The sequence below is a fragment of the Epinephelus lanceolatus genome, chromosome 13 (genome assembly GCF_041903045.1).
Source record: "Epinephelus lanceolatus isolate andai-2023 chromosome 13, ASM4190304v1, whole genome shotgun sequence".
Taxonomy (NCBI): domain Eukaryota; kingdom Metazoa; phylum Chordata; class Actinopteri; order Perciformes; family Serranidae; genus Epinephelus; species Epinephelus lanceolatus.
In genome coordinates, this window is record NC_135746.1 from 15331138 (window position 1) to 15474225 (window position 143088).

A 143088-nucleotide genomic window follows, 5' to 3' on the forward strand; every position below is an offset into this window, starting at 1 on the left:
TACATAAGACTGTATAAACAGGCATGATCGATGTTTTGCAAAAAACATCAATGCAAAGTCATACTACTGCTACTACTAGACTGATAATAGTAATAATGTGTATATATATATATATATATATATATATATATATATATATATATATATATATATATATATATAACAGCAATGTATAATGGGAAGCATAGCCTAATCAGATACTATAGAAGAAAAACAAAACACAAACAATTAATTTATTTATTTTTAAAAGGTAATTTTGAATATACTTTTTGTTTCTTTTTTTTTTTTTTAGAAAGTTAATAAAATACGTAAATACTTGGGGAAAAATAAAGCATGGGTATTCTTATAGAAAAACGACATTGGTAAAAAGAACATTTTCACCATAACGGTTATTTTTATATTTCAGTATAAAATCATAACATTAAAAAAAAAAAGAACTTCTACCGGAAGTGGTCACCGGATAACTTGTGACGTATTTCCGTCATCATTGAGTGACTGCGTCGCATTGTAGCATCAGTAACTCAATGATATAACCGTTTCTAAACGTTTTTGTAACTTATTTTCACAACGATAGAGGTATTCATTTATTTCTCTAACGGACAACAGTGTCTCACTACAGAGTTGGTGTTCAGTCTCTTTGTTTAATGCGCTCTGTCCTGGTCGGGAAATGAAAATGTAACGTTGAGTAGGTTAATGCTAGCTGTTAGCTTTTAGCCTCTCAGGCCCGGCTGAATGTGAACACAAAGGCCGCGCGCACCGCCTCGCCGTTTCAGAGTCACGATAAGGATCAGGTTACTGATTCTGCTTTTTAACAATGTTTCCCTCCTGGGGAGGCTATGGGGCACCCCCGTCACAAAACTTTGGAGGGCCTGGGCCCCGGAAGCAACCTGGCGGCGGCCACGCAGGACCGACAACGGGTTTCGGCGGCTTCGATGCCCCCTCCTCCGGCGGCTCCATGTTCTCCAGCCTCCAAGAGCAACACCTCCAGCAGATGCAGCAGCTGCAGATGCTGCACCAGAAACAGCTCCAGTCTGTGTTACAGCACGGCAGCAATGATAATGCGTACGGTGGTGGACACCCGGGCGGATATTCAGGACCATCTTGGCATCCAGACGGCGGTGCTGGACCTCCGCCGTACTATATGCAGGACGAGACACCTGCTCAGCTGAACAGAGGTCCCCCTGCACCTCCGGCGGGACACCCACAGCCTCCTCCCCTCCCACCGCAACCGCAGCCCAGCGATCCTCAGCCGCTTCCTCCCCCTCCAGAACCCCCGACATCCAAACCACCGGAGAACAACAGTGCTCCCAAAGCCAAAGAGGTCATCAAGAAAGATCCACCCACAGTAGAGGAAGACAACTCCTTACCTTTGCAGGTAATGCCTTGTATCTTCATGTGTTGCCATGTTTTGGCAACGATCACTTTGCTCAACGGGAAATCAGAACTTCCACCAGCCACAGTGGCAGGTAGACAAAAAAGATAACTTCCAACCCTGGTGCACACAAATGTACAAGCATCATACCGTGCATTTCAAACGTGGAAGAGAATCAAAATATATTTAAAGTCGTGTAACTGATAAACAGACTTGAATTATCCATATCGGGATGTATTTAATCACATGCAAACTGAACCAGTATATCTAGCATAATGTTTTGGATTCAGAACCACCATAACTCATACACTGAGACTCAGTCACATGATCCACTTGCAATGCGAATTTGGGGTGTCTTGCTCATATCAGCAGGGAGTGGATCAGGGTATGAGGAGGGTGTGCTCTGGGTAGGCCAGCTGTTACATTTATTTAATATATAAATATTGATTGGACTTTAAAAAAAAAAGTTTTGTTCCTTCTGCATAGAGAATACCGGCAGATGATTTCAGAATCAAAGAGCAGATAATAAGGAGTAAAGCACGTGGATTGGATGAAAAAAATGGATATTTTTAACTCTACAACACAGATTTTGAGAGCTGTGCCATGATGGACAGTTAGTCAACAAACTAGACTATCCAGTCTGAAATCTGAGATGTTGTACTTGTACTATTGTATATGCAGAGCCTGAGGTTGTATTACTGAAAACAATGGAGAGAAGGAGTCTTTATTATGACTGTGTAATACGATTAAGCTCATTTTTTTCTGTTGAATTAAAACAATATTACTTAAAGAACACACAGATGGGACAAATTAAAGGAAAAACCTGAATAAAAGAGTGATGAAAAATATTGAATGCTGATGCTTTAGTGCAGCAGTGCTCACTGAATGGTTTGGAGAGAATGAAATTGACGGGATTTAAATGCTGCAGCCTTTACAGTCAGCAGATTTCAGTCCAGCTGAACACCTGTGGACGAATTTAGACCAACCTGTAAGGCGAAGCTCTCCATCACCATCTCTATAATAGAATCTGATGCTGTATGTGCTTTTGTAATGTCCAGTTATGGTAGTTTTTCTTTCTATCTGCCGTATTCAGGTCTCTCCTACAAAAGAGATCTTGATCTTAATGAGATTACCTGATTAAATAAAACTGTAATAGAGTTCCACAGACTTGGCAAGGAGCATTGCACCTGTCCTGGAGGCCTCTGGTTGCTCAACTGCATACAACAGAAGAAAATATTAATTTAACTCGGCAGTATAACCTGGTCTGGTTTATATTTAATGTGATCAATATGAAATTAGAGTAGAGCTTTATGATGTGCAATGCCAAGCATGTCAACACATATTAACACTGTAAATTTTATAGTTAAATCAATATTTGTACATTAAATAAATGTTGCCCGAATTGGTTAACTATATTTTTTATTTACATTTTCAGAAAAGTGAAATATGAGCAGGTGAAAGACTTAATTTCTGATGTTTTAAAGTATGCTCCAAAGATTTAGGGTTTAATTTAAAATAAATGTAAAGCTGCCATTTTTGTTTGTTTGTGTGATTTTTAGGCCATTGACATAAAATTTGAAATTGTAACCCTATTATGTCACATTGAGCAAGGAATGTGCAGGTAAAACAAGGAAAGCAAGATTCCTCAAACAGATGTCCCTGTTTTTGTTTCACACAGGAGCAACAGCAACTTTGGTACAAACAACATCTTCAAAATCTACAGAAGTTAAAACAAGAGAAGGCCAAACAGAATCAGAAAGACAATGATGGTCCTGTGCCACCACCCCTTCAAAGCCAAGCTGTGCCTCCTCTCCCTCCATCAGAACCGCCAAAAGGTGCACCTCCTCCACCCCCTCCGAAAGAGGAGCCCCCAGCACCACCTCCACCTCCTGAGGATACAAAGGTAAGCATTACTGTAATGTTACGGAGGTGTGAATGTAAGAATTCAAACTTGGCGTGTACTACTGCTGAATAATGCTAAAAAAGTTGTATATGGCCTTGTGTGGCTCCAGCAGGAGTCCCTCACTTGAGTCATCATAGGTTGGAGCTAAAGACTATAAGGTTGAAGACAAAAATCTGGGATGTGGAGTTAGAAAGAAGTGAGCTTACTAGACTTGTGTCACCCTTACCCCTCATCTCTGTTTGAGGCTAATTTTGCCCTACTACCAATGTCAACAACAACTGGTTGACACTGTCATGTGACATGTGAGGCTTCTTAGTTGTGGGCTAGGGGTGCATTGTATCTGTTAAACTGTTGTGACAAATATTATGAACTCACAACACTTAACACTAAAGCAACACCATAATATGCATTGATTAATATTCATAGTGACAACATTATCTTAAAACATTTTACGTTATCTAAAAGAGCCACTGCTTTTTTAATGACACTGTCTTTGTATGTATCGCAGTCTGCCATCCCTGGTGTTGCTATGTGTCTTACTCCCACGCTGCACTTTCAGACCTTTTCTTGAGTCCATCCATCGAGAGAGAGAGTATGGAATGAGGTTTTGACGCAATACAAAAACACTCCTCAATAGCGACGCCCTGTGTTATTTTATATATGAAGTACACTGCAGACTGACATCTCTCCTCAAGGCCTTTTTCGGTCGTGACAGTAAGAGAGTGACTGGTGACTCATAAACGGGTCCAACGTGGGTTGAATGTGTATGTGTCCTGGTCCACTTTATTTACTTCTGGTGTATGAGATTTCTGTCCTCACTGCACTGCAATTTTCTGAGTTATGATAATCGTGTACTGGGTCACATCTCTTGCTGCGTCCCAGTGCCGTCTCACTCCATCCTCCTGTCCTTGCAGTTCTTGTATGCGTACAAGTGAATTTACATACAGTAACTATTACTAACAGCAGAGCATTGTCAGGTGAAACGCTGGGTGTTTTTGCAGCTTCATCGTATTGGATTGTGATGTTTATTACCAATTCAGTAATATCTGCTGCCACACATTCAACACACAGCTCTGCTCGCCCACCAAAAGTAGCTCAAGTCTGTCTTCCTCTTTTACCACCTGCAGCACGACAGTATTGATAGGCTGTTACTCGTGATGGGTAACCAATCTGATAGAACTGTGGCAGCAGAGTAAGAGAACTGAGTGGTGAAAACAGGCAGAGAGAGGTGGTGAAATCTGAGCCAAAGTCCGCATTTTACAATTAATTTATTTTATCGGCTATCAGATAAAAGAACTAATGATTCTAATCATCTTAAAAATGCAGAATATTTGCCTGGCCGATAATCTGTTGATCCCTATGCCAGATTTGTACTTGAGCTTTGAACCATTCAGGTAAAAAATACTTCCATTTAAAACCCAGCATTTCGTTTTTTTGTGCAGTTCAGTACAGTAATTTGATCCATGTTTATGAGTTTGTTGCTTTTTGTTCAGTGCAGTAATGGCTGTGCTGTATTCAGCAGCCTTTTAAGAACACATCAAATCCAGTTTTATACTTGGTATACAAGAGATATAACATTATTACTGGATCTAAATATGTTTGTTGTTTGCATGGATTTACAGAGTGACAATGTAGGAAATTCACCTACGTATACGGACACCGTAAGTCCCACCAACCACTCACCCATCATCATATTCATAGATATTTAACCACATGTAATAACATGTGGTTATGTGAATGCTGCCATTTCATGAATGTGTGAAATTCATAGGACTTGAGCACATTTATTCATCGTTCTATAGTGTTAATGACTCCCACCCCATTGATGGTTATTGTCACACCTGCCTGGTAAAAGTAATGCCCTTGTATACATATTTTTACCCACCTCTTGTTTGTCTGTAGGACTGGGAATAATTTGAAATGTCTTCAGTATCATTGCAAAAAAAAAAAATAACACCTTGCTTTGCTGATTGTAATGTTTATCAAGATTTTTTTGTATAAAGTAAGTCAAATAATAGATGCACCAATTCAATTTCTTTTTGGTTCCAATCCACCTCAGATATCTGAATTTGGACATAAATGTTGCCATTTACATTAAATGACTGTGTAAAATGTTCTCAGTCGTGCCTTGCTACCATCTATGAAATGTCATCCCCTAAACTACCCTCAGTTATGTCACAAATATTCCCTGTGTGTAACAGAGATATGCTTTGCTTCAATCTTGTCTTATTTCTGTTTAAAGCCCGAGGTCCCACAAGACCCAGAGGAGGCTGCCCGCCTGCAGCAGTTGCAGGCTGCAGCAGCACAGTGGCAGAAGGTACAGCAGCAGAGAGCAGGCTTACAGTACCAGGCTCTTATGCAACAACACGAAAAGCTTCAGCAGATCCTGGAAAAGTACCAACAGCTGATTCAGCAACCTACAAACTTACAGGTGAGTGAATTGTAGTTTCTTTGACAGCTACTATCCAGCTAGTTACTTTTCCTGGTCTGAAAATGACCGGTAGCCTTTAGAAAATGACAGGTGAAAAGCAGGCAAAGTGTGTTTAGTTGAACCAAGAGACAAAACAACTCTGATCACTGAGGCTGGTAGCATCCTGGAGACCCAGGATGTCGTGTCTCAGCCATTTTATGTTCTGCATGTACATATATGATAACACTTAAACCAAATGTCCTTTGTTGCAGTCAATGTCTCCTGAAATGCAGCTGAGGCACTATGAAATGCAACAGCAGCAGTTCACCCCTTTATTCGGGGACTGGGATCGCTCCTTCGCCCTGTGGTACGAGCAGTTCCAGACCTATCCCCACAAAGACCAACTGCAGGACTATGAGCGCCAGTGGAAGCAGTGGCAGGAGCAGATGAACGCGACCAATGCCCACCTTCAAGAGAGGGTGGCCACCCTCACTGCCATGGTGCCATTCGCCTCAAGCCAGTATAGTAGCGGGATGATGGGACAGTTTGGCCAGTACCCTGGACAAGACATGCATATGCAGCAGCAGTCAGCAAGCCTGGGTGTACAGCATTCCCCAGTTGGTGTTGGTCCCAACGCTCAAGGTCCACGGTCTGCTGGCTTTGGGCCACATTCAGAACCACCTGCTGGTCCTCCTGTGAGAGGAGTGGGCCCTGCAGCCATGGGAGTCAGACCTCCAGTGCCCCCCACCATTCAGCCACCAAGCGTCAACAGCATCAGAGGTCCACGGTCAGTTGGGATTGTTTTGTATTACTGTGTTGTATCTCATGTTGACAGTGAATATGTATTGTTTTATATTGTTAGGTTATCACTAAAGAAGCTTTATTAATAATAATGTTGTCGTACAATTTCTGTAGTCCTGCTGGTCCCACCGGAAACAATGCTGGTTTTGATGGTCCTCCAAGATTTGACCAGCCACAGCAGCGCTTTGATGCTCCCCCAAGGTTTGACCAGCCACAGCAGCGCTTTGATGCTCCCCCAAGGTTTGACCAACCACAGAGCCGCTTTGAAGGTCCCCCAAGGTTTGATCAACCACAGCAGCGCTTTGATGGGCCCCCAAGGTTTGATCAACAACAGCAGCGCTTTGATGGGCCCCCGAAGTTCAACCAACCACAGCAGCGCTTTGATGGCCCCCCTCGATTTGACCAACCAAGGCACCGCTTTGATGGTCCCCCCAGGTTTGACCAACCACGGCAGCGCTTTGATGGTCCCCCCAGATTTGACCAACCTCGATTTGGGGGGCAGCCCAGGTTTGAACAGCCCCAAAGGCTCCCTGTCCCCCAGCCCCTAACTGAACGCCCACCTGTGCCTCAGCAAAAACAACAGCAAGGTCCCCAGCCTAAGGCACAACTTGCCCCTAAACCACCAGCCAGTATGGATTCTAAGACTCCTGGAAAGGCAGCGGGGCCGCCACAGTCTGAAAAAGAAAAAGTCAAATCAGAATCAGGTGGTAAGGCCAGTGCTGATGACTTGACAGATGACAACTTGCTTGGAGCTGAAGGCTTTTTTGTCCAAGATGACCCTATTCCTCAGACATTACAAACAAAACCTGAGGAATCAGATGACAAAAATGCTTCTATCAATACTGAAAAACCAAAACCTGGTACAGACAAGCCTCCTGTAACTGCTCCTTCTACTGTAGTATCAAAAAATACTGCTCCACAAAATTCCCACAAACCAGAGGGACCATTAACAAACAACAAACCCCAATTGCTTCCAAAGCCCCCTGGAATCCAACAGGACCCACAAGATTCTGTCCATATGCAGTCAAGGCCAGATCCTACAAGGCCTCCTCCTGGAAGGGGACGAGGCCAGCCCCCAGTGCCTGTCCAAATGCCTGGACGAGGACGTGGGCAAAGGGGCTGTGAAGAGTTTAGGGGGCCGAATACTATGCCGAATACTATGCCACATGAGGAGGATATGGAAGAAATGTCTTATGACTACATGCCACCCGAGGAGAACTTGGAGATGCAGGAAGAGGAGGAGGACTATCACTGGCACGATCCTTCATACGAGGAGTGCGGTGATGAGGAATCGGAGGTGCCCCCTGAAGAAATGTGGACATCAGATGGACATCACTACTCGACAGAGGAAGAGTATTATGAAGAACCAATCGGAGGACCTCCTATGGGGAGAGTAGGGCCCCCAATGATGAGAGGAGGGCCCCATATGGGAAGGGGAGGCCCACCTATGGGCAGAGGTGGTCCTCCTATGGGTAGAGGCGGACCCCCTATGGGTAGAGGCGGACCCCCTATGGGTAGAGGCGGACCCCCTATGGGTAGAGGTGGGCCACCTATGGGTAGAGGAGGGCCACCAATGGGTAGAGGGGGTCCACCAATGGGTAGAGGGGGACCTCCAATGGGTAGAGGGGGACCTCCAATGGGAAGAGGGGGGCCCCCCATGGGTAGGGGAGGACCCCCAATGGGAAGAGGAGGACCACCCATGGGTAGAGGAGGACCACCTATGGGTAGAGGAGGACCACCTATGGGAAGAGGAGGACCACCTATGGGAAGAGGAGAGCCAGTGGAGATACACTGGGAAGAACCTGAGTCAGCAGAATACTCAGAGGAAGGGGATCCTTACTGGGGAGAAGGGAGACCTCCAATGAGAGGCATGAGACCCCCATTTCCACCCGGCAGGGGTCGTCCTCCACCTGGACATCCTGGTTTCATGCACCCAGGAAGAGGACGCCCTCCTCACCCAGCACATGGGCCAATGGATCACGAGTCATTAGGTCATGGAATGGAAATGGATGATACTGAAATGGATCCAGAAGGGTACCATGGACATGACCCTCATAGCCATCCGATGCATCCTGATGCAGGAAGAGGCAGGCGTCGTGTACCACCGCCTCACGAAATGATGGATCCTATGGAGGAGCCATTGTACGATGAAGGCATGGAGAGAGAATTAGAGTGGCAGCCGCCACATGGCAGAGGCCGTCCTCTGGCTCCACATGAGATGATGGATTCCGGAGGAATGAGGAGGAGACCTATGGGTCGAGGGATGGCAAGAGGCATGTGGCGGCCAGGTCCAACACATGAGGAATATGAAGAAAGACATAGTGAGGGTTTTGTAGCGGACTATGGTCATGGAGAAGAGGGGTATCGCTGGCGGCCACCAAGAGACTATCCTCCTGATGACTATCGGCATGAGGGCAAGTACTATGAGTCTGAATGGGACAGTGAGCGTCCTCCTCCTGAGAGGGACTATCCCCCTCGCATGCCGCCACCTGAGCCCTACAGAGATGGCCATTGGCCAGAGGAAAGAGAACGAGGTCGCCCATATCCTTATGATGAACATGACAGGGAAAGAGGGGAACTTAGAATTTGTGAGTATAGGGATGAGCCACCGTACCGACAAGAAGAACCACCATACCCACCACCAGCACCGCCTTCAGAATGGGATAGGCCTTCAAGAATTCCTCTACCACCAGAGAGAGGGTATTCTGCTGACTATGAGGATCGCAGAGCTCACTATGATGAGCGTAAAGAAGAGCCTCCTTTGGATATACGGACACCTTTACCTCCCGCTGTACCTGTCACAAATCCTCCAGAGAGCTCCGTTGATCCAACATCTCAAGGACCAAGTGGAAATGTACTTGCTCTGTCCCAGCGTCAGCATGAGATCATCTTGAAGGCTGCTCAAGAGTTGAAACTTATAAGGTAATTTGTAGACTTTTATCATTGATCAACACATTATGTGCTAGGTTTGCACAAAATACATTACAACTTGTCTAGTGAGATCTAGCCATACAGAGTGCAGTGTTATTATTTGCCTAGGTTTTGAAATATCCAACTCTGGGATTTCTGCCACCACATAAAAACAGTTGAGATGAAATTTTAACAAGCTTGGCTGCCCTGCCTTTGCACTCTGTAGTCATTGTTTTATTTTAGTTGCAGCTCTGCCATATTGCTTGTGTGTTATCTACTTTACTTTATGGTCTAATGGATTTGGGGGATTCTGGGGTGTCAACAGGGAATTGCAGGAGGGGAAGACACCTGGTGCTGAACCTCAGTCTGCACCACCTGACATCCTGTCTGAGCTTCCTGCTGGTCTTCTTGGTTTGGAGATCCCACCAGATGTCAGGAATGTTTTGAAGGTAAATTATTTAGCTTTGTTAGTCCCATTAGTAAGAGTGCATCACTGTAAGACAGGCAAGATCACTGGTTATGCATGTTGGTTCAAAACATGTCAGTAATGTGGTACTAAAGGACCAGCACGGCCACTAGAGGACGCTAGGCAGACTTTTTTCCATACATTTTTATAAATGTTTTTTTTTTAAATTATATTTTTTATTTTTGTTATTGTTATTTATATGAACATGGCTGGACGATATGGCCTATAAACAATATCATGATGTTTTTTAGGCTAAATCGCAATACACGATAAATATCTAGATATTTTAAAATCTCTCGTAAACTACTAAATTACTAAAAAAAACTACTGTTAAACTGAAGAAAAAATACTCTTACGATTAATAAAGTACTGATATAAAAAAGTTAAAGTTCTGTTGTAATTAAGTTTTTAAAAAGTACTATTCTCATAAAGTTAAAGAAAGTACAGTTAGAACAAAGTTAAATAAAATACTGTTATAAAGATAAATGAAGTTAAATGAAGTACAAATAAAATAAAGTTAAACAAAACACTGTTAAATAAGGCTCTGTTATAATAAAATTTAAGTGTGGCTGTAATGACATAAATCAAAGCAGAACCACTGGCACTTTTATTCTGAAGCACCCGGCTCATCTCGGGCTGGAAGTATTGATGTTTTTGTTGTGAACTTGGAGCTTTCCGTCAACAGTTAGCTGTTAGCAGAAAGTTCAACTATTACAGAGGAGCTGTTTAATGTGAAGATTTATTAACCGTGACTTGGAAACAAACTAACATTCCTCCAGTTCATATATCAATATTATTTGCAAGGCCCACTGGTGCTCCATGGTCGCAAAATACAAATAATTGGCCGTGGTCTGGAGCTCTGCAGATACAGAAACATGCACACAAACTATCGTCCAAGAGAATGTGATCTGGATGGGCAAGGGGAGTGTGTGTTTGACATATCATGTTTGTGCAGGTAGCTTAAAAAAATTACATGACAAGTCATACTGTGTGTCTGTGATGAGTGAGTCTGTGAGTATAATCTGTATATCACCCGCTTGTATAATTATATACTTTTTTATATTTTTTACTTTGCCATTTTGTATTTACCTGTCAGATTAGTATCATATTAAATCTGCCATCCATAGGGAATCGGTACTACTGCTCAGACAGCTGTAACTGAACCTGTGTCCTGGGATCCTAAACCTGCTGCAACAGATTATCAGCCATCTCTCTCTGTATCCACAACTCCACTGATTCCAAAGACTGTGGATTATGGGCATGGGCACGGTATGAGCAGCAAAGAAACACATTTGACCATCTTAATAGATAAACAACAGATGTAGTTTCAGGACTTTGTTGTGACATTAAACCTTAATGTTTCAGAGCCCGGAGCCACTGTTGAGCGAATCTCTTATGGTGAGAGAATTATATTGAGGCCTGACCCTGTGACATCAGACAGGGGCTATGAGAAAGGTGAGTCTCTGTCCCATTAATCTTTCCTGTGTCGAGTCAAACAGAGCTTGCTTTTGCAGATTTCCAACCATTGTTCATTAATGAACTGTTTCATTCTCCTAGAACCTCTCAGAGATCCTTATGGCAGAGACCCTTATTACGAAAGACGATCGGACCCCTATTTGGACCGCCGGGATTACAGCAGAGAGAGGGAATTATACAGAGAGAAGCCACCTGAATATGAAAGAGAAAGAGAAAGATATGAGAGGGAACGCTATCCCCCACGAGACAGAGATGACAGGTAACGTGTTCCTTTGGTGGCCCTGAAACCCTTTTTTTTCCAAACTGTGCGGAAGTGCGCTGTCTCCGTACATGTGTAATATTGTTTTCTGTTTGTCTTTTGATTCAAGCACACAGTCCATGGTTGAAGAAAGGTACAATATCACATTGTGTCACTACATTGTGATTAGTCATCAGTGTGTGCCAGTTTGAAACAAGAAATTCTGTTGGCATCACTTAACAACGCTCCTCCTCTGTTTAGATCTCCGCTGGTACCTTCTTCACGCTCAGGATACAGGGACCGAGAGCGGGAACTTCGGGAGAGGGACCGAAGTGGGAGTCGTGATCGTGACGAACATTATGGAAGGCCTGGCTATGACAGACCTCCATACGAGCGCAGCGGACTCGACCGCGGTGTGCCTGAGCGTTACGGCCATAGCTCCTCACCTTACAGTAGGTTCAGTCTCTACATCTGTTAACAGACGTGTACTCACGTTCTTCAGCTGTGTTTGGTGGGAATTTATTTCACACTTAAGCCCAGTTCAGACCAGAGATTCCCAACGAGATGAAACTGGCTTTGAAGAGAAAAGCTGCAGCGGTGTGAACTGGTCTCAGCTTTTATGCTGGCTGATGGAGTCACCTGTGACTCAGTTTTTCCAGTTGCCAGTGGCTGGTTTTAGAACGTAAGGCACGTCACCTATTTCAACAGCCAATCAGCTCGTAGCCAAACTTGCTGATCAAGTCAGGTAAACTGTCTGCAGATGGCGGGTTTGCTTGCTGTGGCATTTTCCCATAACAGCCCTTCATCTCTGCCAAGCCTGTCTAATATACATCCATGCAGCTGTTGACACGTATTTCGTCTTTGTTGGATGGTGGGTTGCTGCTGCTGCTCGCTGTATGTGCACATGTCAAACACACACACACATATTCATTGACTTATTAATCGATTGAGCTGGATGCTTACATTTTTGTGGCTTACATTTTTGTGAATCGGCCCATCTGAAACTCAGTTTGTGTTGTTTATGTAGTCATTGTTTCATCACTACTAGAAATGCAACTGTAGGAAGTATCTCACTATTCTCATACATATTCAAAGAGGCTACAAATTATATTCAGCTAAAAAATATACCCAATAGGCTGGAAATCAAAATGGAAGTACATACAGTACAGGCCAAAAGTTTGGACACACCTTCTCATTCAATGCGTTTTCTTTATTTTCATGACTATTTACATTGTAGATTCTCACTGAAGGCATCAAAACTATGAATGAACACATGTGGAGTTATGTACTTAACAAAAAAAGGTGAAATAACTGAAAACATGTTTTATATTCTAGTTTCTTCAAAATAGCCACCCTTTGCTCTGATTACTGCTTTGCACACTCTTGGCATTCTCTCCATGAGCTTCAAGAGGTAGTCACCTGAAATGGTTTTCCAACAGTCTTGAAGGAGTTCCCAGAGGTGTTTAGCACTTGTTGGCCCCTTTGCCTTCACTCTGCGGTCCAGCTCACCCCAAACCATCTCGATTGGGTTCAGGTCCGGTGACTGTGGAGGCCAGGTCATCTGCCGCAGCACTCGATCACTCTCCTTCTTGGTCAAATAGCCCTTACACAGCCTGGAGGTGTGTTTGGGGTCATTGTCCTGTTGAAAAATAAATTATCGTCCAACTAAACGCAAACCGGATGGGATGGCATGTCGCTGCAGGATGCTGTGGTAGCCATGCTGGTTCAGTGTGCCTTCAATTTTGAATAAATCCCCAACAGTGTCACCAGCAAAACACCCCCACACCATCACACCTCCTCCTCCATGCTTCACAGTGGGAACCAGGCATGTGGAATCCATCCGTTCACCTTTTCTGTGTCTCACAAAGACACGGCGGTTGGAACCAAAGATCTCAAATTTGGACTCATCAGACCAAAGCACAGATTTCCACTGGTCTAATGTCCATTCCTTGTGTTTCTTGGCCCAAACAAATCTCTTCTGCTTGTTGCCTCTCCTTAGCAGTGGTTTCCTAGCAGCTATTTGACCATGAAGGCCTGATTGGCGCAGTCTCCTCTTAACAGTTGTTCTAGAGATGGGTCTGCTGCTAGAACTCTGTGTGGCATTCATCTGGTCTCTGATCTGAGCTGCTGTTAACTTGCAATTTCTGAGGCTGGTGACTCGGATAAACTTATCCTCAGAAGCAGAGGTGACTCTTGGTCTTCCTTTCCTGGGTCAGTCCTCATGTGTGCCAGTTTCGTTGTAGCGCTTGATGGTTTTTGCGACTCCACTTGGGGACACATTTAAAGTTTTTGCAATTTTCCGGACTGACTGACCTTCATTTCTTAAAGTAATGATGGCCACTCATTTTTCTTTAGTTAGCTGATTGGTTCTTGCCATAATATGAATTTTAACAGTTGTCCAATAGGGCTGTCGGCTGTGTATTAACCTGACTTCTGCACAACACAACTGATGGTCCCAACCCCATTGATTGGCATTCTCTCGATAAGCTTCAAGAGGTAGTCACCTGAAATGGTTTCCACTTCACAGGTGTGCCTTATCAGGGTTAATTAGTGGAATTTCTTGCTTTATCAATGGGGTTGGGACCATCAGTTGTGTTGTGCAGAAGTCAGGTTAATACACAGCCGACAGCCCTATTGGACAACTGTTAAAATTCATATTATGGCAAGAACCAATCAGCTAACTAAAGAAAAATGAGTGGCCATCATTACTTTAAGAAATGAAGGTCAGTCAGTCCGGAAAATTGCAAAAACTTTAAATGTGTCCCCAAGTGGAGTCGCAAAAACCATCAAGCGCTACAACGAAACTGGCACACATGAGGACCGACCCAGGAAAGGAAGACCAAGAGTCACCTCTGCTTCTGAGGATAAGTTTATCCGAGTCACCAGCCTCAGAAATTGCAAGTTAACAGCAGCTCAGATCAGAGACCAGATGAATGCCACACAGAGTTCTAGCAGCAGACCCATCTCTAGAACAACTGTTAAGAGGAGACTGCGCCAATCAGGCCTTCATGGTCAAATAGCTGCTAGGAAACCACTGCTAAGGAGAGGCAACAAGCAGAAGAGATTTGTTTGGGCCAAGAAACACAAGGAATGGACATTAGACCAGTGGAAATCTGTGCTTTGGTCTGATGAGTCCAAATTTGAGATCTTTGGTTCCAACCGCCGTGTCTTTGTGAGACACAGAAAAGGTGAACGGATGGATTCCACATGCCTGGTTCCCACTGTGAAGCATGGAGGAGGAGGTGTGATGGTGTGGGGGTGTTTTGCTGGTGACACTGTTGGGGATTTATTCAAAATTGAAGGCACACTGAACCAGCATGGCTACCACAGCATCCTGCAGCGACATGCCATCCCATCCGGTTTGCGTTTAGTTGGACGATAATTTATTTTTCAACAGGACAATGACCCCAAACACACCTCCAGGCTGTGTAAGGGCTATTTGACCAAGAAGGAGAGTGATGGAGTGCTGCGGCAGATGACCTGGCCTCCACAGTCACCGGACCTGAACCCAATCGAGATGGTTTGGGGTGAGCTGGACCGCAGAGTGAAGGCAAAGGGGCCAACAAGTGCTAAACACCTCTGGGAACTCCTTCAAGACTGTTGGAAAACCATTTCAGGTGACTACCTCTTGAAGCTCATGGAGAGAATGCCAAGAGTGTGCAAAGCAGTAATCAGAGCAAAGGGTGGCTATTTTGAAGAAACTAGAATATAAAACATGTTTTCAGTTATTTCACCTTTTTTTGTTAAGTACATAACTCCACATGTGTTCATTCATAGTTTTGATGCCTTCAGTGAGAATCTACAATGTAAATAGTCATGAAAATAAAGAAAACGCATTGAATGAGAAGGTGTGTCCAAACTTTTGGCCTGTACTGTAGAATCGCTGCTATGGAGATGATACACTGTTTTGTCTAGTTGCACTAGTATAAACTGCAAGTTGTCGTAAGTTTAGACTTATCTTGTTGCAGATCTTTGGTCTGAACCATAGAAATAAAATGAGAAGGGAGGACATTGAGCTGTTTGTTGTGGTCATTTGACTAGTGCAAAAGTCAATGGCGAGTGGCGTCAGTGGGGCCATTAATTGTATCAGACTTACTAGTTTAAGAACTCCCTTTTGGCCCACTGTTATTTAGTTATTTTTTCAAATAATGCATTACTCGTTGAAATGTTATTTCCCTTTTTCTTTTGTTGCCTTTAATTGCCTGGTTGTTGAAACGTGATATACTGTAGCTGCCTTCAAAGAACGAGTGAGAGCCGCTGCTCAGTAAGAGGCAGAGAGAGACTGCAGGGATAAACAGCATGCTGATCGGCATTTTTTAACATCTAACTCAGTGAAGTTACTGACTAGATAACAGTTGGTGATTGGTGAAACAGTGGACTAATTAGCTAGGTGACTACGAACACTAAGTAAGCTGGTTTTGGTGACTTTTATTTTGTTTCTGTGGAGTTTGAATGAGGTATGTCTGGAGTTGGCCACTGCTTGTTTGATTTGAAAACGTATCTTGGCACAAGAAAAATGTACATACTAGAAAAGACCTCCGCCAAGTAAGTGATATTCCCTCCTCCTCTGCATCAGATTTTGCAGCCTGCATCACAATTAGGTTATTTGCATCACTATCATTATTGGTTAGGTTATATATGCCTTCACCATGGAGACACTGGTGTATTTATTTCGTTTTTATTTTGTACCAACACAGAATATATTGGGTTTTTTTTATATATTTTTCACTTTCTTTTTTCCAACACAGAACATTAATTTCAACTTTAGAATTACAACAGTATTTAGCAAGTAGAACAAGACGTGCTTTCCAGCCACCAGATGGCACTATTTTCACCGTCTTAATTGCTGCTGAGGCTGTCAGACCATAGATTTAATTTATTATTTTATCCACTTTGCTTCAACCGATCACCACCAAAATTTTATCATCTGTTTCTTGTCCCATTATCCACCTTTCCTGAAAATTTCATCAAAATCAGTTCATAACTTTTTGAGTTATTTTGCAGACAAACAAACAAACAAAACAAACGCGAGCGAAAACATAACCTCCTTGGCGGAGGTAATAAATGGCTCTTATGTTGATTTGAAGGGAATGTCCATTCTACTCTTATTCTGTTTCTATGGTCTGGACTGGGCTTTAAATCACAAATTTATTTCTCAGTTATTAAAAGTTTATCTATCGTGGGGAAATAGTGCCATTCAGAGAAATGCTTTAACTGCAATCAATATCACACAGTAGACAGGAGAAGTTACCAAGACGACAGAGGGCCTCCCCCTGCACCTGCCCTTCCGCCTCCACCTCAGCCGCCTCCACGAGTCGAGAAGAAACCAGAAATCAAGAATATTGACGATATCCTCAAACCACCTGGCAGATCATCTCGACCTGAAAGGGTACTAATAACTGCCGCAGTGTTTCCTGATGTGACAGTATCACACTGTAAGTTGTATTATACTGAATACTAATTTAAGTGATTTATTTTAACAGATTGTCATCATCATGAGAGGCCTTCCAGGAAGTGGAAAAAGCCATGTTGCAAAGCTCATACGGGTGAGTGGAGTCATACCAGCAAAATAAATACTCACAGACCTTCCCAAGAAGATGTTTTTTAACATGACAATTATCAATGCCTTTTAATAACAAAACAAACTGAATCATGAGAACTTTGCTTTTCAATCTTGTTGGCATTTAGGATAAGGAAGTTGATTGTGGCGGCGCACCTCCAAGAGTTCTTGTTTTGGACGACTATTTCATGACGGAGGTTGAGAAAACTGAGAAAGACCCAGACACGGGAAAAAGGGTCAAAACCAAGGTGAGTGTGACGTGCAACGATACCAAAGTGGTGCTAAAAAGTATGCAATTGGGAACCAAATTCAGCAGCAGTTAACAGTATAAACAATGTAATACAATAAAAAAATCTGTCTTGCAGGTTCTTGAGTACGAGTACGAGCCGGAGATGGAGGACACGTACCGGAGCAGCATGCTGAAAACGTTCAAGAAAACTCTGGATGACGGCTTTTTCCCCTTTATCATTTTGGACACTATTAATGACAGGGTTAAACATTTTGATCAGTTCTGGAGCGCAGCTAAAACAAAAGGTTTTGAGGTGAGTAGTGTTCACAAATGTGTCAGAATCGAAAGTGTTGTTCCAGTCTGCCCTGTGCTAAAGAGGTTTTGTTTTCCTTATTTCAAGGTGTACCTCGCTGAAATCACCGCAGACACACAGACTTGTGCGAAGAGAAACGTCCATGGGCGCACACAAAAGGATATAACGAGGGTCTGTAATACCAAATAACTGTCTCCGAAACATTTGTAATGAGAGAGATGTTCACTGACGATCCTACATACAGAATACATTTCTTATGGAGCATTTTATATGCAGATGGCCAACAACTGGGAGCCTTCGCCACGTCATATGGTGCGCTTGGACGTCCGGTCGCTGCTTCAGGATGCTGCTATAGAGGAGGTGAGGTCTTCAAAGCTTGTCGGTTCTTGTAGTTATAATTATAGTTGCCTGATTTCTGACAGAATTGGCACAGACTCAGTTTCCATCTTTAGTCTGACATTGTGTCCACTCTAACAGATTTCCATGGGGAGAGGGATTCAATTTTCCTTAAACAGTCACCAAGAAACCAACATATTCATGGGAACTTAACGTCATTTTCAGTCCATACTGATGTGTAACTGTGCTAACATACTTGCTTTGCTGGGGTTTAAAGAGTGAAGCACAGAGTGGGGCGATTCAAAGGTCTGGACACTAACATGTGCTTGTGTTATTAGGTTGAAATGGAGGACTTTAATCCCGATGATGAGCCCCAGGAGCAGAAGAGAGAGGAGGAAGAAGAGAGTGATATGGTAGGACACGGAAAGCTTAAATATATGGCCACATAGTTTCAGAATCATTTCCACTTATTTGTATTCCCATCTACCACATAAGGCTTGTCCAGTTATTCAATTTATTATGTAGTAAATATAAAGTTTTCGAGGAAGAGCAGAACAGAGAAAATACAAGGGAGCTAGACAAACACTGTACTGAATCATTTTAGAAATAAATTAATAGGTGCAGCAGTCCATTAACTAAAGGAGCAGTTGCAAGATTCCTGTTTAGTTTTTTCCTTTTTTTCCTCAGATTTCCTTGTTAGTGAAATTTGAAATAATTTTCTTCTTCACATCAATGTTGTTGTTTTTTTTTTTAAAACAAAGTTTAATTTTTGAAATTGATATTGTTGCTGTAGTACCACCACCAGGAACAGTGTTCCCAAACTTTGGCCTCCATTATTGTGAATGAGACTTAACCATTATACTAAGTTCAGATTTTCACTCATGGAAAGACAAAAACAAAAATACAAAAGACAGAAATTCAATGTCAACTAAAAAGTCATCATTGAAAAAACATGAAAACATGTCTTATCTGTTTTTTTCTGTCAGTCCTTTCTAAAATCCTGGGATTTTAAAAGAAATGAATGAATAATCGTAATTTATCTGCCAAATGAATTTTACAAAGATGACGTAAATATTTCCCTCTGAAAAGAAGGAAAATGTTTACAGAGATACTCTGATTTTTATACAATCCCAAAGCAAATAATATAGTTATCCAGTTCTGAACACATACAACTGTTCTGGTGAAATTTGAACAAACAAACAAACAAACAAAAAAAAAGTAAAAAAAAAAAATTGAATTACCTGTACTGGTGTTGATAACATCAGAGTGGTGGACTTTGTAATATCCACCACTCAATGCCAAGCACTCAATGCTTAGTTAAAGATTTTGGAAGTTTAAATGTTTCTTTTGGTACCGCTCTCAGGGGAAATTTCCCCATATGGAGTATACAAAGCTTGGGACTATACTTGCGGGGCAGGCAAAGTTTCATGAATTTCTGATCATGAAAAGTCATTTTCATGAGAAGGGAAAAAAAACAGTTGAAACAATAAGCCTGCATAATAATCAAACAGCTAACAACAAATCTGCCTTACCGTAAAGCAGCTATAATACATATTTTTCTAATAACAATGTCTCAAATAATGGAAAACTATGTAACAATGTGAAAGGGGTTACTCGCAGTAATAAACCACACCTATAGATCTCATTGGCTTCATGGAGTGTTATAGTGAGCAATTGTTTAGCTGTCAAGCTCACAACTTCACTGTAACACACTGCACACAACCTGCTCAGCAGCAAACATCAGGCGCAGCTGACGACTTGCTGGTGAACGTAGCGAAGCATTTAGCAGCTTAAGAGCCAGATACTTTATTTATGAGTTTGCACTAGTGTCTGGTAAGCTGTAAGGAGAGCATGACAACATGAAGGAGCTCAAATATCAGTAATGGTGGGAGGGGGGAAGATGTGCACACCACACGTTGTGTTTGTTTGCTAAAAAGTTCATGCACTTTTTGGGGTCATAAGACGAGACAAGGCAGTGTTACTGCCACCAAGTGGACCGGAGTGGCTACACTCTCATTCATGGGCTCTCTCAGTCTCATAATGTTCCACTTGGGAGCGGCTGCTTAATATCAAACCGGTTTAAAAAGTTTTTGCGCCAGTCCAACCAGACCATTAAGGTCCCATTAGTGCCATTAGGTGGCATCTGTTAGTATGGTACAGCTGTAGCACAATATTGACTGGTACATGAAAATGCCTTAGTAACATAGAAGATTGTTTTATCAGACCATTCTTGTTTGAAAATCACAAGCTCTGCACTGACTGTGCTGTTTCCATCTGTCATGTTTATTAAAATATGCCTTAATATTTCTAAACCACTTTGACTGTAGTTTGTTCAAACAAAATTTTATAAAAGTCCATTTTGAATTTTTAGACATTTTGTGGTACCTTCGTGGTTAGCACTTAGTGCTGAAGTGCAGAAAAAAATATTGTTTCTAGGGTGTATGAATTAAAATCGAGCTGCTTTGATTATTGTTACATTCAGCCAGTTGAGGCCTGCAGTTCCACACAGAGCATGCGTGTCGTCTCCCAACGTGTACTGTTGATCATGAAGCTGAAATCACCCTAACCTTAAACCGTACTGTCTGAACTGCAGGTCTAAAACTGCTGCATTGTGGCCCTGCACATTAATCACAATGGGTCAGACTTTTAAGTCTGCCTGGTGTGATTGCTGAAACCATTAGTTCTCACATCCAGATAGTTTAAATAATAATGGTAATTATAAAAATGCCCCTTAAGCCCTTGTGAGAGTTTTCTAGCACCTCTGGTGTCTGAATTCTCAATAATATCAGAGCAGTAGACGCCGATTCTTTATTTAAAACAAACCACTCTTATTATTGAAACAAATGACATTTGACATATGACACTTTCCAACCGCCTCATTTAGATTTTATAAAGAGTTTTGATTTCTTCATTTGTTGTAATTTTTTCCTGACATCTTGAAAAATCAAGAAACATTTACAACAAATTAAAGTTACAGACATCACACTGATTTGAGAAGTCCTCAAATATCACAATATGTGTCTCTGTATCTGTACTGAAGTTTTTATTAAGCTCTCCTGAAACCAGTTTTGTGTCCCACAGTGGACCACAATTATACAGAATGTGTAAATACAAAGTCAGTGTTCTTTGTTTGCAGAAATACTATATTTACATTCATGCTACAAGTCAGCAAAATCAAATCCTTTAACGACTGTCTCTTTTCAGTCACAAGAAATTAAAGGTTACAACTTAGAGCTTTGCTTAAATCTCTAGAACAGCTACATCAAGGAGCATCAAACACTTTATCTAATAAGGCTGTTGCTGGTCCTCAGTGTGGTGAATGTTTTGCGTCCCCAGGACAAACCAACACTATGGAGTCAACTTTTACGAAACAAAAAGTCTCAATTAATCTTCCTTATAGCATAGTACACTACTTTATTCAAGCCACTATATGTTGGCTTTTGGCTAATTTACTCTGAGCTAAGTATGATACTTTAAAGAGACCAATGATGCTCAAATTGCTTTTATTCTAATTTCTATAACATAAAAAACAAAATTATACTTGGAGTCCGTGTATCAGTACATCAGTATTGCCGCTGAAAATAGCAATTAATTTTACCACACCTGGCATCAAAGTTGGATGTAGTCAGATATTGTTTATTGCAGTTGCGACCACATCCAGCAGTGATGTCATGTTAGTCAGAAGCGCACTGTGAGGTGCTAAACTGCACAGAGTGTGGACAGAGCATGCAGCAGCTGCTGCTTGGCAGTACAAGCTGGAACTCCAGTCTGTATGTAGTTTTGTTTTTTGTTAAAGGTTCTGTATGTGATATTCAGAGCATTAATATAGCAGCAAACAACTATTAAATGTGTTAGGATGTTTAGTGGACTGATGGTTTCCTGAGTGGAGAATGAAATCACAAATCAGAGCCTCTGTTTTCTCTGTTACGGTCCGACAGTCCGACCGTGCGTGCGTGTTTTTGCATGTGAGTTCCTGTGTGTATCCCAGTGGCTAGCTAGTAGCTGCCACTCTGCAGTGACCTCATACAGTGGTTACCGCTGATAAACCCGTCCTGACCCACTGTGGCCAAATGTCGTCATCGCAGATGCGTAACACCCTCCAGTACCCCACATTTCAACAATGTAAGCTCTGTCAGCACTGTTGTCATTGTTAGCGCTGTTCATGCTGTAAGCACCGTTAGCTGCTAGCCACAGTGCTCAGACACCTCCATGTTGAGAGCTGTGTGCAGACAATCCTGGCTCAGACTCTGAATCACAGATGTGCTCTGAATGTCACATACAGCTACTTTAAATCTGATTATTTTTCAGTAAAGTCTGTAGAGAGGCTGTTTGTCTTGTGTGTAATATTTTTATAAATAATCTGAACAGACCTTTGAGTCTGTTGTCCTTTAAAGCAACAGGATGCCTCCTTTTTTTTAACTTTAATCAACATTCTTCAGTTTGTACAATAAACAGGAATCCAGTGTGCCTTAACTCAGATTAAATCTGAGCAGATGCTGCAGGAAGACGAACTACCAGCAACACATCACTATCCTATATGTTTTCTTTTTGTCATACTCATAACAAATTGAGCAGTACTGATATATTCATCTTAATTTTACACACTTTAAAAAATAGTCAAAAAAATGCTTGTTTTTTTACAGTATGCACCTAACGCATACTGAATAAAAAATCAACTTCTTCAAAGCTCCTACACACGCAGTGTCCACCCACACAGGTATTTTCACTTCATGCACCTGATTAGACTTCCTGTCAGGACTGAATGGGTGTGTACAGACTGTGCTTGATTGTCTTTCTGTGACAGCAAAGCGCCGCCCATCTTTAACCTGAGCAGAGGTCTAATCTGAAAAATTGAAAACACCCGTGTTAAAGTTTTTAAATTTTTGCACAAAAATTAAAAGGGGTAAAAACATATATGTTTTGACCGGTGTAAATTACATTCTACAAATAAAAGAGAACCAAAGCAAATAATTAAATAATCAGCACAACAGCAAATTCATGTCAAAAATAAATAAATAAATAAATAGATGAAAACATTTTTGAATACATATCTAATGTGGAATTTAACAAATTACCTCATAATCTAGTCTGTGAAAAGACTTTTATATCCAGTGTTCCTTTTCTTGAAGAGACAGGGGAGATTTATCTTGATATAGTAAGAAATAAAAAGATGTTAGAAAGTCTTGTCATCACCCATAGGGATGGAGATTGATAAGATTTTCTTGATACCAATTTCATTATGGCTTTTGCTTATCAGTCTGATTCTTTATCGATTACCTCATTGATTCTTGATCAATTTTCTCTGTTATTACGTCTGAGTCTGACCACAGTGTAGATAAAATGAGAGAATTTTTGTACAGCATTCATTTTAATTTAGATTTTCTTGGTCAGAGAAATCTGCTCGGCCTGCCTACTTGGAGTTAATGTTTTTGTAACAAGACATTTACCCTCAGTGATGGATGTGCTGCTCAGTTGAGAAGCAGTGGCACTTGTGTGTAGAATGTCAAATACATGACATTCCAAGAATTTAAGCCCAGTTTGATATAATTGTTTTACAGCATACAACAGCCAGAAAAACATGGCAGCATCATTAAAAGGAATTGGAGGCAAACAATTCCGATGGATCAGAAAATTCAGAACTGGTTCTCAAACAGAACCGGTTCTTAATTCCCATCCCTATACACCTAAAAGGCTTTACAAAGAAAAAGAAGTTGATAGGAAAAACAGCGACTTGGAAGGGACAAAAGTCCCTCGAATTCTTAAAGTCAAAGAGAGATAAACTGACCTAAATGTGTTGTTGTTTGACTGATGAAACCATCAAACATGATGTTAATTATAACATTTTGACAGAGATGGGCCATGGAGGCAACTATTATCAGCTTTACTCATTTTATTTCATCACTCGTTGCAGAGGCTGTTTTGTCTGTCATATATTATATGGGGCAAAGGTTTTGCCTGGGTTTATTGTCTTTGATAAAATAATTAACTTTTTTTTTTTCTTAAATTAACATCATCTCAGCTGCAGTAAAAAGAGGTCGCTCTTTGAGTGATGTACCAGACATTCATATGCTGGTCATGATGTTTCAAAATTGGAGCTTGCAGCTATCCAGAATAACTTCATCCAAGGGAAACAAACCTTCGAGGTGTAATTGCACTCATTTTAAATATATATTTTAAGTTCCACAAAGTCCTTACTGAGGAACTGGGTAGTGCTGGCAGTGGACTGTTAGCAGTTTGCTGTTAACTAGCCAGTCAGATAGCATCAGTGTCATTTGACAGCTGAGGATTCGGAGGGATGCTGTTGGAAAAGCGAGTGTGCTTTTTGGACCATCAACATATTTATGATTTGTTAACAAAGCTGATATTCATGTTTGAGCAGCAGAGCTGCAGACTCAGTCAGAGGGGCATCTTTCTTTGTAATGTAAAATGTGTAGATCATTAGCTCACACATGCAGACTACATAATAGGAGATTGAAGTGCTCTTTTTGCTGTTTTATCCTCTGACAGAAGATGGAGGTTTGCCAAGTAGCAACAGAGTTTGTGTTCTCCAAAGCAGAGCACAGCTGATCTCCATTCTTACTTTTCTTTTACATGTAGCCACAAACACAGTTCAGTCTGAACACATTAGTTTCTCTCAACTTGCAGGAGCAGTATATTTGCATGCCACTGTTACATTATGTGTCTTAACTAGTTAAGTCCTCATCCGTCAGTCGCCTGTGTTGTCTTTTGATAAACCAGTCTGCTCTCTTTTCAGCCTCCCCTTGCTGTCTCTCTCCCTCTCCCTGTATCACCCAAATGTTTAACCACTGCAGTGTTTCTTTATATAATATAGGGCTACATTCCAAAAAGCAAATGGGAGATGGACACGTCTGAGGCAAAACTTGGTAGGTACTCCTTTCTGTTATTCTTATTCTTATTATTATTCTGTTATATTCATTTTGTTCATGATGTTTATGGTGCCTTGTAGTTTTATACCTGTGTGTGTATCCGTGCACTAAAGTGGGATTTATACTTCTGCGTAGAGCCTACGCTGTAGCCTGCAGTGCACCCCAGGAATGTCTACACGGCGCATACCTTCTGTCTATTTTTGTAAACTGAAACCTTTTCCCTCAGTGGAAACGAAGCTTCCGTTTACTTTAATTTCACAGATAAGAAACAATAAATTGTGATGAGTAGAGGAAAAGTCCGCTAGCCGCTAGGCTAATTTACACAATGTAAAATGCCATAGGCTTGTGCTAATAACGTTAGCTTGTTGTATTTGTGGGGAAAATGTGTCCAGCAAAAAAAAGTGTTTTGTCTGTGAACGCTGCGAGTTATAGTGAAGCTGATTTGTGTTTGAAACTTTGAAACTGTTACTATTAAGTCATGTTTAATGTGTGTTTTAGAGGTGTAACTGCAGAGTCACAGACACACCACCGCACAAGTATAAATGCTCACAATGGCGTAGGCTCTGCATAGAGCTGACGCACAAGTATAAATCCAGCTTAAGGGTTGGCAATATACTTAATGTATCACAGCTTGTTCCACTTGGGATAGATAAAATGACCATATTGCAGCCATCAAGTGTAAATTACAAATTACATTTAAAATAAATGTAAATGTCACGTCATTTTTTTTTAAGCCACAGCATTAGACTTGCTTCAGCATTTCAGTTTTCTCACTCTCTCCTGTGGCTCTCTCCCTCACACATAAAGAAAGACTCACACAATACAACACATACACTCCTCCACCCATTCGTAATTTGACTCTGCTCTATATTTAAAGTTTACATTTTTGGATAGGATGCAGTGATGGGCTATCTATGAATATCTGCACAGTTCCATGTAGCCAAAATGATAGATCTGCACAGCAGCAGATAACATTCAGAGTTTTCAGGCATTTCTCGATCTAAGGTCATAAGAGTGATGTTTGGAAGGATTTTGACAAAATAAATGAATGTGCAGAGCAATCTATATAACATTTAACATGCCAATCATATCTCTACAGTCTGCAGTGCAAAAAGGAAGGTTAACCCTCAGCCATGCATGTATTTTTTGCTTGGATGTTCATTTTGGACCTTTTTTTGCGAGTACTGTATAATAATTTAATGTGAGTGCTCTATTTGAGTGTGAAATACTTAAAATGCCCATCCCTACTTGAGAAGAGAGAAAGTATCCTCTTCGTCGTTTTCTTGACTTCTTACCATTATCTGCCTGGTGCTCTCTGACAGTAACACAGACATGCCATTGGAATTTCAAGAATAAAGGCAAATCTTAAATCTTGACGATATGAATAAGTGTTTTCACTTCGTACATCAATCCAGATCAATGGATTATTACACCTCTAGAAAACGTGAATGTGGTCATACTTTCTATGAATCCCACACCAGGCAATCGAGGGAGGAAAGTGACCAAGAGAACCGCCTCTAGAGTTTATTGTGATTAAACTTGTCAGATGTTATTGTATGTGACTGTATGAGAAGCAGGACGTTGCTAAAACTGATAATGCTGATTGACTGTCTGTCTTTTCATGGACAAATTAATGTTGGGATGACAAGGTTTGAGTTTTCATGGGACTGACAGAATAGTGATCTTCCATTTATACAGACAAGTTGGACGGTCTGGGGAGCGGTGGGAAGAGGAAGCGTGAAGACATGGCAGACCTGGAGGACTACCTTCAGCTACCAGACGACTATGCCACACGTTTGTCCCAACCAGGAAAGAAAAGGGTAAATCGCTATGCTGTGCTACAGAACTGTTGCTTTGCTCGTCTTAAATGTATTTGTTTGTCAACGAAAATACAGAATGCTCAAAATCCAGGTACTCCAGGGCTATTTTTCAGTTTGGAAACTCACCAAGTTGTATAACCTTACTTAATGAAGCTGATTTGTCTTGATGATGATGCTCTGTCATCCTCTTCCTGGTCATAACAAAGTACCCTGGTTGTTCTGTCAAGGTTCGATGGGCTGATCTTGAAGAGCAGAAGGAAGCGGATCGAAAGCGTGCTATCGGCTTTGTGGTGGGTCAAACAGACTGGGAGAGAATAACGGATGAGAGCGGACAGCTGGCACAAAGAGCTCTCAACCGTACCAAGTATTTCTAAGAAGATAATCGTATCTCCCCCTTTTCCCCTTCATGGAAAGGTGTGTATGTTTCTCTTCTCTATGATGTCATTAGGATTACTGTAGTTACTGCTGGCTTTTAAAAGTTAGTCATCAAATCAATGTTTTGAAATAAAAATGGTGATTTGTGTCACATTTACAACATTTAAATTTATAGTAATTACAGTTTTCATGACTTGATGTTTGGGACCTTTTCTAATTGCATGTCCATTGAAAATGTACTTTATGGATCAACAGTTTCACCAAGCCGCTTCTTAAAAAGGCTTGTCTAACATTCTCTGAGCTTATATGCAGGAAATAGTGAATAAAATGCTTTGAGTAATTCAAAAGTGACTTTGCTAAGTTTGATTGCAAGCCTATATTTTTTAAAAAATACCTGTAATATCTTCTACAATGATGCAAATACAGTATACATGGGAGTGTCTGAATGCACAAATTTATTGGGAAAGAGTTTTCTTAGATAACTTGATCACAAACTAATCTGTCTTTGGCCAGTGAATCAATGATTTCTTTTTCTTTCCGCAGGTTTCCACAATGTGAAAACACTGAAGCTTACCTGTGGTGAAACAAGAGTCTCATCGAGGTCACGATATCACCGATAGTATCAATTTTTTTAGTTGTTTCATTGATGAGGATACAGTATAGGTTTTTTTCTTATTATTTTTAACCGGGCCCTACGGTTACTCACCGATCAATTTGTAGTTTATAACTCTGTGCTTCTTCTGGTCATGCATTCTGTATTAAGTCATGTTTCTTGCTGTTTTTTACTCTTCATGCTTCCTGTACTGTTTACCTGTAGCACTGTTTCACGGCCCAGGCATACTTGAAAACAATAAAAGTTTCACAAATTTATGGTGACCTGGGGAGTCTTTCTTGCAGGAGAGCCTTATGAACAAGAGGCCTGATGTGTGTTTGCCCACAAAACAGTGAAGGAGAATGTGCTAGAAATTAAACAATGGCCTGAAGAATAATTATTGACATCTGTCTGACTTCACTTGTTTAGCCAATGTGAATTTTTTTTAAAGGGTAAGTTCAGTAATTTTTAACCTAGCACTATTATCCCATGTTTTTGTTTGTAGGTGACTTATGGGAGCAGTTTTTTTAAACTGGCCCAGTATTGAATGCGAGCGCTGCAGCCAGCAGCGGCAAAACAGCCTGCAATGTAAACACTTGGGGCAGTTGCGCACTGTCAGTTTACGTCCACTGAAAGTGTTTGTTTTTGCCACTGACAGGCTCAGATTATTATTCTCACTGTCTGACAACATTACTGAAATGATCCCTACAGAGATAGACCTTTTTGTTAAAGAGTAAGATTATTTTTTTTTAACCAAAAACAGCCTCTAAATCGCCAAACTCATCAGACTCCATTTAAACAAGGTTGAAAAATATTAAACTTACCCTTTAAGGAAGACTGGTAACATGTTGTCACTGCATGGTTAAGTGAGGAGAATGGAAGTGAGAGAATAAATGGTAATATAAACTTTCCGTGATGTGGAGCAACTCCATACACCTAAGCAAATTTCAGTGTAAAACTTTGTATGCTAATTTATCACATCCCAATCCCCAGTTTTACACTTAATGGTAGTGTGTTAGCCATTTTCTCCTTTTTTATATAGAAATAATTTAAACTTTTAAATATACAATGCTGTGACATAATTGCACCTAAAAAGAAGCTGCCATCTTTAAGAGTCCTAAGAGTTTAAAATCAGACTAGTGTATTTTTTGTGACAAATGTGCTTCTTGCAGCATTTTCTTTCCCTGAACTTGTGGCTTGAATGAATGTGAGTGTAAGAAATTGTAATGTGATGTAACTGAAAAGGACCAGCTCACTGTGGTGGTTGATGTGGTCTGTAATGTTTATCTCCTGTAGGTTTGAGAGGTTCACAGGATTGTCAAAGACTGTTTACGAAGATAACAAATTTGTCAACTAAGGAGATAAAGTTTACTAGGGACATTGGGGTTCAAGTGATTAAAGCCTGGTTTCCTCAATAATGAATTAAGCCTACAGTGGCTTTTTAAAAACAAAAATGGTAATTTGATTTTTATGTCTTATTTGAATACAAATTTTTAATCTTGCTGTTATATTACATTACATTCAGACTAAAGATGCAAAAAAGTTATTGGTACCACATTCAGCTCATTATTATTATATGTGATCACTAATGCACATCAGAGCCCATTTACCATAATGTTGATTTAACTGAAAAAGAACTCAAATGATATGCTTTTATTTTTATCTGTCTGACAAGTCAATTAAACTCTGAAAAAAAGCTCAGAAATGGCTGCAAATTTATCCGTGGACAATCTTCATGCCCTGTAGCAACTCAGATTCAGCCAGTGAAGACCCAGATGCCGGGGGGCTCATCCCACACCGCTCCAACTCCCTGCTGGATCAGCAAACTTTCTGTTGCTGCTGTTACACAGGTTAGACCCAGCTATGCCGTTGCCCATTGCTGTGACCCCCGGCACTGGGATTTGCACTTGCTGAATTTGAGGCTCATCTCTAGGGCTGCCGCCCACTTTCCTCCCAGCAAAGTAGCCCCCAAGCAGCAGTGAGTGAGGTGGAGGGACTGCAGGTTGTACTAGCTAGCTGATTCTTATCTCATTTGTAGCCTGATAAACACAGAGAGAACCCAAGAATGGGGCAAGGAGGGGCAGAGCGAATCAGTGTACTGCACGCAGTTAAATGTACCCATTTTAAAAGTAGTACCTGTATTAGTAGTAAATAAAGAGAAAAAAGAAAATTGATATAGCGGTCAGTGTTGATATTGTGGCGGGCCAGCACAACTAATTCAGTTTGTGGGAAACACTGGACATAGACAGGGATGTACACTCTGCTGCCATATTGTTATTGTTTTCCCGTTAACTGTGAGACAGATCACTACAGTTTACGTCAGGACAGTATAAACAGTTTGCAACCCTGCATTAGATTGCTCACTTACAAAGTTAAATTTGTGCATGGCTAAGGGTATATGAGGACAACAACACCGAGCTAGCTTCTTCTTAGAGCTTAAGGTCATGCTTTGGCCTGAAATGCCTGGTTTGGGGGGCACAGCCTCAGTAGGAAAGGCAGCAATGCTTCAGTAAAAAATAACCATTATTCTTGCCTAAAAGTCAGCTGGAAAAAGCAGCAATGGGTCGCTAAATCACTGGTTTTGTTGTTTGTTGGTCTCAATCAGTGGTCTGCAGCTTGACAGGTGTCTTGCCCACATTCAGCTTACATATGACATCACTTGAGAAACAATATGATACATATGAAACATGCGAATATGACATATTTGTGGTTTGCAGAAATGTACAGTGCCAGCAGTTTTTTAGTGAATGGGCTGTTGAGAGCACAAATGCATATGTGCACACTGCAGTTATTAAGGAGCAGGTGTTTTTGATATAAATTTTACATTTACAAAGGGTCCACTTGTGAAACAAAGGGGTCCAAGATTTTCACTCATGGAAAATTTTCCTCTGGATTATCAACGCTGTTACGGGAGTAACGAGAGGAAACAAGGATCATTATGATCGAAGCACACAGAATGGATGATGAAGGCCTGTTTGATTTGCGAAGGAGAACCAGCCACAGTGTGTCACATGGAAAGTGGATGGATGGATCTGAATGGTGAGTATGGAAGAGAAACAGAACCACTGCTACAACAGACATCGTGTACTAATTAAGCAATTTTTGAATTCATTTAATTTCCATTTTATATATCCTGTACATAAATACAGCTTGGTAATAATGAGCTCTGCTGAATATTAAACATGTTTTTCTCATGTGCTGTGGACATTATTTTGTACTACTTAGAGAAAAATGTCTCCCAAAAATCAGAAAATGTTCAGTGTTGGACTAAAATACATTTCAATCAATAAGAATATGTGTTATTGCTACATAATGTGATTTATATAGCAAAATACATATGACAAAACAACCTTATGATGCGACAATAACAGACAGTTGATAAACTCAGACATCAGTCTGCCATATTGGAGACATGCAGTCACCTGTTTTACAATGACGCATGCTCTTCATCAGAAACTAATAGTTTGCTGATCAAGGCATGAGTAAGTCCACATTGTGACGGTAACCACTGTGGCACATGATGTCTCCTGGTTGGTTCTCATCTAGCGTGATGACTTTTGAATTCAGCTGGTACGTCACTGTCCAGTTTACAGATAACTTTGTAGATCGCTTTCTTCCACGACGGATCTCGATCCTTTCCCACTGAAATTGAAATGTAAAACTCTCTCAGTGTAATCTCAGCAACTTCCAGGAATCTGTCAGGGACCTGTGAAGATTTAAAAAAGATTTTTTTACACACATCCAGTTTATATTGTAGATAATCACATTCAGGTGTTGGAAATGAAGGTAAGTAATGAGTCAAAATTTAGACCAGGGAAAACTGTTAATTGACAACAATATTAAACCAGTTGAATGATCAATAACAAACTGCATCAACTGCACAGCAGCATGAACGTTATTAATTTTAATGTGTTAAAGTTTTTTCTGTGTTTTCATACACTTAACAAATGTATTGTTCAAACAAAACAGGAGCTGGTAAACAGTATTATGTTGCAACGTCAAACCTTGCCATCCAAATTCAGTCCACTGTCCAAAGACTTTGAAGCACAGCAGACACTGCATCAGCGTGGTGTGGTGGTAATATTACATAATTCTCTACTTGCTGAAATATAAACCTTCGAGAAAAGGCTCAGGTGCAATCAAAGTTTTTAATGGTCTTGATTTTATTTTATAATAAATGTGAATTTGGACAATATCCCTACCTTTGGCCGGGCCTGACAGATACTGGATTTTTGAGGCCAGTATCAATATTGACATTCGATAGTTTAAAAGCACAATAATGATATATTGGCCAGTATATATTTTATTTAGACAACCCATGATGTAAGTACACATTTTTGATAACGTTCTCTTTTTTCTTTTTTTCCCCATTTGATGAAATATATGTTTAGCATTTCTGTGCTTCACTATATAGCAATAATCATTTATAATTTATCAGCTAATGGAATGAATTCACATCAGCTGATATATATCACATTCTTAGCTCAGGTAATCTGGTTTGTTTGTCATCTATTTGGCGTCTGGATTTTTCAGTTCTTAAAAGCTGCTTAAAACATTATGCATTTAATAGAATAGTAATTAGCAAGATAATAAGCTTATTAATTTGGAGAAAACATAATTAACAAGATTATTATCTTGTTAATTCAGTAAAATTAGCTGATTTATTTATTTATTTTTTTTTTTTTTAAACGTTTCTCATAATTCCAAGATAATAATCTCGGTAATTCAGAGAACATGACAACTTTTTTTTTTCTCAAATGAATGCTTTGTTTCCATAAGTATTAAATTAATATTAACTATTTTTTTTTTACTTATGTAATGGTGACCCTGTGACATTTTTCTTCACCAGCATTTGATCAAATATTAAAATCCCATCGAGTCTGCCATTAAATCTTGTGAGCACATTTGAGCTCCCCAAAGGATGGACTATTTATGTTCTGGATGTTCAATGTGTTCAAGTCTGCACGGAGATTACATCAGGATTTAAAAGGCCCTATAGTTTGCTGAGGATTTGTCTGTAAGCACCAGATGAGTTTTTCATTTTCAGCACCTCTGCCACCAGTTAAAGGAGGAAAAGGGTATTTTCCAACCTTATTTTGGAAGAACAATTTTTTTAACTGGTCCTGTATTGAGTGAGACCACTGCAGCTGGCAGTGGCAGAACAGGCTGCAATGTAATCATTAAGGGCAATAGCGCACCCTCAATGTAGTCCACTCTAAGTGCTTGTTTTTGTCACTAAGAGGCTCTAGTTGTTCTTGTTAGTGTCTGACATTGTGGAGAGAATTCTTCAAAGAAGTCTGCTTGTTGTTGTCTTCCTGTGACAACTCGCAAGATTTCGTCTTGAGCAAGACTTGGCTAGACACAATAACAAACAGACCTGAAGAAGCTAAAGTTAAAGGAAAAAAATGTATGTATCTGTAGGATCTTTTCCATAATGTTGTCAAATACTTACAATAACAATCTGAGCCTGTCAGTGGCAAAAACAGGCACTTATAGTGGACGTATATTGACAGGGTGCAAGTGGTCACATTGCAGCCTGTTTTGCTATTGCTGGCTTCAGTGCTTTCGCTCAATACTGCACCAGTTTCAAAAACAGTTGTTTCCATTATTCTCTTAGACACAAAGACGGGAAAATAGGGTCCAGGTTGAGAAAAAAAAATACAGAAGTTTCTCTTTGAGCTTCTATTACTGCAGAATCGTCACTGTCATGTTTGATATGCCAAATACTGATACTGATGGGTTCAGTAAACATTGGTCAGGTAGTAATTTACTGTACATCTCACAGATTGTTTTGATTCCTCTGGCTTCTCAGTGTAAAGAGCATCTGATGCCAAAGTTAGGGATTTTACATAACTTTTAAACTCAGCTGTATAGGGGAATATGTTATGGGTCACATAAATACCATCAAAGAGACAAGACACTTAATGCTCATCAGCCACAAGAGGCACCCATGTCCTCAGTTTAACAGTGTAACAGCTGAGATAGGATATGATGTCATTAAGTATTTACCCCTTTATGTGAGTATGTTGCTGCGCATGTTTCCAGCACAAGCATGGCTTAAAATAGTGTGAGGAACCAGTGTGTCATGCATTAAAACAACAGACTTTAGGTCCAACTCACAGATGAGCTTTTACTGTTGATGATGTGTGAAGGAAACCTGTTTGAGACAAAGAGGGCAGTCCCTGTTTACATTCCATGTAATATGTATGTTTGATTTGAGCTCCCACACCCAACATCACTGCTGGGTGTGTTCATGTGTGGAATCTAAGAAAATAAAAACCGAAAGAATAGAAAAATAGTTTGACATGACTTTGACGGTGACTGAAGTAAAAGAAAGGTTTATTCAGTACAGTTACATCATTTCTGTTTCATGAAAGAAACCCCAATTTTTGACTTAGGGTTAGGGTTTAACTAACATAACTAACTTTATGTTTTGGCCTGTTTTTTTGTTTGCTGGAATCCTTGATGCTCCACACAGAGCATAGTCACATAATTTCCATTTTCATTTGTCCTAAATTTTTAATCTTGTCCAAATGTGCAGGTCTTTTAAAAAAGTCTTTAAAAGCATTGAATACAGTTTCCTTAAAAAAAATAAATAAATACATTTTTTTTAAAAAGTGTATTAACCTGTGTATTCCCACTGCAGGCAAATATTTTGCCGTTATTTTTTTAAAAAAATCTGATTGCAGGCTGTCTGGAGATGTTACTCATGTATAAACTAAAAGATTAAGACCACCGAGCAGGATGTTTAATCCCTTATTAATTATTAATTTGGCCATAAAAAAAAATGTCATAAAATTATCATGTACTTGTATGAAATTGACTTTAAATATTACGAGGTTATGTCCCAGTAAACTGATTTCATGTTAATAATACACATTTGATGCAAATAATCCAGCACCTCTGAAATCATATCCGTTCTTGCCTACTATCCATCAGGTGTAATTGCTCTTCCTGTCGTATTTCATACAGTTGTGGTTACAGACTCTCTCCACCTCCCTACACTTGTATTTTCAGTGTAATTTATTTGCCCAAAAAAAGGGACAAATCAATAAACAAGGTTAAAGCCTTTTGGCAACGATAATCATGTTGTGAAAATCTGATACTGTGCTCACCGTGTACAAAATTAAAAATTCAAAAGTAATATAATGACCCTGCAGGTTGTTAAACGATATATTAAACACAATGCAACAACCTAATTACTCAAATCAACCAACAAATCAAAGTGACCTTTTTAAAAAAAAAAAAAAAAAAAAAAACTCTGAAACTAAAATTTGGTAATATTTTAACTTTACTCTTGAAAAAAATAATGACACTAAAAAACTGTGACATGAACTTCACAGTGTGCTTCTTTAGTTAAAAGGCTCATTCGTATCATCAAAAAGCCTTATAACAGGTATTACTAAGCCGTGTTCATTATGATATCATCTACTCACAAGTTATGAAATCCATTATCAACTGTTAATTTTTGCAGCAAATCCTCATTCAAGATTATATTCAGTAAACTCGCCTTCTATGACACTTTTCTCACTGTCTCACTGACACTTCTCACTGCTGTAGTGTTGTAATGAAGGAGATGCACTAGTTAGTAGAAATAGTATTAAAGCTACTAAATGTTACTTTATGTTAATATGTGGCAGACTGCGTGGAAAAGTACACAATGCCTGTGTGCACATAAACAGGTCAACATGAACACTTATAAATTACCAGATAAAGGAGAAAATGCTAATCACAGTGACCCTCACAGTCCTGTATCCATGCATATTAATATCAGTATTTCCTTCCACCTGTTCACTGATGTAGTGATGTCTTTATAACTTAGTTATAGTAGATTATAAAAAACAATATGAGAAGAGTTTTTTTTCTCATGCCAATATTAATATGGGTTTATGACTGGAAACTGGATGGAAGTTAAATAATCCACATTTGGCTCAACCAGTAAACTTTAAGAAGGCTTTTATTTATTTCTTTGAACACAAAAGTTGTATCTAATCTGATTCCCTGAGCTGCCCTCCCTACCTCCCCCCTCCTAAGTGTACAGTATGTGCCATATTCATGACCTTTTTTTTGTGGTAAGCTCGTTTGAGTATCTGTATTTTGTATATTTTGTCTATAGCAGTTATGCTGTTAAGTAACTTTGTGATGTGATCAAATTTACATGTTGGAAAAATTCAGCATGAATAATAAAATGTCAAAAGAAAAAATTAAGAGTTGGATATATTTTAAGTATTACTCAAATATTTCCACACAAATTCCCTTATGGACAATAAAGATATATTTAGTTATTTACTAACCTGACAGAAAATCCTCTTGAAATTATCTGCATGCATTATCACATCTAATTGAGCCTGTAGTAGATGTGTGTTTACATGTGCAGGGGATCTGGCTATAATGAAGCATGGCTTTAAATTCTTTTAAGTATTTTTTTTACCTCTGTACTTACAGTAAAAAGCAAGCACTACGAAAGCAATTCACATTAACTATGTGTATGTATCATATTACATACAAAATATTAGAAAGAGCTAAATGAATCCTGTAAAGCCACTAAAATATATAAGCCAGTTACAAATAAGGAGATGCAACTGCAGTGAAGCGGGCAGATTAGACAATTATTTTAAGATGTTAGACTACTGAGAAATATGAAGACAAGAAGATCAAAGTAAGACAAATAAAATGACCACAGTGAAAGCTCCCAAAGCAAATATCTGCATGATGTCAGTAAGATGTCATTAGTGTTTAGTTCATTCAGAGCAGTATAAGAATCACAGTGTAGCATCGGTTTACCTGGAAGTCGTTGGCTTTGTTGTAGTGCATGTTGAGAGCCCTGAAAAGTTCTGATTCTCTCCCCACAGTCAGACCCCTCACGTCGACCACTCCTTCTGCGAGAGCGTGCCGGGCGAACTTCTCCATCTGGATATAGTAGAACTCCCTGAAGTTACTGAACCACTTGATGAGCTGGGAGGTGATGCAGCGCGTGAACTGAGGATGAGGCGGACACACAGGTAAGTGACATGATCAGAGTGAGAAGGTTAATATGCTGTGATTGATTTATCTTTATGGGAGAGAGGAGTATTAAAAATACGAAGCGAATAAAATATAACTACAGCGTTTTTACATCTGTGTTGCCTTTTTTTTTTATACACAATTTGTGTTTTACAGATATGAAATAATGATGTACAGTTTTTAATCCTGATCTGATTGCTTGATTGTAATGTTGTTGACTAATAAAAAAAAGCAGAAACTATTATTTTGTCTCACTGACTCTTTATTCTGTGGCGACAGAGATGCATTATTAAAGAATAAAACAGGTTTGGGATCATGCGTCACTTTAAGATTTTCTCGCAGAAACAGCAAGAAATATGTCTCCTTCAAGGTATTAAGACATACCTTTACCAAGATTGTGACAAATGCTATACATCTGTATTTTTTACAGTAAAATCAAGTCATATTTATAAATAAAACCTTTTAAAATGGCACAAACGTATAGAAGAAATGTACCAGTGCTCAGTATTTCAAGTGTTTTCTCACCTGCACATCATGGAAACACATCTTCAGCACCAGCGAGCTCGGGTAGCGAGTGTAGAAGAACATGAGCTTTGCTTTTTTCAGGTGATTTGTGGTCAGACCCTCCTGAATGCAGCAGCGTTAAGGGTGAAACACACACATCCTGCACAAAAGAAACACCTGGACGGGAGAGATTTGGAAGTGGAGAGAAACTGCAATTTTCTTCAAAGTTTTGAGGATCAAAGGGAGTTCTTATTGGATTTTGTAAGGTGCGAAAGTTGTAGCCTTCTTTAAAAGAGAGGGGAAATAATTGTGGTAAGGTTTGTGACAGACTGGGTTGTTATTTGGACCTCAAATAGGCAAAGGGAGACTTATTACTGGTGTGGAAAAGGCAGGTGCTTCAGAAGCTACAATAAGGAATCATTATTTTCTGTCACTGTATTGATGTAGTCCAATGTTGGATCTTTTATTTGGTTTCCTTGTGGCTTTAAGAAGCAATTGTAAAGGATACATTCAGCATGTAGAGGTTATTCTTCAGGCAATCAGACTCGATCTTGACATGAGGGAGACACAGGCTTTCCAGCAGCAATGGATCCACCGACACAGTCTGTGGGCTTCTGATGGACCTGGAGTTGACCTTCGATCTCACTTTGACCGAATTCCAACGTCTGCCAAACTTTGCTTGACCCACTTCGGAGCATCCATTGTGCAAACACCTGAGGGCATGTGGACGGGCAGTGTTGTGAGTGGAGTCACAAGTGAAGGGGACTGAAGGTTTGGGATGATGCTGAGCTCTTGATCTGGACTGAAAGATGAACTTGTCAGCTCTTCCCAGTCGAGGCTTTTGCACAACCAGAGACAGAGCTTCAGTCTGAACATTTGGGACTTGCACTTCTGTATTGGTGCAACAGGAAAGTCTTAATGTATCATCTTTACCTACAGATGGCTGAAGAGGCGTATCTGTCTCTATGCTCCCCTTGTCGTTTAGTGATGTCTGTAGAAGCGGCATGCTTTTGAAAATAGAGTCGACGCTCCTGCTGACAGCCCTGGACAGTTCGTACTTTAAGACATCCGCCATCAGCTTTAATCTCTCAGGTTTGGATTGGAAGTAGTTCATCAGCTTCATCTTCTTCCATCCTTGATATTTTCTACTCGAGCTGCTCTCAGACTCGCTGTGAGAATCTGTGAATGCCTCCCTTGGAGATGTTTCAGAAGAATGGTTCCAGGTGGGGTATTTCCTGTCCTTACTGCTGTCCGTAGTGTCAGCTGTTTCGTCCACATGGCCGAATCTTGTTCTGAGCTGTCTGAGGTGCTGATGCTGACTCTCAAGGTGATTTCTCGTCATCTGGCTTCTTTCCACATGCTCCTGATCCTGAATCCTTTCATTTTCCTGCATGCCGCCTGACTCCTCATCCTGACTTGAGCTGGTCATGCCTTTGATGATATTCTCTACCCTGGCACGTTTTGCTTGATGGCCACTGTTTAAGTTCCACTCAGGGTGACCACAAGAACTCGGAGCAGGAGACAGGTGCCTCTTGGGGGGTAAATGTCCAGTGGTGCCGTCTCTGGATGGACTGAGCTCCAGCTGGCCAGTGCAAAACAGACTTGAACCAGCATCATTGCTGCTGTAATAGGCATTCTCCGGGAGCATCTTTATGTCCTTGCCGTCTTTGTGTGAAGACACAGGAACACCTGACACATCTGAGTTTGACAGCACGGGGTCTGGCTGAAAGGAGGAGAGGTGCTCTGTGGTGCAGCCGTCAAGGCAAATGCTGCTGGAAGGATACATACCTTTGCTCCAAATGCTTGGATTCATGCTTGCTAGGGTTTAAAAAAAACAACACTGACAAACTTGGATTTGACTTGACTAGCAGATAAATCAAAATAAAATGTAATAAGACGTTTTTCTGGCTATTTATTTCACTCAAATGAACTGGAATATGACTCAACTTTAACATGAAGCCACAATAATAAATAATGTCCAGATAAAAGAGAATTTTAGAATAAAGCATTTGGTATGCTGGCTTTTGTTTCACCACTAGCACACAACATTTTTCAAATATTTTCAGGTATTTCCACCTCACTTTTGAGTTGCATTTTTTTTTTAGTTTAGTCATAATTACACGAGACTTGATACATGGGTAAAAATAAAGATAAACAGAGATACAGATACAGATAAACATCTTACATCCTAGTTTGAAATGGCAGTAAAAGCTAAATAATGCAGCTTATAAAATAAAGAGCACATCTACATACAGTATAAAACAACAACCCACCTGTTGCCTGTGGAAAGGGACCCGAGGAGGATGCAGGTCTGGAGCTTGCAGGAGTGACTCAAGTATTTGTAGTGGTCCAGCTAAGAGCCCCGCCAAAATACAGGAGGTGTGGTCAAATATGTCAACCTATCCCATCCCTACCTGCACATAATGACATTAAATATGTTATTTAAATTAGGCAAATCACATTCAATGGACTATATTAAGAAAACATTCAAATTAGATTCATTTTCTTCCCATTTTTCTTGAACAGTGAACAATTAATTTGAAAGAATGTATAAAGTATGAATCACTGCCTCATGCTAGCAATGGTACAGTCCTATTACCTTAAATGAATGCTATCATCTGAAAAACTACAATAACTAATAGGTAATAATTATTATTAAGAAATAAATCAATAATTAATATGAGTTTTGTCAGGTTTTAGTTCATAGTGTCGAGTTTGATTTCTATCCACCCCCATCTCCCGCCGCTCTGTGCTCCAGACTCCCCCTCCCCTTCCTGCCGCAGTGGTTGCTCCCAGTCGGACCGCCCTCGCGCCTGGTAGCAGCGCGCTTCCGCACCGCTCCACCAACTGCTGTCAGATAAGAGACACAGCCGCTCGCTAGCGCCATGTTATCACGGTCCAGATGTGCATACCAGACGCTTGGTCGCTCTCTGTCGGCGGTGAGCCAGGTAGGTTGGACAAAAACACACTGGACTGAGCCTGTGTTTTAACTCTGAGACAGTTCCGACTGATTAAAACAAGGCACAGCTAGCGGTTAGCTAGCTAATGTTAGCTTGTGTAGCAGGGCCTCGCCTACCAAGGACGGACACTGACAGCTTCAGAGGCAGCTAGTGAGGATAAGTTGAAGAAGAAACTAAGAGCAGCACCCTGTTAACTACCTGACTATTGAAAATGGGGCTTTATATCAGAATAAAAGCAACATTTAAAGATAGCTTTGTTAGCAAGTTATAACAAACTCACTAAGTAACTAGCTAAGACCTCTGTCTGTTGTAAACTATTGGCTGTTCCTTCAAAAACTGCTTCAACACTACACCAAACAGTCTTTACCGGCTAATGTTAGCATGTTATGCTGCTGTGTGTTTATGACTGAAGTGAGTGCAGCTGACCTTACAGAAATAGCCCATGTCATGTTACACATACTATAACCCAAGTTAATAGCATGTCAAGCTTCAGGTGTCCTTAAAGTGTTTTGAGCACGTAATGGAGCTGAAACATGCACATGCCAGTACAATCTGGTGTGTCCTGTGACTGTCAGGGTTCATTTGTCCTTCTCCCTACTTCAGAGAGACTATTGGCCTGCATAGGGTTATGGAGAAATACAGTCAGTTGTCAGTTTATTAGGTACACTTGGCTAAAAATGATGCAGCCCAAAGCAGTAAAGCATACCTGCATGAAGACTAGACTACAACGGTCAGTTTGTGTTAAAAGTCTTAAAGAGGTTTTGATTTAACTTCACAGTCACTCTAGAAGTTGCAGTTTGTGGTGCTGTTGTGTTAGACTGATTTTTAGTTCATCTTCATTCACAAAAATGCACTCAGTCGACAGTTTAGTACACCTAGCTAAAACTATGTTCATCTTTAGAGGCTGCAGTTTATGGTGCTGCTACAGTTTATTGCCTCATACTGATAACTCTAGGTAGGCTTCATAACAGTGTCTACAGTGTGTCTACAGGTCCTTAAAAAGTCTTAAATTGTCTTAAATTCAGATTTGATGAGTCTTAAATAGTTTTGGTCACATTACTGCAAAAAAAACTCCAGCCTGACAGACCCAATGACTGTTTACAATCATTGGACAGACCGAAGAATTGCAGTAATAAATAGCATTTATAACAGCGATGAGATTTAGTTTTCTTTTTACATTAAACACATTTAACTTAAACTCACCCAATTGTTGTCGTTTTCCTTACTGTTCACTTTGAACTGTATGTTTAAATGGGTATTTCCATCGCAGGTTTGATCTTTAAATTCATATAAGGTGGCATTTAAAAGGTCTTAAAAAGTCTTCAGTTTAACTTGGTTATATCTGTAGACACCCCGAGTTCAACAGCACCACAAACGTCATCCTTCACATTGACCATACAGTTAAAGCAACACCTCTCCAAAACAAAAACTGATCATCATTACCTTTGTGGATTTATTGCAGGGCTGTTGCATTAGGCTTCAGTTTTGATTAGGTGTAGCCTACCTACTACCCAATAAACTGGCGGCTAAGTGTATAACTAGGGGTACAACTAATGATTACTGTTATTATCGCTTAGTTTAGTTATAACTAGACTCACAAGTCAGTCTTTAGACTCTTTGCTTAACTAAAGACTGATGTCTTTCTCCCTGATTTTGTGTTTAGATGAGTGGATACAATTTCAGAGTTTAAAAAAACTCCCTAAGTTGCAGAACCAATAGTAAGTCCACAGGGCGGTCCTTTGGTGGCTCGCTGAACTCTTGTGCTCATAAACATAGTCCGAGTGCATTAAAAGTTTTAAACAAAGTCGGTGTAAGTGCTTCATTTCCACAATCTTGTGGACTGAGCACACGTTTGATAAAACGGAGTTAAATCTCTCGGCAGCCATTTTCAAGCTCTCTGTGTGTTTGTGTCCTTGCAGACGAAAGGGGGAGCACACATTTCTGGGAGGGCGTGTCCTTTTCAAAAATGCAAGAGGCGTTGCTTTGTTGCCGGCCGTTTTCTCCGATGTGTTAAACACACTTTAGAAAGGAGTGTCCCCAGACTATCAGGAGGCGGAGATCTCTGATTGTCTGGTGGCGAGACTAAGTTATAACTGGAATCAGTGTCGGTGAATGTATTGCATTTGTGCTTTAAAAACTACTTTGGACTTTTGATCAATAGATTGAATAATTTAAGGGGATGATTGGTTGAAGGTAGGATTTGATGTGGGGCAGTTTCATTAACTTCGCAAATGTGTGTCAGCAATGGCACAAAAGACTCTTTTAGAAAATATTATAAAAGAAACCGCACAAGCAGAACAAATTGAAAACATTAACCCAAGATGCCTGAATATTTTGGCTGTTCATCCGCCAGTGTAACGTTGTACTCTCTGTTCTTCATGGTACATAATAAACACCTGTTGTTCTGGTGAGTCAGAGCACTGAACACTACAGAAACGTGGTGGCGGCATGTCTGTGCACGCTTTGATCCTCTATATAAGCTTTAATCCATTTCTGACAACTCCACCCTCCTCTGGCATCCCACATCCGGAGGTTTAGGTTTGGGAAACAAGCGACTCCACCAAGCAAACATCAATGTAAAAGCAGGCAGTACGAGGAAGGCCTCTTAACGAGAGGCTCTGTCCTCAAATTACCCCGACACATGAGTCATAACATGCGGCAATGCAGCACAGTAACAGTCAGCATAGGAGAATCCAGCGGTTTTAACGGAGAGCTATGAAAGTTCAGAATTTATGGGTGGGGTTTTTTTTAGAGGACTTACAGTTTGCATAAGCTTGTTTGTATATCAGATTAAGTAGGCTGGTTAACTGTTAAACCTTTGTGTAAGATGTAGGGGAAAAGTACGTGATGGTTTGATGCTCAACATTGGCGACAGATTTGTTTTTAATCAAAGTATGGGGAGGACAACTAATCAAAATCAACCTAATGTGATTAAAAAGTTGCCAGTTTAAAGGGCTGTCATAATTCACAGGCAACATATATAAATAATTTAATATGAACCATATTTTTGAAGTTTTACTTTTCATCTTTTCAGGCCAATAATGTGCTGGTCCAACAAAGTGCATCAGGTAAGTGTGCCTCTGACGAAGCAGACTAGACCTTTAGCTTGATGCGAGAACCTCATCAGTAATGCAGCATCTAAAACTGCAGTCTTAATGTTACTGCTCATGAATAAACAAGCTCTGTGAGTGAATCATCCAAAGCAGAGTAAGTGATGTTTGTCAAATGACTGAGATGCCTTTAGGAGCCCACAAGTGGTTAATTGCAGCTCTCAGAGAACTCCTCTCATATCTCATGTGAGAGCCTCAGGAAAAGCTGCTGTTGTTGATTTTCTTTCTTCTTCTTCTTTTTTGTTTTCTTTCAAGGCCTCCCTGTCTGCAGGCGGCTAGTTTACAGGAATTCTCAGTCGTAAGTGCTCTCTCCTGCTTTGCTGACTGTCTTTAAATGCCCCTCAGTAACCACTCTGTAGCATTGTCAGAGTCTATTTTATTTATGTAACTCAACTGTAAATCTGTGCAGCAAAAATGATCTCAAAGGGGTTTTACGTGCATTACAATAAAGGTAAAAAGATGAGGAAGGCATCTGCGTATTGATCAGATCATGTGTGCATGGTAAAGCACGGTAATTTGGTTTGCACAAATGCATTTGTCTAAAAATACAAGTAATTATTTTTTTCTCGACATTTAGATGTGAATTTCCATCATCAGCGAATGTCTTCCACATCAGATACTTCAAGACATCTGCTGTTCACAGTATGCATTGCAACAATTCTCAGCACTTTGTACTGATGGTCACTCTGCTCAGTGTTTAACTTACAGCAACTGTTGTTTTGGTGTCTGTGCAGGGGATGAGGTTGTCACAGTCAAAACTCCTGCATTCGCAGAATCTGTTTCAGAGGGGGATGTGAGGTGGGAGAAAGGTCAGTATAAGTCAAAATATCTTAGTTGTCAATATTTCACAGGAGTCGGTGTCCCATATTGTATTATGAATGGGCCAAATGTTTAATTATATTCTGCACATGAAATACTGTATGCTCTTTCATTGTTTGTTTCAGCTGTGGGCGACTCAGTGTCAGAAGATGAAGTGGTGTGTGAAATTGAGACGGACAAGGTATGAACAAGAAAGACCATCAGCCCTAAAATCATCTCTGATTTTTTTATATATGATGTTAATATGTCAGATTAAATGTGGCCAAAGTTTCAAATAATGAGGTGCTACATGTAGCTACATGCTAATATCTAGGAAACATGTAATCTTGGTTACTGATGTCGTTAATGTCTTCTTAACTTCAGATCATATTTCTGCTGGAACATGTCTGGTTGTGTCTAGAAGATTTTACTGGTAATTTTTAGGGAAAAAGTGCCACTGTTCTCTGTTACAGTCATATAATAGATCCCATTTAAACAGAGTGTGTGAAAATGACTTCTAAAAAAAGTCTGTATTTTGTACTTGCAGACCTCAGTACAGGTCCCCGCTCCAGCAGCTGGTGTCATTGAGGAACTGCTGGTGCCTGATGGAGGGAGGGTAGAAGGAGGGACGCCGCTCTTCAAACTCCGGAAAGGAGGTGAGCTTAGAGACCCATCAGTTATCCTTTTATTACTGAACTAATATGTTGGTGGCAGCATGATACCTGAGTTTCAGTACCAAAATATTACATTTTTTAAAAATTTACTTTGTTTGGAGATAAAACTGCCTTTCTACTCAAACAGCCTTATTTTCCCTTAATAATATACAGTATTAAAATATCACACATTCTTTTAAATGGGGAACATTTGATGTGATTTTCTTTGTTTTGTTACCCATAGACACACTACTTTAAAATGTATTGAATTATCTCAGCAGTAATAAGACAGAATTTTGGTATTTTGGAAATCATCAGACCCATACTACATTTTGCCACATTAGAACTATAAGGTTCAGTCCGCATTCTGAATGGTTTTGAGATATTAAGCTTTAAAGTTTGTGCATTTCAAATGGCAAAAATAATATGTGGAACAAGTCTCTTTCATACGTGAAAATGTCAACACCCAGAAGTTATGCTAAATGTAAAATACCTAAATCCTGTCAGCTTTGTAAATGGGGTTTTTACGGACATGTCAGATAGGTACAGTACAGGCCAAAAGTTTGGACACACCTTCTCATTCAATGCGTTTTCTTTATTTTCATGACTATTTACATTGTAGATTCTCACTGAAGGCATCAAAACTATGAATGAACACATGTGGAGTTATGTACTTAACAAAAAAAGGTGAAATAACTGAAAACATGTTTTATATTCTAGTTTCTTCAAAATAGCCACCCTTTGCTCTGATTACTGCTTTGCACACTCTTGGCATTCTCTCCATGAGCTTCAAGAGGTAGTCACCTGAAATGGTTTTCCAACAGTCTTGAAGGAGTTCCCAGAGGTGTTAAGCACTTGTTGGCCCCTTTGCCTTCACTCTGCGGTCCAGCTCACCCCAAACCATCTGGATTGGGTTCAGGTCCGGTGACTGTGGAGGCCAGGTCATCTGCCGCAGCACTCCATCACTCTCCTTCTTGGTCAAATAGCCCTTACACAGCCTGGAGGTGTGTTTGGGGTCATTGTCCTGTTGAAAAATAAATGATCGTCCAACTAAACGCAAACCGGATGGGATGGCATGTCGCTGCAGGATGCTGTGGTAGCCATGCTGGTTCAGTGTGCCTTCAATTTTGAATAAATCCCCAACAGTGTCACCAGCAAAACACCCCCACACCATCACACCTCCTCCTCCATGCTTCACAGTGGGAACCAGGCATGTGGAATCCATCCGTTCACCTTTTCTGCGTCTCACAAAGACACGGCGGTTGGAACCAAAGATCTCAAATTTGGACTCATCAGACCAAAGCACAGATTTCCACTGGTCTAATGTCCATTCCTTGTGTTTCTTGGCCCAAACAAATCTCTTCTGCTTGTTGCCTCTCCTTAGCAGTGGTTTCCTAGCAGCTATTTGACCATGAAGGCCTGATTGGCGCAGTCTCCTCTTAACAGTTGTTCTAGAGATGGGTCTGCTGCTAGAACTCTGTGTGGCATTCATCTGGTCTCTGATCTGAGCTGCTGTTAACTTGCCATTTCTGAGGCTGGTGACTCGGATGAACTTATCCTCAGAAGCAGAGGTGACTCTTGGTCTTCCTTTCCTGGGTCGGTCCTCATGTGTGCCAGTTTCGTTGTAGCGCTTGATGGTTTTTGCGACTCCACTTGGGGACACATTTAAAGTTTTTGCAATTTTCCGGACTGACTGACCTTCATTTCTTAAAGTAATGATGGCCACTCGTTTTTCTTTAGTTAGCTGATTGGTTCTTGCCATAATATGAATTTTAACAGTTGTCCAATAGGGCTGTCGGCTGTGTATTAACCTGACTTCTGCACAACACAACTGATGGTCCCAACCCCATTGATAAAGCAAGAAATTCCACTAATTAACCCTGATAAGGCACACCCGTGAAGTGGAAACCATTTCAGGTGACTACCTCTTGAAGCTCATGGAGAGAATGCCAAGAGTGTGCAAAGCAGTAATCAGAGCAAAGGGTGGCTATTTTGAAGAAACTAGAATATAAAACATGTTTTCAGTTATTTCACCTTTTTTTGTTAAGTACATAACTCCACATGTGTTCATTCATAGTTTTGATGCCTTCAGTGAGAATCTACAATGTAAATAGTCATGAAAATAAAGAAAACGCATTGAATGAGAAGGTGTGTCCAAACTTTTGGCCTGTACTGTAGATAGTAGACAGAAACACCACTTTCTGCTAGTAATTATACATTTCTATCTTGCAAAACATGAAAAGAAGCAATGATTTTCAAGTAAAACAAACTTAAAGTTCACTTATAATTTGTTTAAAAACATAAAAATAGTGTTTAACAGAGTGTCTACATGTGAGAACATTTAATTTAATGCTTTCTATGATATTTTTATGACTTTTATTTTTTGTTGTGGAACAAATTTTATTTTTCTTATTCAAAAAGCATTGCAGGCTAAGTAAAGATCGGTGATAAATATTTTGTTCAGTGTAGAGGTCAATCTCCAGGCACGATTAGTTTAAGTTTTGTTTGGGTTAAGTCAGATTGAACCTTATAATTACAAGATGACGAGTTGTCTTTCTTTACTTCTGTGGTCTCAGCTGTTGCTGCCAAAGCTGCTCCCTCCCCAGCTGCAGAGGCACCGGCTGCAGCCCCTCCACCTCCTCCTCCACCACCACCTCCAACTTCAGCCCCCTCTGCCATGCCTCCAGTGCCCCCGGTGCCACCACAGGCCGCTCAAGCCAAACCTGGTGTGTTTCCTTCTCCAGCTTATGAATCTACATGCTACAGAAAGCATTTATATGTAATTAATGTGCAGTATATATCTGATTAGGCCACGAACACTGTTTTTAATATCACATCCTGTCTTTCCCCCTTTGACAAGTTTCTGCCATCAAGCCCACACCTGCAGCTCCGGCACCAGCTCCTCCAGCAGCAGGAAGCAGAGGAGAAAACAGGGTAACACACACATGCTGATGACATTTTTCATTGATGTTTTGTTTCTTTAGTTAGAGTTAATATTGGACATAATGAAGTTTGTTCTCCTTCTGTCCAGGTGAAGATGAACCGTATGAGGTTAAGGATCGCCCAGAGGCTAAAAGAGGCTCAAAACACCTGCGCCATGTTGACCACCTTCAACGAGGTGGACATGAGGTGAGCTGCAACACAGATTACCTCATAGTATCTACATGAGTCTAAACCCTCATCAGTCAGGACTACAAGCCTCAGCAAGCTTCTCCAGTTTTCAAAGAGGTTTGCTCACTAAACTAATGTTCTAATACTTACTTAACTTTGCTTCAGCAACATAAAGGAAATGAGGAAACTCCATCAAGATGCCTTTGTAAAGAAACACAACATCAAACTGGGTTTTATGTCAGCGTTTGTGAAGGCAGCCGCACACGCTCTGACTGACCAACCTGCTGTCAATGCTGGTAAGATAACACTGACTGACTTCCACTGGTTTTTCTTTTGCCTAAAATTGAACTTTCTCCAAGGGAGCTTTACTCCCTGTTGTGTAACTGACTTGTTTTCCCGAATTGTTTATCTACAGTTATTGATGATACAACCAAAGAGATTGTCTACAGGGATTATGTGGACATTAGCGTTGCTGTGGCAACTCCAAAGGTATGACTTCTGGTTCTATAAACTTTATTTTTTATATTAAAACTGTTTGTGCTAAATGTTGAGTCACATCGAATACAGCTGAGTAACAGAGTATTTGTTTAGGGTCTTGTTGTGCCGGTGATCCGTAATGTTGAGACCATGAACTTCGCTGACATCGAGAAAACCATTAATGCACTGGGAGAAAAGGTAAAAAGCTTTGTGCTACACGTGTCCCAGATGTTTGTCATTTTAAACTGCAAAGTAGTTTTAAACCAACATCTGCTTAATTCACCACGAAAAAGAGAAAATGATTTGTGTTGTGTGCCTCAGGCTCGTAAAAATGAGCTTGCCGTTGAGGACATGGATGGAGGCACCTTTACCATCAGCAACGGTGGCGTGTTTGGCTCCATGTTTGGCACACCCATCATCAACCCCCCACAGTCTGCCATCCTGGGCATGCATGGCATCTTCGACCGACCTGTGGCCATCAATGGCCAGGTGAGAGTTATGTGTCTGTAGATACAGGTGTCATAATTGTTTCAAAGAAACAATTAAATGAGCTATAACTGTATGATTACTAAGAAATGAGAATGTTTCTGACACGTTTTTCAAGCTGCACGACTCATTTTGGAGTCGTTCTGAATTTTTCGTTTCGCCAGATGTTGTTTGTAGAAGCGAGGACTGATCATGGCTTGATCAACTGCTCCCGGCTGGCTGACGTTTGAAGGAATTTCTGGCATGTCAGAAAATTTTGGTTGGCTGTTGTCAGTCTCTGACAGCAGACTGAAAGTGCCATGGTGACAGGAAATAAGAAGGTCAGGTTGGTCGAGCTGTGGAAACGGCATATGTGCCGTATGAACGAGAGTAACGTTGGCAATAATGCATCCTTGTGACCAGCTTTGATGTAACATTACAGACCTCTGTTAGCAAACAAACTTCTAGCTGCCTTGGAGCTTTCAAACAAATCTTTGTTGAGAAGTCAGTAACCAGAAGAGTCTGCAGGGGCCGATGGGCCTTTCTTTCCTACAGAACGTACCTGAACGTACAGTGTGAGCACTCAGGTTGTGGCTTGACAGTCGCACCATACATTGTGAACACATCACACACAATCATGAGCTGTGGCTTTACATCGCAGACAATTTACACATACAGTAGGAGTTGGAATTATATGTGTAAGACGATGCTTTACACAGAAAAGTCTCCAGGAAATTAATGTCAGACCTGAGCTACACGTACAGACAGCCTGGGCAGACAGTGATCATACATACTAACATGGATCTACTTGTTTTCTACATCTGATGCACTCAAACAAGAGTAAACAATAAAACTGCTTTCTGCTTTGGCAGGTCGAGATCCGGCCCATGATGTACGTGGCTCTGACATATGACCACCGGCTCGTTGATGGCAGAGAAGCGGTCACTTTCTTACGCAAGATCAAAGCGGTGGTGGAAGATCCACGAGTGCTGCTTCTGGACATGTGATGTTTCCACCACCACATTACTCTTATTTAAAGATGCATAAAAATGGACTCCGTGTCACAAAACACGCACAAGATCGCTAACACAACTATTGCTGTCTTTTTAAATAGTCTGACTGAACTGCAGGAGGGGATATTAAGGTCACAACACTCACATGGAGCTTAAATACGTGGTATTATCTGTAAAAAAATATGCTTGAAATGGGCTGTGGCTTGATCAGCAGAGTAAATAGATTGTTCGCCATCTTCTATCAGTTCCTGTTTTGCTATATTGGAATTTAGACGTGGGACAAGTCACATTTACATCACACGTCTCAGGACAAAAATTGGCACACATAGGCATAAAATGTTGACAATAAGTCACAGACAGGTGTCTCATTATACCTATGTGCTCTTCAGATGGACATATGAAGCAATAGACAAACACTCACTGCATCTTTGGCACATTTGTGTAATCATGAAACAAAATGGCTTTTCCAGGCAGCAGTTGGCTGCCTGACTTTGTCCACTGCTCGTTAGTTAGTGCTCCTCCTGAGCCACTTTTTCCACAGCGGGGCCAAGCTGCGCTCACACAGATTAGTTCAAGATGTTTTTAATGTAAACACAGGATTGAAAGAATTCTTTGGTTTGCTGCTTGTCATTGTTACTAGCAACAGTCTGGGGAAAAGAATCAGCTACCAGGAAAGCAGGTTTTTGTATGAAACACGTGTCCCTGTGCCATGTTTAGAGGTGACCTCAGTTAGATTCCTGCTTCGCACAGTCGTCCATCTCCTGTATCATTTCCGTTTTGTCTTAAATCTGCCCTGCAGATTCTTTGACCTTCAAAGTCTTACAATGTTGATCAAATTGCTTTCAGCTTTCTTGTAAAACAGACACATGAATTCACTGTTCATTAGCAGAAACTGTACAAAACACAAACCAAACACTATTTGTTTTTTAACCTGTATACATATATATAGAGTGGTACAGGAATGAGTCCTAAAATACAGAAATGACCTAGCGTTTTTGCACTTCCCTCGTCTCAAAGTCAATGGGTTTTTGGATCGATACCTGAAATAAGGTCTGTGGTTAATGCAGGTTTAAGGGCCCGTACACATGCCGCGTTTTTTGTGCCCTCAACTTCATTGTTTTCAATGTAGACGCACGGCAGGTGCGCTCAAATGCCAGAGCGATGCCAACAGCTATGCCAAGAGCTGTGCCCCGAGATAAACGATAAACTGAGTTCAGCTTTTGGAATGCAGCAACGCGCACCGCATGTCACGTGAAGAGAAACATCAGTCTGTAATAAATACGGAAAAGTTGATCATTTTGGTGCAGAGCTTTCTGAGCTTTACATCAGTCCCATGGACGATGTGCCCACACACTTATAAACAGCACCAGGAAGAAGATCAGCTCTGCACTTAACAGTGCTTGTTAAGTTTGCTTAGCAACCTCAGATGCCACCTGCTGCTGCGCTCTTGAAAGCTGGCACAAAAGTAGCGGCCAGTGCCCCAGCTTGCGTTTTCCAGGTGGTTAAAGACGCGGCACGTGTACGGCCCCTAGAGATTTTTTACATTTTGTTCTTTAACATGAAATACATCAGTAAATACTCCACTTGTAAATTTTGAAGCTTTTATGAGTCTAAAAAAAAGGTGGTTGCTGACAAGCGGCTAAATGAGACTACAGAAATTTATCATGCTGAACACGGCTTTACAGCCTCATTGTGGTAATGACGTTGAAGTCATATGACCATAGTGTCGATCATTTGTAGTCTAACAATCAGCTTTTTACCTCTGGCAGTTGCATTTTTGCTTCAAATATCATAAAAGTGGTGAATATTTGTAAAGATTATCTTGCTAAACAAAATGTGTAACTATCAAAAACTTTTGTTCACCACAGAGCTTTTTTTAATAATAATCCAAAATTCAATAGAAAAATCTCATCCGCTTTTTGTCGAGGGAACCAGAGCAATGCTAAAATCAAAGCCTCATCCCTGCAGCACTCTATATACACTATATTGTTACTTTATGGGCAATATGTTGGGAGTAATGTTCAAAATGCACAATTTGGCAGCAGGTTTTTATGTTGAGCTCCAATGTTGGATGAGATTTGCTTTGTGCTATCCTATATATAGAATACTTGTATCTATTTAAAGAAACTGTTTTAAACATTAAACATCTCAAAAGTTTTATGTACGAAATTTTGTCTTGCACATTTACTTTACAGGCTTTGTACACACTTTAGTCCAACAGTGATTAACTAAAGCTTACTAGTCTAGTCCTTTTCACGTCGATTGACTTATCCATTAATTGGCAACAATTTTGATAATGAGCTAACGGTTAAGGTTTAAGGTTTTCCTTCTTTAGTTTGTCTCATATGATTGTAAATGGAATCTCTGGGTTTTGAATTGTTGTTCACACAAAACAAGACATCTGAAGACGTAATATCGAGCTCTAAGAACTTGTGATGGGCTTTTTTGTTTTAGCTGTTTTCTGAAATTGTAAAAACCAAACAATTCCAAGTGTACACTGCACCAGAGAAACTGTTGACTGCACATTTTAGGGCTGTACCTGACTCAGAGTTATGCCAGTTGAATCAGATTTGCCTGTTTATTATGAATATTTGACGATTCAGGGGATTTTTTTTCCATTGAAAGTTCTAAAGTTTGACCTGGGTTCAGTTCAGTGTGTCAGCAGCATTCATGTGATATAGTAAACAAGCAAACAGCGCAAACAATGAATCCGACATGTGCAACAACATATTTTCCCAACACTAGACATCAAGCAAAACCCAGAGACTGTATCGTACTACATTGTTGTGAGCTGTAAATTCACCATTTCCAAGCAGCAGAGAGAAGATAATGTTATCTCGAAGGCTTACGGTGGAAAGTCTGCAGCTGTCTGTACCAAAGAGTGGCGTGAAAGTGAGGAGTGCTCACTCTGCAGCAAAATCTGGGGACCTGAACGTCCCCTGAAGTACAGCATGCTGACCAGGAAAGCAGTGTCATTCCAGTGAGGGGTCTTCAACTGTCGACTCGAATGTCTGACTTTCAAGGGACAGCACATTTCAGCTCAAGTTTCATCTTCTAGAAATGGACTTTGTCCTTTTGAAAAAGACTCACACGGCAAAATAAAAGCACAAAGCTGAGGCCGTGAACGCTGTCATGGCCGACCCTGGCTGAAGCATTTCATCTCGTGCCAAATCTGCTTTGCTCCTGAATTCCCTGCTGCGGCTGAATTCTGTACCGAAGACCGATCTTCAAAGCCTCATTAGCCAGCCCACCGCTCTGCTCTTGAGAAGCTCCAAATAATGGGATCGTCTCTGACAAAGTCTTGAGGGTTGCTTGGCCCTTTCTCCCACTTCACAAACACAGGCTCAAGTGTGTGCAGCTGTGTATGATGCCCCTTCAGTATTTCTGTTTACTTTAATAATCACGGAGGACAATGGGTCCTAATGTACGTCTTTGTTTCTCTGCCAGCACCTACACAAATGTCTGAACAACACTGTTTGGAGGAAAAACACAGAATTCATTATGAGGACACAAAAAACCCAAAACATTAGATTACCATGAGAATACTGGAGGTCCTAATGGGCCTGAATACAGCAAACAATGATACAAGGGTTCCTTTAATTTAATTATTTACTTTTATTACCGCTCAAGATTCCATTAGCGCTTTTGAGATCATGTTAATTGGCAGCGTGTGCCAGTGGGTGCATAGATATCTGAAGGGTTTGTTGGCAGGTTTTTGTTTCGTCTTCAAAATTTGGCCAAATCTGTGAATTTCCAATTGGACTGCTCAATAAGATGTGGGTTTTAAGTCTTTGTGTCCATTCAGATGAAAGATGGCCCATTAGAAATTGGCAGCTAGCTGTTTGTTTTCATTAAGCCACATCAGAGAGGTAATTTACCTAAATTATTCTGTTATTTTTCCTCTTTTAAATCGCTAATTATAACAGTGTCATTATATAAAGAATTGTCTTTAATCCAATTGAAAAAGTGTGGTTTTGGGTTTAAGGAGATACTAATATTAACAAGCAACACTGTCCATTTATATTTTTATTCTCAAACACTTTTACTTTTAAATTATTGAAGACATCCTGTTAGGTTTTATTAGAGTACTCTTCATTTAGTGGAACATCTTAACACATTTTGTCAAATGAGCAACCCTTGTATGCATGTTCAAACGAATTCTAACTAACATCCTGTCGTGGTTTTACATCTATTAGATAATTCTGTACACATCCCCCATGAACACAGCCGGGGACAAACTAATCAAAAGCATAACTACATACTTGTATTGCTTTTTATATAATTTTTATCTGGACTCAGCTACAACTTATATTTTATACATTACTGATGGTTATGAGAGGGATCCTGTATATTATAATTACACAATGTGACTGAAATTCACTAAATGTTCACCACAAGAATCTCATTCAAATAAGGTAAGTTTTATGGGCCTTGATAAACTGATAGTCTCTGAATAATATACAGTATAATAATAACTTTGTTGGAGTTACAGTGTCACATATTGGAATTTTGCAAACCTTTTTCTAAGCCAAACAGCAAATGTTCAACTTATTGTTGGTGTGAAAGGAAAACTTCACCCCCAAATGACCATTTTGTTCTCTTGAAAGCCAGACTTCGTTGTCATTTTACCTCCCTGAACACAGGAGCTGCTGGTCTATCACTTCCTTGATTGTTTAGATGGTTTGTTTTTGTGTGACTTGGGTGAATCCAAACTTACCCTTTAAAAAAGTGGTTCCCAACTGGTGGGTTGTGGTCCAAAACTGGGTTGCAGGTTAATTCCTAATGGACCGCAAGTGACTTGCAAACGTGTCAAGTTCGTAAAAAACACTGTATTTTAAAGTACAGTGAATTTCCGGCACAACGCTTTTATTTTGAGGTGCTGTTTCCTGCTGTAAAATGAGTGAATAACATACAGCTACTTAACAGAGACAGAAAACTAGCTTGACAACATGGCCACACGCAAGTATGATGCTGAATTTGTTCAACTCCTTGGACCTTGAACTAATGACTTCTGAACCCTGTGGCTGCACCAGTTTAGAACTACTGCTTTAAAACACCAAACTCAAACAATAACACAAACTAACTGATCAAGGCAGCGGTAGACCAGTAGGTCTCATGTTCAGCGAATTAAACTTAATGTTCTTATGAATGGAGTCTTGCTTTGAAGAGAGCATAGATAAGTTTCACTTTGAGTTCAGTTCCTCGTCAAGAAGGGGCTGTTTGTCTGGGAAGTACTGAGCATATGACTAGAAAAGCAGGACTTGTAGTATACAATGCAAGTTGTGTAAGCATTTGTAACAGATGCTTTGATATTGTTTTGCTGTTGTTAAATGCAGCCCCCTATGACTTCGATTCAGCAAGAACTGTTCTGTTTTTGGATTCTTCATCATGAAGAAAAAGTTCTCTACATCAATAACATGTAGTGAGTAACTGATATCCGGTGAGGTATTCCTTCAAGACAAATGTCTTTGCCTAATTTTTTTACCAAGATGCAGGAAGAAGAAGACGGAGGCCATACTCACATCAGGCTAAGAACTTGTTTTATCATTTCACAGAGAACTCTAGCAAAAAGAGACATGTCTTTACTAAAGCTCTTTAAAGAAAACTGTTGAAGCAAACATTTCCAATTGTAATGGTGACCATAGTTTGAATGATCTTGTGATCATTCTGGCAGCCAGTTGCCATCCCTTCTAGACAAAATTTGAAGGATGTGGAGCAATCAAATGGCTTCCTGTAGGATCCAGGAGAACGTCCAGAGAGGAAGGTGATAATGAAGAAGAGAGTTGGAAGAGTTTTCAACTCTGACAGCTACCACAGCTCTTCATTGAGTAATACTGACAGCATTAGCTATGTAATTTTCCTATTGTGACTATAATACTTTTAAAATCTACAATATATGCAGTTATTACACATTACAAAAAAACATCAGATCTCTTTGGGTTGATCTCCATCTCTGGCGGCATTTTGTTATCTCCATGGCAACGGATATATGAGTAAGAGGGTCAAAGTTCAGGGCGTTATGTCATAAGGAAGACTTATGTCCCAACTGTGTGCATACTACATGCAACAGTACGTACTTTTTAAAGGCAGCTGCAGTACCTACGAAAAGCAAAAGGAAAAAGTATGCTATTCGGAACGCACCCTGAATCAGACATACGTAGATGTCAGCCACCATGTTGAAGAAGACTTTCTGGAGGATCCACAGGGGGAAGAGATCACGATGATGAAGAAGAAGAAGAGGATATAACTGAAACAGGATGTTAGTCTTACACATCGTCCCGTGTCCTTCTGACGAACGATATTAGATGTCAAGCAGTTTACCCATGACTCAATAATGAGGTGCAGGTGAGACGGTGCATCTGGTCATTGTCCCCTCTGTGGTTACCACTGGAGCCACCAGACAGAACCAGATTGCACTGTTGGATATCACACCTTGAGACAATTCACCCCTAATAATCCCACTCTGCAGGGCCTGCATAAGTAATGCTGCACATGCATATTCATAAGCGTGCTGTTTTCTTTTCCAGGCCATTTATTCAGAGCTAACAAATGTGGCCGAACAACTAGCTTGCATCTGGCCCTATTCTTTCCCTCCTCTCGGCCCTTTGATATGGACGCCAGCTCTCTTTTTCTTCCTCCTCTTGTTCTGTTGTCATACCAGAAGATTATTTTTGGATGGAGAGAATGAGGCGGAGGACCCCGTGGCCCAGCCACAGACACAGCTGGCCATGCTCAGGTGGGTGCAGCTGGTTGGTGTCAGAGGTTCAAGTATTCACACTGGACAGAATTGGGTTGAGTTAAGGACGACAGTGGAAGGAGAGGGGAGCGGGAGTTATTAGGATACACCTGTCAGTGGTGCACAATGACACTGGGTTTGTGATGTCAGTTCCACCTCCTTATAAGTAGCTCTTTATTTTGCTAAAATATTAAATTCTGAGATTTGTATGGCAGAAATGGAGGACCTACTGAATTTACAAAGTCCAATTGGTAACTTACAAGAACAACATCAAATAACAGACTACATTAACGTTTATTTGAAGATGTCTTAGGTGTATTTTGGCATTTTTATATTTCATATCTTAATGTGTAATTCCCTGACAATGTTGATAAGCTACAGTTATCCAAACATTTTCTGACAAATAACTTAATTTTGTGCTTAGTTTAAAAAAAAAAAAGGTTGCTAAAAAGAGAAGATGACGAATGATGAAAGTAGAAGCTCTTTGCATCTTGTTGAGAACAAAATGACGTAACAATGGTCAGTGGAAACTAAAATCATCAACCCACTGAGGGCTGGATTCAAAATCACATGGATGGTGTCTGGGCATCAGTGAACTCCTGGATAGTCTGTAGCTGTGCTTGGTGGCAGAAGATGCACAGATACATAACGTCCCATAGGTTCTCAATTGGATTTAGGTCAGAGGCACAAGAGTGCCAGTCAATGGCATCAATGCCTTCATCATCCAGGAACTGCCTCCACACTCTGGCCACATGAGGCCGCACATTGTCCTGCACCAGGACGAACCCAGGGCCCACTGCACTAGCGTAAGGTCTGTCAAGCGCTCTGAGGATTTCATCCCGCTACCTAACAGCAGTCAGGGCACCGTTGGCTATGACATGGAGGTCTTTGTGACCCTCCAAAGATATGCCTCCCCAGACCATCACTGACCCACGCCAAAGTGGTCATTATGGATGGATTATGGAACATGTGCCATCCTGGAGGAGCTGGACGACCTGTGTAACCTGACTGGGCTACAGGCACCGCCTCATGCTACCCAGGAGTGACGAGGACACTAGCAGAACACCAAACTAGAGAATAATCAGTCAGGAAGGATAGGGAGAGAGCAACTGTCTGTGGACACCACATGTAAAACCATTCCCTTTTTGGGGGTTGTCTTGCTTTTGCCTCTTTGTTGCACCTGTTGTCACTTTGATTTGCACCAAAGCAGGTGACACTGATCCAGAATCACTTGTGCTTCCTATATGGACAGGTGGATATCCCTGAAGTTTAATTGACTTGGTGTTAAACTGTGATGATTAACTGTTCTCTTATTTTTTTGAGCAGTGTATAAATTAATTTAAGGGATTGAAGCTGCCTTACTTGCGGCCCATAGCATAGTGATTCAGATTGACATTGACTTCATCCAAGTGACGCAGGAAGGAAGAAACTGGAAAGGTCCTGACCACTGACGGGAACAATACAAGGGGAAATGAGGAAGTGAGGCGAGGTGAGTGACGACTATACATCATCATTATTATTACAGTATGGTCACTTTAACCTACTGTCTGTTTCCAGGTCAGTATCCCACTCATCACCACCGTCGCCCCCCTGACCCTGGGTTGGCCTCCCCTTGTCCTCCATCTGATCTCGGCTTGACTGCTGCTCCTCTTCCTCTTGCTGCTCCTCCTTGACCTCCTCACAGCCGAAACAGTGTGGAAACACGGTATGACACAACTAAAACAGAATTTATATCGAGTTAAAGAGTTCACAGTAGTTAACATGACTTTGTTGAAGCCTCAAAGTTATGTTCCAATTAAAGCGAGGAACGGTTATCTTCTAGCTAACCATTAGCGTTATTTCGTCGACCAAAATGACGCAGGCGCCCGTTAGAGCAGACCAACGTCTTTACGGTCAATATAAAAATAATTAGGATCGGTATTTCAAACAAACATTTACATTTCATTTTAATAGGCGTGTAAAATTTCCTTTGATATTCAGAATAACTAAAACAGCAGCCAGCATGAGCGAGTTTAGCCATTTTATGAAGTATAATATTAACGTGTTAAAAAAAGACGAACGTTTAAAACAGGTAACCAACGGTTGTTGTTAGATAGGTCAAATTCTCGAAGGAAAATACGGATGAAAAATGAAAAAGGAAGAAAAAACAATAAATAACTGGGGGAAATCGTTCATTGCATTTACTTTTACAGTGCAGTTCACAAAATGATCCACTAGATGGAGCTGTTGACCGCAGTCTGAGCTGAGAGATACTCACTACAGTACAACACAGCTGGTTCTAGTGTTCGTCCTTCAGCAATGATTTTTATTGCATTATAGTAGTAATTAGTATTAGTATTTTTTTTTTTTTTTTTTGACCTGCACTCATCTACTATCTTAAATTGTCTGAAAGTCACTGGCTATTTGAGGGTAGCATTTCAGTTTTGTAGTCTGGAAGGAAAAAAGTGGCCCATGGACTAAATGCATCATAAAATTGTTTTAGATAGTTATTGGAGATGTGTTACTCCTAGTCTGTGTCAGGGAGTAACTAGTTACATGTTACGTGAATTACAGATACTGATCAAAATATTGATGTTAATAAAGTGGTTGCATCTGAATTTATTTATTTTTGGTAAGAACTTTAGAAGTAGAACATAACATTCATTCTGCTGCTTTGCATCTTTTCACTGTGCAGGATTGCCTTCTTTTGACATAGACTTTTTTTCAGGTTTACAGCACAGTTTAATACATTTGTTAGAAAAGTAATCAAATGTAATTAGTTACATTGCTTACTACATTTTTAACAGGGAACTAGTTATCTGTGACCTACTATATTTCAAAGTAACCTTCACAACACTGCTTCTGCTTAATAGATCAAGGGAATAGGCTACATTTTGGTGTCAGATTTGAACATCTGTGATGGGTGATGGTAGCTGCCTAACAATTTTATCACAGTTGGGTAAAATGTGAGCATGGTTGGTTGTATAATGATTTGGGGGTTGGAAGGCATGTGTTAAGCTAATGTATATTTGGTTGGGTTATTTGAGACATTATTAACTACTTTAGTTAATGTGTAAGTTAATTATAATTATTTTAAATGGCCAGTGGCAAAAGTAATCAGACAGTCCTACTGGTGAATTGCTTAAAAGTGTTTGGTTTTAAAACTGAGCAGATTTCCTATTACATGTTCAAAAAGTTTTGTTTTCCTCTTTTCCTTTTTTAAGATTATGTTTGCGGGCATTTATGCCTGTATTGATAGGACGGTTTTAGATAAAGAAAGAGGGAGAAAGAGGGGATGACGTGTAGCAAAGGGGCCATAGATGCCCCTGTGCTGCTGCTGAGGACTCAAGCTAAATGGGGTGCACACTCTACCAGGTGCACTAGAGGGCGCCCTGGTTGCTTCATTTTTTTTGTAACAATACATGTGCCAACCAATCCAGTAATGAGGCTGGTTGGCACAAATGGACAATATGACTTCAATCATGAATCACCCAATTTTAGAAAACATTTGTGTACATTAAAACATATTTATTTATAGCTGAGATCATAAACTTTGTTTTGCAGCTTGTTGGAATATTATAATAAATTGCGCCACAGAAATAGGGGAGAGGGGGAAGTGTGCCAGCCAACCCCAGTCTCCTCTATTGTATAACAGAAACTAAAAACAATGCTACTCAGGGTTCTTTTAAAAAAGTTCTTTAAAGAAATAAAGATTTAAATATGTGAGGGGGTTAAAGAGAGTGAAATCAAAACGCAAGTTATATGAGTCAACAATTATTTTAACAACTAGGGTGCATTAAGGTAGTCTTGAATAAACTAGCAAAAGCTTAAAATAAACTGTAAAATTTGGTAACCACTGAGGGGCAACAACAATTGGAGCTGTATGTGGTCAAGTTTACAAATGCGGGGCATTTCTCCTGCTGAGCTCTGAACAAAATGAGCCGTAATAATCATGGCGCATGAACAACTTTTGCTGAGTTTTGAGAATGAAAGTAAAACCCTTATTTTTGGCAACGTGCCTCAGCTAAAGAAAACATGATTTCACAACGTTTTGTCACTTGATAGTTGATAGTCATGACCATGAGGAACTGGAAGAAACTTGAGATACTGCACGTCTGATGGAGTTTTTAAAAAAAAGTAGGACATGGTCTTTGTTGTAGTTAGAAAATAAAATTTAATCTATTCAGGGTAACAGAGTCATACGTAGCAGATACAGGTCCAGAACAGACATTGAAATACTGCTCAGCTGAAAAAGGTTTCTGCTTGTTTTCACAGCTGTTTGACAGCGCAACATGACAGACGCAGACTGGAAAGATTGAAAAGACAAAATCACATCAAGTGATTGACAAGCATTTCATATATGTTTATGTATACAAAGCAGTATAAAACAAGTACAATAATGGACAGACAAGTCCAAAAAACGAGGGTGTAAACATTTTGTGTATATGTGCTCTTCATGACGCCAGCGTCACCACAAATCGGATCAACCGGTATCTGCCATCGTCGAGGCAGGGTATAGAAATCAACCTTACAAAAACAAAAAAAAAAACTCTACTCCGTCTGGTGTACTTGTATTGAGTATTGTATTCTAAAAACTCTACACCTGTATATTTCAGCTAGCATACAAAGGAAAACTGCAGAACACTAAGCCTTTGTGGGCGTCTGCATCGAAACAATGCCACACAATCTACTCAGGGCTTTTGTAACAGAGCACCATATTGATATTAGTGTGTTTCCTCAGCGTTGTTTCCAGTCGTACTCTACTGTTTCCATTGGTCCCTTTATGTAGAGATGGTTGAAGTAACAACTAGGCACAGCGGGTGTCAACAACAACACTTAATGCGGAGATGAAACTGGGTATTTCCAGTCTTCCAATGGACAGAGCCAGCTCATGTAGCAGTACTAAGGAAGCCCTACAACCTCAGGTCTTTGGGCAGAGTCTCCATAAAGTCTTCAGCTTGGAGCTCAAGTGCTTGTTTAGAAATGTATTGGCAGTTGTGTTTTCACTTAAATGGCTGCCATGGTGGTGCTAGTTTGGGCGTCAGGGACTCCACGTCCCTGGTTTCCTGGTTTTCATTTGGCGTCGGTGGACAGCTGCTCCAGCAGGGGGTTGGCCTCGCTCTCGGGTGTTTTGACGCTGTCGGTCCTCACGATGCAGGTGGGCCGGTGGAGATTGAGCATCACCATTAGCTGCTGCCTCTCCAGACGGAGCTCCTCGATCTGGGCCTTCAGGTCCGAGTTCACCATCTCCAGACGCTCTGATTCCTGGACGGAGATGTTGAATTAGATACCACTGGACAGATACATTGTTCAGAGTACTTTAAGTCATTAATCTTGTCAGTTTTTATGACTTCTGAAAACCCTGACTTTAACTTGTGCAGCTGCAGTGGTGTATTAGCCTGATTGCGTTGGGGTTGTATGATTTAAATCAGCTGTTCAGGTTGACTGAAGTCAGGCTATTCTTGGCCAACACTCTGAGCTGCTTTGCCTCAGCTCATCAGTATGCAACGCTGTGTCATGAACTCACCCTTTGAAGGAAGTCAGTCCGTTCCTTCTTTTTGTTTCGGCATCTGGCTGCTGCTACCTTGTTTTTCTCTCGTCTCCGTTTCCTCCTTTCCTCGTCTTCATCCATCTGCAAACACAATGAGTTGTTAATATGAGAAACAGGCATTGTATGGGTTTACTTTATATGAAAAAAGGCAAGATAGTTACTTTCAAAATTACATAAATCTACAACCAACAGAGTGCTGCTGGAGTCCTTAAGCGTGGACATGAGTTAGTGTTTTGCATGTGTGGTTCCCTCATCTTGAAGTCAGGGTTTTTTAATGGGTTTTTGGTTTGATGCCTTAAATAAGGTCTGTCGTTAACACAAGCTTACGAGACTTTCACGGTTTGTCCTGCGACGTAAAATACGCCAGTAAATACCCTAATGTGACTTTTGAAGCTTTTAGCCTACTTAAGAAAGGCAGCTGCTAACCAGTGGCTCACTGAGACTTAAGAATGTCATTACAACAAACAAGGCTTTACAGCCTCTCATTATGGTGGCGACATTAAGACATGCAACTGAAGTGTTGGTCGTTTAGAGCCTAATGTTAGCTTTTTACTTCTGGCAATCGCATTTAGGATTTAATAATGATAAAAGTGGTGTTAATTTGTGAACATTATCTTGCTGAACAAACATGTAAGTATCATAAACGTGTTTGCCACTGAGCTTTATCCTGCAGTAATCAAGAATCCAATGGAAAAATGCCACTGGCGTTTTGTCGAAGGAATCAGGGCAATGTTAACAAAGAAAATGTCACCCCTGCAGCACTCTGTAGTAGTGATTCCCTAGATGAGGAAAAAACTACGCTGTGCAACCTCTACAGTAATTCTTGCTGTAAGGGGGGGCAAAAGTCAACTCAAGTATTATCAATTTCATTCCCTTATACTGTATACACTATGACTTTGTTCTACTTTTTACATTCACGTAGAATAATTTCATTGCTCAATCCTAAAATTTAAAATCACAGGGCCCCATAACCAATGCATCCACAACCACATTCATGATTTATAGTTGGAGAGATAGTATTTTATATCATCAAGCTTGATGTCAGGACACTTAAATGTAATTTTCATTGTGAAAACACTGTTACAGAGCAACTGGCACCAGAATATGAAATCATTTTTAGTCATCTAAACAGCTTCATTTCTTTTCTTTCCATCACTTGAGGTTAAGAACATAAATCAGAATGCAGTGCGTGTGATAATGAAATGAATCATTTGGTTCTTTACTGACAAACGTTAGCTGGAGACTGATGTAATTTTTAAAGAAAATGTTAAAGACCTGCCTTGATATAAGTAGGGCTGGGTATTATAACAGTATTTTATATTTATATTTATATATATATATATATATATATATATATATATATATATATATATATATATATATATATATATATATATAGATATTGGCTTCGAATTTGGATATTGTAATGTAGTAAGTGTTGTCTTTTCTTGGATTTAAAGGCTGAATTACAGTAAAGTGATGTAACGGCATGAATTTACCAGACTGTTCCAGCTGTTTCATTGTTTGCTTTTCCGCACTTAGTCATTATATCCACATTACTGATGACTGTTCAAATGTTTCATTGTGTAAATACTTTATGAAAGCATCAAAAGTCAAGCCTACAATTTTGTTGCAATATTAATATCAAAGTATATGGTCAAAAAAATGGTGATATCTGATTTTCTCCGAATCGCCCAGCCCTACATAGAAAGCTTAGAAACATCCTGAATCTAACACCCTTCTTCTTGTTTCTGCTCTCTGACTCCATGTAAATTGATTTCACACCCTCCTCCTACACTGTTTCCTCTTTTCTCTTCCTCCTCACCTCTGTCTTGATGGCCAGTGGCCTCTTCCCCAGCCTCCCCAGGAAATGCAGCGGGGACAGCATAGTACCCAGCTGGCGGAAGTCGGCCAGCTTGAGCTGGTCAGTGAGTGTGGTGGCCGAGATGCCCGCCAGCGGGCCCAGGCAGGGCAGGGAGCCTGCCGCCAGCGAAGGGTCAGGTATCTGTCCCGGCATCATGTCCGACACGGCCACCACCGCCGCTGTGGGGAGAGAGAAAAGAGGAAGGGGACGATTAGGACAGGAGAATTGAACCTAAAATGAACTCGCTGACAATGACTGTTTAAAGCAACTTTTTAAGTACATACAGTGGAAAGAGAAGTGTGCACATGGCTTTTACATTTCCTATCTCTTATTGCACATAGTTCATAGTATAGATCATTCTTTTCTGCATTCTGGGGGGATCTTTGAAGGGATTTTCTTTTTCATTCTCCAGTTGTAACATAAGCCATACTTTAATACCCTTCTTCCATTGTTGTATTGCAGCCTTCTGACAGTATCTTTTATTCTTATTGTGATCTTATAGCGCTGGCATTCCATCCACAAAAAGATTAATTTACCGTCTTCTGTCCTTGTCATCAAACATTTATCTAAATACGGGTTGCTGTTTCCAAGAATGCGTTCAGACGTTGACAGCTTTGACAACTGTGTTATCTTCTTAGTCAGCAGCCGGTGAAAAAACAAACTGCACACTGTCAGCAGCTACATACTCATCTTTGTAGTTTCACATGCGATGGGAAGCCATGAAACCCCTCCGGCATGATCACATAAACCCAGGGCCATCTCCTACATGTACGCTTCTGATAATTTACTGTGGTTTTCGTCTTGAACGTTCACTCGGTTTTCGTACAAGGGATTCAAAGGATATCAAAAGCAGTCATGTCAAAACAGAGCGGGTAACGCTCATGCATTCCACTGCCACCCTCTTTCAACAATTTTGGGTCGTTTGGAGGGATTGACCGCAGCACTTTTTAATGTAATCAGCGAGGAATGAGGGACAGAGGGGAGAAAAAAGGAGAACTTGTGCAGGCCTAAAGGAAGTGGCTGAAGAATTAAGACGTCTCTCTAATTACTGTAAGAACCGAGACTTGGAAAACTTCTGATGGCCAAATAAAAAACAAATGTTACAGATGGGAACAGTGAAACATGAGCCGACTGTACCCTGCCCATCCCTGCAATCTCCGAGGAGAAGCAGAGCAAGACCACTGGATTTCAGAAAAGTCTGACAAGAAATTGTTTATCCTCATGTTCAGTGTTTCTGTAGAAATGCAAATAAATTTGAAAACTGAATCACTGATACTTCAATAACTTTGGCCCTCTGACAAAATGTCCACAAGGATTAAACCCATAGCTACTTGATGATATCAGAGTGAGTTCTACATTAACAGCTTAAGTCACATTTGCCTCCTGAGTATTGGGCTGCAGCTGAACCGCCACAGGTTGGGCACAAACCGAACAAAGCCCCTCTCATATGGAACCAACAAAGACGAGTATTGTGAGGCACTGTGGAAACAGCTGACTTTACTGGTGGGTGACTAGCTGACAGGCCGACTGTATTGTAAGTTAAACCAAGTTTTTCTTTCTTTGGGGGCTGAAAGACTTGCTCTATTACAAAAGTCATAGAGGAGGTGATTGAAAAAAAAACAAGGTTATGTAACTCTATTCTAATGTTCTCCACCCTGCTTATGGGCTGGTCTTCAAGTGTTTTTACAGTCGGACTGGAGTTTACTGTCGAGCACGGTGGAAACCAAATCAGCCCACTTTTAGCAAGAGGGAATTCTGAGGCGCAATATGACGCTTCTCTGCTAAGCAGTGAAGACTGAGATAGGAAATCTGTCACATAGTCCTTCAAATTTATTTATCCTACTCTCGTTTAAACTTCTGGGTTGAGCAATCAGGGGCAGAATGTTGCATGTAACATATAAAATTCAAATATTAATCAAGTAAAGGTTGTCTGCAGGTAAAAATGAGTTATATTTAAGATATTTTAGGACATAGATCAGTGTTTTTGAAGTGGGATTGTATGGGAAACTTATCCATAGTCAATGTATTGCATACAGTGGATGTCAGTCAGCATGCCCCCAGTTTTGGAGAAGCAGACTTAAGTCTGACACTAAAGCTCAGCAATGTACTGCTGTAGATGGGGGTAACCAACAAAATACACTATATTAAAAGAGTATTTTCACTGCTTTACCTTGACACAGACAGCCTGTTCTGACAGGGGAGTTATTAGCGGCTTCAGTTCTTGATCCACGCTCCCATCAAAACCTCCAGACTCCATTGACAAAGACGGTAATTCTAGCTCCCTGAACACAGGAGTTGGTGATCTACGGCTGCCTCGATCAGTTAGTCTGTTTTGTTGTGTGACTTTAGTGAATCTGAACCAACCCTTTTCAATGCCAAAGTCACACAACTACACAAACTGCTCCATTTTCCCGCCATAAATCGCTGTCTATCGTCAAGGTAAAGAAATGAAAATATTCTAAATATAGCGTATACTTAAACTGATCTCATTTTTTTTAGGAGGGACTTTTTTAGGTGGCTAAAAGTAATTTTGTTGCTGACCCCTCCACAGCAGGTTGTTTAGCTTCCATGTCTAACTTCAGCCTGCTTCTCCAAACTAGGGGGCATGCCATCTGACATCTACTGTACTGTATGTAACATACTGTCTATGGATAAGTACCCCATACAGCCCCACTTCAAAAACTCTGAACTATCCCTAACTTGCGATGGAAATACACGCCAAAAATAAAAATATACTCTTTCCAGCTCTTTCCTGTTGATAGGCTACTCTATGTGCTTACACAGAAGCAATAAACTACAAACAAAGGTGTTAGTTTTAACTATACAGACTGATTGCGATATCTTAATGCGTAGAAGGAGTGAAAATAGGAGTACTGTGTGCATACAGGTGTTGTGTCAAAGTCTGTTCTCATGTTGAACAGCATTTCCCTCCTGTTAAAATGATGTTTCCCACAGCGCCAACACCAGAGATTCTTGCGGTGACATGACTAAAAAACATTAAGACCCACTCAATCTGACTTTAAGTCAATTTAATACTTTTTAAGGCCTTTTATTCGCAAATGTGAATTTAAGACATTGAAAGAGTTTCTAAGGATCCGCGGCCACCCTGCTAGTATTACAGTACATTAACTGTCAAGAGTCTGTCACATCTCCACATTACTCTTGACCTGTTCCTTACCACCTCCAGTCTGCACGATTTATTCGCTCCAAGGACAAGTTGCTGTGTGGAGCCAGTGTCCAATGAGGCATTTTATTATTTAAATCTCAACTGCCCCCCCCTCCTCCCTCTTTCTCTCCCTCCCTCCCTCTTTCCCACTGTATGTATACTCCCATTTACACTGCACTTGGCAGCAGCCTGTTGTTTTTGCTGGAGAGGAAAAGAACAAGACAGCCCTGGTAAAAATCTCTCTCAGACAAAATTCCCTCTCTCTCAAACTCCCAGGAGAGGTGGAGGACTGGAAGGTGCCAAGGCCGTCTCTTTCTGCAGAGAGGCTGTCTAAGAACAAGGGAAACCATATGGCAGCTAATCCAGGGTGAACGAGAGCGAGAGAGCTCTCGAATAATAGCCAGACAATAGTATAAATCGCTGGGCTGAAGTGACTAAGCCACTACGTTTACTATAAAGTCTTTAGACTATTAGATTAAGCTCCAAGTTTCACATCAGACCTGATGACTTGTGACAAAAGAGTAGGCCATGGTTTCTTTTCCTTTCATTGCTCATTGCTGACCAACAACTGCTGGAATTCAAAAGATGCGATGTGAACTAACTCACGGGCTGAGAGAACAGCCACAGGAACTGAAGCGCCCATTAGGAATGACTGAGCAAATCACTTTCAGAGCCAAAATGGAGTCCAATATCCAAGTTGGCCAGACACTCGGGACTGGTTTACAGACTCAGATTAGGCCCGTCGTGGACAAACACATTTTTTCAGTGGAAATTGACACTAGAAAAATAAGTCGGTTCAGGAGTCATCATATTTTATGTCTATCAGACGGGCTTCTACGCTGTGCACTGTAATGCAAGCCTGATCAGTCAGACGTATTGCAAGGAAAGCCCCCATTCCATCAGGCATGTTGAAGCATGCAGCTGAGACTAGACCTCCACACACACACACACACACACACACACACACACATAGGTGCAGAAATACTTCTGTATATAAACATACATAAACCTCATATTTGTCTGCATGACATCAGATCGCACAAATCAAAAGAACCCACAGAGGTAGTTTTGCCAGAGGGCCTCCAAAACAAAGGTGAAATGATGTCTGAAGCGAGACACCTTCAATTATGACACATAAAAGTGAGTTACACACCATTCCAGACGATTAATAGTACACTTGTAAACTCCGACACACAGCAGACTCTCGACGCGCCTCACTTTTGAGTTCAACATGACTTTTAAGTTGAGTACAAGTTTATGTTTAAGCTCCTCCGTCTCTTTCAACCTGCCACACAAGTGTCTCGAAATCCCCCTCGCAAACTCAACAGCCCGTCAAGCCTCGAGACACGAAACCCTACAGAAGTCTCATCTGTACAGCACAGGGAAAGTTTGCTGATGCATGCCTCACACTGCGTAATTATACCCAAAAGCATTAGTCAAAGTGATTTTTACATTTTCAAAAGAGGGGTATTTTTTTCTTTTTTTTTCTGTCAGCAGCAGCAGCCTGCAGCCGAGGATTAGTGGTCAGCGTTTGATGATGCAACGCCGTCACTGTGCTTTTGCAGTCGAGCAGAACAGCCAGTGCCACAGCTTTTAGGCCCACACTAGTCTCAAACAAAGACACCTACACAGCCCGGCTCCGCTGCCTCTCAGGGCAAACTGAGAGGAGACGAGCCGAAGCCAAGGGCGGGGAGCGGAAATGTCATGTATTAGTTATGAAATATATAGGACCGTACTCGACACATTCTGGCTTCGGTCCAAAACTAATCTGACTGCATGTGAGCCGTAGATAGCTGGAGGTGTGTGTGAAGGGTGCGTGTGCATGTGAGGTTCCTATATGTAATGTGCAGGCATTCAGTGTGTCCTACACATATATATATATATATATATCTACAATACGCTGGTTTCTTTGCTCACACACTCTATCTGTCTTCAGCTCGACCAAATGTGTCCATTTCCTGAGTCATTCCTGAGAGCAATTAGCAGTACGGAGGAATTCAGCCCCTTACCAATAGCCAGCAGCACGACTAGAGGCCCTATTATCCTCATCCCCTATAGAGACGGTGAAGGAGAGGGGTGGGGGGTTACAAGGTTTTTTTAAAGTCTACTCATTACCTTTTATATACTGCTTCTTTTTTAAAAAGGAGCTAACCTTTACCAGCGCAATCATTTTGGTGACTGACAGCCAGAATCAAAAGTATTTGCTAATTTCTCTTTGCCGGAGACACAAGTTACATCTCTGTGCTGCCAGACTACTTAACTTTAAATCACCGGATCATGGTGTTACGGGAAAGACGTGCACACTTTCCAAGATGCTATTTGACCACTTTTTGTCAGCGCACTTTATTAAAAGTCTAATTTTGGACTAATACGGCCTTGCATGGCCCACACACCAGCATCTTGCAAAACTCTTACAAACAGCCTCTTCGGCTCTAACTCCACACGAGCGCTGAAAAATGAACAATGAGCGCAAAGGCTCGGGCCAAGGCATGCTCTCTCAATCGCTAGCCAAGGTCTCGGCGATCATCATTACCGTCTGCACTCAGTCAGGCTGTGTGTGTTGAGTTACAGCCTTTCGCAATCCTCTGAGGAAACCAGGGAATTTGGCACTGGCTCTTTCTCGAGGATGGGACGGTCCAAATATACAGTATAAACATTCCTCCAACCCCTCATTATATTATCATTGGAGGGACAAGACACAGGCATGAGAAGGGGAAGAGACTCCCTAATAATGTCTGTTGTTCTGATCATGCTGCGGTCATCTCTGGCCATTAAACTCAGGGGTGATAGTGTGTGGGAGTGGAAGTGATTATCGCAACAGAAAATAGGATCTCTTTTCATTTCGGCTTTCATTTCTCTTTTGGCTGTTCTTATAGGCCAAACAGCTGCCGCAGATAGAGGGAACCTTTCAAAATCGCTCTTGCGAAGATGACTAAACCTTCCCAAAGCAATTTGATGCAATTATGAACATTTAACCTTGCAATATTGTCAATGATGATGAGACCCTCAGCTGCAGCGGTAATGAGCGAGCTTAATTTCCCCCTCACAATTACAGATTGGATGCCTCAGCAGTGAGCAATCTGGAGTCCAGTGATTGCAGAGGTTATCAATGAAATTACACAGGAGAGCAGGTAGTTTAAAGGTCCAGTGTGGAGGATTTAGGTGGGATATGTTGGCAGAAATTGAATTTAATATTAGCATTTAATATAATAAGTATGTAATATTAAGTGTATAATCACCTGAAAATAAGAATTGTTATGTTTTGTTACCATCGAATGAGCTGTTTATATCTACATAGGGAGCAGGTCCTCATGAAAGGAGTCCGCCATGTTGCACCACCATGTTTCTACAGTAGCCCAGACCGGACAAACCAAACTAGCTCTAGATAGTTTTTGCATTGACCACCATAGGTAGCTGTTCCAAGACGAGGCGAACGATGTTGGAAACGGAACAGATTTTTAATGTGAAACTGCTTTATTCTGTGTTTTGCGTCTGTAAATCACAGGGTCTGTTTGTTTTGGACAGGGGGAGACCTCCGTGGATAATTTGGCTCCTGGTAAAAACCTCCTGAACGTCTGGATCTTAAGTTATCAGAGAAGAAAGATGAGCAGATATTAGCAAGAGCTGGGCTAGCAGCCCCTCTGCGACAAGCCAAAAAGCCTTTCAGAAACTGATTTGTATCGTGAAACTGTTTTATTCTGTGTCTCACCGAGTCTGTTTATTTTAAGAGAAAGATACCTCTGCAGATAATTTTGCTCCTGCTAAAAAAACAACTCCTGAACCGTGAACACTGCAGGAATCCTAACCGGGAGTTCACATTTGTCACACAGGAGAAGTTTCAGCTGGTTGCAATCTCCAGGCCTCAACGCTAGATGCTGCTAAATCCTACACACTGCTCCTTTAACTCTATTTTATCGTAGACTTCAGCCTAAGAATGAAACATTTTTCAGGGCAAATTGAAACACAAAGCACCTGCAGATATGCACAAGGCATGAGGACTGTGGCTGCCTTCATTCAAACATTACTGTGTGATCATTGGCTGGATTCCTGCTTGGCCTGCTCCAGCCATTCAAACAGTCACACATCTATATTCTGCATCTGGGTGGTCCTGGTTGAATTATTATATTGTTACTATTTTTCTCCACGTTGTAAGTCAGGATTAGACTTTGCATGGCTCTGAGCTTTGGTTTGGCTCAGACAAGGATTAAATGAATCAAAATACAAAATGCAGACAAAAGCCATTTCAAACGTATGGACTTTACGTCTGTGACAAATCCAAGGCAAGTTATGTGCAATCCCTGACAATAAGATATTGGCCAACCAAGTCCAGAAAATCAGATTTAATGCCGCCTGTTGAAGCAATCACCGTTACGTAACGTGTGGTTGTCACTTTAATGCCGTTTCATACTTTGTCCTCTGATATTTCCTCATCTGCCCCACGTCAAGCATACGCTTGCTCTGACTAAACAAGCCTCACTGTCTGCACTGTGCTGTGTTCAAATCCTTTTGTTCATCTCAAAGGCTGTTAAGGCTGTTGTCAATAGTTAGGTCGACATTTAGTGACAAGACTGTTTCTTTTGCAAACAGAGAAAACTGGCTTCAAGTCCAAAAGAAATTCAGGAAATCTGGAAACCATAACTACGTGAAGGAGCTTTTACTGAGCTCTTTTTCTAAGAAAAAAGCACTGGCTTTAATGTCTCTTCTCTTGGTTACACCTTTGGACGTTTGGGTGTTTGCTTCCACAGTGCACATCCAGTCTGTCCTGACACACTGTTTTCACAAACCATGTGGAAAGGCTTATGGAGACTACAATGTGATACTGATAATGTGATACACACAGCAGCGAATAGCTGCTCCCCCAGCATTAGTATTAGTATCATTGAGCCTAGCTGTTGCATAGTTGGCTCGCTCGCCTGCAATGCGTCTGCTGTCTATTCAGTGTACTGGGGTGCAGCTTGGCAATTCCAGCTCTCCAGAGACGCACTGGAAGGCATTTCTACTTAAAATAAACCCTGTGCGCCCACGTCCAGCCTCTCAGCCCTGACGGCCCTGCGCTGCTTGTTGGCTCGCCAGCCCTTCCCCATTAATCCACTGCAGCGTTCCATTTATGCAGAAACCATCCTACGGATGTGCCTGGGCAGGCGCTGGGGCATTTAAACCCTCCGCGACACACGCTCGTTCACTCAGACGCACGCAAACACAGATAAAGACACAAAGGCAAACGCATATATAAAGAACACAAATAGTTTCCCCTGCATGGCACGTAGTTGCACTGCACCAGCTGAGGAGCATGCACTTGCTATATAGGAAAACAGTGAACCTATGAACTTGCAAGTCACAAGCCCACTCACATGCACATGATCCACCCCTGCCCATCATATTTCCCATTCCATGATTGGCCTTTAACCTTCAGGCCAACAAGGGCAGATAACTGATGCTACCTCTGGCCTACATAGAGTTTCTGTTACACAGCAAAGTGTAAATCAAAGGCCCCGATGTGCACAAAAGTATGATATAAGCAGCAGCACAGGGAGAACAAAGAACTGCTGTGGTGATCAGGAAGAAGTGTAATATTGGAGTCTGTTTCTACTATGCAAATTCACTTGTGAGGCCTGCACGCACAGACACACACACACAGAGTTTCCTTTATCCAGAGCTGTTACAGAGCATGTGCACCGTGATGGGCCAAAGCAAAGATTACAAATCTGAGCGCACATTCTTTGCTGTACTCTCATGCTACCAAATAAACTTCACACTTCATTTACATCACTTATGTTTCAAGGTGAAGCAGCTATGCCAAAAAAAGTTGGGTTTTTTTTCATGCAGCTGAAGGAAATACTCCAGAGAGCATCCCTGATTAATTCAATCTTTAGTTGTTTTAAATGTGCAGTACTCACTCAGAGGAAACTTGTCAGTCGTCTTCTGTCAATGATGCAACTGTGTTTGGACGCTGTAGAAAGGAAATATGATATGTATTACTATTTGTATTATAAGTATTTGTATGAGAGCTGAAATGAGCAGTTTTAATAGTCGCATATTAGCGTGCAAAAGTAGCAAACACTATCTGCAGGGGCTTCGGTTTTGTTTCAAGTTAGGAGGAGGGAGCATATGAGCAGTTAAAGCATCAAACAATTAATTCCTGCATTCTGGAGAAGTTTTCTGCACCAATTTGTGCTTTTTCTGCATCCATTTATGGTGCAAATGTCTGTCTGATACTGATACTTTCATGTTTTTCTTAGGGTGGACCAAGCAGATAGTGAGGGGCATGTGTCCCCTGCGCCTCCCTCCCAATCTACACCTGTGATTCTCTGTTTCCTGTTTGTCAAATGTGAGTATTTTCTTCATTTTTCCTATCTCATGCCATTGAAATCTAATCAATCTAATATATTTGTGGTTATTGTGATTCAGATTCAGATTCAGAATACTTTATTAATCCCCGGGGGGAAACTTTTTGTTCCAATGCTCCGTGCAAAGTAGAAATAGAAATACAGCATGAATGGAAACAAGAGATAAAGATGAAGATATAAATAAGATACTAAAAGACAATGAAATAAATAAAATAAAATATTAAAGTAGACATTAAAATAAAATAAAATAAAACATTAAAGTAGACGTTAAAATAAAATAAAAATAAAATATTAAAGTAGACAATAAAATAAAATAAATAATAAAATAGTAGACAATCTGAAATATATACAATATACAATGAAATGGTTGTAGCGTTATAAATGAAATAAGAATGAGTAATTATATTGTGTGTTTTGTTTTATAAATAGCCAAATGAGTCCGATCATCAGAGGGAGGGGTGACAAACAAACTATCTGAGGATATCACCTTGGGCTCTGGAAAATTGTGATGGGTATAGATCAATTAATTGATAATAGAAATAATGATGTGTGCAGCCCTGATTATTATTTCTCCATCCACACCAACAGAGACACACTGCTATCTCAACTGGTAATATTAGCTTGCTGTGTGTCATGCAAAGAGTTAACTCTCAAGTGAAGTGTTATAAAAAGGTAAATGGACTGGTAGAAGTAGCCGAATTTAACGTTACAACGGTCTTGATAAATGACATGACTGTACAGGATGGACAATGTTTATTCATGTATTTATTTAATGTTAAAGTTAAAAAACGTTACTTACTCAGTGCAGTTTGGTGCACCAGACTAGCTTAGCTTGCAGTTACGTAGAAACCCCCCAGTGCGCGGCGTGTGTAGCGTTACATAATGTCTTCACAGGGCTAACCGACACTTCTCCTGTTTAGCAACACTGAAATTAAGACTCCCGAGATGAAAATACCTCCAGTCCGACACTAGCTGCTGTGTAATTTAGCTAACGGCTCTGTAAATAACGAGCTATGAGGCGACAGTTGCTACAACAGTTGTAACAACATCGTTTTTAACGGTTGTGGCAACAAACTGACTCCTGCGGTGGGAGCTCGGAAAACTTTAAAACTATTAAAACCTCTAACTTTTTCACGGTAATTAAATAAAGAATACATCCTTATTTTTTAATATAAAGTGATACAAATACTGACAAACAAACCCCGGCGTGTTGTGTCTCTACAGCGTGGTGAGAAAAAGTGCAGAAAATATGCAAATACATGAAGCTCGCACCAACATTAAGCTAACTACTAGCACAAAAGCAAAGAGAGGATAAAACAATGGCAGCCTAGCTCGACGGATCACACACAGTCTTACCTGTTGTGCGTCCAAAAATCCGCAGTAATAGTGGTGACGGTGCGGGAGTGAGGAGTCGGATGTAGGTTTTGGGACTAAGTGAAGCCGTTGCATCAGCCCGTTTAAGTACTGGTCTTGTCTGTGAGGGCTCGGGAATGCGGAACTGCTGTCCCAGACGTAAGCATGGATGAAAATAATGTAAGAGGAGGGCTGAAGACACAGAGGTTTGTTTGCTCCACCCCTAGCAACCAAATAACATACACACACTGCTGGAGGATAGGAAAGTTTCAGCTGAGGAGGAGAGACATGGAAGTAAATACACGCCTGCGGCCATAAATGGGTCAATAAATAAAGTTATGGCTATAAACACACACACACTTGACTTAGCTGCAGGTGTTTTATGTGACAGGGGGTGGGGGTGGGAAAATTCATTGCTTTATAAGTACATCAGTCTAATTGGTGACTTATTTAGACTGTAACATGTTATCATATGTATCTATAATCATCATGACATCTGGTTTGAGAAGTAAATACATCTATTGGTATCAGTATTCAGATCCTTAAGGAAAAGTAGTGAAGTTCCAAAGTGTCAAAAACCTCAATTTCATGTAAAAATCCTGCATGACAATGTCACTAAAGTAAAAATACAGAATTAAATGTCCTTATAGTGTCAAAATAATGCAAAAACTCTTCCTTTAGAGTGTTATATTATTAATAATACATGATATCATCAAATATTATTACTTAATGTTGTATGTTGTCAATGTGCAGCCAATTTTAGATACTTAAAGCGCTGCTGGTGAGTTTAATAATAAGGCACTGCATCATCATGTGTTTTATTTGTTAAATCTTATAGATATATTGTGTCTATGCATATAAATATTTCTCTCTGAAATGTTGTGAACTGGACGTATAAAGTATAGCATAAAATAGAAATACTCAATTAAAGTTTATGTATCTTAAAATTGTACTGAAGTGCAGTACTTTAGTAAATGCATGTAGTTGCTTTGCACTACTGCCTTTAATACAGTATTGTAATGGAAGTCGAATACAAATAGTGGATCAAACTTCGATAAAATACCTTAAAAATATATCATTATTCAATACCATTTTTGATACCCCGGGGGAAAAAATTACATTTAGGGCATATAGTTTAATATTTTTTTATCAAAAGATAAATAAAACAACGCTATAACATGACAAAGACCACTTTTATTTTCTTGGGTAGTAGCAGATAACAGCACAATGACTGCACTGAAAATTGAGAGACAGAGAAAATGCAGCTGTGACAAGTATCAATACTGCTGAAAAAAATTAGTTCAGAATAGATATGCATCAATAAATCAACATTTATGACAACACTAAATCCATGTGTGACATGTGTTGTTGTTTTTTTACTTGTAATAAAGGTATTAATTCCATTTGGTGCAAGAAATCTGAGTGCACTTGGAGGACTTAGTGTGCCACTGCTCCCAACGTTTTTTGCTTGTGACCCCCTAAACAAATTAGTATCGACTTGTAACTCCTCACAATATATGGCCCAAGAGTAATTTTACCTTCTCAGATTGTTTCACTTGAAGGACTGTAATAATATCAGGTATTTTTCAAGAAATTAGCAAAAAATCATATAGTGACCCGTCATTTATCTTGTAATGTCCAGGGGTGTGAGGACCGCCAGGTCAGCACACACTATTATTAGTTGTTTTGGCATTTAAATTCATGAGAACAGACTATTTGTGATTATTTCAGTACGGGGAAGGATGTGGCTTTGAGCCTTGTTACTTTCAGTGATGTTTAATATGGTGAATAATTGCAGAACCCAAGAATAAGGAAACTGGCTACTCAGGCTCTTACAGGGATTTTATCAACAGCCCACAACAGCTCCTGAAAACTATTTTTTATTTTCCAATGAAGAGAGGAGTCATCACTTCCTGTTTAATCTCCTGGCTTTTTGCCTTTCAACTTGTAAAACAGAGTATAACTTTGATTTTTGTTGCAAAGGCAAAAACTTAAGGACAGAACTGAAAAAAAGTTGTTATGCCAAAATATATATCACTTCATTTTTTTTATCCTGTACCCAAAGGTCACTTGGCCCTCAAAGCTGCATTAAGGTATTTGTGCAGATTTATTTTAATTGTGGCTCTTACACAGAATTGCAAGACTGAAGGAGCCACCCACCCTTACTTTCCTCAGACAAATTCTCAAAGAGCTAAAATCTTATTATTTCAGGTGGCAGAGGAAGTTTAATGCCTGAGTAATGCAGTAAATCTTTCAGGGTATTTGCACACGTAGCTTTAGCTGCTGTGAAATCCAATTTTATTTTATGTAATCTCTCCTTAATAAAGCTGTTACTTTATTCATAACACATAATAACTAAAGCTAAAGTAAAACACACATGGATATAATCATTTGTTTCTGGTTCCAGAAAGTTCCAGAAACTGCCTGTGTCTTCCTGCTGCTTCCCTCTAGTGTGGGCAGGGGTAACTACATCCTACTTGTTTGGGCTTACAAAACAAATTGTCTGTTTAAAGCACATTACATGGACATGAGGTTATACTCCTAAAAGGCAGAAAACAACCCTCTCTCAGACTAATGGATTGTTTGATATCTCTATAGAAATGGTCCCAAAATCTCAATCTGGCCTTCACCTGCAAAGTGTCGTTCAAATTAACAGGAGGAGACTCAAAATGATTAGAAAAAAAACATAAAACTACAATAAAGAGATGTTAAACAGCTACAAAGAGAAACAAACAAACTTAAAGGGGACAAAAGAATCTACAAAGAGACTCAAAAAGACCACAAAGAGGCACTAAACAACTGCCAAGACACAAAGTGACTACATAGGAACATAAAACTACAACAAAGATGCAAAGCTGTAAAGAGACACAAAGAGATTCACAACAGCTAAATAAGGGGCAAAACAACCAAATAGAGACACAAACTGACCACTAAGATATGCAAAGCATTTACAAAGAGAGCCAAAATGACTATAGACCAATTCAAAATTATTACAAGGTGGCACTAAACAACTACAAAGAGAAGCAAAACATCTACAAACAGATTCAAAACGACAACAGAGACTCAAAATGAGCACAAAAAGAAACAAAACATCTACAAACAGTCACAAATCAGCTACATAAAGGGGCAAAACAACCACAAAGAGAAACAAAATCACTGCAAAGAGACAGGATGCATTGACAAACACACTCAAAATGACCATAAAGAGATGCCAAACAACCACAAAGAGACACAGAATAACAAAGAGACAGAAAGCATCTACAAAGACACTCGAAATGTTTACAAAAAGACTCAGAATGACCACAAAGAGACACTTAACAACTACAAAGAGATGCAAATGACTACAGAAGGCTAGCAAAACAATCACAAAGAGACACAAAATGACTACAAAGAGACAGAAAGCATCTACGAAGACATTTAAAATGTTTACAAAGACATTCAGAATGATCACAAAGAGACACCAAACAACTACAAGGAGATGCAAAACAACTACAAAAAGCAGCAAAACAATCACAAAGAGACACAATATGATCACCAAGAAACTCACAACAACTACCTAAAGGGGAAAAACAACCACAAAGAGACACAAAATCATGGCAAAGAGACAGAATACATTGACAAAAGACAATCAGAACAATCACAGAGGCACAAAATGACTACAAAGAGGCAGAAAGCATCGACAGAGACATTCAAAATATTTACAAAGAGACTCAGAATGACCACAAAGAGACACCAAACAACTACAAAGCAGTGCAAAACAACCACAAAGAGACACAAAATGATCACCAAGAAACTCAAAACAACTACCTAAAGGGGAAAAACAACCACAAAGAGACACAAAACCATGGCAAAGAGACAGAAAACATTGACAAAAGACAATCAAAATGACCACAAAGAGACACTTAACAACTACAAAGAGGTGCAAAACAACTACCGAGAGATGCAAAACAACTACAAAGAGACACAAAATGACCATAAAGAGATGCAAAGCATCTACAAAGAGACTAAAAATGACTGCAGAGACACACTAAACAACTACACATAGATACAAAACTGCAACATAAAAACAGCAAAACAACTGCAGAGACACAAAACAACCACAAAGAGACACAACAGGACCACAAAAAGATGCAAAACTGCTACAAAGAGACTCAAAATGGCCACAAAAAGACACTAAACAACTACAGAAAGATGTAAAACAGCTACAAAAAGTAGCAAAACAACCACAAAGAGACACAACATGACCACAAATAGATGCAAAACTGCTACAAAGAGACTCAAAAGGGCCACAAAGATTCACTAAACAACTACAAAGAGATGTAAAACAACCATAAAAAGTGGTGAAACAACTACAAAGAGACACAAAACTGACTGTAAAGAGACACAAACAACTACAAACGGATACAAAACTGCTACAAAAAAGTAGTAAAACAACTGCAAAGAGACACATGACCACAAAGAGATGCAAAGCTGCTACAAAGACACAAAATGACCACTCTGTTCCTGCTACAAAAAGCAGTAAAACAACTGCAAAGAGACACAACATGACCACAAAGAGATGCAAAGCTGCTACAAAAAAGTAGCAAAACAACCACAAAGAGACACAAAATGACAATAAAGGGCTGCAAAGCTTCTACAAGGAGACACAGAATGACCCTAGATACACCAAACCACAAAGAGATGCATAACTTCTACAAAGAGACATAAAATAAAAAAGGCTGAAATGTCTGTGTGTCTTGTATCTGTGTAGGAGAGATGGTGGGGCCTTCTGCATGTTTGTGCCCAGGGCCTCATTGTCTCGTATCCCGCCCGTAGTTTTAGTATCATTTTAATAAATATTCCTCCAGAGCACTTTTTATTACATATCAGGTTTTATCATAACCATTATCTGAGGCTCAGTTGGGTTTTACACAATGCCATCTCAACTGTTCCACCTCGAACACGCAGCTGAGTTACTGGAGGCTTACCAAAATACCCTACTCTGTTCCTTTTTTTAGATTCTAATTTGGTTCTGCTGTGATTTATGTCTCGCATCTGAGGGGAGGTCAGGGGGGGACTGTGCGTCACAGTTGCTCTGAACACAGATGACAAATTTTAAGGGGAGGCATTTAGGTTAATAAAGCAGAACTGAGCCAACAAGCAGACAGATTTCATAAAACAGGAGGACCCTGGACATCTCGGAGGTTTTCCCTTTGCAGGTGTAGACTTTCAGCTGAATTCCTCTGTGCCTGCAGGACAGCAGCCAGAGATGTCACTCAGTACATGAACACACATGGTGCGGGCCCATTTGGCACTTTAAGCCTTTAAAAGGGAATTGTCCCTGCCAAGAACAATAAGCTTTGATAATGACACTGTGAAAAAATATACCAGTCTGGATATGCAGACCAAGAATGCAGAGTATGTTAATTTGTTCAACAAGAAGGTTTTTTTAGGATTATCTTTAAAGAAACAAGTTGTGAACGTTTGAGAATGCACTGAAATGACCAGTGTGTTTGAAAGTTAACAATCACATCTCAGCATGTGTATCAAGATCTTTATTTTTGTCTGCTCCAAGCATCCAGAAAGTCTTTGCATTAACACACACTCTTCTGTGCACTCTCCATCAGCTGCCTGAATGATGAATGGAGACTGAGAGCAGTTTGTGGTTTTGCAGCTGAGCCAAACTTCTTGCTGTGTGGGCGTCAGAAGTCAAGGTAAAAACAATGAAACAGATTTTTGCACAACTATGTTTTTCTGTTTCTTGATTTATTCATTTTTAGATGGACAATTATCCATGTATGTGTAATAATACTTCATGCAAAAACACCTTCACACTTTACATTCCTCATGACTAGTTAAACAAGATGCAAACAAGTCAGTCATATTTTCTATTTTTCTTCAATCTGATTAAAATCTGGAGGTGAAGGTAAAGTCTTTTGTCATATGTTTATCCAATACTACATCTTTGGGAAATACCCACAAAACCAGACACCTCCAGACACAATCCTGACTCATCGTCCGCCTCTGCGCAGACAGTATGGACAAACTTTATTTTTATCGCAGCTCCATTGAATTTTCTTCCTTCCTTCCTTTTTTTCTTCTTTCAAAATAAACTCAGACACTCGTAGAGGACGTCAAAATATGTCTAGTAACGTGTAAAGATGCAGGTTATTTAAAACTGTGCGACAGATGTCCTACACTTTGCTGTTTTGAGAATGAAATGTGGAAATGGTGGAGTACTACGGGGCGATGTTTCCCCTTTTTCTGACTAGCGGAGCGGATCTGATTTTGTCATAGTTTATTAGTCAGTCTTGTTAATAGTAGCGTGCATAAAGTACTGTACATGGTGGATACAATCGGAGTCTGAACTGAAACATACAGTATATATTTTCAATATAAAACATTCATCTTTCCAGATGACAAACATGACTCCTGACACTCCTGTGTATCGATCACATACACACGTAAATCACACTTCCTCCTGAAAGTTGTGATATGCAATTTTATTTTTGCGTCATTGGGCAGAAATGACCATAATAAACTTTGCATATATTGTAATTTGATTGGAGTGAACACTAGACCTCTGCACCTCCCTTTGGCTCTGTTTTCAGGCTTTAGAAGATCTAGCTTGTGATGGAAGACTTTGGCCAATGACATTCCTGTCGGCTGTTTTACAAATACAGATGCTCATGCACATTCTTTCAGTTAAAGCCTGATTCAATGGCGGAGAGTCCTGCAATGAAAGTTGCTATTCCAGCATTGGTAACAACTGCCTACACTGCAAAGCAACCCACAAAAGGAAGACGGACGTGTCAATATTGGCAAAGCATTTTGGAGATGTAGAGAAAATGTTGCTGATAGTTGAGCTTTACGCTAACCAGAGCCAACTTAATGGTGCCTAGAGTAGAGTCGCTCCTCAAAATGGGCCAGTTGAGGTGGTTTGGGAATCTGATCAGGATGCCTCACGGGTGCCTCTTGTTAAGGTGTTAGAGGGCTTGTCCAACCGGTAGGAACCCGGTTGATTGTACCTTTTTATACTGAACAGCAGGGCAGAATAGCCACGAGAAATTCCCGCCTTGAATAGGCAGTGTCAAAGAGGCTTCAGTGTCTCCTCCGCGTCACTCCCACCGCAGGCAGCAGCTCCAGAGACAGACCCTCAGTCAGCAGCTGCAGCAACCCGAATCTAGCCAGCACAAACCCCAGCTTAGCGGAAATGAGCAGGCCCAACTACCCGTTGGATCAGCAAACTTTCTGTTGCTGCTGTTACACAGGTTAGCTGCCACTGGCCACCAGTGGTGAGGGAGGCATAGGGACTGTTGGGTGGCTAGCTCATTCTTGTCTCGTTTGTGGTGTGATAAACAGAGAGAGAGCTCTACAATGATAAAAGAATAAACAAATCAATGTATGGAAAACACTGGGTTACTCTATAACAGTGGTTGCGGTCCAAAGGCGGGTCACAGGGTCCTTTCTGAATGGACAGAAAGTGACTTGTGAACATTTCAAGTTTGTAAAAAAACTGCTTTATTTTCAAGTTAAGTGAATTTCTGGCACAGAGCTTTTATTTTGAAGTGCTGTTTCTTAGTCAGCTGTCCCTTAGTCTGTGACTAGTCTGTGACTAAGGGACAGCTACTGGACAGAGACAGCAAACTAGCTGGACAACATGGCCAAATGCAAGTATGACGCTAAATATATTAAATTGTGTGGACCTTGGACAAATGAATAAGGAGAAATCTAGACTCATGGCTGGACCAGTTGGGAACCACCGTGTGCATATGTCTGTGGTTGTCTGGTGGGAGGGGCTTAGGAGAACTATAGGAGGAAGGTGTATTTTCACCTTTTTTCATATTTCTGCCTACCCCAGCTTTCATGGACTGAATTGTGATGCTATAGCAGACTCCCATCGACATTCACAGATATTAAATCAATCACTTAGCAAACCAATTGCAGGCTGGCGCTTACTTTAAACCCTCTTCATCTTCATCTTCCTCTGACAACAACAGTCTTGCAGTTTTCATGCCCCCCACTGTTCCTGTTTCCATTTTATTAAAAGCTCCCAGCATAATAATTACTGCTGTGAGATATGGATTCACCAGTATCATGCAGCACCAGAGTCTCTAAAAATACATTCTTTGTACAAAGAAATGGAATATTTGCAGTTTTATAATTGTCATTCATTTAATAGTACGGCAGTCCTAAAAAACATGTGAGTCATTTCAAAATAAAGAAGCAAATCTGCGCGAGATCTTCTTCTTCCTATTATATCACTGAAGATGCCATCTCCAGCTGGAACAACACAGTATTGTTTGACTTCATGTTCGTATCACCGCCATCTCTGGCACTGTTACAGTGCTGCTCCATCACAGCGTTACTCATGCCAGGTGACCCAGTCTTCCCAAACCCGTATGACATTGATTTATTCCTGTAAATATAGCACTTCCTTGGGAATATCACAGCAAGCAGGAAACTGAGTGGTCAGGAGGTGTATGAGGATGAGATAACAGGGGTGGAAACAGTGAGCGCACAACAAATAATAGCAAGATAGAGATCTGTCGGCAGGCAATGTGAGACATATTACAGAGTGCTGATGTTGGTGGCAGTAATCACACCGTGAAACATCACTGCAGAAAGCAAACATTTTGTATCTTGGTAATTAGTCAGGTAAATGCTTTACAACACACAAGTCATGTTTTGTCAAGGTGCTTCACATAGAAAAAACACTGTTAGTACACAAGACAAAACAGAAAGGCTCAGACTGAGCTCCACCAAATGGAAAAAACTACTAAGCTTACAGCCGTGCAGTCAGACTGTACTGATAAGCATGTGATAGTGTAGATTTTGGAGTACATCATCATTTTACTATTAATAACGAAACCATTACAGGCTGTTTCCTTATGTCAGACGCTGTTCAGATCTAATTTAAAGACATTTTGACATAGTGGGAAAGCACAGGTTTAAATGATAAAACTACTGCTGGCTGAATTTAGTTTAGCTGCTTCAGTTTCAGGTGGCACAGTGACGTAGTTTGCATGTTCTCCCCGTGTCAGCATGGGTTTTTTCTGGGTACTCCGGCTTCCTCCCACAGTCCAAAGACATGCAGGTTAATTGGTGACCCTAAATTGTCTGTAGGTGTGAATCTGAGTGTGAATGGTTGTCTGTCTCTATGTGTCAGCCCTGTGATAGTCTGGTGACCTGTCCAGGGTGTATAGAAAATGAACGAATGAAGGAACTCAATGGAACCAGTACTGTGGAAAGAACCAGTACGCCCATCACTTCATTAGCAAAACCTGTGCTTTCCCTACTCTGACGAGTCAAAATGTTACTCTGCTTCAGGACCTGTGCACCCACACAGGTGATTTCTGATAATCTCACAAATTCAAGTTAAGACACCAGTTATAACTGGAATGATATAAGCTCACCACAGCTATGTGAATACATAACTTGAAAAAGTGAAAGTTGTCCCGTCTCTACAGGTGCAACTAGTGTAACAGGAGAGTGAGCAAGATGTCAGTCGAGCAGTCTGAACACCAAACACTCCCTCACAACCCTGAAAAGAGCTTTAGTCAGCCAAAGTAATGGAAAACACCTGAGTGGGTGTAACGTGAGTGTGTCGGGTCTTTAAGGACAATTTTCTTGTACTTTACTTGAGTATGGCCATTTTTATAAAATAACATCACATGTCAGAGTGAAATATTGTACATTTTATTTCACTACATTTAATATAACAACTATAGTTACTATGCTATTACTGAATGTTTATGAAATACTATTTACCCATCATATAGATTAACTAAAATAGATCGTCAACCAGCTACAATGCTGAATAGAAGCTCAGACATTAACTCAATAGTAATTATTCAACAATATTGTAATATAACATTCCACTGCCTACAGATTACCTTTGCTTTCTACATTTTAAGTGCATTTTGCTGTAAAGTCTTAACTTTTAACTGAGTACAATTCTGAATGTATGATACAGATTTACACTGAGTCACACTCCTGGGCAGCTACATGTACCAAAGTACTGCATTAAAGTACAACTGTGAGTTACTTTGTTTTATGTCACTTTGTACTTCTCTTTCAGATTTTAGGAAGAACAGATTTTTTTTCATTGAATTTAACTGACAGCTACAGTAAGCTATAATTAAGCAATATCACACGAGAGGGAGTGATGTTGTACTGTGATATCGTCACGGCTGTGATTCGGTCGTAGGCACGAGGCCGCAGCCGTGACGATATCACAGTACAACATCACGAGCTCGAGTGTGATATTGCTTTTATACAACAGTTCAACAGTTAAATAAGCAAGGCTGATTAAGAAATGTTGAAAAATGAGGACAAAATAGATAATTTAAGCATTTTATTTGTCTTCCGCCAACAAAAATAGTTCCCTCAGGACTCCGCTGTCACCGTTGCTATGTAACGCAGACATGGTGCGCCAGGCACTTACTCTTTATACACATTTATCTGCACGTTTCCATTAATTGTGCAGCCGGTGAAATAAGTCTCTGGTGACTGCATGGTGGACTATCACTTCACAGGCACAGCTGACTCTGCCTTCTGATCTGACAGTATGTTGCTTTTCTCCAAGTCATTGAGCTCTGCTGATGAAACACTGACAAACCTGGATGTGTGCTCAGATGGATTCAGCTTCTCCTCTCCCTCATCTTCCTCTGATGACCATTCATAGTTCAATTCAAAACTTATTTTAGGAAATAAATCCATATTTTTGGCTGTTTGACAGTGGATGAATTAATTAGCCTACAACGCAACTGCTGACCTAACTGACACTAACCATCAGTTTGATTTGATTGTTGATTGCAATCAGCTGTGAGGCGGAGTGATACATACACAGTGAAATAACCGTGATGTTGTACTACAATATCATCACGGTTTTACTGTCTCTCGACCAATCAGATTGCAGGGCCGGAACTAATTGTTGTATAAAAGAATTTATTATACAATAATCTAAAATGGAAGAAGTGCTTAGATCTTTTACTGCAGTAAAAGTAACAATACTTATACAACAGTGTAGAAATACTGTGTAACTACAAAAGTAGTTACATAAAAATAACTCATTATGCTGAACAGACCATTTCAGAAAATTGTATCTAATTAAATTAGGATTATTGATGCATTCATGTGAACATCACTTTAATGTTACTTTATTAATCCTGAGGGAAAGTTAAGTGGAGCATTTTACAATATGCTTATTTGGAGCGTGTATAATTCACAAAGGGATCAATAAAATCTTTTCTTTATCCATTATAATACATCAAACTTTATTTTTTGATCATTCAATTCCAATTTATTTGTGTAGCACCATATCATACAAAAGCAGCTGAGAGAGCTTTGAATAATTATCATATTACAAAATACAAATAAATAAATAAATAACACAGCAAAAAATGAGCAAAAAAAGAACATGAGATTAGCTATTCATGGGTCTAATGAAATATTAGTAAGTAAGGCAGCTTTTTATCACATGCTTGGTTAACCTGTTGTTAATATCTTCTGTCAGATCAGTGAAAAATTAGACTTTGTAAACAAGACTAATGTTCATGTTTGTTTTATTTTGTCATTTTTTATTCTACATTTATGCATTTTTTAATTATTTTTTCTCTCCTTTTGCAGACATGAGTATAGTGATTATCATCATATTACAAAAATAAATCAATAAAACAGCAAAAAATGTGCAAAAAAACAAAAACAAAAAACAAAGACATTAATGCATGCCCACATGTACTGTGACTAATTAAAGGAACCTAATGTACCTGATGTTTGAGAATGATGATTATCTTATTACAACAAATTAAAAACACCAAAAAATGTGCAAAATAAGTACCTTAAAAACTGTATTTAAGTTGAGTACTCAAGTAAATGTAGCCTTCTTACTTTCCACCACTGAATACAGTAACACTGACAGGACAGGAGCTCTGCTGCATATACAACTTTAACTTTTCATACCTTTTTGGATGGCCAACACTTTACTGATAATACATTTAAAAGTGGCACTACTTCACTTCAAAGTTACGAAGATGTATATTTTTTACATTTTTTTCCTCAGTCAAACTGAGAGAAATAAACTCTTCCTGCTGCACTGAGGGTGACAGCAGGCCAGACATTAGAATAAAACCCATCGCCCTCTGCTCACACAGTCAGGCTGTGGCTTGATGCTTGGTTGTGAACAGCTCTATCCATGTGATATTTTACAACTCTGAAACAGGCTGTGGAGCTCCTCACCCTGCAGGACACACACTCTGATGGAACAAGTGGACAGAGAGTGAGTCAGTAGACATCAGAGCTGCTGACAGGCCCATCCATCAGCTCTCTAAAATAGCCGTGCACCAGGACATCACGCACACATGCGGCTGGTAGGAAGACGGTGCTGCACACTGCTCACACTGTAGCTCCCCCTGCTGATGAGAAACAACGCCTGCACCTCTCACACACACCAACAGCATGGAAACATGTTGTAAACCCTTCAACAAAGGCTTCCTGGCATGCGCGCATGGATCAAATGTGCTCGTTTGGGCTGAATGCGGTCACATTAAGTGCATCCACTGTGGTGTTATTGCTGCCGTGAAACATTATTTGCTCGCTGAGGATTGAACCCAAACAGCCCGCGGTCATTAAATGGCCTGTTTGCTGTTCCGAGAAAAGGCTCTGGCATCGTTAAATTACTTACCGAGCCATTTATCATCACGCACGTGCTTCCCGCGCTGTAATTGATGAGAAAGTTTCGTCCTGCTCGCTCCTGCTTCGTCTTTTTCCGGTAACATCTTCCACAGCCCCCCTCCTCTCTCCTCGAAATATGACACCCGTCGCCATGGAAACAAAACAACTGCATTTACCCAAATATGGTGAAACGGATGTGAGACGAAGACTGCAATCGCGCGTTGACGTCACGCGCGGCACGCACTGCGCCGCGCTGCTGTATAGTCGGATTCCCTTGACCGTGACAATAGTGGAGCCGAGAACGAGCTATGAATAAATAATTAACCTGCTGTTTCTGCTGTTCCCACTCATTTTGAACACGGCTCAGTCCCCGGTGGTTGTACTTTATGTAATCCTCAGCCCAAAAATAGACTCTCTGACATCTTTATGGTCTCTGCACAGCTGAAAATATTAATATTCCCCTCTTCTTCATGCTATTAAGTAAGTTTTTTAAAGGCATGTTACATTGTCTTTATTCTGGGCTCTTTTTTGTCTGTGTTTGCTTTAAAGCTGAGGTTCAAATTTCAGTCTGGAACATGTTAAATTGGGGAAAACAAGCCTCCCCCTCATTACTAAAACACTGGATCAGGGATACTTTGAGGTCCTTGAACTTAGAGAAGATAAGATTTGCTATTCGTGGGTGTAATGACATGACATGACATGTTCTTTAAAGTAGGGCAGCTTTTTATCACATGCATGGTTAACCAGTTGTTAATAACTTCTGTCAAGCTCTTTTTAATTTGAATTTATGTATTTTTTGTTATTTATTTTATCCTTTTTTCTCTCATACAAATATGAGTAATTATAAAGGTGTCATATTACAAAAATGAATAAATTAATAAAACAGCAAACAATGTGCAAAAAAAAGACACCCATGTAGTGTTTATCTTATTTTCTTTTGTAATTTTTATTTAGAATTTATGTATTTTTATTATTTATTTTATATTTTTCTCTCTCCTTTTGCAAACATTAGTATGGTGAATATCATTTTATCTTATTACAGAAAATTGAAAATAAAACGGCAAAAAACAAAACAAAGACATCCATGCATACCCAAACATACCAATTGGAGTCTACAATGTAAGTCATTAAAGGACCCAAATAAATGTAATTGAGTAAAAAGTGCAATATGATTCCTATACTAGTAAACAGTAGCAGAAAATGGGAATAGAAAAGTACAAGTATCTAAGTTGAGTACTTAAGTAAATGTAGCCTTCACTGACAGGACAGGGGCTCTGCTGCATACAGAACTTTACCTTTTCATACCTTTTTAAATGGCCAACAGTTTACTGCTAATACATAGCCTATGTACATTCCTATGTACATTCCCACTTATCCACAGAGTACAATACATTCTCACATAGAATCAGATCCCATCTAGTCCAGCATAACATTTCTAATGTTTTGTTCAGCCACGCCTGCTGTATTTCCTCTCTAGAGCCTAAAATCAACTAATATTGAAACCAAAACTGCAGTAGCAGGTATCAAGTAAAAGTCATCAGGTCTGAGCTCCCAAACAACCCACCAAACCACTTTGCCTCTCCTCCAAGATGACACAGTCCAGGGTAAATAGGAAACAAGCGCAATTTTCAATAATCAAAACAAATAAATGGTCCTATGGTTTCTGTTTTCTTTCCTCCCTTTACTTCATTGCTTTTTGAAGTTGTTTCTGGGAAATACCTCGAGTAGGTGGGAAATCTCAGCAGAAAATGCTTGACTGTATACATAAATACAAAACTTTGACAACATAAAAGATGAACAGAGCCTGTGGGAGTAAGCGAGTCCAAATTTTTGTTTTGATTTTATTATTTTTTTCTTTTTTTTGACATCTTTTTTTTTGTCTTTTTGCAAACATGAGTATGCTGATTACCATATTACTGGTAGTTTTTTGAAAACCAGCTAAATATTTTGTTCAAAAAACAGCATTTAGTTCTCAAGCTCAGAAAACAACACATTCTCACTCCGACCTCGTCACATATCGACATTTGGTCATGGAGATAGGATGTGAAAGGTACCCTGGGTGTGTTGGTTGTTGACGTTCTGGGACGCAGTGTCAAGTTCTGCCTGTTACATGCTTTGTCTTCTTTCAAAATACACTTCCATTTTCACAGGAAATTCAACGTTTACTCGCAGTCTCTTTCAAAATAAAAGCACTATGTCAGTACAACACTGCAAATTGACGTTTTTGTTCTTCAACGACCAAAGCACATGGTTAGGTTTAGGAAAGAAGAACAGGATTTGGCTTTAGAATCTTGTGGGACGCTAACACCAAAGATACTGGATTACTACAAGATGGCCCACTTACAATATACTCCCATTGTATGAAATGGTATACATTTCCGGTCTCCTAAGTAGGTGTTGTCCCCCGTACTCCAATCAAAGACGATGGAGAACCGCCAATCAAAGACGGGTATCCCCAACCTCACTTCTGTCAACATGTGTGTACCCTTACTGGCCGTAAGCTAAATAAACAGTCCGTGAAAAAAATATTTTTTCCAGCGGATGTCTTAGTTACAACATGATTGAGCTAACTGGAGTAGTTTCATGTCGTATCTGACAACGGGAGGCTTTTAACAGATGACATCCTGATGTTAGCTTTGCTGCTGCTGTTAGCTGTCCCTGTCAGCTGCAGCCACTGATGCTTTCTAGACATCGTGATTTCTGAATCTGAACTGAATAAATACCACACATACCAACACAAAACTGCTTTGCTAGCTCAATCATGTTGTAACTAAGATATCCGCTGGGAAAAATATTTTTTTAATCCAGTATCTTTGGTGAAACTGCACTGATTTCAGCACCAGAGAGGAGATATCTGTTGCCAGATCTCGCGAGAGTGTGTTGTTGAGACAGAGACAGGTCTTGAACAAAGTAAATTTTCTCCTGATTTGTCCATCTGAAATTTTCCATTTTGGTGTCGGAATGTTCTGAAGATATGTGGCTTGTGATAAATGGGTCCAATATTTGCTTCCGTGACTATGGGGCGGAAGAAGCGGCCATAATCTGTAATCACGTTCATTTCTCCCACTTAAGTCAATGGACTCAGGACCTGCTGTTAGTCTCCTACAGGGACATGGTGGTCGCGAACCCCACGTGACACTGATACAGGAAACTGACTCGCAGTGGACCGTCTTGGTTTATCCACCGTCTTTGCTAACACCACTCCTTCTGGAGAAAGTCAGTGTTTGTTAGACCCATTCACCACCCCTTTCGCCACCTTAATTTTTGTCATTGTCCCACTGCGTTTCCTCCTGACGCCGCCGGGCACTGTTCAACTATAATGGCAACCGGCTTCGTATCATGCCGACGTTAAAGGACGCCTTTTTTTGTTGGTTTCTGACACTGCAAGTCACTGCCCAAGCGCCGGATTCCGATGACTTCAGAGTGAGACCGAGCTCCAGAAAACACAGTTCACAAACACATGGTCCATTTAGTAACTGTTTCTGGAGCTTTCAGTCATATTCCATGATCTTCCTCAGCAGATAAACATAATAATTGGTGATCAGTTGAGACATTTGAAAGATCTTTAAAGTGCTCAGAAAATAAATTAATTTGAGCATCTGCAATTCTTTAACTACTGAGCAAACACCATCTGCTGATGAAGATCATGTGATATCATAGAAAGCTCCAGAGCAGCTGCTAAATGAACCCTGTGATGGGCAGTGATGGAGGAAGTATACAGCTCCATGACTTGAGTCAAGGTATAGATATTGCTCCAATACAAGTGAAAGTTAAAGTACTGGAGTACTTGCTTTTAAAAATACTTAGACTACCTTCAAGATATATTTTCCTTCAGCACATTGTCATATCTTACCCACAATGCATTTGCTGACTCTGAAACAACCTATTGAATGCACTGACTTGCTTGTGGAATATAAAGCTTGTATTATATGCTACAGAGCCTGTGGAAATGCCTACAGAATCACAATTAAATCGACAAAAGGAGAGCCATTGTCATATTCATTTTTTTTATTTAACGCCCGGTAGCAAGAACTTTGAACTTGACTGACAGGGGTAGAAGTATTAGTATTAGGTCAGCGTATCTCCTGTCGCATTTTAGAAAAGAAAATTAATCCGCTGACTTTAAATCTATGCTTCAAAGTAAGAAGAACTTTTATTTTATAGAAATGTAGTGGAGTCAAAGGTACAGTATTTGTCTTTTAAATGTAGTGGAGCAAAAGTCATAAGTTTCCCAAAAAGAAGAATATCCAAGTAAAGTATAGATGCTCAAAAAATGTACTCCATTACTGTCCGCCCCCTGATGGTGAGACTTTTTATACAAATGAATATTTCGGACTGAATGAACAAGACATTGTTTGTGGTTGTCTTTTATTTTATTTCCAGCGTTATACAATTTTTGCATCTGATCATTTTTGATAAGTAAAAAAATAAACTATGTCATAAAATACATCTTGATAAAATACATGACATGATAATTTGTTCATGGAAAAAACTTTAAAGGAAATGTCATGTTAGGGGACACCTTACAGCAAGATGTGACACCTATACACTACACATTAGTAACCCTGCTAGTTTCACTTGTTATACAACACAACTTTGTCAACAGTATTACACATACATACAGCTATTGATCTAGCGTCACATCACATTTAGAAACACAAGATACCACCTCTTCTTGGATTACGGATGACTCATATTTGCATGCACTTTTGTCGCCTGCGCCTAGTCTCGACTCGGAGACCTGCACCAGCAGTATGGAAGAAGTCAACCCTGTTACAGCCACAGAAAACATGTCATGTACACAACCTTTGATGTTTCGATTTACACAACATCAAAACTCACACTACAAAACATTGTTTTTGAGAAAGAGAGATATCGTAGCTTGCTGGCTGGTTTGAATACAATTACAGTATCATTGCATAACTTCTTTGCATTCACAAGGCCAGAAGTGTTGGAGAGTTAAGACTATCTTTCATTAACTCAGACGCACCAAGGCTGCCTTTGAGGCTCTCGAAGCCCTCAGCCAAGGAATCAATCTCGGAGTAATTAAAGGAAAACACTGTGCGGTAATTGCTACAAGTGGGACTGGAAGACATGACGGGTGTGCTCAAAGATTCAAGGTCGTTCGCCACAGACTTGTACAGGGTTTCCCAGTCTGAGAGGCAGAAGGGGCCGCTCAGGTCTATGTCGGGGACGGACGCAGCCATCTCTGGAGTCACTGCCATCTCCAGGCTGGGCACCAGGTCGTCCAGGTCATCTCCTTTCAAGTCCTCCAGAGCCTCCTCTTCAGCGCTTGAGCACAGGAGGATGTTGGAGTTCCCCAAAATGGCTGCAGCAGGGATGCAGGGGTCACTGTCCATGTCTTGACCAATTGGGGCTTCTCCAATGGTTGTGTTGCTCTCTGGGGTTTTTCCATTCTCTAAGATGGACAGCAGCTGTGGGGAGGCCGGAGGATCCTGCAGCATTGTGTTAACATCATCTTCATTATCCTCATCATCATCATCATCATCATCACCGTCATCATTTGCAGGGAGTTTGCAGGAGGGTTCGTGGGAGACTAAGATCTGCTCCAGCCTCTCCTTCTCCTTCAGCAGGTCGGCTATCTCTGTCTGGAGGGCAGACTTTTCATCTTCAAGCTTGTCCGTTTCCTGAGGTAAGGAAGGAGGAAATCAGAAGAGTTAGGGAAGGCATGAAAACACTGCTGCCCTATGGTGCTGTGCAGCCATCCCTGCTGTGCTCCTGTGATCTTTAATGATAGTGACATGTCACACAGTGCTGTATGTCCTCAGCTTCAGAGGCGTGTACGTGCTGTGTGGATGTTCTCTACAGGATTTCATATAACAGCATACTTACAGCTTGCAGAGTGTCTATCAGCTCCCTCCGTCTGTTGCGACACTTCGCTGCAGCAATCTTGTTCCTCTCCCTCCTGATCCTCCTCCTCTCCTCCTCCTCTTTGGAAGGCTGCAAAAAAAATCAATCAGAAATTGCCAATTTAAATGCGCATCCTGCTGAGTTTCGCCATATCAGCAGTTGGCTCCTCGGCACCATTTCACATGCCAAAAAACAGGAGAAGGAGAAGAAAAAAATCTCCATTGCAGTGTATGCTGGGAATACTGATCTGGTCGGTGCAGACTCTCTTTCAGTTCAGGCGTTAAAATGCTGCACCACTGGCACGGTCTGGTCGACCACGTGAACGCGCGCTTGCGTTGCAATTTCCCGTCCCATTCATAAACAGTGATGCGCTCGTTACTCCTCAAGTAATTACTCGCTGCACCAATTAGACATGATCCAATCACCTGATGTGCTGTTGCCTGCAGCCATTTATTTGCTCTGCTCGCTACGTTAATTTTCTCTTAACAGTAAAAACAAGTGCATCCTCTTTTGCGTCCTGCTGAAAATATCGCGATAACTACATGTTTTGCATTAACCTCTATCAGTGGCAATGGGTCGTGGAGAGGGATATGGGGGTGTTATTAAGGAACAATATGTACTCATTGATCGATTGATTAGTTGATTGATCGGCTACCTGTCAGGTTATATATGAGACATTTCCTTGCCCCCCTCCCCACCTTGTTTCCTTGCATACCTTGTCTTTCAGCCCCTTCCTGTTGGAGGGCTTTGCCTTGGTTGCACCTGCCGGGGGGGAAGACGACTGGCTCGAGCCGTGAGTTCTGGTCTTTGCACGGCCGGCAGACGGAGAGACAGATGTGATGACTGTCGGCTGCACCATCCACCTTAGATCTGGCGAGGTTGAGATTGCAGTCACAGTCGGAACAAAGGAGTCTGCTGCACCGGTCTCAGTATCCTGGAGAAACCCACATCACACAGACATGCATATGCATGCAGTCAAAAACGTAATTTGGCTTATCTGATGAGTGAGGGAGCACGTTAGTGTCTGACCTTTAGATGTGCTTAAATGGTACATCAATCATTTGGCTGAGGAACAAAAAAGCAAAATCAATACAGCCTACGGATCTATCACAATCAGATGCTTTATCATCACGTCCTCGTCAGTCATTTGCATCATCATCATCACTCTGAAATGAAAGGTCACGACCAAGACACGACTATGTAAAGTACATTACAAACAATTTCCCAGAAAGAGCATTCTTGCGTTGTCTTGATTTTCTGCAGATACATTATCAGACTATGTGTTTGTGCAGAATTATCTTCAGCACGGGACAGTGTTCCTCTTACAGAACATGCTGTCTATGAAATGTTTTTGGATATGTATGAACATGATGTACCCAGAGTCGCCTCGTGCGACCTATATAAGCCATATGCATGAATGATCCTGCAACAAGACAGACACATTTTTGAGGGTTATTATATTTTGTGTGTGGATGATCAGATCCGCTTGTACCTTGGCGCTGTCCACTGATGATGAAAGCGAGTCAGGAGGATGCTGGCTGCACCCAGGGGTGTCCCCGCCAGGCGATGCTGTGCTACAGCTGGACGATGAGTCGAACTCAGTGCTGGAGTCTGGATGCATGTTGTCGACTAAAAAAAAATCACTGCATAAGAAAAGATAGAGTAGCCTATCTTAATCTAAGACTGACGCCTAAACAAGCCCCTACTTATATTCCATTTGCCGCGTTCATAAATGGTAACTGTGCAGATAGTGGAGAGGCCCGCCTTTTATAGTGAGCTGGAATTTTATGAATGAAATCTGTGTGGTGAGACCGAACCATCGCACAGAGGGAGAGGTAAGGGAGGAAAAAACACGAGCAGATGTTTTCCAATTTAACAATTAAATATGTGGAACGTGTGAAAACCAATATGAGCAGCCTTTTTTATTTTTACTCATTTTATTTAGTCAATTATGATTAGAATAGCGAGCATATATAAAGTGACACCCCCGCCTATGTGAGGTGCCCATTGCCATGAATGAACTACGTCATATCATGTATGCAGCATCTGCATCATATACATTAGGCTATGTTCTCTATACGTCCACATATGTTCACGAGACATGTTGGCGCATTAATGGAGACAGACATAAGAAGGGGGGTGATGTTAATGCCACATATTAATAAACAGATTAAAACAGTGAGCCGCCCGGATCAGAACCCTGCTCTATAAAAGCCAATGCAATAAAACATCAGCCCCAACTTATCATTCGGACCAATATTGTTAAAACCCCCGCGTGATTTAATGAATGCACCCAGCTTCCAGCGCACCGGCTCATTATTTATGAGCTGCTAAATGAAGTGTCATCCATATATCACACTGCCTTTTTCACCTGTCTCTGCATATGAATAGAGCTCCAGCAACAGAATTGTCGCTGTAGTAAAGCAGCCAATCGCCGAATGGACCGACCGAGCCATATATGGCGCTTCCGGCGAGCAGGGGGCGCGCTGTGGCGCACGGGGAGCGCGCAGACGGACGGACGTGTGACTGTGTGTGGCCCACTCACTCACGGTCACAAAAGAAAGTGAAACATGCGCTAAAAGGATCGTCATGCATTGTAGGCTACCTGAGAACGGCGTCATTCGGCTACTTTTAGTACAAGACGAGGGCAAACCTCTGCACTTGACCCGCGTCTACACGAATACGCTGCGTCTTTACGCACATGTGGACATGTAAATGCATTTGTACATCACACCAACATCACACTGATGTGTTACTGCAGAGAATAAAACCTATTTGACCTTCTCTTTCCTAAAAGTGTTGCCTGACTTTTTTTCCTCATGATCTCATCACTCTGTTATTCTCTCATACACCAATGATGCAATTTATTATTCCCAATTATGTAAACGTTATTCCCGCACACCCTAATCCAGCCCCCATAACAAAAGGGATTATATAGGCTGGAGTTGCTATATTTAGGTTTCAGATGACCTCACATACCCACTGGAGTGAAAGGGATAGTTTGGTGAATGGAGAGGGGGGGCCTCTCCCCGCTCAGAGGGGCTGCGCTCCCGGCTGCTTCCCGGCAGTCACGGCCCCCTCTGGCATTATTTACCAGCACATCATTAGGTGGTCGCCCGAGCCCATTCAGGAACCGGCGGCTCGAGAGCTAGGAGGGGTTCAAAGGTCGGACATAGCCGCAGACACCCCTGACTACAGCTCAAAGACTTGTTTTCTTCAGAGCAACTTGAGCGTGAATGCGCAGAGAGCGGCGGAGTTTATTTTTAGACGCGGTGACATCAGCGTTCAAAGTTCATGTAAATTAGTGCGATAGATATTTAACTGTGATCTCGTGAATAGCACCGATGATGCTATGTATTGACACTTGAGATCGAATTAAAATTTAAAGATGCAGGCTAAAAATAAAAGAAATAGCTAAGCATAGAGTATGGGAATTTAGAGTGTGCGTGTAACTCAGTGATTTACATTTGATTTCAAAATGTCGTCTCATCCATAGGTGTAGATATCTGGGGGGACAAAGGGTCTACATCCCCCTCAATATTTAGAAAATGTGGGTTTGTTTCCCTTATAATAAAAACATAAGTAGCAAAAGACTTTTATTTTGACAAAATTAAAGACATTTACACATTAAATTGATGCAGAAAATGAACTAATTCGTGCGTAATTATTCACCGAAATGCAAGACATTGTTTGATGCTCATATTTTTCTGGTGGAGGATCCCCATTTTAGTTTCATATGTGTCCCCCTGATGTTGAAACACAACCTACACCCTTGATTTCATCCATTAACCCTCATCTGTGCTGCTGCAAGCTAATTATTGTTGTTTTTCCAAATTATTGTCATTATTATGGTCACCAGTTTTGTTTATCAGGTGGCCTACGTGCTAATTATTAACCCAGCTTTTATTTCTAGAACAAGATCTACCCCTAAAGAACTCGAACATTGTGATAGACAAACAAATAATCCCAGGACAGCACTGCTGCTTTGGAAGCTGCTGTTCCTGCCAACCAGTCAAACAAAAAAAGGGCCTATTCAAACAATCCACAAGGTAAACGGGTTGTTTGGTGTCCTGTTTCATTCCGCTGCTCCACAGACACCGCGGACACACTGAGCTGCTGTCTGAGACACAGACACAGACAGAGCTCTCACTCCGACACGGTTTCCCGGAACTGGTGGCGTCATGACGTCATGTGCTGGTTGTCTTCGCACGCAACGCCGCAAGGGCCGGTTTTTGTTTTTCTTTGTTGAGTGATCCGTCTCCACAATACAGACGATCCCTGTTGCTATGCAAAGCGAGGACGTCACTGACGCGAAGGGGTGGAGTGTTGCTATGGCGACCAGGAATGTTGAACAAAACACAGCGCCTTTAACCTACATGGATGCACTTTGACACAATAACAATATTATACAAGTAAATTATATATTATCAGCACTTTGTATCTTTACTAATGTCATGTTAAGGTGTGTAACACCTGTATTTTTTATTACAGCCCTGCCTGTAGCTTGTGCACTGTTTAGGGGGCTGTTTAATAAAAAGAAGCATCCCTAATGAACCCTTTAAATGCAAAGAAAATCAGGAAAACGTCACCAAACTGTTGTGTAAATTCACATAACTATTATATCTAGAATTTACATCATTAACCCATTTATAACTCCTTTTTAATGAATGCTAAATCATCAAAAACCACCAGCAAAAAGATGCTGACACACTAAATCTGACCTGTGATGTTAGATTTGTGTGGTAAAGGCCCTTTTCTCTTTAAAGGACCAATTATCAGCACTTTATGGGAATTAAAATACATTGTAAAGCAATATACTAATTAAGTTAAACACTTAATGTTAAGAGCACTATATAGTCTAAATATTGACCTAGTGCCAGACCTGCATTTCATGATTCATGCAGCTTGTTATGCTAATCATGAGGATTCCCTCTGTCAGGGGAAGACCTTCACGACTGAGCCTGGACATCCCTGAGAAAACTACACCGCAGTGGTGGAAAAGTACACAAAACAAACCGGTTATCAGCTCGCTCTGCAACTGAAACACACCCTCGCTTGGATTGTGCACAGAAAGGTACAAGCACTGCCTGTGGGCAGAATACACATGTAATCACCTCTGCTCTGACATGTGTTTATGGTGTTTGGATTTCAAACAGCCTACGCACGCTGCTTTGATCCCATTCCAATGAACCCATTTCTTTGAGACTCAGGTGACGCTAGAAAGAGAGTCTCATTATGTTCACATGCATATTTCTTTTTAAAATTTCTTGCACATTATAGCCTAAAAAGTCCCACCACCTTTGGGGTTTCATTAATGTCACATATCAAGACATTAAAAAAGATATGAGAGGTGAAAGTAGGGTCAACAAGCTATAGTTTGAAACTGAAAATATGAGTTAAACTTCTGTAATAATTGCTTCACTGTTGCAATGTTTGCAGTGTAGTGTTTTCAGTGTAATGAAAGTGTGTTTTAAAAGTTTTCAAAGATTCAAATCTGCTCTTTCACATTTGCATTCAGGGATTCCTGACCTATTTAAACAGGGGGAATGATGTTACAGGAGCTGGTAGAAACTCCAAGTAGAGCTATGCGTCAGTTAAAGGGCTTTGACTATGTACTACAGCCTGTTACATTTGCCTTCACCTTCCTCACGTTGATGCTGAGTGGTACTATTTGCTGGCACTGCTGGCAAACTGCTGTTCAGACAGGAAGATGTGGTCTATGTTAGGGAACAGTAGGAGTCTGGACGTGTCCGCCTGGTCGATGTGCTCAGCTGTGATGTCCAGGGAATGGGAATGATGCCGGGGAGTTGCAAAGTGGTCATGGTGAGAGCAGTTGGAGTCGGAGGAGGTATTGAGTTGGTGGAGCTCTGCCTGATAGTTGTGCTTTATTAAAATGGATCAGTGTTAAACAGACTTGTGGAGGACAGAGAATGTGTCAGCAGCCACCCTTTGTTTCACTGCTCATACTGTATGAGACACAATAGCACAGTACCTTGATTGAACCCTGCAAGTTTCTCAACCCACAGCTTGATGAAATGGTTTTCTATAAAGTTATGCCTCCATAAAAATCCATTAAAGGCTGCCTTAGTAAGAGAGGTGAAGTATAGTCATAGTCTTGATACAGATAATAACATTTTGATGAGTTATTCAGTGTTAAAACACCTCAGCACTGCGTGTTTCATTGCGTCTGTTTGATATTCTCAGATCAGAACAGACAAATCCCGGTGTTCATATTTATCTTTGCTGTCCTCTGCTGTGTAGGCTGTACTTTAGATGACCATTATCCCAGTTCTTCAGTTTTCACAACAGCCGCTGTGTTTGTTGTCTTACATAACGTCATGTCGCTGTAAGCCAATCTCAGATGGTGTTTCCCATAAGGCCGCGCCCCTTTACAGGATGAACCCACCATATTTGGAAAATTACGTATCGGGGATCCCGTTCCTGGAATATTCCATTTCTCGAGGGTGAGTTTATAAAACATTATTAAATGTGACTTTTTGTGTTCAAACACCACATGTAAGGGTTGTATATGTGTATTTAAGTGTATCTAAAGAGTGTATAAGTGATGGTTGGTTTTATCGCCGCGTTGTTATGTGAGTGTTTTGGTGTTTTTTTCCTCGCGGTGTCGGGTGAAGAGCGCTCCCCCTTTGCCGACGTCATTCGGCCGGTCCTTCTCAGGCTATATAAGAGGCCCGATCTCTCAGAGTTGGTATTCAAACTTTCAGTAGCAGAGCACCGACAAGAGAGAATATAACGAGAGCGGCGATTTAAAGAGTCTTTCCCAAACCTTACAGAAGGATTTCCTCATCTCAAGTTTACATTTGTTTGGATCTTCCTGCTTGGTTTTTTGGGGAACGATGATGTTTACCTCTTTCAACACGGAGTGCGATTCCTCCCGCTGCAGCACCGCTTCCCCGTCCGGGGACAATGTGGGATACTTTCCGTCACCAGCCGGATCTTACTCCAGCATGGGATCCCCCCAGTCTCAGGTATGTCCAGTTACATATTATTCAACTTTTATTACAATGTATAAGATCTTTACATGTGTTTAAGTGCATGCAACTTGGAGAAATAAAGCTCAGTCTAGCTTTCACTATTCTCATAAAGTTTAAATCATAACTAGAAGCTGACTGATTTAATATTAATTGTCAGTGTTAAGTTGTGCTTGAAATAGCCTATTGACCTGCGCTGCACACAGTGCAAGGCGCGCTTCATTCATCCACCTGGAAACCCCATAGAGAGTCTGTAACGTCACATCTGACATCATATGGATATTTTTAAACCACCCGGCTTTTTATAGCTCATCCTGCAATGCTGCATCCCCCCCTTCCTCAAAGTATACCAAAATGTACTTATGATCCTCTTCCTTCATTGCCCACAGGATTTCACTGACCTGACAGCATCAAGTGCCTCCTTCATCCCCACTGTCACAGCCATTTCAACAAGCCCGGATCTGCAGTGGATGGTCCAGCCTTTGATCTCCTCAGTGGCCCCCTCTCACAGACCTCACCCCTACAGCCCCAGCCCAGCATACACCAGACCAGGCATGAGGTCTGCATCCAAGGCTCATAACTCTGCCAAGAGGGGCAGAGCAGAACAGGTAATTATCTCACCATGTACTTCAAGTGTTACATAATAAATAGTGACTTCAGTGTTACAGAGTGTGAGTTATCATGGAGTTAACTTTTTCTTGTCTTATGTGCAGTGTTCACCTGAGGAGGAAGAGAAGAAGAGAGTTCGCAGAGAGAGGAACAAGCAGGCAGCAGCCAAATGCCGCAACAGGAGGAGAGAGCTTACAGACAGTCTGCAAGCTGTAAGTATGCCACAGATTTACCATCAGTCATCAAAATGCATTCCTCGCCACAGCTACTAGAAGTGTTATCCAACAGCTAAGCTCATGCCACTTCCTATTTTTCTCTCCCCCGTGCAGGAAACTGATCAGCTGGAGGATGAGAAGTCCAATCTGCAGAATGATATTGCTAATCTGTTGAAGGAGAAGGAAAGGCTTGAGTTCATTCTGGCTGCCCATCAGCCCATCTGCAAAATCCCCTCAGAGCTGGACAGTGACTTCTCTGTGGTCTCCCTTTCTCCCGCCCACCCCTGCCTGTCCACCGCCGTGTCCTCCCAGTCAGAGACCACCATCCCTAAGGCAACCGCTATCGCTTCCAGCCAGCCAACCTACACCTCAACCTCCAATTCCCTCTTCTCCACTACAAGCTCCGTCCTCTCCACCGCCACCATCTCCAGCAGCGCCGTCAAGATGGCAGACCTGGAGTCCTCTGTCCTGGAGGAGTCTCTGGACCTGCTGGCAAAGACGGAGATGGAGTCAGCGCGGTCAGTCCCAGAGGTCGACCTGTCCAACTCCCTGTACACAACTCAGGACTGGGAGCCCCTTCATGCCACAGCCAATAACGGTGACTTTGAGCCCCTGTGCACGCCCGTGGTGACCTGCACACCAGCCTGCACCACCTACACGTCTTCGTTTGTGTTTACCTTCCCAGAGGCTGAGACCTTCCCCACCTGTGGCATCGCCCACAGGAGAGGAAGCAACAGCAACGACCAGTCCTCCGACTCCCTCAGCTCCCCTACCCTGCTGGCCCTTTAAAGACTCTTCCACAAAAACAATAATACTTCCTATCAAGCACATTTTCTTGGTGTATGAGATAGATGTGCAGATCACAGGGCTATGGAATGGACTTAAACCAGGAAGCAAATTATTTATGATTTTATTCGCCTTTATCTTATACTTGCCTATAACACCGATGTAGCAGGTTACAAAAAGCATGTTTCAACTAATACCACCTAGTCGTATTATGAGTTCATATATGATTTTATGGTGCTAGATAACAAAAAACTTTGTTGTAGTGTTGATGTGTGTTCAGAGCAATAGTTATTATTGATTCAGTTTGTTTTCTGGTTGATGGAATGTGAGAGTAATTGTGAAACGTTTGTGGAAAAAAAAAAAAAAAAACTTAAAAACTGACGTGCTTTGTCTTAACCATGATGGTCTGAGTGGTCTATCTTAGTATGAAGTTTTCTGTGAAAACATACGTGGTTTTAATTTATGAAATTTATTTTTTTACACAGAGAGTAAAAAAAGATGAATGTTGTTTGTAAAATATGTAAATAAAAGATAGTGATATTTAAATTCAATTATCTGTCTTGCACTTTTCTCATTACATGCACTCATGAACACGTTCTCTGTGCTGAGATGTGACAGCAGCTCCATTTTTATGCAACAGACAATTAAAATAATGTCTAAAATTAGCCTCCATATGGGATAGCAGTATTTTTCCTGCACCTCCACTGGCTCTATTTATTGTTCCGTCTGTTGCCAAGGTTAACTATACGTCAGGGCTCCTACGTCAGTGCGTTCTTTCCATTTTTTTAAATCTGCAAGCATAGCGCGATGACGTCGTACCCTACTTCCGTGCCCAAATATAGAATGCTGCGAAGACGCTGCTGCTGCTGTTTGCCAGCAGAATGCAGACGGGCTTTTTCCGCTAAAACACATAGATCGAAGTTACTTGTCTCGGGGTTTTTCTCCACACAGATAATCAGATTTGAGTATTTGGAATATAGGAGAGAGAGGAAAGAACGTGATGCATCGCTTCCCTAAGCGAAACAATAGGCTATGTTTTGGGTCGTTGCAAGACAACCGCTGCACACATACGGTTATACAGGACAATCGCAAGAGGATCCGAAAGCAGCGCCTTAACCACCGTCTGCGTCGGTTTAATGTGTTCTGTTCCCTCGGAAGGTCGCAAAAAATATCCCCTCCCACTGTGAAAGACGCACATGTGAGTTACAGCATAATGCAAGACAAGAGTCCTCAGAAATAATTCATGAGAACACAGGCAGCAGTTTGACTTCTGTGGGTCGTGCAGACAGCTGGACACGAAGCTGTCTGCAAAGCGTTTTCATTCAGACTGATCTAACTCCTCATTCCCAAAAGTAAAACACCTCCTCTGGAAGCACAGCTGGGCCAAAATGAATACTAATGTGCCATGCATAATGAATAGGACACAAGCAAATAGCTAATTAGGAAGATGGTGATTGAGAAATTGACAGATAGTCTAGAACATTGTCCTTTTCCCCATTGGTGTTAATGTAATATAGTGATAGAAAGACACATTGTATAACAGCTGACTCAAGATGTGCATTTAGACCTACCCAGATCCTTTTTACGTTTTTTTTTTTTTTTACTGTCTTTAAGGGACATTTCTTCCCCCGTTAAAAGTTTATTTGGGGGGAGTTTTCCTTATCGGCTGTGAGGGTCCAAAGGACAGAGGGATGTCGTATGCTGTAAAGCCCTCTGAGGCTTGATTTTGATGTGTGATATTGGGCTTTATCAATAAAATTGAATTGGATTCACTGCAAAAAAACAAAATATATACTTTTCCTCCTACCTGAGGTGCTCAATCTACATCAGTGGTGTCAAACATACAGCCCATGGGCCAGAACTGGCCCGCCAGAGAGTCCAATCTGGCCCACTAGATGATTATACTAAAGGTGCCGACACACCAAACGGACATCAAAGAACTACGACGAAAGCCAACTGTTGCGTCATCTACGTCGCCTCACGTCGCCCTGTGTCAGTTGCATTTGAACACACTACAAAGACTACATCTGACTGCCAAGTAGCACATAGGTTCTGCACCTGCGTGAGGGGAAATAACGCAAAAAGGGAAACCGGAAGTCCAAGGAATGCATGAGATAAAGTAGCGGAGTGAGAGAGTGGTACATCCTGTCAGCCAAGGGGTTTCCTATCTGTGCAGCCGAGCGCAGCACCTCCACAGACTATTACATCCAGAAGGTCCCGGTGTTTCCTCTGCAGGCTCCACTTCACTCAGCTGCCCAACAAACCTGCTGCTTCTTCCCACTTTAACCTGAATAACAAACCAGGGCTCGGTGCTCCGGTTGGATCCAAACAGAGACCCAGGGCTAGCTGACAAGCTAGCGGAGGCTAACTGGCTGCTTCCCTCCGGTCATGCTGCGGATAACGCTCTGCTAGCCTCACAACTAGCGCCGGTTTGTTATTCAGGTTAAAGCGGGAAGAAGCAGCAGATCTGTCAGGCAGCTGAGTGCAGTGGAGCCTGAGGAGGAAGCACCGGTTAGCCCCGGTTTCACTACAGGCAGATTCACTCACTACAGGAGCGAGAAAATAAAACCTGAACAGCCAATCAGAGTGATCTCTCTCACCGACATGCTCCGCCGGCGATTCAACATGCTCAATCAGCCGAAAAGCCGCCGATGCCAAAGTGCCGACGGTGTGGGACACACCGCAAAAACTAGGGCGACAGACGCTCACCGACGGCCCGACTTTGACCAACGGCCAACCGTCGGCTAGGTGTGTCAGGGCCTTAAAATGTGCCAGGTTTCAGGAGCAAGTTAAACAACGTGTTGCAGACTTCATGTAAAAATCTGCTGCAGAGGCAAAATACAGTCCTCTGATATAACAATGACTTACTGTGATCATGTTAAAAGATACTGAAAATTGGGAAAACTATCGTCAATGGGCAGCATCACTTCAAAAGAATCTGTATCAGGAAATGTCAAGGTAAATGCACATGTAGACTAATGACAGTAAGAAGTAGACTGACTGAATGTGGAAAAGCTGAGACATCCTGTTGAAATTGCACTTATATTTCTTAAGACATCTCGGGTTGTTCATCTGTTTTGTAAAAGGATGAACGTCTACAGAATGTAATGTAATTCTTTACACAAAAAAAGGGGAAATATTAAAGCTGCTGGCACTTAGAGGTTATTGTGCAATGGGTTGACATCCCTGATCTAGATTGTTTTGGTGTGAGTGTAGAGTGTTGGAGATATCAGCTGTAGAGATGTCTGCCTTCTCTTGAATATAATGGAACTACATGGCACTCAGGTTGTGGTGCTCAAAACGCCAAAAAGTACTTTTGAAAAACTCAACATTTATGTCTCTGTCCAGAAATTATGACCTGATTACTCAAGGTAATCCACAGAACTTGTTGTGAGCAGTGTAGCATAGGAACTATTTTCTTTCTACCATACTACACCTGCCAATCATATCACTGCACAAAAGGAAGCATGCGTCTACTGATAGCTCACCTAGCACCACTGAGCTAGCTAATGACACAGCTCAGCTGAGAAGGACAGCATTATTGTCTACGTCTCGCGCTGTCACAAGCATGAGCCTCTCGTTCATTAGTAGATGCACCCTTCCTTCTGCGTAATGATGCGTCTGACAATAAGAAAATAGTTCCTACATGAAACAGCTCACAGCAGCAATGTTTCTTTCTAGAAATCATGACCTGGTTACTCAAGATAATTCACAGACCTTGTTGTGAGCAGTTTCATGTAGGAGCTATTTTCTTTCTACCAAACTACACCCACCAACCATATCACTGTGCAGAAGGAAGCGTTCATCTACTCATGGACAAGAGGCTCGTGCTGGTGACAGCTTTAGATGTAAATATCAATGGCTTCCTCCTCTGCAGCCCTGTTACGTTAGCTAGTTCAGTGGTGCTAGGTGAGCTAGCAGTAGATGCACACTTCCCTCTGCGCAGTGATACAGTTGCCAGGTGTAGTTCGGTAGAAAGAAAATAGTTCCTACATGAAACTGTTTCCAACAAGGTCTGTGGATTATCTTGAGTAACCAGGTCATGATTTCTGGAAAGAGACACTGCTGTTGAGTTTTTCAGGTGTATCTTTTTGGCGCTTTAAACACCACAAGCCGATTGCCATCTAGTTCCATTATACTGGAGAGAAGGCAGACATCTCTACGGCTGATATGTCCAGCACACGACAACTAACGCCAAAACTATCTAGACTGATAAATAGTGTTATAGGTAAAAGGAAAAAATATGTATTTTTGATTTTGGGGTGAACAGTCCCTTCAATTTTTCCTTTTTCCATATAGTTTTTGTTAAATTTGGAACATTTGGACGCCTTATTTCATCTTACACCTGGTCCAGGTGCATGTAAAGTCAGCTGGGGGTTAAATGTGTGTGTAGCTCCGTATCCACTGATTCAGTTTTTCCCAAACAGAAAACTGTTTTTCAGAATGCTAATTTAAAGACGGTAAATTCATTACTAACACAATAGTCAGTGATGAATTTCGTTTAAATTGAAACTAGGCGAGTTATCAACATGACTGTTTTGTGATGTTTTGCTGCTGAGTTTAATCAAGCTTCCTGATGAAGTTTCATCACTATCATATCCGGTGATCTATTGATTTCATGTTATTGTTACACACGTTGTCATCAAACCTTTCCTTCCCCTCCCTTCTACTTGTCAGTCTTCCTCCTCACTTGCTCACTTAACCTTTTATCAATATTTCACCATGTCGAGAATTATCGGAAGGCAGATTGCTTAATGGCTTTACACAGGAAATGCGTGGTGTGTGTGCGCGTGAGGGACATGCAGTGTGGAAGACTACTGTCACACAATAACTAACTTACTCTGACGTTTATGCCCTTCCATTGTAGGCACACCCGTTTTGTGCAACACAGCCAGGATATCAGCAGCTGTTAGTGCGCTTCCTGTATGGAGGCAGGCTTGCTCCTCCAAACTGCAACATCAATCATATAAAGAGAATAAAATATTTGACATAGTTTAGGGAACTCAAGTTGCAGAAGTACAATGCTACTTTCTTGCAGAAGCCTGAAACAGTGCTTTCACCAAGCCTCTTGTTAGCACTGTGGTGTTGTGTAACAGCTGAATTCTGAGTACCTATCTGTTTTCCTTTGCACTTAAGCAGAGCCTCTATGTGCGACCATGCAGCGCCTAATAACTCTGTCTATTAATACCTCTTTGCTGGCCCCAGGGAGATGGGGTAGCAGCAGAAATAGCAGGTGCCTATTGCTTCTTTTAACATCAGCATCAACAGCAGTAAAATTAGACCACTATGACGCCAACCTGCGTCGGTGCTGCAACCCAGGGGAGGAATCAGGCAGCGTAAGCCTGATAGAAAGAGAGGAGGAAAGTAAAAGCGAGGCGAGGGCAGGAGGAGGAAAGGAGAAAATGATAAGTATATGAGGATAGCAGGGGAGGGAGGCAGACAGAGATCCCTGCCTGGGTGTAATTGTGAGCACAGCAATGATGATGAAACAGCCGAGTTCGCCTCCATGCCACAACGACAGCAGCCAAGATTGGCTCGGAAGCCCATCCCCTGATACCTTGCTTTTGTCGGGAGAGGATATGAAAGCTGCACAAAACCATGAATACTTCAGCGTCTTCCCCTTGCGGCTGAAAGTCTGTCTGAGTGACGGAGTGATACACTTCCTCAGTAGGGCATTTACAATGACACCCAATTACACTTTCACTGAAGCAAATGACATCTGTTCCTGACATGTTCCTGTCTTTGTTTTACTCATAGGCAACCCCAGAAAATTTTGATAGGACTAGTCAGATGGGGCTTCTGAAATCTTGGGATGGCACACCAAAATTAAAAGCCATTACTGAATGTCGGGAATTCGTTAATGCTATTAGTCAAAGGTTACACCTGCACTTCGGTTTCTTATTTTACAGCTAATATTACCAATTATCTGATGTGCATTTAGACTAATTCCGGGACACTTATGTTGTGAGTTTGGCAACAATCCTTTTTTCAATAGGTGATTCACTGGTCTTCAAATAGCCTGGTTGTCCTTTTCCTTAAAAAGACAAATATGTGGCTTTAATTTGAAGTAGTACATCAATTGTAAGGGTCAATACAAACCCTCTCAAGTTTATGGGAGACTCGTGGGTACCTGTACAACCCATTTTTATCAGATATCTTGAGGTGAGAATTCAAAATCACCATGCCAGTTTTCCGCCTACATTTAGCCCCCTTCCCAGTAAGCTAGCATGACGTTGGTTGGTACCATTGGATGTCATAGTTTGTCTAGTTTCACAAGAAACCACTATCTTTGCTCCATCTTAAAGAATGAGCGCGCCACAGCCTCTTAAAAACAGTGAAGTTTGCCTCTAATTTTTTTCGCCAAGGGTGCAGCAATTGTATCACAGTGGCCATGCCCTCCCCCTCCAACCTTCCCTCGGGCACGCCACTGCTTTTACTGACACAATGCAGATATTCATTAAGTTTCTATGACACGGTCTGTGTGTTCATCTGTGACACTGTATGACAAACCAGATGTAGGTTTGAACTCAGTCTGGATTCTGTGCTGTTATCAGTGTGTGGTCTGATTTTTGTTTGTACTACTTTCATCATCCACATATGATTAGAATGACGGCAATTAATTGGAGGGTGTGTATAGAGACTTGCGTCAGCATGCATGCTGATTTAAGGAAGTATTCCACTCTGCAAAGCTGGACTTTCATAATGACATGCAATGCTGAATCAGTGCCCAGAGGTCATAAAAAGGTTAGTCAATCAATAGTAAGATTATTGTAGTATCTTTCCAGGTGACCTAGACTGCATCTCACCCTAAGACATACTTAGTGAACGTTGCTCATAATGTACTCAAGGACAGGAGATCACCGGGAGTTCAGTAAACTATGTAAAAATGTGGATTTGTCATAGGTACATGAAAGTTTTGTAATTTCATTTCTCGCCCAAAATCTCCCTAGCATGGAGGAGTGTACGACTTGCTATTCTTAGTGGCTGTTTGACGCACTAAGCTACAATGCTGGAGGGATTTCTCTATCCAATAATTACTGTTCACTTAGTGCCAGACTCCCCACACAGCAGCGTGTCCTCGTCTCGTCTCGTGGGATCAGTAACAAGGATGTTTCCCTGGAAACTGGACAGCTCTATCATATGTAATTGGGTAATCCCTGAGCTGCTGACAGAAAAATAATAGCTTTTGGGATTTTCAAAATACCCCAGCCAACACTGTGCATGATATGTCTGTTTCGTAACTAGGATTTACCATTATCATATACAGGGTGGACTATTATGCAATTACTGTAATATTAAAGACATATTTGAGTGAAAATTGATCAAGTATCAATAAGATGACTGTGAATACTTAGAAGACTAGCACAGTAGAATGAAAGCAGATGGTTTCTAATCTTATAACTGCAGTATTAACAATATACAATAATAAAAATATACCAATCATTGCTCATCCAGCTGAAGTACATCTCTACTGTCCTTCAGAATTTACATTGTATGACACAGGATCACATTTTATTCTTATGACAGAGACCAATCACGACTTTATCTCATGTTGAGTACAGTACAGTACTACCAGTACTACCACAGCAGACCCTGACTGGTGTCAAGGGCCTGCAAAAAGGTATTTGTGTATTCATCTCGATTTGAAAAACATCCAGTGCCACAAACTGTTATCTAAGGTTGCTGTTTTTTCTTCTCTAATAAAATGAAAGCGCCTGATTTATCTGCTGTGGATATCACTACCTTGAACTCACATGTTAGTACTTGTCTTTCCACACTCTGCCTCCCTCATTATTAGGCTCAGGAATGTGGCCGTTTTGACCCACTAGGGGGACCCAGGTTTAAAATGTGCTGCAGTCTGGTACTAGAAAGTCATTTACTAAACTGAGTTTTGTGTTTGTAGTGATGTTGTTGTTGTTTTAAACCAGGGCTCCTATCTGTTAGAGTGTCTAAACTGTATTGACACAGTCAGGCCTATTTGCTTTCTGGGCAGTTCAGGTTTTATCAGGAACCCTGTCCGTTCTGCACAAAGCTTAAAACACATCCACTGTATTTTCACTCTAATAAGTAAGCCCACCACTATGTTATGATATATTGCTCCATTGCATTCCTGGGCCCTTTGTACTGTGTGTTGTACTGCTTGAGTGCACATGGTGATGGGGCATATTTGTAGTTTACTGTCTATTGTATTTTTTGTACTGTCCTCTTTCAGGAAATATGAGATCAGGTTGTCCCTATCTGAAGTTTGCAATTAGAAATACACCTGGTGCATAAAATGCATCAAAGTAATGTAAACTCAAAGGTTGCGTCACTAGCTTTCAGAGCTTTCAACTGCATTTCACTGTATTCTTCAACAAATCAAGCTAGCTCAGGTGTTATCTTATGACAGAGATTGTAAACCCTGTCTCTGTTCTCTTAGGTGTTCAGTGTGAATATATGTACTGGTAAGGCCAGCCTGAAAGAAGTAGACGACCCAGGCCTGTACTGTGAGCCAGGATTTGAAGTTAGTGGGGTAACTTTGGGGTTTACTCACGGTTTTCAGTACTACTAAGCTGGTTCTCTTTTTACTGGCAACTGATGCTGAACAGCTAACCTGCTCCGAAGCAGATTAACTTCAGGGTATCGGATCCTAGTCTGTCAACACCCTGACGTCTGACCAATCAGATCACTGAGGAAAAAAGCATCCATGGACAAAAGTCTGGTGTGACAGGTAAAAAAGAGGAGCCTATATGCTGTTATTGGTCAGTGGAATCATTTCATTGTTCCAGGGCTCTGTTTCCACTGGTTTGAGTACAGAGCTTTTAACAAATGGAGAGATTGTTTACACACTAAACATAGGATTTTAGCAGGATTTGAAATCAAGCAAAGTTTATTTTTGTCCACAGTGACAGTGTTGCTACTTTTATACTCTGATTCCATCACTGCAGCTCAAAATAACAAGACAGATAATATTTTATTAGTAAAATAATCCATACACTGTTAATTTGCTCCCGTTATTATTATAAATGCCACATTTTGGTCAGACAGACCTCATCAGTCATTAACTACTTTCCCACCATTTACTTCAGCAACAGAAACAGTCTGGTGTTACTTTAAAGTGTTTTATGTGACATATTCATCATCATCCAACTAAACAGCAAAAAGTACTCTATACTAATGTCACATATGCCCGTAGCTCAGTGATATCTGCACGTCATTTAAGTCTTGGATGACAGTGAATTTTTTTCAAGTGTTTTCAGTGTTTCCAGTATCATTTACATCCCATGCTACTGACATTTTACTGTCTCATAGTCGGGGACACTATCAGTACCGTTTCATCACATATGATATGAAGCAGCCTACGTCTTTCATGGTTCTGATGACGACACTCACAATTAACACCCCCGCCTCTTTCACATCAACGCGCTTGTAGCTGGATAGGAAAACCCAGATTTGACTGAACTAGTTGATAACCAGCTTTATAGTGCCGGTTATCCAGACAGACAATGTTAGGGTTAGTCAAGCCAGATAACAAGAAGATATCCTGGGTAAGTTGAACTGGCTTCGTAGTAAGGGCCTCTGACCTCCTGGTTTTAGGTCAACAACCTACTCCTGAACATTAGCAAAACTAAGGAGGTGATCATAGACTTGAGGAAGAAGCAGTGAAAGAACTACGGAGAGAGTGGACAGCTCAAGTACCTTGGTGTCCACATCACTGAGGGCTTGACCTGGGCGTTGTATACTGACTCAGTGACTCAGTACAGCAAACTGTAAATGATCTTGAATTACTGTGAAACTCAGATAAAACCAAATGCATCTTGTTCTCTGGAAAACTGACAAACAGTTCGACTGATGTGAATAGTACTTGCCTTAATGGGACACCATTTAAAAGAGTATTCTCTTATAGATACCTTGGGTTCTGGCTTGATGACATCTGTTTTAATAAACATATTAATGAACTGACTAAGTACTTAAAAGCAAACTGACATTTTTCTGTAGAAATAAGACATGACTCAGGACTGTAGAAAGCAAATACTTAAATCAATAAACCTCTCAACGCAGTCAATCATTTATAAGGTTTATAAGTGTAGAGGGCTTTAGAACGCATCATTGTTTGTTGTATGAGAAGGTTGGGTTGCAGTAATTGGCAGTGAGATGACAACAACACTGCTATTTATTTACAAAGCACCTTTGCAAACTACCTGAGTATCTTTCATGCCTTTTAATCCATAGAACAAATTCCCTCTGTACTTGCTCCCAAGAGTATTTGGTTCTCGAAAATCGTCATGTTAATACTGACACCAGGAAACTGGCTCTTAAATACTGCGCACCACACAAGTGGAACAATCTGCAGAAGCTTGTAAAATTAGACAAGCTAATCCCTTTTAATCAATTCAAATCCCTTTTGACTGACGTAAAACAGCGTGAATGCGTGTTTTCTGTCAACTGACGTTTTCCCCTATGCTGACGTCCTTGTCCTTACATACTGTAACCTTTGGATTCTTTTATTGTTTTATAACTTGTTCGTGTGTACTGTCACTTCTGTGTGCCTCTGTTGTTGTATATTTACTGTAATCAGGGCGTCCTTGTAAAAGAGAGCTCGCTCTCAATGGCCTTCCCTGTTTAAATAAAGGTTGTAATAGTAATAATAGTGGTGAGAGAGGCAAAGCAAAGACAGTTTCATCTCAGACACTTGAGGAAATTCCAAGTGTCTCCTCACTTACTGAGGAATTTCTACTCCTGCACCATCAAGAGCGTCCTGACGGGTAACATTACTGGCTGGTATGGAAACAGCCCCCAACAAGACTGGTTTGTTCCTCTGAATACACCATAGGTGCTGGTCTACTCTGCCTTAAGGACCAGGCCGTGCAAGAGTAAGGTTTGGAGAATCATAAAGGATCCAAACCACCTGGTTAACAGCCTTCGCTCCCTGTTGAGGGCAGGAAGACGTTACACAAGGCCGGCATTGAGAGGCTCAGGAGGAGCTTCTACCCTCATGCCACGAGATCCTACATGAAACACTGCCTAAGACTGCCCAATCTTAAATTCACCATTACAGTACTTTTTTAAATGCACACTTGAAGGAACTGACAGGATTACATGTCATTAGAATTGTATTTTATATAATTTAATGTAACAAATAAATTGATTGATTGATTTATTGATTGTCCTCCTTGATCTTTCTCCAGCCATCTATTAACTCCTGGACAAAGACTTTGAGCCCTTTCCCATCAGTGCTGTAATTTACAGATAACTAATGTTCTGGCGTTCATTCAGACTCTTGTCCAAGGTCTTTGCCTTTGCATTGATGTAGTGTTCCCTACAGCTGTTGCATGTCTCAAGCTCCACTTAAGTTTTCCTCTCTGGGTTCTGTCTTCAGGGAGAAGCAGTACAGATCTTAAGATGTTGGATGGTGTGCTAAGAGAATTGTGACTTGAAGACTTTGGCTAGATGTTTCAGCAGCCTAGGACTCCCGCTGGGATGCTTCTGGTGAGTCAGTCTGTCCTAAACTTACAGTGTAGTGGTATTTTCATCTTTGTCTCATAACCATTGGCCCTGAGCGCCATCTGGACCTGCTGCACCTTCCTTCTAAAAACTAGAGTGTTAAAATTCAAAGTTGCAATGCATCACGTACATTAAAATCAAACAGCGCTGAGTAGACATTGCCTCAATTAGTTTGTTTGGCCCACCTAATAAAAATCAATATTCTTTAAGTGTTAGCTATATTTAGAATATTTTCACCACTTTACCTTGCTGTCAGACCATCTTTTCCAACGACTAAATGAAGCCATTACATCAAAGCCGTCGGACTCCACTGACAAAAACGGTCATTTTACTTCCCAGAACACTGAGTTGCTGGTCTACTGCTGCCTCGATTAGTTAGTAAGTAAGGTAAAGCGGAGCAAATATTCAAATTTAACCTACAGTAACTCAGATATTGATTTTTTTTAGGTGGCCAAAATATATTTTGCTGTTACCCTGTCCTCAGCAGTATAGTTTAGCTTCCACGCCGGTAGATATGGTTTATCAGGCATGATAACAAAGCAAAAAAGTACATAAAATAACCACAGCAGAAATGTCAGATAGGTCGGACCACTGCGTTTAACTATATATATATTTAAACATTGTAGTTATGGCTGAAAATGACAACAGAAATCAAAAGGTTTGCCAATTTTACATAGTCACAATTTTAATCAATTGACAGTTTTCTACCCGGAAGTGATTGTTGTTAGCGTGATGCACAGTAATCCTGTTTATATGGGTGCATTTTCTGATTCAAAACTGAGGACACTACACCAGAACAAAGCTCATTTGGCTATAAAAAAGAAAAACATTCTGTTCCAATTATGGTTTATGGCAGCTCCAGACTTTATATCCTGTGACATCGTAAGTTTGATAATAACTTTCCTGGTTTCTGGCTTTGACAGAGAGTAGCTCATGTTCACAAATGTTGTAAACTTTCCTAGGACATGGAAATAACATATTGTAATTTTTAATTCAGGTGGTGTTCCCCTTTGATGACAGGTTGTTCTTCCCTGTACATGTTCCAGATATTGAGGGGAATATGTCCCCTGTGTTTCCCCCGAAATCTACACCTATGGGGCAGCTGCCCAAACATCCAGGGGACCCAACTGATTTTTTTTTATCCAGTCATACCCACGCAGGTTGAACTCACTTTAACCTCACGGGAGGGAGTGTCACTGGTTGAATCGTACTTCTCCCTCCAGGTCAGCGGCGGCGCTGGAGGGCCCAGTCAGGCCGGTTGTGTGAGCTGGAACTCGGTGTTAAGCTGGTTGGCTGGCACGGTCTGGTTGGTCGGTTGGTTGAGGGTAGCCATGGCTCGACTCGCTGCGCTACTGTTGTTACCGGTTCTTATTGAATCTGTATTTTCTATTTCCTTCTTTTTACCAGTCAACTCAAGAAAGTGTTTACGAGAGGAGATCCACAAAGACGTCCTGGTCACGGGGGAGTATGAAATAACCGAACAGGCGAACACCAAAACTAATCTGAAGGTGAGCACAGACCTGCGGCTAGCTTACTGTCAACGTTACCAGATGGTGCTGAGGCCGAAATGGCTTCAGTCTGTTAACGTCCATATTCAAGAACACCAGCCGTTACAAGCTAATATTCTAGATCGTGTTAAAATAGTCCCAACTGTTGGTGCCGTGCGGCTGAAATATGTGACAACTGTTGTTAGCATCGTAGCTAACCTAGGCCTCAAGAAACACGTCTTCCTGGTTTTAGTTGCTAATTAGCTAGATAACGTCAGAGCCTGCTAACATTATCGTTAAGAATTAATTCTGTCATAAACTCAAATTACTCTGACGCTAATGAAAGCACATTTTATTCCACACGCTGGGTGTTTATGTCACAATTAGTGTGTGTTATATCATGTGGAATAATCCCGTCACTGCCAACGGCTGGGCTCTGCTGCTGTTACACGTCAGTCTTACCGGCCGTTTAGCTAACAGTCACAAGCTAGGGACGTTAGCACGTTAGCCTCCTAAGCTACATGTCAACGACAGCTTGTATGCAACACTAGTGTTATTCAAATGAATGAGGTCCTCCTTACTTTAATCGAAGATATCTGTCCATTACATCCTCTTAAAAATCCTGTCAGTGTTCTTTAAATCAGTCGCCATCTTATAACAGCTGCCAAATAAAAATCAACATTACTGGGCGGCTGTATTTAATGACTTAATTATATTTCCTGATTAATAATTTATACACATTTTAATGCAGCCAGTTGAGGCTGTGAGTAACCCTTAGCTTTATTATATGGTTTAATCAGTTGAGTATTTTTTCCATGACTATTATAACATACAAAAAGGACACAGATTTTAAAAATGTCAAATGCACTGCAGAGCCCAAGCTGAAATCCTTTAAATGCCTGTTTTATGCAACCAATTACACCATAAAATCAGTTATATAAAACTGAGAAAGCAGCATATCTTCACATTTGAGATGCTGGAACCAATGACAGTTATTGGCAACCGATTAATTTAATTGATTAATTTAAGTTTTATATGGTACTTGGAAAAATATCAAATTTTGATACATTATTGTTAATTAAAAGATCAATATAGCCAGGCTGTAACCTGACAACTATGACTTTTCTTGTCTTGGTTAGTAGCAGAGAACAGCAGTATGACTATTGTAAACATTCACAATAAGAGGTGGTGAGAAAGCACATCTGCCACCTGTGTATTAGTACTGCAGATATTGATAAAGCAATATTTTAACAACGTTAGCAGCAGTACAGTTGACATTTAATGCATTATTTTCCTCTTACCTTGTAGATCACAGATTCCTCCAGCCACACTCTTTATTCCAAGGAAGATGCAACAAAAGGAAAGTTTGCATTCACCACAGAGGACTATGACATGTTTGAGGTGTGCTTTGAGAGCAAATCACCCATGGGTAAGTGTGTTAACCCCCCAAAACCAAGCACAGGCACAAATTAAAATTCATTATAGACCTATCAAAGTCAGTGTCATTATTTTAGTTTCACTAACAGATATCCAAAAGTCTACAGCCATTATCAACACACACAATTAGTTTGTCTTTATCATTGAGCAGGAGCAACCATCTGAGTGTCAGAGTTTATGATTAACATTTTCTCAACTTTGTTTAGAAATATAATGGTGGGGCACCCAGTACAGTACCCAGCGGGTGCCCCATGTACAAAGGCTGTGTCCTTTGCTTCTCATCATCTCCCTCTTTCCCCCTGACATGCTACAGCTGTCCTATCGAATGAAGGCAAAAGCCTGAAAAATAATATTTAAAAAGAAAAGAAAAAGGAAACGGGCAATGATATATAACTCTTTGGTCATGTTCTTGTTGACATGATATGAATATATGGTCATGACATTAAAGATGGGACTTTATGGAAATTAACCATGTTTGATGTTTTATGTAATGATTATCATGAGCACAGTAGTTGTTTAAGTAAGGCAAAAAAGACTTTGCATTCTTGTTAATGTGGAAGGAATGAGTGTAAACTAATGATTCATACTGAAAAATGATAAATGAAAAAACTGTGAAATTAATATAGTAAATAAAGGCTTTTGTAGTTCTGGAACTAGACTAGGTTTACATGGCACAGTGAGTGAACACAATTTTAAAATGTTCCTTTTGCTTATTATGCAAAAAATCTCTCCTCTTTAATCAGGGACTGGAAGAGTGCCTGACCAGCTGGTCAATCTGGACATGAAGCATGGTGTGGAGGCCAAAAACTATGAAGAGGTAACCGTTTTATTATTTTGTAGAATCATACAGACACTGCGGATAAAGCCAGTCTGTCTGCAGCTTGTAGACTAGGTCAGTAGATGTGGGACATTGGTCTTGTGGCAGAGGTTTCACTACATATATACACTGTTATGGTTTGGAAAACTAGTAAGCTGCAGGGCCGTTTTCATCAATTGCCAGCATTCCTTAGACTGATGAAAGTGTTAGAGGGCATTCAAATGTCCTGAATACAAAAATTGCAGATTGACCCACTTGGTGAGTTCAGATTCAAGAAACACACAAATCTTTCCCTGCAACTGTTACGCTGAAACGAAGTAAGCAATGACGTCACGAGATTAATAAATCATGTTGCGCTGTGGAAACAAGAATGTCCTGCTCCAGTATTTCATGTGCATTTATGCCAGATTAAGTACTTGTTCATAATGGCAGCAATGTGGATGCCTTGTGCTGTTTTATCTGCATTGCCAAGTGCCCTTTGTCTAAACATGATAGTGACGTCGAGGCGTACCGGTGTAGAAAACAGGGACATTGGTGGAGGAGGTTCTTTTCCTCCACAATGTTCAATAATTCCTAAATAGGGACACATCGTCGTGCATCCTCACTTGAATGGGTAGCACTTGGCACTGTGGCTGCCTCAGGCAACACTTTATAAGAAATACAGATTACAGAAGTGACAAAGCCCTGTGAGCTGAGAATCGCCCCCCCTTCCCACACATGCTGCACGAACATGACGCTCTTCTCTACTGAGGGAGTGTGTAGGTGGATGCTCAAGAAGAGCTCAAGTGGGCTTGCCTGTCTGTAGGCAGGAGGGTGGAGCTGAAATTGTATTCACCTACGTAGATGGGTGTGTTGCTTAGGATGAATTTGCAGACTGTTCAGTACATGATGTATTGGTATTTTTAAAATATACTGGAACGAGTCCCTTTTTTGTTACACAATGTTTGAGAATGTGTTCTTGGCAGATGCTGCATGCTGCATCTCAGACAGATTTTACAATGCAGCTTCCTAATTGGCAGATGTCCATGTCTGAGCCTGTTGCACAATTTAAGACAATGGTTTGATTCATTTGGTCCCAGCAAAGAATGACGGTGGCATTGTTTAGTTTTTGTCCATTTAGTGTTCACACAGACCTCGTTAAGTTCAAAAGTCACAAACATAACTCACATGGATTGACAGGTAACAGATTCACTGGGCAGGTGTCATGACCTGACCTACATCATCAACACTACACCATAGAGTTCATTCTTGTGGCTGACAGGAAGTCGTGCTAAAAGAGCACATGCAGAAATAGTTGTGAGCGTCATAAGCCAAAACTGAAACTGGACTGTAAATAAAATAAATACATAAAGTGACAGACAGGAAGTCTCCTGCACCACAACATAAGGGGAAGTAATCGCCATAATCAGCAGATAAACCTCGTTATCAGTTCACCTCAGCAGTTAAATTTGTACATGTCACGCATTGATATCACATAATCCTGTGGTTGGTCCATTTCTTGCTCCACCTTCTCAGGCGGTGCAGCTGCTCAGTTCACACCACACATCAAAAGGCAGCTGTCTCACCAGCCTGAACGAACAGGAGTAAATGGCCAACCACAGTTTGTTCAAACACACAAGGTGTGTACACTGCCTTGAGGCACATTTGTGATTTGTGGTGCTGGACTTGACTTGACTGACTACAGGCTTAGAGTGACACCTGCTGGACAAAGTGTACAAAGGCACTCTTTTAAGGAGCAGTTCCATCTTCTCAACCATTTGGTTCTCAGGGATCACCGTTGCTGTGGTTTAATAGCTTCTGTTTTGTCCCCCCAGATCGCCAAGGTGGAGAAGCTGAAGCCTCTCGAGGTTGAGCTGAGGCGACTGGAGGACCTGTCGGAGTCCATCGTCAATGACTTTGCTTACATGAAGAAGAGAGAGGAGGAGATGAGGGACACCAATGGTAAGAAAACAACACAATTAGTAATTTTGCTGAACGGCACATGAATGTATGAATAACAATATGCATCCTTGTTGTCTCGAACTGGGCAGACACGATGGATTAAGCTCAAGTTTAACCCAAATTGGTCGGTCATAACTAGTTTTACAATCAGGCCAAATTTCTGCCACACTGGTTGTTGTTTGATGTGCAGTGTTAGGAGGGTCACAGCTCCTGATTAATTAACAGTTGGTTAAGCAGATGGATTTCTGGCATGTCAGAAATTCTGCTTGACTGTCTTGCAGTTTGAGCTGTTCCACCATCCATTTTCCCACACTGCTACAGTCAGAAGAGCCATTATAAACAGTGGTGAGCTTATTTCAGTATAATTTGAGTAGTATTATTTTACATGTTGTGGCTAAAATTGAAGTGTTGACTGTCGTATGAAAACGAACTTTGCTGCGGAGGAAAAAACAGACCATATTGTTTGCACTGTCCAGTCATCTGCTGCTCCATATTTTTTCTTTTCAGTTTTAGTTAAAGTTCATAGCACAGTTGCGAGGAGTAGGTAACGATGCCTTTCTTTCTTTTCATCAACATTTGGGATGCACCCATTGTGCACGTGTCATGTCTGATGAAGGGCCGGTGCCCGACACGTCACATGTGGTGATACGATTCAAATTTCCAAAAGGAGCCGTTCTGGTGTGCGGACCTCTTTTTGTATTTTTGTATTTGTTCTTCTGTCCAGCACCCAGTATTTATCGATTTTGGATGTGCGTGCTGTTCTTGAGTCTTCGCTTTTAGTTGCGACCACTGGCTGCTAACAGCTAACGTTAACTAGCTCCCCTTCTGCCGATTTGGACATAGATTTGTTGTTCACAATGTCGCTTTATTAGGGAAAAACGGTGTGTGTCACCTGATGCTTGATAGTGAGTTTACTGCATCCTTATGTCGCAAAGACATCTCAGCCAAGATCTCCGTCCTGTCCTGGGACGATGGGACACCATTAGTCTTGAGCCCTGCTTTTGAGTGTGCACAAAACTGATGCAGCATGACAAAATCCTCAACCACTGCCAACGGCGAATGTCATCGTATTTGCCAATGGGCCAATGGAAACCAACAGGGTGAAGATCGGTTATTACCAGTGTTGGGCCGATAAATGGGTGCATTCCTAGAACTGTCTGTGGACAAAACTTGGTCTGGGAATCTGTGTTAATGTTCGGTGTGAGCAGAAAACATCTAGTGTGCATTAACACAAGTACAAGGTTGATAAAATCAGTGTCTGTCCAGCTTCAAGAATGCTGAGGGGGTTTTTTTTTTGTTTGTTTGTTTTTTTTTACCTAAGTTTCTGTTGTTTAATTCATTGTATAAACAAAAAGTGTGAGTCACTGACCACTAACACGCCTACTTCTTTCTCCCACCCCTCTCCAGAGTCCACCAACACACGTGTGCTGTACTTCAGCATATTCTCCATGTGCTGTCTCATTGGGCTGGCCACATGGCAGGTCTTCTACTTGCGGCGCTTCTTCAAGGCAAAGAAGCTGATCGAGTAGAGCGGCCCCTAGCTCCTTACCTCGGGGGAAAGCTGCCCGCCGGTCAGCCAACACATCCCAACATCCACCCTCCTTGGACTAGCTTCAGCAAACAACAGCAAGTGGGGTTGAGGGGCTCAATTTCTAGTTTTCACAGCTGTAAGAGAGAGTACCAAGGTTGTCCTCTGAAAAAAAAAATGATTCACCTGCTTATTTAGTGGTTTGAAACACGAAAAGCGCTGTAGGGAGAAATGCACTGTGAGACATGTATGTCACTGCGTTAGTGAGATACATCCGTCTCATGGTGCTTCACGCTTCTGTCTGCACTGTTTTGAATGTTGCAGCTTACTGAATAAGAACTTGTTCCTTCAACCAGTTGAACAGTGATGTTTGATTTTGAGCTCAGTTTGAATGGATGTGCCATGAGCGAATGTCTTTTTGCCCTTCTGTTGATGTTCACATTCTTTGCCATGCCAAGCAAACTAGATCCTTGGTGCCCTTTTATCAAGTGAAGGCTCTTTGGAAAAAGTGGTGTGTTGTTACTTCCATGGGAAAATTGGCAACCACTGAACTTCTGTGTTATGTCACTTAATTTGCATACATGTTTGGTAGCTAAATTTAACCGTGTCTTTAGTTTGTTTTCATATTGTAAATGCTACTTAGTTGCTTCTACAGGTATATTTTTGGGGGGTTGTGAGTTGTCAGAGTAAATATTCTCTTGGTTATAAATTAGGTCACTTCTGTGAACTCTTGCACGTTCTAGTTTTGTTTTTGAAACACCTGAATATTAATTTGTCACAAATTAAAAGTAGCCAGAAACCAAAAACCTTGTCCTTAGGAAGGAGATTGCAGCGTCGTATTGTTCATATATGGCTGTGAGTCATTTAACCACACGACTTCTTCAATAATATTCATATATACTCAAGCAAGTTTCTAATGTCAGAGTGCAGTGGGTGGAGGTTTTGACAGGAAATGTAAAATAGGCAGTGCAAACACTTTCTGAAATTTCCTTTCACTCATGTGCCCCTTTTCCTCACACACTGGTAAATTTAATTATTCTTTTGCAACATTCAAAGTGTCACCTCCCAACTACAGTGCAGATCCATCCAGCGTGCTTCTTTTCTTTCCAAATATTCTGAGGCTTGGGTTACATGAGAATGTGGGTGGTTGCAAATATTCAGATTGTTTCTGACAGGGATTAATTGAGGCATCTGTCATGGGTACATTTTTAACAATGGACATGCGCACTGTGCGCAATCAATGATTTTTATGTTGACTGATAAATTTTGTAAATTTATGTTGGGCTTTTATTCAATAAAATATTGGATGGATTTACATTAGTTATGGTGCAGTCTAATATCTGTTTCACTGTTAAAGCTAATATGTAGGTCTTAAAGGTGGTTTCAGACTTAAAAAGGATACTTCACCTCCCAAATGGTCTTATATACACCCATCAGCCAAAACACTAAAACTACTGATAGGTGACGTGAACAACATTAATCATCTTGTTACGATCTAATATTCTTTTGGGAAATCTTGAACTCTGACATCTATGTGGTTGCCACCTAACACGCCCCTCCCACCTAAACACCAGTGCAGACCATGTACCCCCCATTATGGCAGCAGCACTCCCCAGTAGCAGTGGCCCCAGCAGGACAATGAACCATGCCACACCACAAAAACTGCCCAGGAGTGGCACGAGGACAAAGACCTCAAGGCATTGACCTGGCCTTCGAATTCCCCAAATCCCTGACAAGTCTGATCAAACATCTGTGGAAAGTGCTGTTACCCCACCTCACAACCCACAAGACCCAAAAGATCTGAAGCCAACGCCCTGGTGCCAGACACTATAGGACACCCTCCAGAGGTCCTGTGTTCGTGCCTTGACAGATCAGAGCCGAGTCCGGTCCAAGGAGGCCCCACAGTGGATCGGGGGTACCTCTGGGGTACCAGCACGTCCCACTAATGTTTGATCAGATTGGGATCTGGGGTATTTGGGGTACCTTGAGCTCTTTGTCCTGTTCCTCCGGTCATTCCTGAGCAGTTCTCTGGTGTGACATGGCACATTGTCCTGCTTGGGGGCACTACCATCGACAAGTGCTGTTGCCATGAGGGGGTTTATTTTGTCTGCAAGGTGTTTGGGTGGGTGGAGCACGTCACGTAGCATCCACATGAATGCCAGGACCCAAGGTTTCCCTGCAGAACACTGCACTGTAACAAGATGATCAATATTATTCGCTTCATCCACCAGTGGTTTTAATGTTTTGGCCGATCAGTATATATATCTCACCACACAGTGCTTGAGGAATCTAAAACCAGAGTAAATTCTTAACTGAAGTCAGGGGACTGCGATTAACAACAACATAACTATATCAAATCATCTATTTACAAGTTCTCACGCAACTGGTGCAGTATAATCCAAGTCTCATTTATCCAGTCTCTTCCCAAACTGTACTATTTAAAACACTTCAGCATACAGTAGCGCTCCTGGGCAAGGCATGCATTTGAATTCTGTGATAGGCGTTGGTGGGTGACGGCAGAACTCCTGGCCAATGAAGGAGCTTGGTGGTGGTGGGATTTTAATTAAATGCACAACCAGAGTTGATTATACTGTAGGAGTTGTGTGAGAGTTTGTAAATGGATTATTGGACGAAGTTTTGCTGTTAAACGTGGCCCCCTTTTACTTGAATCCATCAAGAATTCTCAGTGTTTTTGGATTCTTCATCATGGAGTAACTGATATGCAAATGATCTTTTTTAGGCTTTAGTATTTCTTCAAAAAGCCTTCTACCATCACACAGATAGGCTGTAATGTTGTGAGTGCTAGACTCATATTGCTAAAGGATGGAATAGAAATATAATATTAAGTGTTAAAACTGACAAATATCCAGAATAGTTCCAGATTTTTTGTTACGATTGAATGACGCAAAGCATTAGTTGCTCTGCCGGTCACAATAGAGACCAATAAAAATGCTATTTTCTAACCATTAATTTACTTCCTACTGTGTGTCATGATCAACTTGTCCTGGAGAGATTTGAGCAGTTATACCTGTAAGGTGTGAACGGTCACATGACCCCAGCTGTTTACATCCTTGGTGCACTTTGAAGAGAGGATGGAGTCATTACCTTCATTTTGAACTTGCTTTTATCCACAGCAACTTTCGGTAAGTACATTTAAACTCCATAGCAACAGGAGAAAAATGGAGCATATCCTTCCTGAACAAACACCTAACCGCATTTTACAGAGCTTCAGTACAGACGCTCATTGTGTCATCAAAGCTCCACAACACAGTGTGAGTGAGACGTGTTATTACTTTGATGCATCAAAGAGTTTTGTTGTTCTATATATGCTTTAGAAGTAAAGAGGCTATCCATTCAGCTTTCCAGTCACAATTGTAACTAGTGAGACAATACAAAGACTCAAAGTAGATATGTTAGTCACCAATGCTGTGTATGATTTCCCATCATTACTTTAGGTTTAGAGCAGGTTTTGGACATCCTGGGGCAATATGATCCCTCAGAGGACTCTTGTATGTTTGCAGCTGTTGTCCAGGCTGAAATTAAAACCCATTATGAGAGACTGTGACAGTCAGACTTTGGCTATGAGGGAGAAACTGTCCTCCTACTGTCTCAATTCACCAGATGAAATCTTTGGATTTGACTGATGACAATTGTAGTTTGATCACCAATGAGACTCCCATCACCTCACCTGTTACAGTACTACGTAATCCTCTGATGACCTCCACCTATCATCTTATCCGTCATCCACTAAGACAGAATAAAAAAAAACAAAACAAAAACACATCTCTGTCATTTCAGAAGTGTCACCGTCACCCACAATGCCGCAGTGCTGTCCCCAAGATAAGAGATACAGATACTCTACGGCTGCAAATGAACCCTCTTCATTACATGGTGTGTTCCTGATTAGATGACAAAAAGAAGATACTGCAGCTAAACATCAAAACCACTTGTTTCCTGTTATGCTCATGGGTGATGTTGAAACGTCACCAGAACGAGTTTCAGAATATTTGACCTAAGAAGAAAACACCTCTCACGAAGGCAAAAGAACAAGAACAAAATTACATATGCAACAACTGGAATATTTAAAAAAAAAAAAAAAAAAGTGCCAATGACCCCAGAATCCTACAACCGGCTCACGTTTATGCATGCAGCACATTTGGGATACAACCAAAACAATGGCAGAGTTGATCTGCATGATCTCTCTGCATGAAATCTAAATCAGGTATATTAACCATGTTCACCATCTTGGTTAGGAAGCTAATATTTGCTAATACCAAACCTAGAAAGTAGCTATGGCTGATATGAATGCCAGACTGAGATTGCAATCCCTAGTCATGTCATGGCTAAACACAAGGGAAGAAGGATACAGTAATCCTCATTTAATTAATCCACAGGAGAGTTTGTGTTCAGTACATTATATGAACATTGTAGTTTTGCAAAGGACAGCAAACCAGCAAAGACTTATTACTTACAGAATTTTAGGTGTTACATGTTTTGTTTCCTGAGGTTTAAAAATACTGAAACACTAAAATACATAGAGTATATTAATAATAAATAATAGGGGAAAAAGACTTTGTGGTTCTACGATGCCGCGTGCATTAAACTTTATACTTTACATTTCCAATGAGTTTATATTAAAATTGTAGGCAGTTTATTTAGTAATTTCTGAATATTTGTTTCATTCAAAATAAATAAATAATGAGTAAATTAAAAAATGGCATTTAAATCAAGTTCTAAGAATTAAAAACTTAAGATTAATTGAATTAAATGGGTAAAACTTCTGCTCACGTTATCATTTATTATTAACAGAAGTGTAGGGGAGAGCCGGGTAGGTTGGGACATTTTTGTACTGACACAAAATAAATTTCCAAACACGTCTTGATTGAACATCCTTGTTAGCACAATCTATTCATCTGTTATTTATTCTCTATCCTTATTTTATGGTATGGTTTTTATTTATGTTAAAACTTGTAAAACATTTTATTCTAATCAAAATTAAAACTCTACCCCTTAATTTAATTTAATTTAATTTAATTTAATTTAATTTAATGCTCAAGGTCCTCATGTTTTACTGGTTGTGGATTTTGTTTACATATTTTCATTTTGCTTTTATAAATCAATAAAAAGAGAATTACAAAGAAATGGAATAATGATAATAATAAATAAAAACACTGGATCCCTGAACAGATACAGGTGCCTGCCAACCAACTCAAATGTGAAAGCCACAATTTTGTTAAATGTACAGGGAATGCATTTTCCCAAAATTCTGCCTCCTTTGGATGGTTGGGACATCCTGTTTTGGGCTAAGATTAAAAAAGTGATTTATATTGAAAGAAAATCAGTCTAAATTTGAACACCTTACATTTAAAAATTTACATTTCTTTGAGAAATAGAAAACATTATGAAAAAAATATTGCTTTTGTTTTGCTGAATGCATTTTTCCCCCAAGAAAGCGTTTTCACAGAATTCTGAGATACTAATCTTTTTTTTTTTTTTTTTTTTTTTTACTTTTTTATTGTACTTTTATGTACAAACATAACAAGGCAAATGTCAAATGTTTATCATCTTCCAGGATGCAGTGAACAGAACACCAGAGAAACAAAACACAAAGACAACAAACAAAACCAAAAAAAAAAAAAATGGCACAAAATAGAATAAATGAAGCATAATAAACTTTAAATCAACCATAAATATATCATTATTGAGCATAGTGTAAATTTAGATATAATAAAGCTGGACAAGTGATTTAAAATATTTATTCATCACTGATTAATCTATAGAGGTCTGTTGCACATTTTGGAGTTTATTAATTTAAAGGACCTGGTGTTAAGTTGAATTCCGTTATAGTAGCCAATAAAGATGGATGGGGTTTTAATACATTTAGCTTTGTGATTAAAATTATAGCTAAAATAAGTAAAACATTGACCAGTACACGTCCATAATTCCTCAAGTGCAAGACAAATATGATTTACAGGCGATTTTCGGGCAGCTAACTAACTGGAGCAGATTCTGGAGGGGTCACAGAATTTGTCATTACACTGGTGTCTTGTTCTGCTTGATCCAGCCGCGTTAAAAGTCTTTGTAAAAACACCTGACACATTAAATTCACACTAAGCCATACTAAACGGCGATTTGATAAAAGTTTAGCAGCCCAGAGAACTCATAAAGAGTTTATAAAATACTTTAAAACTTCCAAATTCACAGCTGGTGTTTGCCACACATTGCGATACTGTTGCAACCGGTTGCAACATCACGTGAACTGCTCCACCAATCAGATGAAAGCGTTGTCATTATCACCCGGAAGTGTTCCAGAAGTACTTCCGCATCACGTCAAAACATCTGCATGGTAGCAATACGGAGTTGTTCCAGTCTTTACTCTGACAGCTAATCGTTTTTAAAACAGCTATGCCGGGCCCAGACAAAGAAACAGACCTGACGGAGAGAGTTGAAGCGTTTCTGTCCGACCTGAAGCGCGGGGGCAGCGGGACGGGACCGCTGCGGGGCTCGGGGGAGACAGCCCGGGAGACGACAGCCCTGCTCCGCAGAATCACAGCCCAGGCTCGGTGGAGCAGCGCAGGTACTTTATACTGCTCTGTTTGTTCATTTACAGTTTAGCTCAGACATTATAGCAGTGCAGGGAGAAAGTATGAAAGCTGTCAGTGTAGCTGCGCATTGTCAAAACTGTTGTACCTGCTACAACAGCTGTCAGAAGTGTGGTAATAGTTTAATATTCCTACTATTCACGAAGTGAACAGAATGTGAAGGTGTGTTAGAGGCAACGAATTAAGTTAACTGCAGAGAGAGCAAATAGAGTTTTAATTCCTATATGAGACTAGTCAGTCAAATACAATCAGAAAAATAGAGCTTTATTCATCCCAAAGGTATTTGTGTGCCCAATATATTAGCATACATAGTACATCTTTATATACATCTTTATATCGTATACAGTGTGTGTATACGTAGTAAATGTGTGTGTGTAAAGTGTGTAAAGTAGGCCTAAAACTGCCAACTCATTGCAATGTATCCGAGTGGGAATTCAGAGTACCATAACATGTTTCTTTATTAATAATCAAAGGCAAACTGTACAGAGGAGTGCATTTATCTCTCTCACTGTTATATGCCTCTGCGCACCAGTTAAGTTTCTCTCACAGTTTACATCCATGTCTGTGAACACATGGATACACCACACATATTATCACCCGACAGCACAGAAGATCTATAAAGTCAGCAGAGTTTCAAGGTGGACACCCAAGATGAGTTTCACCAATTGACAAAATATTTGCCTTTCTGTTCCTGAGATATGACATTGAATAACGGCGAGAAAGGTGTTTTATGCAGAACATTATGATGTCACAGTGAAGCTGACCTTTGACCTTTAGGATATAAAATTTCATCAATTCATAATTTTATCCCCTTAGACATTTGTTTTGTCGTAACTAGCATATGAATTTTTGAGTTATGGCCAAGAACATATTTTTTGAGGTCACACTGACCTTGACCTTTGACTGTCCACCATAAAATTTTAATCAGTTTATTCTATAGTCCAAGTGGACGTTTGTGCCAAATTTAAAGAAATTCCCTCTAGGTGTTCTTGAGATATCGTGTTCATGAGAATGAGACAGACGAGGCCACAGTGACATTGGCCTTTGACTATCAAAATCTGATCAGTTCATCACTGAGTCTAAGTGAATGCTTGTGCCAAATTTTAAGAAATTCCCTGAAGGTATTCTTGAAATATCATGTTCACAACAATGAAACAGATGAGGTCACACAGACTTGACCTTTGACACCTATGACCACCAGAATCTACTCAGTTTATTGTTGAGTTCAAGTAAATGTTTGTCCCTCCAGCTGTTCTTGAGATATTGCGTTCACGAGAATGAGACAGACGACGTCACAGTGACCTTGACCTTTGACTTATAACCATCAAAAACTAGTCAGTTCATCGTCGAGTCCAAGTGGACATTTGTGCCAAATTTGAAGAAATTCCCTGAGGCGTTCTTGAGACATCATGTTCACAAGGATTGGACGGACGGACAACTCGAAAACATAATACCTCTGGCCACGGCTATAGCCAGCATAGAGGCATAAAAAAGGACAAATTAGTGATATGTCACTTTGGATATGCTGTGCAGGTTGGAGATGAGATTAAAACCATAAAAAAACGGATTAACAACAGTAGATTGAGTCACAGGTTGAACTTGTCACAAGCTTTAGCATTTACACGTGTCTTATGTCCACGAAACTGTTCTCTGTCCCAGGTGATCTGATGGATATAATCCGTAAAGAGGGGAGGAGAATGACCGCCGCTCAGCCGTCGGAGACCACTGTTGGAAACATGATCAGACGGGTGTTGAAGATCATCAGAGAGGAATATGCCAGGTGAGGAATAGACTGAACAACAGCTGTTGAAACCAGTCACTGAACTGGAGCAGTTATATATTAAAGTACACACACATTCTTGTTAGGGTTACAACCCATCTGGGCTTGATTTATCTTTTGACCCTGTGTTGTTTGGACTCCATGATTATATCATGAACTAATCTGAACCAGTGGTTCCCAACTGGTTCAGCCACGAGGTCCAGATTTCTCCTTCGTCATTAGTTCAAGGTCCACACAGTTTAAAATATATTCAAGCGTCATACTTGCGTTTAGCCATGTCGTCAAGCTAGTTTGCTGTCTCTGTCCAGTAGCTCTTCGTTATGCACTCGCTCTACAGCGGGAAATGGCACTTCAAAATAAAGCTCTGTGCCGGAAATTCGTACTCGTACTCGTACTCGTCGTCCTCCACTTATCTGGGTCCGGGTCGCAGGGGCAGCAAAGAAGCCCAGACAGTCCTCTCCCCAGCCACTTCCATCAGCTCTTCCGAGGCAACCCCGAGGCGTTCCCAGGCCAGCCGGTCAATGTAATCCCACTAGTAGGTCCTGGGGCGGCCCCGAGGTCTCTACCGGTTGGACATGCCCGAAACACCTCCCAAGGGAGGCGTCCGGAAGGCATCCTTACTAGATGCCTGAACCACCTCAACTGGCTCCTCTCGATGTGGAGGAGCAGTGGCTCTACTCTGAGCCCCTCCCGGATGTCCGGGCTCCTCACCCTATCTCTAAGGCTGAGCCCAGCCACCCTGCGGAAGAAACTCATTCTGGCCGCTTGTACTCGCGATCTCGTTCTTTCGGTCACTACCCAGAGCTTGTGCCCATAGGTTAGGGTTGGAACGTAGATCTACCGGTAAATCGAGAGCTTCGCTTTCTGGCTAAGCTCCCTCTTCACCACAACGGACCGGTTAAGCGCCTGTCAATCTCCCGCTCCATCCTACCCTCACTCGTGAACAAGATCCCGAGATACTTAAACTCTTCCACCTGAGGCAGGACCTCCCTTCCGACCTGGAGTGGGTGAGTCTCCTCCGAGAACTGTCACCTCATCGTGGTGTAGGAGTTTGAGTGCCCTAATGACCCTAGGAGCTATGCTGTCGGGGGCATTTTGCCCCTGGTAGGGTTTCCCATGGCAGATTTGTTGGGCAAAGGGTCAGACGAAAAACGGTTCAAAAGACCCTTCATGATGGAAAACAACAGGAAATTGTGTACCCGGCCCGGAGGGTTACCAGGGCCCCGCCCTGGAGCCAGGCCTGGGGTTGGGGCCCGTGGGTGAGCATCTGGTGGCCGGGCCTTTGCCCATGGGGTCCGGCCAGGCCCAGCCCGAACCGGCTACATGGGCTCGTCCCCCTGCACGCCCACCACCTGCAGAGGGATCCAGAAGGGAGTGGTGCATTGTGGATTGGGCAGCAGACCAAGGCGGGGGCCTTGGCGGTCCAATCCTCGGCTACAGAAGTTGGCGTCCTGAAAATTCGCTGTACTTAAAAATAAAGTGTGTTTTTTACAAACTCAACATGTTTGTGAGTCAATTACAGTCCTTTCAGATTGGACCCGTGACCCACCATTTGGGAACCACTGAAATTTAATAAAGGCCAGGTTCGATGCTTGCTCGGACCTAGGCTTTGTTAAATTTATGTTGTATTGTTCATTTACAACATCTACTGCCCCTCTCTTTGTGTCTCATGCCCTCTAAGTTACATAATGTCTAATGATGAGATGAGATTAATGTAGGGTTTTTACGAAAATGTCTGAGCTATGCACACTTCCTCTTTCTATGAGTTTATTCGCGCTGTTGTTTTCTCACAGATCTCGAGGCAGCAGTGAAGAGGCGGACCAGCAGGAATCTCTCCACAAGCTGCTGACCTCTGGAGGACTCAGCGAGGAGAACTTCAGACAGCATTTCGCCACCCTCAAAGCAAATGTCATCGAGGCGATTAATGAGCTGCTGACCGAGCTGGGTAAGTCAGCTGTTATTCACTAAATAAACTCAAGTCAAGTCTGTATTTATTTATTCTGTGAGGTTAAAACTTTTGCTGTTTCTCTCTTCACCATTTTATTTTTTAGAGGGAACGACTGACAACATAGCGATGCAGGCCCTGGAGCACATTCACTCTAATGAGGTCATCATGACGATCGGTCGCTCTCGCACCGTGGAGGCCTTCCTCAAAGACGCTGCGCGCAAACGCAAGTTCCATGTCATAGTGGCAGAGTGCGCCCCCTTCTGCCAGGTAGGAAAAACACGACACAAGATATAAGAAATTATGCTCCTTAAGCAAAAACAACAACGTTTGGTGTTATTTAAATAAAATTGTTTTAATTTTTATCTTAGGGACATGAGATGGCAACCAGTCTCTCGAAAGCCGGCATCGAAACAACCGTGATAACAGACGCTGCTATATTCGCAGTCATGTCTCGTGTTAATAAGGTATTTAACACCACAGAAGACTTTGAAACAGTCCCGTCAGAGCACATGGGTTAACCTGTGTGCTGATCTCTTCACAGGTCATCATTGGTACGCAGACAATTCTGGCAAACGGAGGTCTGAGGGCCGTCAACGGGACACACACACTGGCTCTTGCAGCCAAGCACCACTCAACGCCGCTGATCGTTTGTGCCCCCATGTTCAAGCTCTCGCCTCAGGTAAGGAGACTCTCTAGTCTGTTGGATTTCTACAATTTCTGCTGAGAGCAAGATGATGATAATGATTAAACTATTTTGTGTCCTTAGTTCCCAAATGAAGAAGATACTTTCCATAAGTTTGTCTCTCCACAAGAGGTGCTTCCATTCACTGAAGGTAACTGACATTCCTCACAAAGTGCTCATCAACAGCTGCTCAGTAAATGTAAAACTTCAATTAGTAGCCCAGGCTGTTATTTGCTCAAATCACTGAACTCAGCAGGCTTATATTTGGGACGGGCCTTTAATTCCTTTTATGCAACTGTTTCTCAGCAAAGATGGGAAATACAATCAATTTGTTTATTTGAACCATTATGAATATTACATGTTTAAAAATGAGGCCTCTAATAATATATCAATTACAAATCATTCATTTGATTTAGCTCCAGCAGACAGGGCATCACGCAGAGAAAGAGCATTAGGACACTCGTATTACAGCACCTGGCAACAGAGGGGTCTACAGTCTGTGTTTGAAGGATATATCCAGGATGTCAAACTGACTCAGCAGCAACAACAGGTTAAAAAGACAAAGATAGTTAGAAGCTAAAGCCGAACTATAGGCTACAGATCACAGTGTAAAAGTGAACCACCACATCACTGCTGATTGCCACACAAGACAATGAATATAAAGGGAAACTTTGCTGATATTGAACCAGCTGTGTGGCATCACAGTGTGTGCAGATGAATGGTGTTTGGCTTCCCCCTGTGCTGCTGCCAGCACCCGGACCTCCACACCCTTGGACAGGCAGGGATCTCTGGAGGAAGTCAAACAACCTTCATCTGCGCACACTGCGATGACACACAGCTGGTTGAATATCAGCAAAATCCTGTACAGCAGGGTCGGTCTTTGTTTTACTGTTATAATCACTAAAAAGCAAAAGCAGCATGTGTATACATTCAGTAGGCTATATCTTCAGTAGCTAGCTAGCTAACCCTACACTTTTCAGGGTTTGATTTTGGCTTTGGAACAGGGAAGAAACGTATATCTTTTTCCAACCTCTCCAGGTAACGAGTATCATTAACCTGCGTTGTTGTCGGACCCTGGTCTGAGCCAGCTGGATGCTACGTTATGATTGACTAGTTTGCACCTGGATGTAGGACCTAGCTAAGGGTCAATTGAGACAGGCCTTTATTTGTCAAAATGTGTAGCCACACTGGGCTAGTAAAAAGGACTGGGCATTTAAATCGTCATGTTTAGAACATCAGCTTTTAAGCCTTTATAATAAATGTTCCTCTTTTGTATTTCAGGTGAGATTCTCTCAAAGGTGAACGTGCACTGTCCGGTGTTTGACTACGTCCCACCTGAGCTCATCACACTGTTCATCTCTAACATCGGAGGACATGCACCATCATACATCTACCGACTGATGAGCGAACTCTACCACCCAGAAGACCACGAACTATAACCAGTGTAATTAATGAATAAATTAAATGATGATTGATACAGTCGTTTGTGTCTGTTTTGATGAGGTACTGTATGTTGTTCATGAGGAGTTCTACTGGGAGTGTTCCTGAAACTTGATAATAGAATTTTAAGATGTTATTTTTTGTCGTACTTTCAGGTATTTCTGTAGCAAAATAATTTTTAGTTCCATACAGAAAATGATCAGCAAGATACTAATGTATCACGGTAATTTGACGACATAATTGACTGTTAAAATGTCACAGTAACTTGCTGTGAAAGTAATGCAAGTAGCCAGTAATTTGCCTCTGTGAAGTAAAAGTGTGTAAAGTTGCCTAAAATGGAAATACTCAAAGTACAAACACCTTGAATTTGTACTTAACTACAGTACTTGAGTAAATGTACTTTCCACTACTGTCTGCAGAGATATAATGAATGATAATGTTTTCATAATCCATGTAAACACCATATCCTGAATAGACTTAGAAACTCCTCTTCATCACCTATGGGACATCAGGCTTCAATGAGCTCCTTCCATTGCATTCAGTCCTTGGCAGCATGTTGTGCCTCTCCCCATGAGAGGTTCAGCTTTTCCAACTCCAGTGTCACAGTTCTGCGCCAGGTGGTTTTGGGCCTTCCGGGTTTTCTTTTGCCTGGTGATGTCCATCTTAAGGCGACTCTGGTGATCTAGCCCTGTTCCACTCTTAGCGCATGGCCTATCCATCTCAAACGTCTGTATGTGGTTTCTTTGATGAATGGAGGATGACAGATCCATCATGCAGTGACTTTCACTTATCCCCAGGGTGTCCAGGTTGTATCTTTCCATCTCACTAAGCACTTGTGCTGTCTTAGTGGCCTCGTACATGGTTCGGACATTCCATGTTCCAAGGTGGAGTTTGGATTTTGGCCTTAGTAGACCCTCTTGTGCACTCCTGATTTCCTTTTGGCTTTCATCAGGGCTGGTCATCCTGCCACCATTTTGGTGTCTGGGGTCTACCAAGTGCCTGATGTCAATAGTTTTGCTTGCTGTAGTTTCTGTAACACAGTGTTTTTAATGGGGTGGCATTGTTAGCGTCGCACCCAACCCCCAAACTTGAGGGTCATTGTGCTGACTTTCGTCTGGCTCCTCTCCTGAGACCAATCTGGTAAGGTTTTTTTTTTTTTTAAAGATATTTTTTTGGGGCATTTTTAGCCTTTAATGTATACGACAAACAAGTGGGAAGGGGGAGAGAGAGGGAGTGACATGCAGCAAAGGGCCACAGGCAGGGGTTGAACCCGGGCCGCTGCGGCAACAGCCTTGTACATGGGGCACCTGCTCTACCACTAAGCCACCGACGCCCCACCAATCTGGTAAGGTTGACCCGACCGGGGGCCGCAGACCCCCCACCCCCAGCATAGCTCTCAGGGTCTCAGAAGTATCCTGAATCCTGAGTAGTATCCTGAATGGAGCTGCAATGTTAAATCGATTAGTCGACTCAAAGAATACTAAAAACAAGCTATTTTGATAATTGATAACTGTTAAAGTCACTTTTCAAGCAAAAATGTCAAAAACTTTCTGGATTCAGCTAATTTAACGTGAGAAATTTGCTGCTTTTCTTTGTCATCTGTGTCGGTGAATAAAGAGTCTTTGGGTTGTGGATTGTTGGTTGGACAAACAAAGCAATTTGAAGATGTCACTTGGACCTCTGGGAAATTGTAGTGAGCATATTTCACCTTTTTTTGACATTTAATAAACTAAACACGCGTTGATTAATTTTAAAAATAGTAGGCAGATCAATTGATAATGAAAATAATTGCTAGGTGCAGCCCGAATCCTGAATAAGATCAAAAACAGAACAAGGCAAGTGGACGAACCAGGACAGTAGTGCTCATGAAAATGAATATAAATACATCTATCTAGAAATCTGTAGGCAGAGTTAACTGACAGCCAGGTGCAACATCATAACTATCACTTCCTGTCACAAACAGGATGAATGAAACCCTCATTTTATCTGACTGGAAGCTTCATGTCTGAGAAATATGTCAAAGGCGTGGTAGGTGTAGTTGCAGGTGTCCTCCAGGAGGAGGCAGTGTAGGACACAGGGAGCAGCTGGTTAGTGAAGGTTAGTTGATGAGAATAAGAAGATGAAGATGAGCGATGAAGCTGGTGTGTGCTGTGCAGATGTGTTGTGTGAGTGTGTGTGTATGCAGAGTAGTGTGTGTATGTTAGTAAAAGACTGGGTCCCGCTGTATTACTCAGGCTGCACTACAGCGTCTATTCACAGGCGCGATCCCACTACTGAGCGGCACGGGGGCTTTGACCTGCTCCGTTTCCGACCTGGGCCGGTGCACCCCTCCTTAGACGACCTGGTGGTCCCGAGCTCCCTCAGGAGCACCATATCGATACCGAACTTAGTGCGGACACCCGATCGGCATAGTCCGCTGCAGCTCAGAGCTCCTGAGCTCAAACGGTCCGCCAGCCTCAGCCTCCCGGTAGCTTGGATTACAGGCGCGCGCCACCACACCCGGCGAGGAAATGGTAACAGTCATAGTGCTTATGAATTGGCGTAAAGTGACGTCATCACTGACCGCGCTTTGGCGGCATCTAGCGGCAGAAAATCAAACTGCAGCTGCAGAGATGAACATCTTACTCAAAGAACCTGATATATGATTAATTTGCTCCTTATTTTAGCTAAATTTTATATTCATAAAACAAAAATACTCAAAGAAATTGCCCTCGTATGCTTCTTTCAAGTATTCAGATGTAGATTTATATCTTAAAACAATATCAGACTTTAAAAAATGGTGTCTTTATTTATTTATTGTCTGTTGTCAATAATGTGAAATCAGCCATTCAGTTTGTCTCTTTTATTATATTTTTCTCCTTTTATATTGCTCTGTGTTGTTATACTGTTTGCTTATTATATTGCTCTTTGTACAGTTTACTGTATTTTCCTTTTATTTTTATTTATTCCTTTTAAGTACTTACATATATCTGCTGATGCCTCCTGCTTGCACCATCCCTCTACAGTTTTCCTCACTGTTGACGAAATAAAGGATTATATTTGCTGATTTGTTTGTATTTTATATATTTCTATTTGTGCTGATCTTACTCTACAATCATGTAGCAACACACAAATACACTCCTATGATCAGTCAAAGTCAACTACAGCCACAACTAGCCTACATCTTGATGTATAATCATGTCCATCACAATCTTAAGCTGCCTAAAAAAAATATTATTCTTCATTATTACAAAGTGATTATGGTCCCTGCCAACATTTGTATGTGGGCCCCATGTGGGTAGTAAATAGGCTGAAAAAATGGGCCCCCAGTGGGACTGTCCATGGGTTACATTGGCCCTATGACAATTGCCCACATGGATGGGTTTATCCAAGATGGCACTACTTGGGTTATGCTAGTGCTACCTAGGTACCAAGAGGGGACGGGTCCAAAATGGGCATTTTATCTGGGGCATGAGGTCAATATGGAACTGGTGGACAACTGTAGCTGTGTTTTTAATCTAAAGTCTTAGCAGAGAAATTATTCTGTTTCCTGACCAGGGACTACAGATGAAAATTTGCTGATAGCTAACTCTAGTGCAGCTAAGTGGCTGTGCACTGTTCCTGTTAAATAAATAAAAACATAAATACATAAATAAATCCCATTGGGGGCCCACATACAAATGTTGGCTGGGAGGTTACATGGATGTGGATAAAATCTACAAATAGGCAAACATACAAATATCACTTAACTGATAATATAACCTGAAAAGAAAAAGTATGAATGCAGTTGCAGCCACGGATAGTAAATAACCCAAAAAGTAATGAAGTAGTACAAAGAAGCATTACAACAAAGCAGTAAAATAAAGAATTACGTCGTTATTGGTTTTGGTTAAAGTTAGAATGATTGTACCTCGATGTAGATAGAAAAAAGAAAGAAAAAGAAAAGGTTCCAGTAACTTTAATTATTCACCACCCGGCGCGCATGCTCAATGAGCAAATCAAACACACCCACTACTGGGCGAACAACAGGTGCATTGTGGGTGTGGCTAACATGCTAGATGCTAAGATGCTCGTGCTCCAGGTGATGTCTGCCGTCACTGAGGAACTTTTCCTCTCAGTGAGGTGTGTAAATACTGTCTGCTGTTTGTGACAATGGTCCCAGAGGTGACTACACACACTCATTCAGCACTAAATGTTAACTCTGAGGCAGCAGAGAGGCCGAGAGGACCTGGAGCCTAAAACTCACAACATGCCTTCAGACAGGTGAGAACAACAACACACTGATTATGGTGGTTGTAACTAGTTTTATTTGTTGACAGCGACATGCCCATGTTTTGTGCCTTGTCAGTGGTTAAGGTTGCAGCTCAATGTTTGTTGAATGAATTCATATTTGGTATATGTATGCGCAAGCTGAAAGGAATTTACACTGCTAAAAAAGGGGGAACATTCAAATCACACATCAGATCAGATGAATTAATTGTTAAAGTAGAAAATCTTTACTGCTGTGCATTATATAATTTGTTGAGAACAAAATGGCATAACAACAGTCAGTGGAAACCAAAATCATCAATCGTTAACCTGACATGCATGTGTTTGGATAGTGGGAGGAAGCCAGAGAACCTGGAGAAAACCCACTGACACAGGGGAGAACATGCCTTCACAGATCTAATGTTACCCATCATGCCATGGGCACTAACAAACCCCCATATGGTCAATATGGATTGTCCTTTTCTTCTTTAACCTGGAGGACACGACGTCCATGATTTCCAGAAAATATTTAAAATGTGGGCTCGTCAGACCACAGTGCACTTTGCCACTTTGTGTCAGTCCATCTCAGATGACTTTAGGCCCAGAGAAATCAGCAGGATGTTGTTGATATATAGCTTCCAGTTTGCATGGTAGAGTCCTAACTTGCATGGCTGCAATGGTTTTCCAAAGTGTTCCTAAGCTCATGTAGTAATATCCTTTGCGCAATCATGTCGGTTTTGATGCAGTGCCACCTGAGGGATCAAAGGTCACAGGCATTCAGTATTGGTTTTTAGTCTTGTTCCTTGCATACAGAGACTTCTCTGGACTCTCTGAACCTTTTGATGATGACATGCATTTTAGATGGTGGAATCCCTTAATTCCTTGCAATTGTGTGTTGAGAATCGCTGATGATTTAAACTGTTGGATTATTTGTCCATGCAGTTTTTCCACAAACTGGTGAACCTAGCACTGTCCTTGCTTATGAACGACTGAACCTTTGAGGATGCCCCATTCACACCTATTAATGATACTATCATCTTTCGCCAGTTAATCTGTTCACCTGTGGGATGTTCCGTACAGGTGTTTTGTAAGCTTTCCACAGCAATCCCAGTCTTTTTATTCCTGGCTTGTAACTCTACCCCTAAATCCCCTAAATTTCCTCCAACAATAAGAACAAGGAGTCCATAAAGAGAAATGAAAGTGTAATTATGATATCTAGCCACAAGGTGTCTCCCCACCCTGCTTTATTTAGTGACACAGCTCTCCCAGCTAAACTCCACAGGGGAGTTTTGGTGTGTGTCTGCCAAGTGTAACGTTGTGCTGAGTGGTTGGATGTGAAGGCTTGGGATGAGGGTCAGAGGGGAGCATGAGAGGGGCTCTGGCACCCCGCTATGGTCTAACAGAGAGAGTGCATTGTTCTCTGACCTAAATTTCTTGACCTGAAACTGCAGAAAAAAGGTCAGAATGAATGGGACGCAGCAACACGTCTTCACTCTCCACTGCCCCACACTCGCTGGTCAGACCATGATGTCATCCAACTGTCAAACAGCATTTTCTGACAATTAGCCCCTCTGAAAAGATTAAGACTTCAAACTGCGACCAGCAGTGTAACGTATCTGGTCCCAGTTTATAATGGAGAACCATAATGATTTATCTGACTTGTGTTGAGCAGGTTTTGGCTTTGGCTGCTTAGTTATTGTTAAAACATCCAAAGAGAGACTCAATCTGACTCTGACTCCAACAAAGTCATTGTTGGCATCTTTCCTGATGTAACATTAGACATTAAATTGAGTTTTTTATTACGGATTCTGCCTCTAGCTGCAAAACAATTTTCACGGCCTCCTCATTAAAGCCGTAACCTCCAGGTACTGAGTGATGATGACATTTTTTTACTTTTATTTTTCACTATTTTTAAAAGACATAGAAAGAAATATTTAGAAAATACACTTATTGAAGGAACAAAAACAGGGGGTGGGCTGTCCACATTTTAAAAGACAAATAAAAACGAAATGTTGTAGATTAATTGATTTTTAAAAAATGAACGTGGTGCAGATATTTCCAGACAGATTCAGGTTCCTGATAAGCGGTCAAGAAAAGTCCCCAAAACATTGTTAAAAGAGCTTTGTTGTTCAGTTTGAACAATAAAGGGCATTTTGTTGAACTATTTTAAAACAAATCTAATTACCTCTAGTGACAGTGAAGAGGAGGCCGCAAGAAAGTCAGCCACAGCCAAATACCTACACAGAGTAGGGCAGGTCCTTAAAGGTTTGCTACACAGAAAGAACAAGGTCCGAGTCATCAACAAGTATGCCCTGCCAGTCATCAGATACCCTGCTGGTATAATAAGCTGGCCAAAGGAGGAGATAGAGGCCACTGATATCAAGACAAGGAAGCCTCTCACAATGCATGGAGGGTTTCATCCCAAGTCCAGCACCCTGAGACAATACACTAAGCGTAGCGAGGGGGGCCGAGGACTGGTCAGCGTCAGAGCCATAATCCAGGACAAACAACCAAGATCCAGGAATACATCAGGAAGATGGCCCCTAAAGATGAGCTGCTAAGAGAATACCTTAGGCAGCAGAAGAGGGGGATGAACCATCATGGAAGGACAAGCCCCTGCACGGCATGAACCAACGACAGACTGAAGAAGTGGCTGGTATCAAGAAATCCTACCAGAGGCTGGAAAAAGGCTGGACTAAAAGACAGCACAGAAGCACTAATCATGGCAGCACAGGAACAAGCACTTAGTGCAAGATCAATAGAAGCAGGGGTCCACCACACCAGACAGGACCCCAGGTGCAGGCTGTGCAAAGATCCTCCTGAGACAGTTCAGCACATATTAGCAGGGTGTAAGATGCAGGCAGGAGCAGCGTACATGGATCTCCATAACCAAGTGGCTGGGATAGTGTACAGGAACATCTGCACTGATTATGGGCTGGAAGTCCCAAGGTCACAGTGGAAGACACCTTCTAAGGTGGTCGAGAACGACCGAGCTAAGATCCTGTGGGACTTCTAGATCCAGACTGACAAACTGGTGATGGCTAACCAAACGGACATTGTGTTGATCGACAAACAACAGAAGAAGGCAGTGGTGAAAGATGAAGCAATCCCGAGCAACAGAAGAAGAAGGAACACAAGAAGCTTGAAAAAAAAACAAGGGCTGAAAGAGGAGCCAGAGAAGATGTGTAAAGGCAACGGTGGTGCCAATGGTGATTGGCGCACTCTGGGCTATGACCCCCAAATTGGGAGAGTGGCTCCAGCAGATTCCAGGTACAACATCTGAGGTCTCTGTCCAGAAGAGTGTAGTCCTAGGAACAGCTAAGATACTGAGCAGAACCCTCAAAGACCCAGACCTCTGGTAGAGGACCCGAGCTTGAGGAAGACACAGATACCACCTGCCACTCATTTCCCTTAATCAGCCACCAATAAACAGTATGATATAAACAGTACCTGCTCACAAAGTGTAGTTAGCTGCCCGACTGTCAGTCTCAGCCCATGTTGTCAGTGTAGCTTCATATCTTTGTGCTCAATTCACATCGTCTTCCGACTGCTGTTCTGTAGCTTCCTTCTGGCCTGAGCCAACAGAGTAAACCTCACTTTTATCTGTCTTACCTTGCCTTCAAGTGTCTGCTGTGAGTCCTCACCTAACTCACTCCAACCACATTTAAATGTGACATCTGATGTTGCCGTCTTTGGCCAGCAGGCTCATCAGCATCTCAAACACATCCTGAGGCATCATCACATTTACGGGTGTGCCTTGGCGAGATCACTTGTCATTTTTCTGCACTCACAAGCTTGTCTCGGTGCATTGAAGAGGAGGAGGAGGTGGAGGAGGAAGAGGGAGGCAGATAAATCTCATTCTCTTTTTCATCACACTGACTTCATTCTTCACAGCCCTTCCCTTTGATGAGACAGGGGAGCAAACCTGGGTGGAGTCTGGGAGATTTACGGCCGACAGAAGCATGCAGGCCATTAAAGCTCAGCGTTGGTGCTAATGAAGAGTCAGTGCAATCACGCTGAGAGGAGTACAGTATGTACAGAGCTCATCGATCCGGCGCCATCCTTAGGGACGTGTACGCTGTAGTCTGACCCTGTCACATGAAAGGACAACAAGATTCATCTTTATTTTCTAATCAGAACTCATGTTGGGTTATATGGTGTTGTATATCTGAGCTCAGGCTATGTGTTGTTAAGCTTCAGTCAAAGCAGAGAGTAAAAAAAACTAGATCAGAGTTCGGAAATCGTCTCCAAAAAAGCATCAGAGTCACCCCAGCATGGTGTGAATGAATGAATGCACCGCACCACCCCCAACATACACACATCATCCACCCCCCACCCTGTGTATTGACGTGCAGCCGGCAGCCCCAGCCCCAGCTGTTGCCCGGTGATGCAGAACCCCAAACTGTGCAGCGTCTTGTCGTCAGAGTGGTGGTGTCTCATGGGAGAGCAGAGATGAGTGCTGTAATTAGCGGTGAACGAGGCCAGCGGCAAGCCGAGTTTTCCCACGGGGCCCCGAAGGCCTCAGGGGACAGTACGACGCGTGGCTAACCTGTGGGTCTACCTGTGGCTTTTTATGCAGAGTCAAGTGCTATTTTTTTTGCACCTAAAGTGATGAAACAAACATGTTTTTTTCCTTATAAATATTTGGAGACAGTGTAGAGGGTGAATTTGCTTTTGAATTTTGTGCCTGAGTGGTGCAGCCAGGTCACATGTTTGTACTCTTTTCTGTCAAGGTGCATTATGCAGGATTTCCTTAAAAAACAATTTATAGAAAACCATATAAAAGTAATCCCTTTCAGTTGACCTTTTGCTAAGCCCCGCCCCTTTGTGATGGTCCAACAAGCTGTAGGAGTAAGCACGGAACTAACTGCACTCCCTGAAGAAATATTATCATATATTTGGAGAAATGAAAGAGTGATTCCAGAGAGAAGCAGACAGAGGGGTCTACAGTCTGTGTTTGAAGGATATATCCAGGATGTCAAACTGACTCAGCAGCAACAACAGGTTAAAAAGACAAAGATAGTTAGAAGCTAAAGCCAAACTATACGCTACAGATCACAGTGTAAAAGTGAACCACCACATCACTGCTGATCGCCACAGAAGACAATGAATATAAAGGGAAACTTTGCTGATATTGAACCAGCTGTGTGGCATCACAGTGTGTGCAGATGAACACTGTTCGGGCAGGGATCTCCAAGGGAAGTCAAACAACGTTCATCTGCGTACACTGTGATGACACACAGCTGGTTCAATATCAGGAAAGTTTCCCTGCTTCCCTTCACTGGTTCCTGTACAGCAGGGTCGGTCTTTGTTTCACTGTTATAATCATTAAAAAGCAAAAGCAGCATGTGTATACATTCAGTAGGCTATATCTTCAGTAGCTAGCTAGTTAACCCTACACTTTTCAGGGTTTGATTTTGGTTTTGGAACAGGGAAGAAACGTATATCTTTTTCCAACCTCTCCAGGTAACGAGTATCATTAATACACAACGTGCCCCAGGCACAACATTTAGCTCCAAAACCACAAAACCTGCCTGAAAATTAAGGAAATCTGAAACAATTGCATTAGAATCAATGGAGCACAGCTGTGTTGTTGTTGGACCCTGGTCTTTTGTACAAATATTTTGATAACCATCCGACTAATGCTGCGGTCATGCTACACGATATCAGCCAAATTATAGCCAGACACCATGTCGTACAGTGTCGGCTTGGATCGTGAATGACAATGAGTGTCGTGCACAATAATCTATCGTTTTTATCTCGAGTAGTGTTTCATAGCAGACGACAACCGACGCCACATCGTCATGCAA

General features: G+C 41.1%; 8 protein-coding genes and 1 long non-coding RNA gene across 14 annotated transcripts; 6 read left to right on the top strand and 3 right to left on the bottom strand.

The window, feature by feature from the left end:
* The first annotated feature begins 472 nt into the window (after positions 1-472).
* Positions 473-27962, top strand: ylpm1 (YLP motif containing 1). Of its 5 annotated transcripts, none has more exons than XM_033648508.2 (23): positions 490-1375; positions 3051-3275; positions 4898-4936; positions 5518-5706; positions 5958-6472; positions 6601-9408; positions 9722-9845; positions 10990-11131; positions 11228-11317; positions 11420-11597; positions 11707-11730; positions 11838-12028; positions 16811-16965; positions 17060-17122; positions 17265-17384; positions 17502-17678; positions 17766-17849; positions 17955-18038; positions 18353-18427; positions 24847-24898; positions 26600-26721; positions 26949-27135; positions 27640-27962. In XM_033648508.2, exons 1-22 carry the CDS (start codon positions 815-817, stop codon positions 27093-27095), a joined length of 6165 nt encoding a protein of 2054 aa, XP_033504399.2. In that variant the 5' UTR covers positions 490-814; the 3' UTR covers positions 27096-27135; positions 27640-27962. The 5 variants fall into 5 exon arrangements, with proteins under 5 accessions (XP_033504402.2, XP_033504399.2, XP_033504400.2 ...); XM_033648509.2 differs by having other exon boundaries at positions 16814-16965; XM_033648511.2 differs by lacking the exon at positions 4898-4936 and having other exon boundaries at positions 473-1375.
* Positions 27963-31092: 3130 nt separating this feature from the next.
* On the bottom strand, positions 31093-39586 carry LOC117270720 (uncharacterized). Its single transcript, XM_033648513.2, has 5 exons — positions 39469-39586; positions 37704-39013; positions 37217-37318; positions 36473-36667; positions 31093-31394 (listed from the first exon to the last, which is right to left on the bottom strand). The coding sequence occupies exons 2-5, from the start codon at positions 39006-39008 to the stop codon at positions 31227-31229; spliced, it is 1770 nt and encodes a 589-aa protein (XP_033504404.1). The 5' UTR covers positions 39009-39013; positions 39469-39586; the 3' UTR covers positions 31093-31226.
* Positions 39587-39995: 409 nt separating this feature from the next.
* LOC117270722 (dihydrolipoyllysine-residue succinyltransferase component of 2-oxoglutarate dehydrogenase complex, mitochondrial-like) lies at positions 39996-51939 on the top strand. Its single transcript, XM_033648514.2, has 15 exons — positions 39996-40143; positions 43190-43223; positions 43521-43563; positions 43843-43907; positions 44000-44074; positions 44210-44265; positions 44611-44719; positions 47293-47442; positions 47577-47650; positions 47748-47845; positions 47993-48123; positions 48243-48316; positions 48419-48502; positions 48626-48793; positions 49642-51939. Exons 1-15 carry the CDS (start codon positions 40081-40083, stop codon positions 49774-49776), a joined length of 1359 nt encoding a protein of 452 aa, XP_033504405.1. The 5' UTR covers positions 39996-40080; the 3' UTR covers positions 49777-51939.
* A 5852-nt stretch (positions 51940-57791) lies between these two features.
* On the top strand, positions 57792-98615 carry LOC117270663 (uncharacterized). The gene is made up of 5 exons (XR_004502823.2): positions 57792-58007; positions 58076-58223; positions 73318-73406; positions 80385-80471; positions 98243-98615. It is a non-coding gene; the product is annotated as an uncharacterized LOC117270663 (long non-coding RNA).
* On the bottom strand, positions 60832-74921 carry jdp2b (Jun dimerization protein 2b). Of its 2 annotated transcripts, XM_033648400.2 has the most exons (5): positions 74782-74921; positions 72976-73028; positions 63874-64091; positions 62025-62129; positions 60832-61762 (listed from the first exon to the last, which is right to left on the bottom strand). In XM_033648400.2, the coding sequence occupies exons 3-5, from the start codon at positions 64066-64068 to the stop codon at positions 61571-61573; spliced, it is 492 nt and encodes a 163-aa protein (XP_033504291.1). In that variant the 5' UTR covers positions 64069-64091; positions 72976-73028; positions 74782-74921; the 3' UTR covers positions 60832-61570. The 2 variants fall into 2 exon arrangements, with proteins under 2 accessions (XP_033504291.1, XP_078029913.1); XM_078173787.1 differs by lacking the exon at positions 72976-73028 and having other exon boundaries at positions 74782-74892.
* On the bottom strand, positions 91784-95835 carry LOC117270660 (protein c-Fos-like). The gene is made up of 4 exons (XM_033648398.2): positions 94796-95835; positions 94019-94237; positions 93286-93393; positions 91784-93080 (listed from the first exon to the last, which is right to left on the bottom strand). Exons 1-4 carry the CDS (start codon positions 94922-94924, stop codon positions 92367-92369), a joined length of 1170 nt encoding a protein of 389 aa, XP_033504289.2. The 5' UTR covers positions 94925-95835; the 3' UTR covers positions 91784-92366.
* Positions 98616-100007: 1392 nt separating the features above from the next.
* fosab (v-fos FBJ murine osteosarcoma viral oncogene homolog Ab) lies at positions 100008-102456 on the top strand. Its single transcript, XM_033648399.2, has 4 exons — positions 100008-100292; positions 100685-100903; positions 101009-101116; positions 101234-102456. The coding sequence occupies exons 1-4, from the start codon at positions 100161-100163 to the stop codon at positions 101906-101908; spliced, it is 1134 nt and encodes a 377-aa protein (XP_033504290.1). The 5' UTR covers positions 100008-100160; the 3' UTR covers positions 101909-102456.
* Positions 102457-114653: 12197 nt separating this feature from the next.
* tmed10 (transmembrane p24 trafficking protein 10) lies at positions 114654-121919 on the top strand. Its single transcript, XM_033649410.2, has 5 exons — positions 114654-114897; positions 116185-116305; positions 117057-117130; positions 118945-119071; positions 120479-121919. Exons 1-5 carry the CDS (start codon positions 114721-114723, stop codon positions 120598-120600), a joined length of 621 nt encoding a protein of 206 aa, XP_033505301.1. The 5' UTR covers positions 114654-114720; the 3' UTR covers positions 120601-121919.
* Positions 121920-126910: 4991 nt separating this feature from the next.
* eif2b2 (eukaryotic translation initiation factor 2B, subunit 2 beta) lies at positions 126911-133082 on the top strand. The gene is made up of 8 exons (XM_033648297.2): positions 126911-127176; positions 128861-128981; positions 130775-130926; positions 131033-131196; positions 131298-131393; positions 131471-131608; positions 131696-131762; positions 132893-133082. The coding sequence occupies exons 1-8, from the start codon at positions 127005-127007 to the stop codon at positions 133048-133050; spliced, it is 1068 nt and encodes a 355-aa protein (XP_033504188.1). The 5' UTR covers positions 126911-127004; the 3' UTR covers positions 133051-133082.
* Positions 133083-143088: the final 10006 nt, after the last annotated feature.

Bases quoted from the DNA above. Each gene is read 5' to 3' on its own strand.
- fosab (XM_033648399.2), top strand. From the start codon at position 100,161: ATGATGTTTACCTCTTTCAACACGGAGTGCGATTCCTCCCGCTGCAGC. The intron at 100,293-100,684 runs GTATGTCCAGTT...CATTGCCCACAG, and splicing joins TGGGATCCCCCCAGTCTCAG to GATTTCACTGACCTGACAGC. The intron at 100,904-101,008 runs GTAATTATCTCA...TCTTATGTGCAG, and splicing joins AGAGGGGCAGAGCAGAACAG to TGTTCACCTGAGGAGGAAGA.
- jdp2b (XM_033648400.2), bottom strand. From the start codon at position 64,068: ATGATGCCGGGACAGATACCTGACCCTTCGCTGGCGGCAGGCTCCCTG. The intron at 62,130-63,873 runs GTGAGGAGGAAG...TTGTGTTTGCAG, and splicing joins CACTGGCCATCAAGACAGAG to ATGGATGAAGACGAGGAAAG. The intron at 61,763-62,024 runs GTGAGTTCATGA...ATCTCCGTCCAG, and splicing joins GGACTGACTTCCTTCAAAGG to GAATCAGAGCGTCTGGAGAT.
- LOC117270722 (XM_033648514.2), top strand. From the start codon at position 40,081: ATGTTATCACGGTCCAGATGTGCATACCAGACGCTTGGTCGCTCTCTG. The intron at 44,720-47,292 runs GTGAGCTTAGAG...CTGTGGTCTCAG, and splicing joins CTTCAAACTCCGGAAAGGAG to CTGTTGCTGCCAAAGCTGCT. The intron at 48,124-48,242 runs GTAAGATAACAC...GTTTATCTACAG, and splicing joins CCAACCTGCTGTCAATGCTG to TTATTGATGATACAACCAAA.
- ylpm1 (XM_033648508.2), top strand. From the start codon at position 815: ATGTTTCCCTCCTGGGGAGGCTATGGGGCACCCCCGTCACAAAACTTT. The intron at 12,029-16,810 runs GTAGGTTCAGTC...AATATCACACAG, and splicing joins CCATAGCTCCTCACCTTACA to TAGACAGGAGAAGTTACCAA. The intron at 16,966-17,059 runs GTACTAATAACT...TTATTTTAACAG, and splicing joins GATCATCTCGACCTGAAAGG to ATTGTCATCATCATGAGAGG.
- eif2b2 (XM_033648297.2), top strand. From the start codon at position 127,005: ATGCCGGGCCCAGACAAAGAAACAGACCTGACGGAGAGAGTTGAAGCG. The intron at 127,177-128,860 runs GTACTTTATACT...TCTCTGTCCCAG, and splicing joins GGCTCGGTGGAGCAGCGCAG to GTGATCTGATGGATATAATC. The intron at 131,394-131,470 runs GTATTTAACACC...ATCTCTTCACAG, and splicing joins TCATGTCTCGTGTTAATAAG to GTCATCATTGGTACGCAGAC.
- tmed10 (XM_033649410.2), top strand. From the start codon at position 114,721: ATGGCTCGACTCGCTGCGCTACTGTTGTTACCGGTTCTTATTGAATCT. The intron at 116,306-117,056 runs GTAAGTGTGTTA...CTCTTTAATCAG, and splicing joins TGAGAGCAAATCACCCATGG to GGACTGGAAGAGTGCCTGAC. The intron at 117,131-118,944 runs GTAACCGTTTTA...TTGTCCCCCCAG, and splicing joins AGGCCAAAAACTATGAAGAG to ATCGCCAAGGTGGAGAAGCT.
- LOC117270720 (XM_033648513.2), bottom strand. From the start codon at position 39,008: ATGAATCCAAGCATTTGGAGCAAAGGTATGTATCCTTCCAGCAGCATT. The intron at 37,319-37,703 runs GTATCCTTTACA...TGCTGCATTCAG, and splicing joins ATAACCTCTACATGCTGAAT to GAGGGTCTGACCACAAATCA. The intron at 31,395-36,472 runs GTAAACCGATGC...AAATCTTCACAG, and splicing joins ACAAAGCCAACGACTTCCAG to GTCCCTGACAGATTCCTGGA.
- LOC117270660 (XM_033648398.2), bottom strand. From the start codon at position 94,924: ATGCATCCAGACTCCAGCACTGAGTTCGACTCATCGTCCAGCTGTAGC. The intron at 94,238-94,795 runs GTACAAGCGGAT...GGGTTTCTCCAG, and splicing joins CATCAGTGGACAGCGCCAAG to GATACTGAGACCGGTGCAGC. The intron at 93,081-93,285 runs GTAAGTATGCTG...TCCTTACCTCAG, and splicing joins TGATAGACACTCTGCAAGCT to GAAACGGACAAGCTTGAAGA.